Source organism: Myodes glareolus, chromosome 9, assembly GCF_982192425.1.
Source record: "Myodes glareolus chromosome 9, mMyoGla1.1, whole genome shotgun sequence".
NCBI lineage: Eukaryota > Metazoa > Chordata > Mammalia > Rodentia > Cricetidae > Myodes > Myodes glareolus.
In genome coordinates this window covers 69737521-69856369 of record NC_142034.1, presented here as the reverse complement: position 1 = coordinate 69856369, position 118849 = coordinate 69737521, and the positions used below count along the sequence as shown (strand labels likewise).

The window sequence follows — 118849 nt, the reverse complement described above, 5'->3', positions numbered from 1 at the left end:
ACTCTCATTGGTTAAGCTCACAGACTGGTAGTCAGGCAGGATAGCCAGACACAGAGGACTCTGAAAAGAAGGGTGGGGCGGAGTCTGGAGACGTGAGCAGACATAAAGGAAACAGAATGTGTAAAAAATGAGGTAACAAGCCATGAGCCTGTGCCAGAGGGTAAATAAGAAATATGGGTTAATTTAAATGTAAGAGTTAGCTAATAAGTAACAAGCCTGCGCTATCAGCCGAGTATGAGTAATATTAAGCCTCTGAGTGTTTATTTGGGAACTGGCAGGCAGGAGAGAAATGTTCATATGATAAATAGCTCTACATGCTCTCCTCAATTTTGTGTAGGACTCTTTAACTGATTATATAGAAGTTATGATCTTTATATGTTGTTTTCAAATGTGGTCTTTTAATTGTAAAGATCTGATCATTTATAAATAGAGATACTTTTGACTTATTCCCTAGTCATATCCCTTTATTTCTCTTAATGCCCCCTCTCTCTTGACCCTCTAATACAGGGTCTGTGTGGACCAGGATGACCTTGAACTCACAAGAGATCCTGCCTCTGCCTCCTGGATGCTGGGATTAAAGGTATGTGCCACCATCCCAGCTTTATTATATTCACCCCCCAACATTTATCTAATTTTGTTGATATGTATTTCATTATTAGGCAATCTTGTTATCTTTTTGTGTATATTGTATGTAACTACATGCAAATGAGTGTGGGTGCCAAGGAGGTCAGAAGGTGGCATTGGATTCCCCCAGAACTGCAGCTGCAGACAATTGTGAACCACCATGTGGGTGCTGGAAACGACTCTCACTCACCACTTTAGGTCACTTGGTGACAGCTGGAACTGGAGTTTATCCTGGTTTTACTTTTTAAAATCAGATTGTGAGGGAGGCGTGGGTGTAGAATGGTGTTCTTTGGAGGTCAGAGGGCAGGAATTCACTCTCAGATCTACTATCTGGATCCCGGGGCTCACTCTCAGAACATCAGCTATACCCGCTGTGCCATTTTGCCACTGAAATACCTTTATTTGAAGTGAACTCTTTCAGTGTCTTAGGACATAAGAGGACAAGTTATCAAAGCTTGTTAACAAATATTTCTTTAAAAAAATCTTCTGACTTTCTTATTTAAGGAATTCCGTGTGACGGCTCTGAATCCACCTGACCCACCCACCCTTGGCTCCTGCAGGGCTCCCATTAAAATGACACCGTGGACCTGTATCACAGGGCATTTAGCTAGCTTGCTAGTTCCTGCCCATCAGATTCACTGTCACCCTTCCCGAAGCCATGAAGTCAAGGCTTCCATACGGAGTAGGGAAGGTGATGTCATTCCAACAGGATGCTTTGACAGGACTAAGGAGACCCTTTGCCAAAGGTGTGTCACGCCTGATGAGCTCCATGAGTCCAGGTAATGTCTGTCCTCTGACATGTTCTGGCTGGCAATAAGCAACTTACTTACTGTCCCTCAGAAGCTGAGGCAGGAGGATTAGTTGGTGTAGGAGTTTCAGGCCAACCTGGTCTACACAATAAGTTCCAGGCCAGCAAAGACTATGTAGTGAAACCCACCTTAAAAAGATTAAATTATGGACTTTGAACTTTCTTTGGAGCAGAGTCTTGAAGGCTGGCATGAGGCATGAACACAGTTCTCCTGACAGAGGATTTTATGGCCTCACCCAGCTTACATTTATTGTTACTCAACAAAACAAAAATCCTCTTAAAGGAAAGAATGATGAGTTGTCTGTACCCATGGATTGCCACTGAAGAGGTAGTAATGCTGAAAGGTTCTCTCTATATAAGTTCTGGTGAATAAAATTTCATTAAAAGAAAGGAAAAATCCAAACCAGGACTAAAAGAAAACATTTATTGAATCAAAATCAATACTTTCTTTTTAATATCTACAAGCCAACAGTGAGCTCACTTTATTCAAGAATGAACACAATGTACAAAAAAAGTATGCTTCTATTATAAAAATACGTCCATCTTCTCTTCCGGTGCTGAGCAGAAGTCACTGAACACATCGAGGCCGCTCTACATCAACCACGGGGAAGCTAACGGACAAAAACTTCCCAGGCCCACTGGAGAAGCTGCGCCCAGCACGTTGTTGCTACCAGAATCCACGTGGTGCAACCTGCTGTTTTTCTTGCTTACAAGTTGTTACCATGTATTTCAGAAAAGTATTAACAATATAATAAATTCTGGGTACAAAATCCTATTAGCTCCAATTTAAAAATGAGATGCATTACTATGAGGGAACAAATGAGTTCCCAAGGTTTACAATCCCATGTAGGGAGGTGGGAAGGTTGCCTCCCTGCATCCTTGCCAGCATCCTTAAGCCTCCATAAAAATACATCATGTACGAGGTTAGTTACCGTGTACATTTTCTTGACTTTACTGGAACCTTCCAGGGCACCTGGCTGGTGCACTGTGTACAGTGTCACTGTGGTGAGGAGAGGTCTGAGGCAGCTGCAGGACCGGCACAGGCTCTGCAGCCTTTGGCTTATTAATGACTGGCCTTGGAGCAGCAGAGTGATGGGGGAGGGGACAATGGCTCCCTGTGCTGTCCCATCCGTCAGTGCTGAAGATGCCAAGAAATCCCTGTCTATCCTACAGAAAGTTTGCACACAGCAGTGCCCTAGCAGGAGCCTCGCCCTGGCTAAGCGGAATGACAGACTCAAGAGTGCAGTGTCCACGTGGTGAGTTAAAGACAACAGTGAACTAAATGTTTCTCCTTGGCAGGTTCTCTCTGTGCTCGGGACTGATACCTATGAATGGGAAGAATAGAAAAATCAAAGGATCAGGTCATCCAGTGTCCCACCCTACTGTAAGTTAAGTTCAGGAGAAATGGAGGAGAAATGTGTCAGCTTTGCCTGAACTGGCCTCCTCTCTCTTCAGGCAGCACTTTCAGGACAGGACAGATGAAGGCAGAAGGTAGAAATGATCACAGTTTCTAGACAAGGACCTAACTGCCTTCAGCACTCTGATTTCAGCATCTTCTGAATGCATGCTCAGCTATCAAAGGCAGTTAGATAGAACATGGGCCACAGGGCCCAGCTACCTACACTTAACTGGGAAGAGGGACAGAACAGGACCTGAGCAAAGGCCTCTTGCGAACCACAGAAAGTCACCGTGACGGCTGCTCACTGTCAGTGAATCAGCAAGGCAGCAGGTTGCTGTTGGAAGCTGCCATTGCCTCCCTAGTAAGTGGAACACTGGAAGGCCAAGGGCTCTGCAAGTCAAAGCTGGTCGCAGAGGCCAGAATTTAAACAGAAACAGACAGTACACACAGAGTGAAGAGCTAACAGGACAAAGATGCCGAGAAACTGGATGGGCTTCACCACAACACTCAGATACACAACTATCTGTTCACAATCACAGGTCCTTACACACCAAATAAATACACCGAACATTTACAGCCACGCGACTGCCTTTGGAACACAGGCTTCTATCACTGCTCTAATGAGACCAGACCCCAGGTGTGATTATCTATAAAGAGCATCCTCGGGCCAGTCTGGCATCCCGTGGGGTCCCCGCTGAGCAGCACCACGGAGTATGCGGACACGCGCTCAAGTCTCCAACAGACGAAAAGGACTACTGTGCTTGTGGGCCTCACACCTTCAAAATATCCATAAATAGTGGCGGCAACTACAGGCCTCTGCTCACCAGTGAAACCATAAGGCGGAGGGGCTGGAGGCGCAATGAAAAGGTTTAAAATGGGAAAATTATAAAACAGTGCTAGCAGTCACAAAAAGACCATGCTAAGATCCGATCTATGTCGATTAAACATTGAAAATTCAGCTACGATCCAAAGAACTCTGTCCAAGTCCAGGCATGCAGGCCGCTGACAGCAAGGCGGGTCGCTGACGCCGCCTTCCTCGGAGCAGGAACGTCTTGCTGGAGATCACAGGGGGAACAGTTGCCGCCACACTTCTTTTTTATAATTAAAATAAAGGAAATCCAATCACAAGACAAAAATATTATAGAACCGTGGACAGAGAAAATACAGAAATTCTGACCTATAAAAGAAAAATTCAGATTATTACTTTTTGAGTTTTGGTTTGTTTGTTTTATACACAGGGTCCCCCTCTATAGCCAGGCTGGTCTTGAACTCACAGAAATCTCTCACGTGCTGGGATTAAAGGCATGCGCCATCTGGCCAAAATTTAAAATTATTTTTACCCTCTTAGGTAAATCCTTCTTTTATGTAGTCTTTTTATTTTTCATGAGAAGCTTATAATAAAATGAGGCTGGCATACACAGTATTGTGTCACAGAGACACAGGCTGAAGCCTCCTCTCCCCAGATGCTGCCTGCTCCTCAGGGCCTTCCGGTAGGACAAAGTCAGACATCTAAACCTAAAATGGAGCATGAGCCCAGGCCACAAAAATCATCCGACTAAGTTAGCATTTTTTAAATCTCAAGACTTAACTAAGGCTCGCCTCAGTTCTGAGGTACTCACAGGTGATAGGACCAGGGCTATCCTGCCTTCGTGTCCACGAGCTGCATCTGCACGCTGGCAGGCATGCCACCTCCGTAGCCTCCCTTGGATTGCATCTGATTCTGAATGGAGCTGACCTAAAACAGAAAGGGACAAAAGAGAGGCTCAGCAGGACCAGGCGGTCAAGGGAGTGATCTCCCCCCTGTCTCCAGGACATGTATGCAGGGAAAGTACAGACACCTCAGCTTTTCCCACCAGAGTGCAAATGGTGAGGCCAGCATGGAATGATTTGTTGTTGCTTGGGTTTTTTTCTGTTTGTTTTTGTTTTCCACCAAGCAAGGTCTCCTGTAGCCCAAGCTGGCCTTGAACTTGTGGTCGGACTGACTCAGCCTCCCGAATGTACCACTTCATTCTGATGCAGAACCCTAGTAGATTGGCATCTTAGTCACCTTCATTTCATCAAAGACACACTACAGGCATTTTCACTTTTTAACCCTGTCAGCCCCTGCTCTGTGGTGAAACCAGAGTCATGTTCTCGTGGACTGCACGGTATTGGAGCAAATGCACATGCCATCTTTTAGTTTGTCACCACCATTTCAGCCAAGTTCCTCTAAATTAGAAACATTTTGGAAGCAGAGAGTCAGGTCACCCTGCTGGAAGGAGGAACCCAAGCAGGAAGTTTGGAGGTGATGTCCACTGATGACCCCAGAATGGTGGGGACCATGAAAGTTACTTCCCAGAGCTGAGACTTAGGGGAAGCACTGTGTATTCCTGGACCATGTTCATAAATCAGTTTACTGAGTGCTACTGAGCACTTACTGGGGCATAAGGGAAACATGGACCCTTTTCTCTAGGTATCCTAAATCAATATTTCATGTTTAAGGAAAGTAATGAGGCTTGCCTAGGTTATTTCTGGAGTAACAGGTTTAAATACAGTAGAAGAGAACATATGGGTGCTTCAGGACTCCGCCTTACAGGTCCCACTTCCATTACTCGGGGGCACAGACTTCCATTGAGCACCTCACCCCAACAGCACTGCACACCTGTATTCACCACTGTCCCTCAGCCCCTTAGCAGTCTGTAGCCGACATGCGCACAGGCTCTCTAGATGTCCGAGGCCCACCTGCTCAAGACTTGCAAACTCATAAAGCACGCAAGTCTAAGAAGAAAAAGATGTGTTTCCTCAAGCAAAGCAATTCTGCGGTGTCAAACTGAAGGGTCAGGATCTCTTAATAATCAACGTGTCAGTGCTGAGAGCAGTCACACGACTGCAGGTGTTACCTACTGTGTTTTAAAACTACTGCTAAAGGCTCACAGAACTCTGCAGCAAGAAGTTAAAATTAAAAAGTAAGTTTGCAGGGGCTGGAGAGATGGCTCAGAGGTTAAGAGCACTGGCTGCTCTTCCAAAGGTCCTGAGTTCAATTCCCAGCAACCACATGGTGGCTCACAACCATCTGTAATGAGGTCTGGTGCCCTCTTCTGGCCTGCAGGCATACAGAATATTGTATACAAAATAAATAAATAAATATTTTTTTTTAAAAAAAAGTAAGTTTGCAGGTAGGGCAGTCCATACCTGCAAACACAGCACCAACACATCAAAAGTAAGTAAATCAGAGCTGGTCGGAAGGCTCAGGGGTTAAGAGCACTGGTCCAGAGGACCCAGGTTCAATTCCTAGCACCTACATGGCAGTTCATGCCTGTTTGTAACTTTCATTCCAGGATCTGACACCCTCATATAGACATACATGCAGGCAAAACACCAATGCATAGAAAATAAAAATATATTTTCATATATACATAAAATTTTTGTATATAATATATGCATACATTTACATATATTTATGTGTATATTTATATATGTTTATTTAAGTAAGTCAATAAAGCAGACTTGAGAAGAGCCATGTGTTCAGTGGGTCCGTCAGTGATGCAGTGCAGGTCAGGGAGGCACCTGTACACAGGAGCCTGCTCCAGTCTCAGAACACAGATGGGGTGGGAATGTCTCTCTGGGTAAATAACATCTCTATTCATGGTTCTGTCTTATTGTCGCTACTCATACAAGAAAACACAGTTTCTCTCACAGTCAGGTTTATCAAGTGGGAACTGTCAGTAAGAATTCAGCATTCTGCAGGAAAACAGCAGGCTCATTCAGTGAAACCACTACCAAAAAGGGACATAGTGGCTCTACAGAAAGAACATCAGTCCCAGAGAAGACTCCAGTGGCTTGCAGAGCGGACCCTGCCGCCACCTGATGCTGTCAGCAAGAGGCTCCACCTGAGCTGGAGCAAGCAGTAGACCTAAGGACGCTTTCCAACAGCAGGGTGCTGAAAAAAACAAGGGTTACCAAACACCACAGCTAGATTTAATCAAATGAAGTGGCTAAGTAATGTGTTAGCATCCACACGGCCTGAGGCAGCAATCCAAGTTCAAGACCAGCTCAGTCTCCATTTCTAGAATCTGTCTCAAAAAAGACCAACTCTGAAGTGAGGATACTTATTGGTGAGAAAGATAATACTGAGCATCTGATAAATATGCATACCACCCAGAGAGGATCACAGCCCTGTGCTCTTTCCTCCCTGCTATCCAGCACATGGGCAGCTGTCCCTCTCTGGACACTGTGACACTCAACAAGGCAGTCAGCAAAACAAGGCCTTCCACAGACTGAAAACAGGAGCGACAAACAGCTCCCTTGTTTTCTAGTCACTGAGGGACAAGGGGTTTGCATGTACCAGACACTCATTACCCACTCTATGCCCAGTTCTGTTGATCCTGGCTGGGAAGTTTGAACACAGTTGTGACAGACCAAAAGAAAATGGCCTCCATAGGCTCACAGAGACTGGCACTATTAGGAAGTGTATCACTGGGAGTGGGCTTTGAGGTCTCGGATCAAGCCAGTACCACGTCTGCCTGCATGCTGCCTGCCATGATGATAATGGACTGAACCTCTGAACTGTAAGCTAAACCACAATTAAATGTTTTCCTTTATAAAAGTTGTCATGGTTATGGTGTCTCTTTGCAGCAACAGAAACCCTAAGTAAGATAACATCTAATTCTGCTTCTAAAACACTGTCAGTTCAGTAACACTGGGGGTCCTCCTTGGTACCCTTAGATGAACACTACAGAAGAGTCCAGATGAGAGAACTGATCTACTCGGGCATGCACTAAATCTATGTATACAGCAGTTCTCCATCATTTCAGGTACTATATAACCAAGGGCCCGACATGGCAAATATCTGCTGCCCTGAAGAGATGTGTGCAAATCCTAACTATCTGCTTAGCAGGAAAGACCTCCACCAAAGAAGCCAACAGCTCCAGCGTTCTAACATCTTCCTTCAGGGAAAACTGACATTTTATGGAGTAAATGTAGGGCTAGAACAGAGCAAGCAAGATGTGACTGCCTTGCCAAAAAAGGTTCCAAGCCACATGGCTAACATTGACAAGAATAATGGGCTAATATAAGTTATAAGAGTTAATAAGAAGCCTGCGCTAATGGGCCAATCAGTTTATAGTTTTTAAAAAAAGTGAGGCTGGAGAGATGGCTCAGTGGTTAAGGGTGATGTAGTTCTTGCAAAGGACTCGAGCTCTGCTCCAAGGACCCAACCATGTCAGGTGACTTACTGCAACTCCAGCTCCAGGGGATCACACTCTCTCCTCCCGGCCTCTGCTCATGTATGACACATGCATACAAACACATACACAATAACTAAATCTTTAAAAAAGTATGCAAAAAACAGTTCACAACAAAAGGGTAAATATTAATTAATATTTACTTATTTGGTTTTTAGAGACAGAGTCTCTATGCAGCCCTGGCTGTCCTGGAATTCACTATGTAGACCAGGCTGGATTTGAACTCAGAGATCCTCCTTCTGAGCACTGGGATTAAACACTGTGCCTGGCTTAAATACTGATTTCAAAGCTCACCTGGGAGTCCCATGGTGCAATAAGAACCAATCATTAACTAACCCATTCCAAATCTAAGATTTATGTTCACACTGAATGTGGCTGTTCCTGCATGACGTAGCCTGACTTTTGCATATCAGCCACCACATTTCCCATGAATATTCAGTCATCTGTATTCTATTTAGTAGCATATTTAATACTGTGTACAAACAACTGCTAAATGACTAGATGATATTGCTTAGGAAGCGACGGCGGGAAAGGTCTGTGCAGACAGTTTTGTTTTCAATCTGAGTGGCATAATCTAGTTCCGAACTCACTTGACATGATGTTATTAAAAGGGGCACAAGTATAAAAAAATCATTTCAAAGGTTTGAGTCTGTCAAGACAGTTCCACTGGATCATGTCCCACCAAAACACTTACTGAGTTCATCCCACTAAACAGGTCTCCGGATCCTACATGAGCTGTGTGCACAAAGTTGGTTGGCTCTCCAATCATACTTCGGTCAATTCGTCGTCGCCTTTTCTAAAATATGAGAAATAATATATTAAGAAAATGGTCTTCCACAACAGTCTGAAAATCTAATCCTCATACTTTGAATTTCTCTCTTAAGGATGAGTAGTCAAGATGGCTTAACCAAGCTTGTCATGCACGTCACAAAACCTGTGTATGGAATCCGTGGTGGAGAGAACCAAATCCCAAAGGCTGCCCTTTGACTCCCAGTGATGCTGCAATGTACGCAGCTACACAAGTACAGCTTTATCTGAAGAAGCATCTAGAAACGTTAGCATAGAGCAGTAGGCAATAAGCTTACTTACTAATAATATTATTATATTATTAATATGTCTATTAATAATATAATAAGGTAATTATTAGTATATACATATATTGATAATATAATAACATGGTAACATGTACCTGTAACCCCAACACTGAGTAGGCTGAGGCAAAAGGACCTTTGGTTTGAGGCCAGCCTGGGCTACGTTATGAGATCTTTTCAAAAACAAATTAAAAAAAAAAGTTGTTTTTTTTGTTGTTGTTTTTGTTTGTTTTTTTAAGGCAGGGTCTCTTGTGGCCCAGATGGACCTTCAGCTCCTGACCTGCCTTTCTCCCAGATTCTGAGATTAAAGGCATTCACTGCCATGACTAGTTGAAATAACAGATGTTTGAGAAAGTATTTTATCTGTCTGACACACCATACATATAAACACCAAACATCATATAACACCACTGATATGTATGTTTGTCAGAAATAATTTATACAACAAATGTAAAATTACCCTCATCATTAACAAAATGTGTGATTTGACAAAAGTGCTCTGGACTTTAAACACAACTTTCCAGCTCTGTAACAAGTTGGTTATACTCTGGCGTCATTACTTGGGTTGTACCATAACCCTTCCACACTGGAATAAGTCTGTCATTCAGCTGGCCTGCGGGTGAGGGTCAACGTTAGTTCTGGTCCATTTACTGCACGGTGACTGACGCCATGCCCAAACTCAACACGGCTGGGGCTTGCCTCCTAATATCTGACAACTCCATTTCAGTTCTGTGACAGGGTCTCATCTACACAGTAGAAGCTTGTCTAGAAGTCACTGTGCTCGTGCTGAGATTACAGGTGTCACCACTCTTGGCTGGAGTGCTGGACGGCTTCCCAGTGAGCAGCCAAGCTGACACCCACTCCCTGCATCGGGACTGCCCCTTCCCCGCTGCTCATCTGAGGTTTGCACAGATCCCGCAGATAGGACGCTAAGAGCAGCTACCACTGTAGCGGGGTCACTGTCCTCACAGCAGCCTGCTCACACTTCTTCTCTGTGTAGCCCTGGCTGTCCTCGAACTTACTCTATAGACCAGGCTGACCTCAAATTCAAGAGATCCGCCTGCCTCTGCCTCCCGAGTGCCATGATTAAAGGCACACGTCACCACGGCACGGCGACCCACTAAAATTAGAGGTGTTTACATGAGCATGGATGTAGGTAGGTTCCTTTTAGAGTGTCTTTTTGTTCTATTTTATTCTTTGAAAATTTAATAAGTATATAAACAGAATTTATAGACACCATCCTTTATTTCTCTTTCAGTCTCTACCTTAGATTTTTATTTATTTTGAGACAAGGTTTCTTCACACAGCACTGCCTGGCTGTGCTGGAACACTATGTATTCCAGGCTGACCCCACGTTCACAGAGATACACCTGCCTCCTGAGTTTTGGGATCAAAGGCTCATGCCCCCAAGTCTAGTGTAACTTCGTTTTTGAGACTCTCTCTCCCTCTCTCTCTCTTTCTCTCTCTCTCACTGGACCTGGAGCTCACTGACTGACTAAATTGGCTGGTCAGCAAGCTTCAGGGATCTTCTCCATTCTCTTCAAGGATCTTCTCCATTCTTTCCCTGGGTTTACAGATATGCATGGCTTTTTATGTGTGTGTTGGGAATCCAAACATAGATAATTAGGCTGGAGAGATGACTCAGTAGTTAAAAGCACTGGTTGATCTTGCAGAGGACCTGGGTTCCATTCCCAGCACCCACGCAATGGCTCATAGCTCTCTGTAATTCCAGTTTCAGGATCTCCAACACCCTCTTCTGACCTCAGGAACCTGCACACACACAAGATGCAAGTCACACATGCAGACAACCCCACACACTCACATACACATACAAAACAATTCAACATCCAGACCTAAAGGCTCCTCCGCACAGCAAGCGCTCCAAGTCTTACTTAACAAGTAGAGGCCTTGGCCTCCTCACCGACTGCAGCTCCAGAGTCAGAGCTGCCCTCCCTCTCAGCAGGAGCAGCAGTGAGAGCAGTAGTCACTGTCACTGCTCTAGGGAGGCCTGTGCCAGGGCGCACCTGTGGGGACTGAGGACGACTGTGGAGTCTGTTCTCTCCTACCTCCTAACGGGTTCTGGGCCTTCAACTCAGGGCACTGGGCCCGCATGGCAAGCACCTTGGCCCACTAAGCCGTTTTTCCCTTGGTCCTTACGATGGTTTTTCAGGAGCTCACTCTCAGATGTCACTGGTATGTACTAAGCGTCTGTGAGTACCTGCAGAGCAGCCTTTAACACGGTGGGGCCACACGCTCACCTGTCTTTTTCTGTATTGTTAGACAGGTCTCGCCTGAGTCCTGACAATCCTGGAACTCCTTATGTACACAGGGCCCCAAACTGTGCCTCCCAAACGCTGGGATTAAAGTGTGTGTCACCACACCCAGGTCATTTGTGCTTTATTTCTCTAAATTTAACCTCCAGGCCTGTAGTATAAGTGTCCTTACTCGAGATTTAGATTTAAAAGATAACAGAAAGCCAAGAGAGGGACCAGACCCCATATCTACACTTGGCTCACCCAATTTCAGTTTGTCTGTCTGCACCACCACGCTCACCCTACTTCCCTCCCACTGTTCCTATTTGGGGCAATAGAGCATGGTTCTGTAAAAGAGCCTTAGAACCAAAGCAAAAGAGGATATGGAATGGTCTCGTTCCCCTTTTCTTTTTGCTATTAACTATTAAATTTTCATTAAATTTGCCTTCAGAAGCTGTTCTTTCTGGTTCACCCACCTAGACATACTTCAAATCCCGATAAATTTCCCAGCATCTTAAGTGAACCAATTACCAGCAAGGGCAGAGACGGGGGTGTCTAGGTTCTTAACAAACACCATCACAAGGAGAAGAGGGAAGCAGCTGTGTCCCTTGGTGCAGTGGGCCTGTAGGAATGGGGCCTCTCCCAAGGTTTCACAGGAACCACACTTCTAGGAGCAACTGACTCTGTTGTGAGCGCAGCCAGCTAGACAGAGATCTGGTGCTCTGGAGTCACACCTTCCAGGCATCCCTAGGTTCTAGTATCCTGCCCTCAAGACCTTCTCTATGCCCACCAAACACTCACGTGCTTGGAAGGAACCATACATGGCCTCCACCCCCACCAAGTAACTAACTCCAGCTGCTGGGTGACTAAGGCACTGGGAGGAAGCTCAGTGTCCTCCAGAACATTCGAGTCCTAAGACAGGATGCAGACACTCCACAGGGGCACTAGCATACAATGTGAAGGTGGGAAGCTGCCAGCACACTCTTTTCACAAAGGCACATGGCTGTCCACGGAGTCCTAGGATGTGAGGGCGCAGGAGGCGATGAAGAAGGAGGGGAGCACACAGGAGCCCACACCAGTCAACACAAGCAAGCATAGCCATCCTCTTAAGAGTCTTTCCCTGTTCCTTCTCCCACGCAGTCACTGATCCACGGTCAGCACGTGTCTCTGGATGGTTCCCTGTGGCTCACGGAAAAGGACTCCTATGGTGTGAGCTTCCCTTGGCTCCCTGCAGTTATCTTGGGAGCGGCAACTGTCACAGCATATACCAATTAATGTATATGACAATTAATGTCACTCCTTAATCACAGGATTCTGAGATAGCTTATACTGCATCAAACAAAAATAAATCTGAACTCCTTAGTACCATCATATCTCAGCTGACTTTCCCCATTGTGCACAGAGTGTATGAAGAACTACGTTTTTACAGTTGTACAGAGCCCACGACGGCAAAGCTCACAGGTGGCAGGACCTTCTATGTTTACTCCAAAGTACTCCATTACTGACGCTCTATGATGTAATGATGCAGAAAGTCCAGGGAAAGACTTTTGCCTGATCACCTCTACTCTAGGCAAAACTGTTCACGTTTGTGCCTCTGACCTCTGACCTCACGCAGAATGAAAAGCATTTTGAGGACGGCAGGGATTACTTGGATGGCTGGCAGCTAACCAAGTGTTCTGTAAGAGTGAAGTGTTCCAGGAAGCACAGTGACTCTACTCAAAGCCTACACAGCGGGGCTGAGAGCGCCCTCTCAAGCTTCCTGTTTTGCTTTGCTGAGGCCCAGCTCTGGAATTCCCCTGGCTGCTGACACTCCATCTGTGTTTGTCTTGAATTTTTAAAACTCTGCACTTTGAAAAGTGTGCTGTTCCTTAGGGGGAAAAAAAGTTCATTTTATGCCTGAAAAATATTGAGGTTGATGGCTGACAGGGGGAGGGGATCCTTCTGTGTAGCCCTGGCTCCCCTGGAATTTGCAATCCTCCTGCCTCAGCCTCCTCAGTACACCTGACTTTGTAGTTAGGAGATTTATACTGGTTGCGGCAGCTCCACCCTGCCTCACGTCTCTAGATCCTTATAGCAAAGAAAATCTCTCCCCCCATTGCCAGGTTTTCCTTTTAGAAGGTGAGCATGATGAAGTTGCTCCTCTCTTAACAGAAACATCCAAGCTGTCCTCTTTCCTGTGAAGAGAGCTAGGCCCTCAGCTGGGATTTGTTGTGCATATTTTCTTTAGTGACTAATTACTAACTGGACAAACCAGGCTGGCCTTAAACCTGTGCGGCCTCTCCCTACTCCCACCTTTGGGAGCAGGAGAATGTTCTTACTATGTGTTAATATTACAGATGGAAAGATTCATTAAAAATATTTTTAATGATGTATGTTTGTATATACATGTATTTATTTATACACATGTGTAAACAAGTACCCAGAGGACAGAAGAAGATGTGAGATCATGTGGAACTGGGTTACAGGTCATCCATCGTGACTGCCCAACTTGGGTGGTAGGAACTGAACTCAGATCCTCTAAAAGACTATCCAGTACTCTTAATTAAATCAATGTATTATTAATTCTGGATAAGTAAAAACTCTAACAATCTTCAGTTACAGAAAATGTATGCCATAAGTATTTCATCCTAAACTTTATCAGCCTATTACTCTTTTTTTTTTCTTTTTTCAAAACAGAATTTCTCTGGGTAGCCTTGGCTGTCCTGGAACTCACCTTATAGACCAGGTTGGCCTCAAACTCAGAGATGCACTTGCCTCTGCCTCTGAGTGCTGGGAATAAAGGTGTGCGCCACCACCTGGCCCTGTTACTGATTTAAAAGGAATGAAATGGAAGTTTTTTGCTTATGTATCAAAGTCACATGAGAGTCAGAAACCGACCACAGTAACCTCAAAGGCCTGATTCTCCATTCTTGCAGGTTCACAAAATTCAAGAATTAAAAAAAAAAATTAATTCCATACTATTGGTGTTGGAGAAGCAACTTCACTTTGGTCATTTACAAATTCACAACCAAGAAAGGCGAAGTCTTTCATGCCCTCACACAACAGAACTTGTAACTGCAGACTGTTTTTTTCCTAAACACAACAATCTCCCAGATGTGGTCAGATGATTTATAAACAATAAGGTCTTTTGAGCAATGTTTTACTCATGAAAGCTGCCAGTTAGCATGAGCTCTTCACGCGGCCTGCAGATAGAGGACCACGGTATGACGTCAGGCAACCGGGATAGGCACAGGGAAGTAAAGCTGGCACGTATTTGCCAACTTGTTTTCTTAATTATTTGAAAACAAAGTTGTGTTTCTTCTCATTCACCAAAAAGGGTTTTCTGACTTTTCTTTTCATGGTAATTGTTTGTGGCAGCAGACAGTACAGCCACGGTGTGGCCACACATACCTGTAATACCAGTGCTTGGGGGATGAAACAGGAAGAATCCAGGTTCCAGAACAGTCTAAGATACACATAAGCCCCGACTTGTCCCACACTTCCCCAAGGTGACTCTGTCTCTGAATTGTGCACTCAAGCCTACAGCATGGACTACACCTACCTCAGGGGTACTAAAAGTTTTCTGGTGAGATAGAGGAGGAAAATACAAAAAAACTATTTTTATTTTTCATTATTTTTAAAGATTTAAATCCTACTAATGTTTAGTATACAAGTTGCCATGAGGCTATTAAGTGCATTGATTTCTTCAAAAGTTACTAAAAAACAAAAAGTGTTGCATTAGATTAATACTTAACCACATTTGAAACAAAATCTACCAATGAAAGATGCACAGCACAGCTTTGCAAGATAGACCCCACTCACAGACACATGCCTTTCAAAATGCCAGAATGGCTGATCATGGTAGTTTGAATAAGAATGGCCCCAATAGATTCATATACATATTTGAATATGTAGTTATCAGGGAGTGGTGGCTATTGGAGAAGGACTAGGAGAGGCCTTGTTGGAGCAAGTGTGTGGGGAAGCAGAGGGTCATGCCTTTGAGACACGGAGATTTCAGCCTTTGAGATTTTGAGATTTCAAAAGCCCATGCTAGACCTAGTTCTCTCATTCCCTTAGACTCTCTCAGTGACTCTCTTTGTCTCTCTCTCCCTGCCTGAGGAGCAGGATGTTGCTCTCAGATACTGCTCCAGGGTCATGCATGCTGCCATGCTTCCTGCCATGATGGCAATGAACCATCATATGACCAAGTCTGTAAGCAAGCCGCCAATTAAATGCTTTCCTTTATAAAAGGCGGTCTTTGTCACATTGTCTCTTCACAGCAACAGAATGGTGACAAAGACACTGACTTTATGCTGCATATGTTATGAACAAAAGTATGGAAGAATTGAACTGGGGATTTTATTTCAAGAAATTTCTAATTTGTTATGAAATTCATAACCTAATAGTCAAATGAGTCAGTATTATGCATATTGAAATTTGACAGCACAAGACTAAAACTCAATATAAGACTGTAACATTCATTCAGTGAGACCCTGTGTCAAAGGAAAAAAGCAGATGGAGAACTGAGGAAGACACTCAGTGTCAGTCTCTGGCACACAAGCATACACTCACATATGCCTATCTGTGCATAAGGACGGACGGACATACACACACACTGGAGCCGAAAAGCTAAGAAAACTGCTCAGCTGGTCAAGTGCTTGCCTACATGCACAAGGCCCCAGTTGGATCCCCCGCACCACATACAACCAGATTGGTGATGCACAACTGTCACCCAACACTTAGGGAGAGAGGTGAAACCAGGAGATCAGAAACCAAAATCACAGAGTTTAATGTCAGCCTGGTTTAGATGAGACCCTGCCTTTAAATAAACAAGCTCTCACATGAAGACATAAATCCAGTTTCATCAATCTATAAACAATGCAAATCTAACTGAAATCTTAGTCTTTTAGAAACCCTGACAAACCTTGGAATTTGCACAGAAAATTCCACTAAGGCCAAAACATAATATGAGAATAAAAGGACAGATCTGCCCTTCCAGACACCAGGACAACATAAAGTAGGAAAAAGAGACCATGACATCAGCATGATATTGAGCTCATGAAAAGCAGAATGAACAGACTCTAACTCACGCATGATGTGTGGACACAAATGAGTGTTTCCAAATATTTTAGTACCTGCTGCTAACAAAGTCGCTTATGGAGCATGCCTGCACTACACTATGACAGACTTCATACTAAGGGGCAAAGGACTCCCAAATCAGGGACTTAAGTTTGGTGAGGTAGACAGAGCAGGACACAGGAAGGCACTTGTCATCAGTCTCTGGCTCCCACAAGTGTGTACACACATGCTGTCAATAGTCTGTATTCAGAATACTAAAACTACACCTATGAATATGAAATACAGAAAATCACACTGATCAATAAAAACATCAAGGGCTGGAGAGATGGCTCAGAGGTTAAGAGCACTGACTGTTCTTCCAGATGGTCCTGAGTTCAATTCCCAGTGCCCACATGGTGGCTCACAGCCATCTGTAATGAGATCTGGTGCCCTCTTCTGGCCAGCAAGCATACACACAGATAGAACACTGTATACATAATAAATAAATAAATCTTTTAAAAAAAAAATAAAAACATCAAGATGTGCTTAACTTCGTGCTGGAGATGTAGCTCAGTAGGCACAGTGCTAAGTGTATGAGTGCTGACCTGAAATCCTAGCATTAGGGAGGTGGAGGCAGGAAACAGAAACACAAGTCAGCCCTGGGTCTGGTGGCGCATAATTTAATGTCAGCACTCTGGAAACAAGCAGATCTCTATGAGTTCGAGGCCAGCCTGGTCTACATATTGAGTTCCAGGGCAGTCAGGGCTATATAGAGAGACCCTGTCTCAAGAAAAAAAAAAAAAAGTTTAAGGTCATCTTTGGCTATATAATAACTTTGAAGCTAGCCTGGCATACATGAGATGCCTCTTAACATGAAGTTAGCAAGATGGCTCAGTAGGTAAAAACACTTGCTGCCAAGCCTGCCCAGGGACCCACAGGGTAGAAATGGAGAACTGACTCCCACAGTTGCTCTCTGACCTCCACTCGTGTATGGTCTCAGCCCCACAGTGTTCTCAGCTCCCAGCATACTATCTCCGTGGGCATCCTCTCCCTCTGCATTGCCTTTGCTTACTCCAGGCTCTTCTAACTAAACTCCGTCTCATGGATATGGGTGAAGCTTACTCCCCTAAATTCTTGCTTCTCACCTTCTTAGAGGCCATCTCTGGACTTATTTAAATACACACCCCTGTTTCTCCTACATCTCTTTCTTCTTTCCCAGCTTTCCTTTCCCACAAAGCAGTTATCACCATGACATCATAACTACTTATCTATAGAGTAAGCATCTCTCACACCAAAGTGAGTCCCTGGCAGCAGTAATGTCTGTTCACTGGTCCATCAGTACTTGGCTTGTTCAGAAATTCTAGTGCTGTTAAGGTGCTGACACATGGAAACTGAATGAACTACACCATTTGCCACATGAGGAGATATGAAAGGAAAGGCAAGCAGTTTAAACAAACGAGCATTCCCTAAGAACCCATGCCACACCTGAGAAGTCACTAGCATTCCAAAGAATGCTAACCAAAGAACTCACTCCCCGTGAAAGCTGCTGACAACACTTTTTAAACTGCGTTACAAGATGTAAGCGCTCAACTAAAAATCTACAGCCTTAGTGCTCCCTAACAGCAGCTGCAACATCTGTGGCCCAGCTGGAAATACCAGGATGCTGTCATGCTACACAGGGCACTGTGCTAGCATGAGAGACTGCAGAAACTGCCTCCTATTTTCCTTCCTGTACAAGGCTCTTCACTCTGCGCTCATGGAATTTGCAAAAGGAGTGGGAGAGCTGGCATTTGGCACTTTACCCTGCAAATACTTGAGAAAACGCTAATAGGGACCCAGTAACTTTCAGAGGCTATCTTGACACTGGCTACAGTAACAGCAAACACACAGTTCTGTGAAATTTAGAAGGATGCCAGATTACAACTGCTCTTTAAGTGCATGCTTGAAGCCAACAGCAAAGTATTCTTCAACCAGGTGACCACATAGCTTGTTGTATATGTTTTCTCCGATAAAGAAGGCTAAGGGTTTCTGTGAAATAGTTCACACACACACACACACACACACACACACACACACACACACACACACACAGTAACTGGCATGCCAAATGTTACACAAGTCTTTTTGGAAAGAAAATAATCCATTTCCATTGTCCGTCTCTTGTAACTCCAAAGTCTTGGCTCAAACAGCATGCTCAATTTATTATGTACACTCTTAAAACATGGCAACATTGGGTTAAGGACATAGCTCATTGGGTAAAGTGTTTGCCATGTAAGAGTGGGGACTGGAGTTTGGATGCCCAGCACCCCTGTAAGAGTCGGGGGCATGGCAGCCCACCTGTACTTCTAGCCTCCAAAAGCAGAGAAAAGACATCTCTCCAGAAGAAGCTGGTTAGGAAGACTATGTGTCAGTAAGCTCTGGGTATGATAGACAGACCCTGGTGTGTCAATAAGTTCTGGGTTTGACTGACAGACCCTGCCTCCTGTTATGGTGGAAGAACAGCTGAGGATAATTCTTGACATCAACCTTGGGTCTGCACATAGATGCACACATATGTGCAGTTCTAGCAGGCCTAGAACTACATAGATCAGGCTGGCCTCAAAGTCATAGATCTGCCTGCCTGTGTTTCCTAAGTGCTGGGATTAAAGGTATGTGTCACCATGCCCAGCCTAACAATAATCTCTTTAGGGACCCTTGCTTTCATTAAGACCAACAGTGTTGATATGTGCATATATACACGTATGTGCCCTATACATGCACAAAATAAGGACACACATATACACACAAAATGGAAAAAGAACAAAATGTATGGCAATGTGACTTTGCTTCTGGGTTGACTTGTAAGGAGTTTGGGCGTTGCCACTAAAATCACACAAGAAAAGTCTGGTCAAACTGAAATCTACAACTCCCCTTATCCACTGACAATAGGCGAATCAGAGAAAACTATTGCAGTCATCAGAGTTACAAACGCCAGAACAAAAACCTGCATAGCATCCAGCAGCCCTGGAATAGAAAAAGCATGTCATGGGAGAACCCTGAGTTAAACCTCCATTCCCTAGATCCCACTCAAGTCAAGCAAAGGCAGTCAGCTATCAACCTATCAACACTGTGGGTCTAATGAAGGCAAGAGTCCCTAAAGAGATTACTGCTAATCTCTGGGCATGGTGACACATACCTTTAATCCTTGGGAGGCAAAGAAAGGCAGATCTGCGACTTTGAGGCCAGCCTGGTCTATGTAGCAAGTTCCAGGCCAGCCAGAACTATATAATGAGACCATGTGGGGTGAGGGTGGGGTGGAGGGAGGGAGATGGATTAGTGTTCCTCTCAACCTTGGCCAAAGCTTTTCTCTGCAGCAGCAGTAGTTAATGCTTAGACTCATAACTGGTCCAAGTGTTGAGAACTTGTGACTACTGAGTGTTCAGCACTAAATGGGACATCTTTATCAAGCCCTCACATACCCACTGACAAGGCTCAAGGAACATCCTGTAAGGAGAGAAACTGGGCAGTGATGGCGCAAGCCTTTAATCCCAGCACTCAGGGGGCAGAGGTAAGTGGATCTCTGTGAGTTCAAGACAGGTCCAGGACAGTCAGGGACGCGCAAAAAAATAAATAAATAAATAAATAAATAAATAAATAAATAAATAAAACCCTGTCTCGGGGAAAAAAAATTAAAAAGGAAAGAAAGAAAAAAGAAGGAGCAGAAAGAATGTAACAGCTAGAGGGTGAGGCGAGCGCTGAGGAGCGTTGTCTCAGTAGATGACAAGGCCACTGCACTCAGCAGTTCACCGCCGACGTGAGATCAGTCACCATTCCAGGAGGCAACACTAAGGGAGTCTCCCCCACAAAAGACATGACGGGGTGTAAGAGGTGAGAGGAGAGGGTTGGGGACAGATCATTGTCCACATGTATTAAACGGTAGAGAATAAATAGAAGACATTCTGTTTAAAAAAGGATTTCAGAAAGAGAAAATAATTAAATATCCAAAAATAAAGAAGTCAGTCTGCATGCAGGAGCTGATTGACTAGGTGGGTGAAGGTATCTGTCACCAAGTGTAATGACTTGAGTTTGATCCCTGGGACTCACATGGTGGAAGGGAAGAACTGACTTCCACAAGTTGTCCTCTGACCTCCACTTGAGCAGCGAGGCATGCCACCCCCCTTGCCACACACAAAATAAATAAAAATGTAATTAACAGTTTTGAAAAGGAAGGTAGTATTCAGAGATATTTAGTACATAAAAATGTTTCAACTACACTGATATGGGAGTCCCCTCTGTGTGTTGCTTTTCTTGGTTAACGAATAAAGAAACTGCCTTGGCCTGTTGATAGGGCAGAACTTAGGTAGGTGGGGAAGACAGAACTGAATGCTGGGAGAAGGAAAGAGTCAGAGAGATGCCATGGATCTGCTGGAGACAGACACTGAGAATTTTACCCGGTAAGCCACTGCCACATGGCGATATATAGATTAATAGAAATGGGTTAAATTAATATAAGAGTTAGCCAATAAGAAGCTAGAGCTAATGGGCCAAGCAGTGTTTTAATTAATACAGTTTCTATGTGGTTATTTCAGGGCTAAACTAGTCGGGCGGCCAGGATGAACAAGTGGCCTGGCTCTCCTCCAACACTAAATTATTGTTAAACTAATTTCAGTGTTTCCAACTATGTATTACAAAGATAACATACAATTGTTAAAGTCTTATAATAATAACCAATAGGAAAATATAATAGGAAAACAGAATTTAATAACAGAATTAAAGTTCATACAATATCTAGAGCAAACTGAATAGGAAATATACAAATTTAGGTAATGAAATTCACTACTCAACACAATTACTTTACTCAAAACTCTAAAGATGTCAATTCTCACACAACTGGAACCTTAAACTCAGTGTAATATTAAAATGCCTATAGGACTGAGAATCTACACCACACAATACCTTATATAAAATACAAACAACAGGGCTGGGATATAGTTTAGTGGTAGAATACTTTTCCTTGTACTATGGGCAAGGCTCTGAGTGCAGTTAAAGGGATATATCTAGATGATAGATAGATAGATAGATAGATAGATAGATAGATAGATAGATAGATAGTAACATATAAGGAAACATAACCACAATCCACTTTAAAAACAAACATCACTGACAAACACTATGAAAAGACTTTGCCCCTATGAGGTAAGAAAGCATGAAGGAAGAGCAGCAACTACTGAAGGAGGTACCTGCCTGCGCTCAATCTCAGCCCCACCAATAAAGAAAACAAAATTAGCAAAAAAAGTAGTAGAGGCAACTGTGTCAAAAGAACATAACACTGCATTTCTCAAAACTAGACTTATGTATTAACAGATAACAGGTGACATCAAATCGCTAATAAAAGAGTGACTGTTTAATAAAGTGTCTTTAGCTTCCTGATTAGCATGAACAGGTACACCCAACTTGATGCACATCAGTAAATTCACCTTTCATCCATAAAAAAGCTAAGTGTGAAAGGAGAAGACAGCACATAGCTTGTCTACAGAGCACAGAAGTGAAGACCACCTCCCACAAATTTAGCTATAACAAAAGTTAAAATCCAACACACTGATAACACCTGCAATCTGAAAAACATGTCTGAAACAGCAAAAGTTCAAAGACTGATAACTTGATGAGAAAATATATTTTCAAATTTAATCCTCATCATCCTTGTATAGTTATAAAGTTGAATAAAATACAGATTCATTTATTCAATCAACCAGCTAGCAAGTATACACACATTCCCCAAGGACACGAAGGAACATAGTCCAGTCTCTACAGAATTCAGAATGGGCACTGAAAGCCATGGTATAGCACCCTATAACCCAGCCTCCCAAGGATTACAGGATCTGGGCCAGCCTAGACAGCAAGACTCAATCTTAAAACCAAAACCCTGCACCACTGAGCTGTATCCCCAGCCTTTCAGAGATGAATTGATGTGGGCCTCTGCATAAAGGTTAAGAGGCACAAAAAAAGAGCTTCTGTCTTAGGGTTTCTATTGCTGTAATAAAACAACATGACCATAGCAATTGGGGAGAAAAGGGTTATTATCTGCTTACACTTCCACACCACAGTCCACCATCCAAGGAATGCATGGCTAAGAACTTAAGCAGCCAGGAACAGATGCAGAAGTCATGGAGGGGTGCTACTTACTTACTGCCTTGCTCTCCGTGGCTGGCTCGGCCTGCTTTCTGATAGTGCCCAGGACCACCGGCCTAGGGGTGGCACGAACAACCACAGTGGGCTGGGCCCTCCCCATAATTAAGCCACTACCACACAGGCTTGCCTACAGTCTGATCTTATGGAGGCAATCTCTCAGTTGTGGTTTCCTCCTCTCAAATGCCTCCAGCTTGTATCAGGTTGACGTAAGCCAGGCAGCACCCAGTGCCACCTACCACCTGTGTGACTGTGAGCAAAACAATTGGCCCTCCCACAATTGGAAACAAGAGCTGGGATGAAATCAGCAGATGAGTGGAAACGAGCTTGCAGGAGCCTGGCTGCCACACCTCCTCAGCACCACAAATCTGATGTGGTCCTTAACACAGGCCTCCTCTTCCTCCCTGTCCCTCTATCTGTCAGGGCTGTGAAAAGCTTCTCGGGGATGCATAATGGGGCATACAACAGCTCACTGCCCTGCAGGATGGGGTGGTGGGCAGTAGCCCCATGCAGCTCTAACTGCTCTGAAACTCAAGGATCCACCTGCCTCTGCCTCCCAAAATGCTGAGATTAAAGGTGTGTGCCACACCAGGCTCCTAGCACAGTTCTTGATACTCACTATTTTCTCAAAATATACTATCCTTTGTTTCGCTATTTTTTTTTTTTTTGAGGCAAAATCTTGCTATATAGGGTTGACTAGTCCTAAACTTGCTTTGTAGACCAGGCTAGCCTGAAACTCACAGTGTTCCTCCAGCTTCAGCCTAGCAGAGTGCTGGATTATAGGTGTGTGTCACCAAACCCAGGGGCCTGTTTGTGTTTGTCCATTTGTTTTAACAGAAGCTCAGAGTTCTAGCTCTGAACCATTCCCTGGGGCAGTCCTAGAAACACAACTGCTCAGTTTGACAACCAACATCCAGTTCACACAGATACTTACAGGCTGAGGCTGCTCTGCAATGCAGCAGTTGAAGCACAACCAGAATTCACTCATGCTTTCAGTCCAAGGCCTGAGCAAGCACCACCAAAGGCTCCAAGTCTCCAGGCAGGAAGCTCCACAACGTTCGCCCTCCGAGTGAGGAATGGCCGTCAAAATACTCTATTTCACTGAGTCTCTGTCCTTGGAGTCAGGGTCTCAAGTTGATTAAAAGGAAAGTCTGATTGTTTCTTTTCTCTGCTTCCAGTTCTGCAGAGACTCGGTTTCAGGTCAGTAGGGAGGAAAAGAACCACTCTGGTCCAGAGCCTGCAGTGGGTCTAGGGAGAGGAGGAAAAGCCATTTATCTTTTAAAATCTGTAATACAATAAGAGTAAATATTACTCAAAAAGCAAATACTGAAAGTCAACAATTTCACAAACTCATTGACTTAACCAATTATTATTTTGAGTTATCACTTGACTATGAAGGGTCAATGTTATAACAGTGAAAACAGAAAAATCCTTGTTTTCATGGAATAGTCTATAGCTATAAACTAGGAATTAGTTTAATAGGCATTTTATTTAAAAATTACCAGTTAAAACATAAGTTGCCATTCTTTTTTTTTTTTTTTTTTTTTTTTTACCAAGATGGGGTTTCTCTGTGTATCTTCGGAGCCTGTCCTGGAGCTTGCTCTGTAGACCAGGCTGGCCTCGAACTCAGAGATCCACCTGCCTCTGCCTCCCAAGTGCTGGGATTAAAGACGTGTGCCACCGCCACCCAGTTTAGTTGCCACTCTTAAAACTCTTAAATTCCACAAAGAAATGTTGATCATCATTTTCATGTTTCAACTGAGTCCTTTGTTCGCAGACAACCCGCAGTAACTATGATCAATTAGCTCTAAGAAAAGCAGGTATAGCACACCAGAAACCTTAAAGTGGCCATCCATTCTCAGAATAGAACCCTGCACAGAGGCCGAATGCATTTGTTAGCTTTCCTTCTGGGGACTCAGCCTTTAGGACCCCTCCTCCACCCAAATAACCAGCACTGAGTGGAAACACTGAACATCTCTCACCACTGCAAGCCAGTGTGAGACCAAGAAACCCCTGTTGGGCAGATTCCTAGCTGCAGCTGAACAGAGTGGACATTTTGCGGATTTCCAAATGCTGGACGGCTGACTTGCTGACAGTCAGGAAAAGCAAAGGAGGGGGAACCAGGGAGGTTCCAGTCATTTTTTAAATTGTTTTTATTGAGCTAAACATTTTTCTCTGCTCCCCTCCCTTCCTCTCCTCTTCCCTCCTCCTCACTTCCGTGACCCCCACACTCCCAATTTACTCAAGAGATCTTGTCTTTTTCTCCTTCCTATGTAGATTAGAACCATGTATGTCTCTCTTAGGGTCCTCTTTGTTGTCGAGGTCCTCTGAGGTTATGAACGGTAGGCTGGTTTTTCTTTGCTTTATGTCTTAAAGCCACTTATGAGTGAGTATATATGATATTTGTCTTTCTGGGTCTGGGTTATCTCACTCATTTTTTTTTCTAGATCCACTCATTTGCCTGCAAATTTCAAGATGTTATTTTTTTACCCCTGTGTAGTTCTCCATTGTGTAAATGTATCACATTTTTCTTATCCATTCTTTGGTCGAGGGACATTTAGATTGTTTCCAGATTCTGACTATTACAAATAATGCTGCTATGAACATAGTTGAGCACATGTCTTTGTGGTATGACTGAGCATCCTTTGGGTATATATCCAACAGTGGTATTGCTGGGTCTTGAGGTAGGTTCCAGTCATTCTTAGGACCAGTGTTACCTGTACATAAGTTTGCTCTGGTGAGGCCTGAAGTTATATTAAAAGGGCTCATACTCTTGGCAACCAACCGTGCACATTAACTGAAGATGCCCAATACTGAATACCAAAGTTGGAAATCAAGGAAGTCTTAACAATCAGCCAACAAAGACAGACGGTGAGAATCTAAGAGAAGCAGCAGCATGGACCAGAGCAACTGTAATTATGTGACAGGTACAGAAATTTACTAAGGACGTCTGGCTATTATCAGAACAAGAGAAAGGAGAAGCTGTTAAATGTGGCATCACAGGGTCACCTTCAAGATGGAACTAGCACTGATAAAGGACGATCAGAAGAGGGGCAACCAGTGGAGCCAACAAGTGAAGGCAGTGTTTGCAAGAAAAATACAAAGCTTAAAAAGACAATGTGGTAGAGAGTGAAGGAAAAAGCCACTCTTGAAATGAAAAGATCAAAAGCTAAAGATGACTTCATTTGGTTATACAAAAAGACGTAAACATTGCTGCTCCAAGTGGTAAAATACAAATCAAGTATTTAAACCTCTTAAAGACGACTCAAAGCTAGGTGGTGGTGGCACAAGCCTTTAATCCCAGTACTCGGGAGGAAGAGGCAGGAGGAGCTCTGTGAGTTTGAGGCCAGCCTGGCCCCAAAGCCACACAGAGAAACCCTGTCTTGAAAAAACCAAAAAGAAGAAGGAAACCTCAAACCGATAAACACTGCATCTGAGAATCATTATTCTCATCAACTTACAGAATCCTGGACTGACCAAACTAAAGCTCTGCTCTTCTAACATATATTATGTAAATATAACACAAAATTCTCCTTTATTCTCACCAATGTGACTACTTTAAAAAGTATTATTTTATATATCGTAGGTTAAGTATCCTTTACCCTAACCAGACACACTTTTTTAATATTCCTCCCTTTGATTTCTTCAAAGCAGGAAGGCTAACCCTGCTGAGACAGGCACTGAGCCACTTTCATGGTGAGTGTACTCAACCTGATAAGCTGCAGCACATATAATCCTGGACCTCAGTTTGCAGTCCAGAGGGTAAGGCTAGCATGCCTCAGGAGGAACAATTCATGCAGTAAGCAAATATCCAAGGAAGACTGAAGGAAGAGAAATTCACAGTTCTGCTATAATTAAAATACAGACTTGAAACACGCACTCTTTATTTCACCCAAGTCTAGAGATAAGAAGTAGAGAGGTTTGGCCTTGGAACTGAGAAATATTCTGAGATTTAACTGATCAAAGGAAACTTTTACTCATTTCTTTCTGCCCAATCTTGTTATAGGAAATATATGAAGAAATGAGTTAAATTCACAATATCCAATGGACACTTTTTGAAAAATTAAAAACTGAATAAACAAAAAAGGACGTACATAAGGCCGACAAGATAGTGGGAAAGCACTGGCATCCAAACTGGAGGACCTGACTTGGATCAAAACATAGAAAAGAGACTTTACTCCTGAAAATGATTCTCTGACTACCACACATGAGAACCAAAGTGTCAAAGTGTGTGCTCTCTCTCTCTAAATGTAAAAAAAGTTTGTGTGTGTGTGTGTCTCCAAAATACGTCTATATCCTTAGACACTGATTATTTCTTTATGGTAACAACTTTGAGAATTCTCTCCTAGCTTTCTGGAAAGGATATGTCACTGCCAGTCACCTTACTACTGCATGAGAACAACACCAAAACCACCACCCTAACTGTAACTTAGTACCCAATGACGATTTAGCAACCTTACTACTGTATGAGAGCACAGCAAAACCACCACCGTAACTGTTAACTTAGTGCCCAATGATTAAGCATAGCTCCAAACAGGTTTAATGGCCCTTGGATCTAAGGCCTTGAAACGGAATCTCCAGTAGCAGTGCATGAAGACAGCTTGCCTTTGTGGAGACATCCTCCCTGCTCACCATGCTGCAGTCACACAGACATGCAGATACTACAGCATTTCCACCTTTGTTATTTGGCTTGGTTCAGGTATGTCACATTTTCTGATTCAAATATAAACAGCTAGACCCTACCTGTAAATATTAATTACACATTTCAAGCAGTAGTGTTTTACATTTATTCGCTTGTCTCCACTGGCTACTCTGTTTAAGTTAGCATGTGATTTATTACTGTACCATCTTTGATAACTGCTTTAACAACCCACATTTCCCCAGTTCAAAGTTTCTTCACATCTCCAGCAATGCTATTTCTTTTCATTCCCATACACTACTTTAAGAATTCACAATGTTCGATGGGAATGATAGCACACGCCTTTAATCCCTGCAATCAGGAGGCTGAGGCAGGTGCATTTCTGTGAGTTCCAAGCCATGGGGATGAGGGAGAAGGGGAAAGGGAGAGGAAAGAGAAGGGGAAAACTCACAGTGCTTTTGCTCAAGAACAAATGATTAAAACACAGTAATTTGTAAACTGCATATTTGGACAACACAATAAACCTCCTGAAACGTATTTTCAAACCAAGAGTGTTTGCAGCCCTGCAGGTTTTTATTTGTTAAGTAAACAATGGACCTTAAGATATTTCCTAACATGGCTGCTTTGGAAAATATCCATCTTCTTGCTTTCCTAATCAAACTGCATTTTTAGATTTCAGGTATATAAACTTAAAATATTTATATACAAATATCTTCAAAGAATATCTGAATCTGTTGCAAAAATATTCAACACTGCTACTATACTGATAGTTAGTTTCACTTGAGCTGGAAGTTGCTTAAAATATATTCATTTTCAAAATCTTTTACTTTTAAAGCCAAGTATTGTCATACTGAAGGCAAGAGGATCAGGAGTTCAAGGTTACCTTCAATTATCAAGCAAGTTTGAGGCCAGCCTGGACAACATGAGACCTCTGAACAAAATGCAAACCAAAACAAACCCCTTACACTTAAAAAAGCTATACCCAGGAAGCAGAATTCTAAGAGCTACACAGCTCGGCACATTCTGCACGTCAACATCAGACTGGTCTGCAGCAGAAGAGGCGTCTCCTAAGACTTCATCTTAGAGAAGGAAGAACTACACAGTTCAGCAACAGGGCAATTAGTTTGTATAGCACTGCACCAAAGTTCAGAATTTAGACTCTGAAATAAAGATATGTGGCATGTGCTGTGTTTAAAGCCAAGTTTAGATACTGCTAGTGTAGAGTGACATTCCTCTAACTAGCCAAAGACTTTCAGAAGTTTAAGTATTCCAGTAATCTTAGAAACGCTAGTACTAGTACAGAGAAGTAAAAGGCCCTAGAACTCATCGGTTTTCTGTTATAAAACAGAATAATATGTTTCAGTTTCCAGATCTAAAGTAAGGGCTAAAATCAGATGATGTATGTATAGGCATTGCACACTGCATGCTCTTGGTTGTTATCAAAATTTAAAATACCAAATGCAAGAATAAAGCAACAATAACAGTTGTTGTTGTTTTCTTTTTTTTTGAGATGGGATGGAAACTAAGTTGCACAGATTAGTTCTGACTTCCTAGCCTCAAGTACCGTCAGGTCTCAGCTTTCTAGATATCTCGGCCTACTATCACACACTACCATGCCTTAATGTAAATTAAGACACAGTTTGAAAGTCTATCAAGAAGAAAAGCAATCTTTAAAAAAAGATTTATTTCAGTTTTATGGGTTGGGGCATGTGCACATGCGTGCAAATATCTGGAGGCCAGATGAGGGTGTCAGACACCCTCAATCTGGTGTTACAGGGTGGGGGGTATAAGTTTATGCACCACCCAATGTTGCTATTGGGACCAGAACTCAGGTCCTCTGCAAGAACTATATGCACCCTTAACCACTGAGTCATCTGTCTAGCCCCAAGGTGGGGAGGGGGTGGTAATGAAAACAGCATATTCATACTAAAGAACAATGAATCACAGCTTTATAGATTCTTAGAAAGCATTATATAAAACAGCACTCAGAGAACTATTGCCACAAATTTCAAAAACGGTTTAAACAACTTTTGTCTAGAGAAACAAAAATAGGTCAAAGTAAAATTCTTAACAGCCAGCCAGGAGGGCACTCAAGGGCAGGATTCCAAACAGGAAAAGTCGCATAAAACTCCTGGAACGCTGACAATGCTCTACCCTCCCTCCTCCAGCTGGGCTGGAATGAGAGTCAGGCAGGAACTCCACCACCAGTACAACCCCAGCCCTGCTGTAGCAGGTGCTAGTTACAAAAGTATCTGTTAAACACAAGTGTCTATATATTTAAAGGTTTATCTTTTAATTTAAAAAATGTGTTATGTGTATTCGTATTTTGCTGCATATGTGTATACACCATGTGCATGCCTGATGCCCACAGAATCCAGAAAAGGAAATCAGATCCCTTGGAACTAGGGAGGCAAATGGTCATAAGCTGCCACGTGGGTGCTGGGAACTAAATCTGGGTCCTCTAGAAGAGCAGTAAATACTCCAAACCCAAACTATCTCTTCAGTCCCTCTTGCTCTCTCCTCTTCCTGTGTGTAAGATGTGCCTGGCGCCCATGGAGGCCAGAAGAAAATTCTAGATTCCTTGGAGCTGAAATTACTAGTTGTGAGCTACTAGACATGGGTGTTGGACCAAACCCAACTCTCTTTAAGAACACCAAGCATTCTTAACCACCAAACCACCTTCCTACTCCTACATACTTTTTAATGATCAAAAGTATAAATAAGATGTAAGTAACAACAGTAAATGCTAACAATTAGCAGTTGGTCATAATGAACTGATAACCATCGAGAATGAAAATGCACAGAGTCAAGTGAAAATAAACACCTTTACTAGTGACACTGAAGGGCTGGGTAAAATTATGGGAGAAGGATGTCAATTCTACCAAACGTCAAAGTTGTTTCCTACACAATTACTAAATTATTAATTAATGACAAATATGATTTATCAATGCAGCTTATTCACAGCAACATGAACAATTAACCGTCCCATATTAGTTTTGAAATAGTTTTGTTTTCAGGTTTGTTTGTTTTTATGGTTTGTTTTTTTCTCATTATGTGTGTGCGAGAGTGTGGATGCACATTGCATGGATGTGTTTGTAGAGGTCAGATGGGTCATTCCTCAGGTGCTACCTACCCTTTCTTTGCATGTGTGTCACAGGGTCTCAAGCTGGCATGGAAATTCCTAAGGCTAGGCTGGCTGGACAGCAAACCCCAGTACTAGGGCACCACTGTGCCCATGTAGATACTTAAGGTTTACTTATTTTATGTATCCTTTTATTTTATTTTATTATATATTTTATTATATTTTATATATATATATATATATTATATATTATTATATATATAATATATATATATATATTATATATATATAATATAATATATATTATATATATAATATTATATAATAATATTATATATTATTATATTTTATTTTCCTTGAATGTATGAATGTGGACTACAGGCCTGCCTGGAGCCCACAGAGGCCAGAAAAAGACATTGGATTGTAGTATGAGGGCTGGCTTGTTGGGGTTTCTGTCCTTCCCAGTACCCCAACAGCCGGCAAGCAACAAAGAAAAATTACACACAGGACTCCATAAGGTTATAAACTGATTGGCCCATTAGGTCAGGCTTCTTGTTAACTCTTATAACATATATTACCCCATTATCCTTATCTATGTTAGCCACATGGGCTCAGTACCTTTCTCAGTGTGACAGCTTACATGTTGCCTCTTCGGTGGTCTGCGCAGGAGTGGCTGAGAGAGAGCTTCTGCTTCCAGAATACTCCCAGTCTCTTTGCTCCACCCCTACTTCCTGTCTGGCTTTCCTGCCTATACTGCCTGCCTGGCCAATCAGCGTTTTATTAAAATATGATTGACAGAATACAGATAATTCTCCCGCACCATTTCCCTCTTTTTTTTTTTAAACAAAGGAAAATACCCATAATCCATTTGTTGGGAATGTGGGCGTAGTATTTCAGGCTACTTCCTGCTGGTTGGGGGCGCTGATAGTCTTAAGGGGACCTAAAGAAAATTTAGAGTTATAATCAAGTCATGACTGGAGTATCCTGTGAGTCTCGATCATCTCAGGCAGCAGTCTTGGATCAGTTCTGGATGTAGACCTCTGTCATCTGGGCCATCTGTTCCTATCGGAGATTTTTCAGGTGGCCTTCCTTGGTCAAAGGTGGATTATTCTTAACTCTGAATAAATCCAGAGTCTCTCGTTTTCTGTGGAAACAAAAGCAAAACCTCTTCTCCAAAGTAACATACCTTTTGACTTCAGTTTTGAAGCCAAGGTATTTTCAAAATTCCTATCTTGGGTTAGTTCAGCAGCATTTATAAACAAAAGTCTTTTAGCAGTTGTTGCTCCTTCCTCAGCAATCAAACAATTTAAAGAGAGCATAAAAGCATACAGTATGAAGATTCTCTGTGCATTTTCCATCTTTATGTGGCTTTATTTTAACCTCTATTTCTTTTATTTTTACTTTTACTTTTTGAGACAGGATCTTTGTATATCTTTGTCCTGGAATAACACTGTAGACCAGGCTGTCTTTGAACTCACAGAGATCCTCCTGTCTCTGCCTCCCCAGTGCTGGGATTAAAGGTGTATGCTACCACACCTTGAACTCACAGAGATCTGTCTCGGCCTCCCAGGTATTGGGATTAAAGGCGTGTACTACCACACCTTGAGGTCACAGAGGTCAATCTACCTCTACCCCTTGAAGTCACAGAGGTCAATATGCCTCTGCCTCCCAGGCATTGGGATTAAAGGTGTGTACCACCACACCCAACTACTCTCTTTCTTTCCTTTTAACTTTAAGAATTTTAACTTTTAGCCTGCATATACACACTGTAAACCATTTAGAGGTTTTCTTCCTCTTTGAATCTCTCTTTACTGTATGTTTTTCTTTTTCTGACCATATGAGTCTTTAATTTACTAAGCAATATGGAGAGCTGTGGCTTTGACGGCTAGATCCAGCTCATTCCTTAGCTTTTTAGCCTCAAGGCTGAGGTACCAGCCAGAGCTGTGTTCACTGCCACAACTCTATGGCGTTTCAAGGTCCTTGCCAGCAAGCAAGCTGCAGCATTCTGCTCACAGACCACACTCAGTTGGACTGCCTGCCTGAAAGAGTCAGAGTTTGCTCTGGCAGGACAGCCCAGAAAGCCGGCATTTTAAAATGGCACAGCTTTTTTCCTGCTATGACTGAAAACTGAAAAGCATGCGTTCAGCTTTTCATCAACACCGTTTAAGTGTTTCGTGGCAGGACCTCTTAATGAGCTGCAGGGTTTTGCAGCTAAAGCTGAGTCAGGAAGCTTCTCTTAGATGAGAGAGCTTGCTTGCCTCTAGCAAGCAGAGCAGACCCGAGAAATTGCTGCTACCAAGAAACCATGCTTTACTCTATTCATTCCCAAGCTTTCTCAGGCTTTTTGTGGATTCAGTTATCCACGTCTGGGCGCCATATGTAGTATGAGGGCTGGCTTGTTGGGGTTTCTGTCCTTCCCAGTACCCCAACAGCCGGCAAGCAACAAAGAAAAATTACACACAGGACTCCATAAGGTTATAAACTGATTGGCCCATTAGGTCAGGCTTCTTGTTAACTCTTATAACATATATTACCCCATTATCCTTATCTATGTTAGCCACATGGGCTCAGTACCTTTCTCAGTGTGACAGCTTACATGTTGCCTCTTCGTGGTCTGCGCAGGAGTGGCTGAGAGAGAGCTTCTGCTTCCAGAATACTCCCAGTCTCTTTGCTCCACCCCTACTTCCTGTCTGGCTTTCCTGCCTATACTGCCTGCCTGGCCAATCAGCGTTTTATTAAAATATGATTGACAGAATACAGATAATTCTCCCGCACCATTGGATCCTTGGGTCTGGAGTTACTGATGCTTGTGAGCCTCCATGTGGGTGCTGAAAACTGAACTTGGGTCCTCTAGAAGAGCAGCAAATGCTTTTACCTCCTGAGCCCTCTCTCCAGCCCCATATTTTTAATGTGGGTTCTGGGGATCAAACTCAGGTCCTTGCTTTACCAACTAAACTATCTCCTAGCCTCTGCTCTCCACATTACAGGACAGGCCGCATTATGCCAGGTGCCTTCACTCATGTTCTATCCCCTTTTTTGGGGGGGGGGGGCGCTCACAAATTCAAATAGACTGGCTGGCCAGGGGGCCCAAAAGAGCAGGATCCTCTGCCTGGGGTTACAGGCGTGCACTACTATGTCCTTGGCTTTTAGAGCTAGGCTGGGGATTAAACTTGGGTCCTCATGCTTCCACAGTAAACACTTGGCCGCTGGAGCCATCTCCCCAGCTCCTGGTTTCCCGTCTTTGGAAGCAGGGTCTTACATGGCCCTCACTAAGTATGGCAGTAGGGAAAGCTGGTTTAGATTGTGACAGCTGGCCACGGGCACACGCCTGTAGTGTAGGCCTGGACTACACGTCAAGATGTTGTCATGAACAACTGACTCAGAACTGCAGAGCACTTGACCTTTGTACATCCTGTTTTGCTGTTCTAGAAATGGATTCACGTTAATGTCTACCTTCTTGGTGAGGACTCAGTGCGTAAATATAAACTGTCTAGAAACTGCTTGGGAAGTCCACAGAGCGGTGTGCTCACCAGCTCTCCTAAGTAACTGGTTTTCACGGCAGCCGCTACGCCACTACTGTTGCCCTAGTTATCTTTTCTGCCGTCACAGAGACAGGCCTCTTTGGCGCTAACCTTAGCAGCGTGTGGAAAAAGATTTTTCTAGTCAGGCTCCCTCTTAGATAGAGCAACACATAAAAAAGTGTCTATTTACATTTATATTTAAAAGAGAAATGGAGCAGAACTGGTACCAAGGTACAGAAAAAAAACATATAAACCAATTAAATTAATTAATTCTTCCCTTTTACAGCAATGTCTTAATATCCTCCAAAATAGTTTAAATGTATATATAATTTATATCTCCATGACATATACTGTTTACAACAGAGAACATTCAGTAGATAGTAATTCTAATTAGGTTACTTTGTCAGTTAATAAGTGTCAATAAAAATACAACTGTATACCAAATTGATCTGTCACGTTTTCTCCTCTTAAACATAAGGCTTTGAGTGTCGGAGGCATAAAGATTTAGAAGGCTTAGTAAATGAGCTGTATGTGTAATCCATGACTCTTGGCCAAGCAAAGAAGTCCCTATCAGTCCCCTGGGACAGGAAAGCCAGTTCAACCCAAACTGTAGTGGCTTATCTGGGTGTAAACAGGCGCGGTGGAGGACAGCTTTAGTCCTGTTTCAGATTACTCCAGAGGCAAAAGATCACTTGGGTCTACAGCTCATTCCTGTGTGCTTGGTGCCAAGTGCCTGACTTGTTAACTTGCTATTTTCCTCCAATAAATAAGGCATTTTCAGCTGTCAAATATTTTTTACATGGGAAACTTTTTTTTTTTGGTTTTTCAAGACAGGGTTTTTCCATGTAACAGCCTTGGCTGTCCTGGAACTCACTCTATAGACATCTGCCCATTTCTGCATCTTTAAGGTATGTGCCACCACTGCCAGAGAAATCTTTTTTTTATATATAAATATGCTGTGACATTAGAATTATACCATACTCCATAAGGAATTCACTAAAACTTTTTTCTATTTAATTTTTTTATATCTACTTATTTTATATATTTGAGTGTTTTTCCTGAATGTCTGTGTTCCTATAGCATGTCTGGTTCCTGAGAGGTCAGAAGAGGGCACTGGATTCCCTGTAACTGAAATGACACAGCTGGAAGCTACGACATGGGTGCTAGGGTCCTCTGTATCCACTCTTTAGTCTCCTACTTTAAACTCCTTCACTGTCTGCCCCCTCCTCTCAGTCCCTCCTTCCTTCCTTGGGAGGCTTTTCTTTAGTCTCACTGTCTTGCCTAGGCTGACTTGAACTCCTGGGCTCAAGTGACATTCCCATCTCAGTCTCCAGAGTAGCTAGGATTACAGACACACACTACACCAGGCCTCGTTGTGTGCTTGTTTGTTTGTTTGTTTTTCTGAGACAGGGTTTCTCTGTGTAGTTTCTGAGCCTGTCCTGGAATTCGCTTTGTAGACCAGGTTGGCCTCGAACTCACAGAGAAATATCTGTCCCTGTCTCCTGAGTACTGGGATTAAAGGTGTGCGCCACCACACTTGGCATGTTGTGTTTTTATTTTAACAAAAATCTGCATCCAACTGTATTACCAAAATTAACAACACAGTTGAAACAGATAACTGACAATCAAGCAGTGTCCACAGAGTGCCTGGCATCTGGCTTACAGTGGCCTCTAAATCGATCAATCGAGAGAGAGAGAGAGAGAGAGAGACTAGTATATGAGGGAGGCATGAGAGTTTATGGCTATAATCAGAAGGGAGTGACAGCAGTCCAGAGGCTGAGGAGGAGGACTGTGAACTTGAGACCAGTCAGAGCTATAGAAAGAAAAAAATCATTTTTAGGGGCCAGAGAGAGGGTCCAGAGGTAAGAGTATGTGCTGTGCAAGCGTGAGGACCTCAGAAAAGGTTCACACACCTGTGACCTAATGCACTGTGGGAAGTGAAGACAGGCAAACTGATGGGGTTTGCTGACTTAGCAAGTTCAGTGACAGACTCTCCCTCAAAGGACTAAGGGAGAAACAGAAACCAGGGCACCTGACATCCTCCAAATGTACACACACACACACACACACACACACACACACAGAGAGAGAGAGAGAGAGAGAGAGAGAGAGAGAGAGAGAGAGAGAGAGAGAGAGAGAGATCCATGTTTTACTAAGAATCAAGAAAAAAATTACTTGGATTTAGACAGCACTGTTTAACGATTACTCAGTAGCCATACTGCACATAATGTAGCATGTAGCCAACTACGGGTCGGCTTCCATTTCACTGTCTGCTGAAGTGGCGGTTCACTATTGGAAACTTTACCCAGTCCTAGGACTCAGCCAGGATCCTTAAAGGACAAAAACAGCCCACAGGCTGGGGCATACTCATTAAGCTGCACAAGTAGAAACCGTACTATAGCATGAGCACCTGCCTCACAGTCCCTGACGGAGGGAGATTAAAGTTCAAAGCACATGAATAGTAACCCTGAGGTTCCACCAGGGAAGATCTCCATCTAGACAGGCTGTTGACGAAATCTAGTTTTAGACACAATGTGTCATATACGATTATAACTTAAGGTAGAATTGAGCTAGACTTTATTAGGTTGCCTGATGTATCTGAATTGTGATCTCTTCACTCCCAAGGTAAAGATAGTATTTGCCTCTTAGGATTATGAAAATTAAAATAAGACAAGAGTCTTTGTCAAAGTTCATTAAGTGTAATGTGTGATTAACACTCAAATGTTTGTTTTTCTCCTTTGAGGGAGTGTTTATAATAAAGTTGGAGCTTTCTGTCTTACAAGGGAATTTACTAACAACACTGATTTTTAAAAATTTTAAACCATTCAAAGAAAACAGCCTAGACATGGTTGCCTACATCTGTAACTCCAACACTGGGTGGGGGTGGGGGGAGGTGGGAGGAGGGCAGAGTCAGCATGAATCAGAATCCAAAGCCAGTAAGATCTGCGTACAGACCCTGTTGGTGGTGAGGGGTTGGTGGGAGTCCTATACAAGGCAGGAAAGGACTAAATACAACTTAATGGTAATAAAAATAAATAAAAATTTAAAGCTGCACTTTAATTGGATCAACTTGTCTGACATAATCACTGGAACCAATTATTGTGGCCAAACAATGAAATGAACCACTGGCTCCTTGAACCAAGAGGCTAAACAAGGCTGACTTGCCTTGTCCGTGGGAATCCACAGCACAGCAGGAAGGTAGGTGCAGTACTGGAAGAGGGAGACCAAGAACCTCAGCAGGTAACCGCATCGTGTCTGCTTTGGTCAGTTATAAACAGTACCTGAAACACATTAAACTATATATACATAAAGACTAAATGGAAACTTAACTTTTAAGAGATTCTTCAAGGTACTAGCTAAAAATAAAACTAGTGGATTTTCAGGAGAGGAATAACAAGGACTGAGTGTGAAAAGCCACAGCGGAAAATGACAAATTTAAAATGTTCACTGCTTCTAATTAAAGAAATGGAAATTGAAGACTCTCTAGAGAAGCCCATGGGGAGTGTACTCCTCTATTTCTCCACTCTCTTTTAATGCTGTGGTTAAATATATATTAAAATCATTTTAATAAACTATAACCTACATGCACGCACACATACAATTTGGAGAGACAGCTCAGCGGCTAAGAGCACTGGCTGCTCCAGAGGACTGGGATTCAATTCCCAGCACCCACATGGCAACTCATAACTGTCTGCAACTCCAGTTCCAGAGGATCCAACATCCTCACACAGATGTACATGTGGACAAAACACCAACGTGCATAAAATAAATAATTAAAGCCCAAACCAGCAACTACTATTTCATAACTATTCTATTTTAAAATGTAGTAGTATTCAGTGTTGGGAAGGAACAGGGAAAGTGTCTGTGGTGGTCTGAGGAGAATGGTCCCCATAGGCTCATGTTTGGATACTTGGTCCCCAGTTGGTGCAATTATTTGGGAAGGATTAGATGTATCTCACTGGGGCTCTGAGGTTTCAAAAGACTAATGTCATTCAAAGTGTGCTCTCTGGCTCCTGCTGGGGTTTCAGGATGTGAGTCTCAGCTGCTGCCCAGCCACCCCTACTTTCCATCTAGTCCACCATCATGACTCTGACCTCCTGCAATCATAAATTCTTCTATAAATTGCCTTGATCATGATCTCTCATCACAACCATAGTTTTTTTTTTAATTAAAAAAAAAAGTAACTAAGACACTGGCAACCACATATATGTGAGTTTCAGGCCTTTTATGAAAGTAATCTGAAATTTCCACAATTAGAATTCTATAAAGAACTCAAAAGAAAGAAAAAAACCTGTATGCAAAAAAATTCATAATGGAAATACTTCTTAAAACAGAATTTAAAAAATAGGTAAAGTCATATGGCTAGGTAGTTGTTTAATTATGGTTTAATAACAGCTTTTATAGCCATGTCAATGCTAAAAGAATTTAAGCATTTAACAAGTTGTATTGCCTAAAAGCATTGTAATATAACAATCTCAGGAAATTTATATGAAAATAAGGTGACCATTTAAAATCTAACATTATTAAAATAAACCTAATTATTATTTTTATTTTTTAAGATACTTATTTTTTATTTTATATGTATGAATATTTTGCCCACGTGTGTTTCTGTGTAACACATGGGCCCAGTATCCACGGAGACCAGAAGGCACGAGATCCCTTGGAACTTGAGTTACAGATGGCTGCGAGCTCCCATGTAAGTGCTGGGACCTGAATCAAGATCCTCTGCAAGATAGCCAGTGCTCTTAATCATTGAGTCATCTCTTCAGCAACAAATTTTGTCTTTAAAACATCTGATGTATCTGGTACCATGTTTTGAAAACACCTGGACTTCACCAAAAATGGGCAACAACAATTACATTTTAGATAAAATATAATTCACAGAAATAGTAACTTTCAAGAATATACAGGGTTTTAAATATATACTTAGATAACTAATCTTGATGAATAAATGGCTTATGACAGTTTTTATAAAATAGATGTGGAAAATTTCAAAATCCTCTATACCAACACAAAGTACTGGGCTTATTTCTGTAAAATGCTTTATGTTCTCATCTGTTTCATTAGCACAGCTCCACAGGAGACCACTGAAGCCCTGTTTCTGGAATGCTGCCCCAATTCTTCTCACCCAGGCCTTGTTGCCAGGGCTGCAGCTGCACAACCAATTCTTATTAAAATGGAGTATTTGAAATGCTGGTCTATGGAAAAAGGATATAAAGGATTTCATTATCTCTTCTCAAAACTCACAGTGAGGGAGGGCTGCGCTCCACCCTTCCCAAGGCACAAAACCACTCACATCCCTCTCAGCCAACTTAAACACCAAGACAAAGGCAGCAGCTCAGCCTGAGACAATGCAAGAAGTCATGACAGACAGCACTGCGCAGCAGCGGCAACGTCTAGCAGGTTATTTTCAAATGAGTGTAAAATGAGTGGTGTGGTCATGAGCGACGGCCGTGGCTTGAGAAACAACACTTCTAAAGAGTAAGCACTTGGGGGAAAGACTCCGCACTCTGTAACAACAACCAAGAATAATTTCACCGACAAAACTGGGAAAACTGAAAGGATTCACTCTTTGCTATTGTATGGAGGGCCTAACAGCTGCTTAGAGAATTTTATGGATGGGTTACTCTCTTCCATTTTCATTATGAACACATGCCCTTTGGCTCTCTCAATAAAATTCCTAACAACTGCTAGCCCTGCTGCGAGAGACAATTTACGAGTTAATCTATCTGATGAGAAACATTAACACAGATCTATAAAGATTAGTTATTTTTCAGCTGAATGTAAACAGATAAATACTCATAGTCAAAGTAAAAACCAAGGCCAGATTTTTATTAAAAAGTATTTTCAGTGTTCGTAAGACACTAGACTTCTTGCAGCACGAAGAACTTAAGAATACCAATGACTTTAGGGACAAGAAATTAGGCTGGAAACGTTCCTTGGAGTGTATTATAGTCTGTTCTCCAGTTATGCACTTACAGTGGAAGAAAGCAGAAAAAGAGAGGAAGGGACACTCTCCCTTGAGGACTTGGCTACACAACATGCACTTCAGGTCAGAGAAAGAGACACGAGACCCAGTCCTAAAAGTGCGCAATTACTGAAATCGAATCAGGGGTGTAAGTGTATTTAACACACATGAATACAAGAAGACTAAATGCATGCTAAACAACTGATTTTCCTAGATTCTTCAGTTCTTGCAGCTGCCAAGCTCTACATGAAATGTTCACTCTCAGCATTTGCAAAAGAATTTTAAAATACTTTTATGATTTTTCTAATAGGTTTTTGCCTTTAGTACATATGATTTTATTTTTAAGAGCTCAATTTTAAAGTTTTAGGTTTCCCCTTTATTTTCGAGGGGGAAATTAAAAAAACTGTTATTTTTTTTAATTTTATTTAAAGTGGATAGCCAGAAGAATCTCTAGAACCCTTAAATCCCCAGTCCCTACCAGTGTTGACTGTGTGGTGGGAAACATCATTCCTTCCTCTCAGAAGGGGGTGTGTGTTCTTTAACCCAGAGACTGTAATGGAAGGGGCTGCTATCTTTTGCACATGCCTCAACAATCCTCATTTTTTAATGTACTAGATTACATAATAAAGAGAGGTTAAATATGGTTCTGGATAGAGGAAAATGTACATGTTTTTGTTGTTGTTGTTTCTATGAGACAGAGTCCTTCTGTATAGTCCTGGCTATCCTGGAACTCATTATATAGACCAGGCTGCCTATGCCTTCCAAGTGCTATAATTAAAGGCAAGCATCATCATGCCTAGCTTCCAGTAGATTTTTGTTTGTTTGTTTGCTTGCTTGTATGTTTTGTTTCATCGTTGTTGTTGTTGTTGTTTGAGCAGGGTTTCTCTGTGTAACAGTCCTAACTGTCCTAGAACTAGCTCTTGTAGACCAGGCTGGCCTTGAACTCACACAGATTCACCTGCCTCTGCCTCCCAAGTGCTGGGGTTAAAGGCGCCACAATCACCCAGTGATTCCAGTAGATTTTTTAAATGGCTTTGAAGAGTAGACAACCATTACTTACTGCTTTTATTGATAAAATGTGGAATGCATTGTGACTAACTGAACGATGGCCATGAGATGACAAACAACTGTCATGACCGTCACACATAGGCAATGGAATGATTGTGCTTAACCTGAAAAACAAAACCACACTTTGGGCTCTGACAAGATGACCTTATTAATGGTCAGTGCTAAGAACGCAAAGAAAGCTGACTGCTTTTGTGGCGATCACTTCAATAACTAGCCATCAGTGGCCAAACTTACCACTCACAACGTGGCCACTTATTCAGCTATCTCTGAGTGAAGACTGTTTCACAGGACACACACAGGTGACTGCAGATGCAGTAGCAGTAGAAGTTGTTCCTTGAAGATTTCTTCTCATTTAGTTTCTCCGTTTCACTCAAAACTGGCCCTATCTGCAAACGAAAGCATACAATTAGGAGGCAAAAGTGGCAGGGAGCAATTCCTCCATCTATATAATTAAATGATACAACATGAAAACTAAACTCAAATGCTAGACTCACTAAGCACCATGTTTAAACAAACAACCTACTTTTCAATGCCTGTAACATGCTTATTACACAAAGTTACACCCTTTTCTCATCATATAAATTGATCGTTGCTCCCATGGTATGCAAGGTACAACTTATGACCCATTGAGCAGAATCCAGGTTAACAAGTCTTCCATACACACAAGGTTGGCTTACACACTGTTAAAGAACATGTTCCTACATTGACAAATCTAAAGACTTCACAAGAAAAATTCAGATTTCTGCTCTCTTGAAAAAAATAAAATCAAACACCATGAGGTCTATTCCTTCACGGACACTATCAGAATGGATGGGCGTGGGCTTTGTGGCTGGTTCTCCACAGATGCTGCCACTCTACCCTAGTTCAATGTAACCTAGTTCACAGTTACCTGTCTGGACCCGATAAGCATCTGAGCTTTCAAACTCTGCTATGTATTTTTAATAGCTCACAGGGAACATTGTATTATTGTCAAAGTCAAGCATATTTTCTTGATTTAGGAATATAAAATAACATGAAATAGAAGCATGAGGTTTGAGTCAGAAAGCTGTAGATTTGAGTTCTAATTCTGAATATTAGTAGATGTGTGATCAAGCCCATATCAGAGCTATTTCTTCATACAGAAACATCCAAATAAACGAACAAACACTTAACACACTAAGCAAACAACGAGCCTAAAATCTAGCATGCACAAGCTCAATTGGTAACTCTAATCACTTCTTTCTCATTATTGCTCATCTCAGGTAACACACCGCATCTCATGTCAGCACTATCCAATGTCTTCACCCCCTAAAAGCACTGCCAGGACAAGTCAATCTTCCAATTCCAGCTGTGCAAACAAACGGCAACTCTTCCCTAAGTATCCATTGCTTTGCTGAAGTTGTATATTCAACTGTTTAAATTGGGGCAGGCTTGCTTGCCTTGCGTGCACAATGCCCCAGGCTTAATCCTTAGCACCAAACTAGAACAACTAATTGTGTCTTCCAAATGCTGCTGGTACAAATTTGAATTACATAGTCTTTTTTTTTTTAATTTTTAGCTGCTTTAACACACATGCACAAGCCAGGTAGTGGTGGCACAGGCCTTTAATCCCAGCCTGTACTCAGGAGGCACAGGCAGGTGGATCTCTCTGAGTTTGAGGCCAGCCTGGTCTACAAAGTGAGTACTAGGACAGCAAGGACTAAACAGAGAAACACTGTCTTGAAAAACAAAACCATCAAACAAAAAACCAACACATACCAAAACCAACCCCCACCCCAACAGTGTCATACAATGCAGCTATTGCATCCCTAGGGTACATCTGTAAAACATTCACAGCAATTTACTGCAACAGCTGATAAAAGAAGCAGAAAGTCACTGACTTGAGACTACCTCTATACTTTCAGTACCGACACTATGAAATATATTAAGTTGTATAGTGTTTGGGTTTGGTTAATTTTGGTACGTGATGTTTTTATTTATTTGAAAAATTTTTATAACTGAAAGTTTATAAGATTAAAATTTTAATGAAATGCAACCTAACTCACTATGTAAACATACAGAAAACCTAATTGACTGGCAGAACAGACAGCTGAGTCTCACCCAATCACAAGCAATCAAACTTCAGCCAAGCACAGGCTGCCAACAAACCTGACCACACCCAAAAAGGTAGAGAAAGAGACAAACCTTACTTTACTTCCCTTTTTTGTATAGATCTAGAAAGACTCAATACCCAGTTAGACAAAACTCTCTGGATCTTATATGATTATGAGCATTGCCTAATTCATAAAAATCACTCTTTTACTCAAATTCAGCTTTATTTAAATATGCCTGAAGTGGTTTTTTTCTTATTTAACAGAAAAAAAAAGACAACTGCAATTGCCTGTAGATAGGTGAATGGGTAATCAGGAGCAAAACCTTCACTCAGGGAGGCACTTACAGCCATGCACCACACGTGTGGGAACTATGAATGCACCCTAATACAAAACTGTAAACTGACTTAAAACAGTGTGAGATTGTGTGTGTGTGTGTGTGTGTGTGTGTGTGTGTGTGTGTGTGTATAACTTAGCTACCTGGTTCTCAAGGATGAACTATGCAGAGGACAACATAAAAAACAACATGAACATGCGTGGTTGCAACAATGAATTACTCTAGGGGCTGTGGAGATGGCTTAGTAGGTAAAGTGCTTGCCATACAAGAATGGAGATCCATCTGAGTATGGATGCCCTGCACAAACATAAAAAGTTGGATGCAGTGGCACACATCTGTGACCCAGTGATGAGGGTGTCAAAATAGGTGGATTCTGGAGATTTGCTGGTCAGCCAGGAGAGTCAAAAATGCCAAGCTCCAGGTTCACAGAAAACTGCCTCAAAATATACAAGGGAGGCAGTCAGGGGGATGGGTCACTGAGTAAGAGCACTTGCTGCCAAGCCTAAGTTCAACCTCAGAGATCCTCATAGTAAAGAAAACCAATTCCCTCAAACTATCCTCTGACCTCTGCACATATGCATCTATTCACCCACATACACACACACAATAAATAAGTAAAGGTAAAGAATTTTTAAATAGAGAGTGCCAAAGAAAGACAGCATACCTCTGGTCTTTACATATCCACACATGAATAAGCGCACACACGCGCACACACGCACTCACACACACACACACACACACACACACACACACACCTCATACAAAAATAATTTAACATACATCCATCAACATGGATGAATCAAAAAATAATTATCAATTATGCTTCACTGAAAACCCACTCACATTGAGTGTGTAGGTCCATGGTATAGTACTTGGCAGGCGTACATAAAAACCAATCTTATCTTCAGCACTGTGAGGAAAAAAAAACATACGCACAGCATATATGCACACACAAACACTAGTATGTTGTAAAAGCCATTTATATAAATTCTAGAAAACTAAAACTAGCCAGGCAATGGTGACAAACGCCTTTAATCACAGAGGTGTTGCAGAGACTGGCTATCTCTGTGAATTGAAGGCCAGCCTGGTCTACAGAGTGAGATCTAGAACAGCCAAGACTAGAGAAACACTGTCTCAAAAAAAATAAAAATAAAAATAAAAAACTAGAGAGAGAGAGACAGAGGAAGAAATCAAAAACTAATTTCTAGTAACAAAGAGTAGGTATATCAATTGCCTGAAAATAGGTATGGGTAGGCAATGAAAAGGACTACAAACGGCTGAAAGTAAACTTTTGGGGTGACAGATATTTTCAATTATATTTGTTATAGTGGTTTTTGTGGTGCTGGGGTCACACCACTGTCTTGGGCACCCCAGGCAAGCTCTGGTCCACTGTCTGTTCCCAGTCTCAGATTTCCTGTAGCTTGAGTGTGGTATCCCTTTGTAGGCATATATGTATGGCAAAGTTATCAAACTGAACACTTTTAAAATGTGCAGTTATTCTGCTTAAAACCAATTAACTCACTGCAGACAATTTGTAGCAACACTGATTTGTAGCAAAACTGATTTACATGGAAAGCTGGACCCTTTCAAAGCATTTAAGCTTGACACATTTAAGTAACCAGCCTCTGCTATTTACTTCCTCTGTGAATAAACTACAAAGAATATAACCATTCACATTAATAGTTTAAGGAAAAAGTAATCTGGATAACCAAGTAGCAGAGGTACACTGTTAACTCTACAGTCTTGATATATTTTGTTGTATCTGGGGTGCTGTTCACATTCCTAGATATAGTAGGTTTACTGACAAAGTATACAGACAAAGGTTAGACTTCTAGGAATTGTTTCTATAGTTCAAAATTCATACAAGTAGGACAGCGTAAATGAGGCCAAATTTTAAAAGAGGGGGCCTACTTCTAATTGTTGACATTTCAAAACATGATGGGAAAGGATGCAAATGTCCAATCATCATGCACAAAAGACAGATTATGAAAGTGATCTACTGGTAGGAATGCAAAGCCACATCACCTGTGAGAAAAGTCTGGCAACTTTCAGATGAAGGAAAACAACTACTACGGGAGCCTGGGTACGACACAGCAGTAAGAAAAGAGGGTCTTGAGACTGGATTCCAGCTCCGCCACTTATTAAATGGGTTAAATTTAAGCAAGCTACATACCCTCTCCAAGCCTCAATTTGCTAAACTACAAAATGAAAACAATCCATAAAATTATTAAGGTTTAAATTAGGTTAGTATCTGTGAAATGCTTGGTCTGGCACAAAGTAAGATTCTAGAATGCAATTATCAAATCAAACCATGTGATGTTATATCATGCTATCAGCTGTTTAAACAGTCTAAAGTCAGGACATTTAAAATACATAGCACATGCACAGCAACTGTAGTACAATGTAGCATTTACCAGTGAGCTGGAGCCAGGTGTGACGATCCACAGACATAACCCCAACAATGTGAGCACAAACAGAAAGAGGAACTTTATATCAGCCTGAACTACAGTTGACCTAGGCTGTATCAATAGTCAAAAAAACATAATTTCCAGTTTTGACCACCAGAAGAATTATAAGCAAGCTATTTTATACACACACACACACACACACACACACACACACGTTTGGTTTCATTAACTATAAAATGAATACAACTCCATTAGCTCAGTATAATGCTTGACACACAACAACTAAAAATTAAAATATTTCATTATGTTACTAATGAAATAGATTTATTATAAGCTTGTATAAGGACCATCCATCGTGGTCCCAATTTATGATGATTTTCACAGTCGTTCCTATCTCTATCTCAGGATATCCAGTTCAAATAACAAATTATACCAAAATTTTAGTTCAATTATAAATTACATGGTTACCCTTGTTTAAAACTGAAATGCCTTCAGATTTTTCCCTATATTTTGTTTTCAACATGTTCTTTCATCTCCTCCTTCTGTTGATCAGTGCCTCACTAAACCGGCTGGCTGGAAACTCTGTATCCTCTTGCCTTTGCCTTCCAACAGTTGGATTATAAACTATCCCGCCTCCCCAGTTCTCTCACATTCCCTTTTAGGTAACAGCATCCCTTTCCACCTCCAACACACTATTACCCATTTTAAACCCAGGCTCCAAGTGTAATATTTCTCTTTAATCTCATGATTCAGGACAGTGTCATGTTTTCCAAATTTAATCTTTCTTATATTTCTATCCAAATTCTAAAATAAAGGTTAGCGATGTCAATATATGACCATCACAATAACCTTAAAAAGTTAGTCCTTCAGAGATAACTACATTTTAACAGGGACTCCTAGAAGACAATATTTAATCCAAAAATAATACCAGTTGGGATTTCAGGCACTGTGACAAGGTGAATGGAGCTTGCTGAGGGCAGTTTTCCCTCTTCAGATCACATAATTTGGGCAGATTTTCACTTGCTTGCACATTAATCCTGGACTTCTGAGTTCTGTCTTTCACTCCATAAGGCTCCTTGGCTTGCTTCCATCAGCTGAGCTCACTAAGAACACATACATTGATAAACCCACATTCCCAGCCCAAAGCTCCTCAGCCCTGGTGCCCTTCAGTCTGAATGCACACAGTCTACCACAAGCAGCACATCTCCACCGAGATGTGTGCCTCTACCTTCAGCTTAACTCCACTTTTTCCTTACCACTTTCCCACCTCAATTCCGTCCATCTTATTTTATCCCATTCTTTCTCTTCTACCTATTTCCCAAGCAAAAAACAAGGGCATAATTCTTGACTCCTACCTTTCTGCTTGCTGTTCAAGGCCAGATACCACAAAGATCTACCTCAGTTATTTTTACAATGTGATTGTCACCAAACCTGACAATCTGAGTTACATCCCCAGAACCTACTTGTTAGAAGAACAGAACCTTTTGTAAATTGTCCTCTGACCTCCACATACATGCTATGGCACACTCAAAACTGCCCTTCCCTAAGACAGATAGGCAAACATACATATACATACTGTTGTAATTGATTTAACATCGCCACAAAGAAAAGTCACACTATGCAACAAGGCTCACATAGGAGGTTTATTGGAAGAGGAGAGACAAGGGGCAGAGACAGGGTTTCTCTGTGTAGCCCTGGCTATCCTGGAACTCTGTAGACCAAACTGGCCTTGAACTCACAGAGATCCACCTGCCTCTGCCTCCTAAGTGCTGTGATAAAAGGTGTGTACCACCACCACCCAGCTTTCTTTTCCCCCTAAGATAGCGTTTCTCTGTATGTCCCTGACTGTCCTAGAACTTGTTACTTAGACAAGGCTGGCCTTGAACTCAGAAAACCACCTGCCTCTGCCTCAGAGTATTAAAGGTATATGCTGCCATGTCTGACCTGTCACACATTATTTTTGAATATTATCACAACCTATCTCATTTCAGCAAAATAAAGATAAACTGAATTTAAAGAAAAGATAGCACATGAAAATGGCTCAGCAAGTAAAGTCCTCACACAAGCACAAAGACATAAGTCTGAACCCCCAGTACCCATGCAAAGCCAAAAATGGTAGTATATCTCTGATCGCAATGCTCCTACAGAGACAGAATCGCAAGAAAACTCACAAGGCAGCCAGCCTGTGAACAAGAGACCCTGTCTCAAACAAGACAGAAAGAGGAGTGATACCCAAGATTATCCTCTCACCTATGTATACAAGCTGTGGCACATACACACCGGCAACACACAGTCTGCAACCAAGTTACAAAATGGAAAAAAAAGAGTACATTTAAAGTATGCATTAATTCAACTATATAAAAACACAGCAGTAAGACAGAAAAATAAAGATTTTACAGCTACATCCACTGGCATACTTCAACCATTCACTACAGACAGAAAACACGCTATGAAAGGTTTTTACAAACACTAGCTTATTTCCAACTGAAAACATTAGGCCTGACAAACCACTTTATGTAAACAACAAAATTAATTGTTCACATCTAGTATAACATTTCAGAACATATCAAATCAAAGTTGAAAAGTTTTTAATATTACCACCTTCAAAATATACGGCATGCAAAGCCACGTGATCAAATAAAATGACTGAAGGATATTCACATTCTCCTAGACATTCCTTCCTGTGCTTCATGGGCAGAAAAGATTTTTTTTAAAAAATCCCCTACATTTCCCAGATTGTTTCTTGTAGTTAACAAGTGGAACGTAAACAGGGCTCTGCCTAAGCAGCTCCTTAGAGGTAGGGAGCAGAAGTGAGCCTGTGAGTGGGAGGATCCGCAGACTGTGGAGAAGCCGCTGCCACCAGCAGCAGACTCAGCTGTTACAGCCACCTGCCAGTTTCAACTTCCTAACCTCCAGGACACAACTATGGCCTGTCTTCTCGAATCTATTAACTCAAAAGTGACCTCGATTCTAACTCTTCCAGACCACCCGTTACCTTTTGCGGGGAGCTGGGGACACCAAGACAGTTTCACATGGTCCAGGACAGCCTGAAACTCCTGGTCCCCCAATCTATACACCTTGAGAATGACCCTGAATCCTAATCCTCCTGTCTCCACAATTTTATCATTACCAAAAATCATATATAAATGTCCTCTCTGAAACAGTGACGGGAGTTTGTTTCGCAGGAGGAACTCTGAAAGCTATGGTTGGTGTCTGTTATGTTTAAAGCAGGCATTGCTCCACCTCATCTTAGAAACCTAATAGCAAGATTTAGTATTTATATATCTAAACATAAAAAAAAATAAAAATCACTGTATAGAGGGATATTTCTAGGTTTATGTATGTGGGCATCTTGTCTCCATGTGGTCTGCATATCAGAAGAGAACACTGCATCCCACAGGACTACAGTTACAAATGGTTGTGAGCAGCCATATGGGCGCTGAGAATTGAACCCAGGAACTCCGGAAGAGGAGCCAGTGCTCTTAACAGCTGAGACACCTCTCCAGACCCTAAAAGGATGTTTAAAAATATAAATAAAAGACATGCTAAAGGGTCTCTAGCCAGCCCAAGCATGGCAAACATGGCTCTGGCAGCATTGCCTTCCTCCCCCACACCCTCTGCCTTGTTAAAAATCATTAGATTACATCCCTAAAGCTAGCAACCAAGGTCTATTCCCTTATCTGGCCACTTCCACCTCCTGAGGTTGACTACCAAGGTCTAGATATCAAAGTATTAAAGTGCAGAAATCAAAAGCCCCCTTTTGGTTGCCCTAATAAACATGCCCAACCAAAATTAAACACCTCATCCTAACATGGGGTTTTCCCTTTTACCTTTATAAACTGCCATTCACCTATGGGCCATGTGTGTCTCCTCTCAATCCAGAGGCAGTCCTTTGTGTCCTGTCTGCCCCCGCCACACACACACACCTTGGACAAATACTTTCCCCCTCTCCCTTGTTTCCTTCCTCTCCTACCTGTCCTCTATCTCCTGTCTTTGTCTCTCATTCCCTACCCTCTGTCTCTTTGGGACAAATAAATCTGCTTTGTGCTGAGAACTTGGCCTTGGGGTGTCTTGTGGAGACCACCAGTCCCTTCACCTGCAAAGCCTCTTTGAGCAAGAGCCTCCTTTCCTGGGTAGGTGTAGTGACCACCCCTCATCGAAGAGGCCGCTCTACAGCAAGGAGAGACCATCACAGAAAACCACAAATGGGCACAATCCAGAGACTATTAGTAACCCAGCCCCAGTGGGTATTCTCTATGTCAGCTCTATGGCTCAGAACATCAGGGAAGAGGGGTGGAAAGCTTACGTAAGAGTCAGAATATGAGGAAGTCAGCTGTGAAAGTCTCTCCCAGAAATGGCTGAATAAACAAGATGAAAACACTGGCAATATCAATGGTCAGGTTAAGCATAAGGGGGAAAATGTGAAGTTATTAGTCAAATTTGAAACCATATGCATAAAAACAGCCTCAACAGGTGTTCTGCTGTTGGTTTGTGTGTGTGCGCATGTGTGTGTAACTATAATAAAAAAAGAGGCAATCAACTTGAAAATGGGAGGGGTTGAATAAGAGTAGCTAGGAGGTGCTGGAGGGAAGGAGGAATGATATAATTTTATTTTCAACTAAAAGTTTAAAAAGTAGGCCAAGTATAAGGGTGTACACCTTTAGTCCCTGCACTCAGGAGGCAGAGCCAGAGACAGACAGATCTTGGAGTTTGAGGCCAGCCTACCCTATGAAGTGAATTTCAGAATAGCCAGGGCTACACAGAGAAACCGTCTCAGGGCGGAAAAAAAAAGGTATACACACACACACACACACACACACACACACACACACACACACACACACACCAGACCAATGAAACAGCTAAGTGGGTCTGGGCATCTGACCCAAGTTCCATTCCAGGAATCCACATGGTGAAAGAAGAGAATGACCCCTACAAGTGTCCTCTGACATCCACATGTATGAGTGCACACACATATACATAAGCAAACAAACAAGCAAATAAATGTGAATTTTAAAAACTGAGCTATTTTTGTTGTTTTTGAGACATGGTCTCACTATACAACCCGAGTTGGGGTCTCAGCAATCTTCCTGCTTTGCCAACAAGTACTAGGACTTCAGGATGGTGTGCAGGGTCTATACAGAGGAGCAACAACACGCACACAGCTGTCAGTTCTGATGAAAACAATGCCTTCTGGAATCTATCTGAGGACTACCTGAAGCTCTTTTACACAAAAGCAGGAGTACTCCTCATGATGAAAAGTATACATTTATAGTTATATAAATATACAGTTTATGTTAGCAATTGTTATGCACCTTACATAACTGTGTGTTCTATACCTGTCTATGACCAGCAGCACAGCTCTGAATCTCAGAACTGTGGATTTGAGCCCCATGTGGGGTGCCAGGTAATGTGGGAATGAACTCTTGTGATTAAGACTGGCTTATTAAACAGGCACACAATAAAAAGTATACTCACAACACAGAACAAAGCCCTAACCGCTGCTGCTGCTGCTTCAGCTGCCGATCCTCTCATTCCCACGGTAGATTATGGAGGTCTGGGAAATGTCACCAAGCCACCGCTGACGGTGAACCCTCGACAGTCCAAGGGCAAGAGTCCTCCCCACAACCCCTGCCTTTTATTGGGGTATTTGGGTCACGTACCACCAGAGAAGACCACGCCCATTGGGCCAAAACACCCCAATATGATTGACTGTCAGACTAAATTCCCACAACACTGTAGCCCTGGCTGTCCTGGAACTCACTCGTTATACTAGGCTAACCTGAAATTCAGAGATCCACTTGCTTCTGCCTCCTGAGTACTGGGATTAAAGGTATGCACCACCATGCCCAGCTTGACATCAGATACTTATTATTTTTTTATTTTTGGGGGGACAGGGTTTCCCTGTATTGCCCTGGCTGTTCAAGAACTCTCTGTAGACCAGGGTGGCCTCAACCTCAAGAGATCCCAGTCGCCTGTGCCTCTCCAGTATTGGGATTAAAGACAGCATGTGCCACCACCACCCGGCCAAAGTCAGATACTTTTTAAGTCACAAGAACCACTCTCATTATCAGGGAGATTAAACAGTCATCACAAATGCATATGAGCTCACCTAAATTTCACATGCTTCTAGTTTCCTGACCCCAGTGAACTTTTAAGAATTCCCAAGACATTTTAACACAATAGGTACAACAGAAAGGAAATGGAATGTTATTAACATCTTCCACAAGCCAAGTGCACTGGGTGTCACCTCATTCCCAAGAAACCTATTATCCTTTAACAGAAAACAAAATGGAAACCACCAAGGGTAAGAGAACTTGCCATGCCACATCCCAGCACCTCCCAAGCTCATTGGCTAAAAACAGCTGGCCTTCAATAGCCGTTCTACCGCTTGCTGTGCAACTGATGAAAAGCCTCACTGGTAAAGTGATTTTCAAATTGTGAGTTGAGATCCCTTGGGGGGGGGGGGTTAAAACAACCCCTTCACAGGGGTCACATGTCAGATAGATATTTACATTACAATTCATAACAGTAGCAAAATTACAGTTATAAAGTAGCAAAGAAATAATTTTATGGTTGGGGACCACCACAAACATGAGGAACTGAAAGGGTCGCAGCGTTAGGAAGGTTGAAAAGGACTGCTCTATACAGTATATACCACTTTCACAAAAACAAGTCATCAAATAAATGTAAAAGGGACAGTGATTTCCAAGGAGTACAACACAGGAGTACACACGTGCACACACACAACACACACACATCTTGAGCCTACTAGTTACATCAAAGAATGTAAGAGCTGGAGGAAGGGAGGCGTGCTGTGAAATACCGTCTTCAGGACGTGACATGGCCGTGTAGTCAAGAACTCACTGCATCTGTGGTTACCTCAACAAGACCAGTGAGCACCCACGGAGCAACACTAACAGGACTCAGTGGGTTATTATCACAAAAAGGAGAGGACATGAAAAAAGATGGGGAACATGTGATCAAGATGTATTGTTTTTATGTACAAAATTGTCAAGGAGGATGTAAAAGCAATTCTAAAAAATAACAGGTCAAAATTCACTCTGAATTTAAACTTTAAAAAACAACAGCAGTATTTTAAGAATCAAAAAGTATGGAATAATTTCCAACATTTTTCTTAAATTTAGCTAGTTAGTTGTCTGTGCTTTCCAATAGACAGATAATTGCATATGTGTTCACAAGCATGACGTGTTTTTAGGGACATTCTCAAGGGACTCTTAGTCCCTGCTACAGACAAGAAATGCACTATTTCTCAGTAGAAAAAGCCACATCAACAACACTTTTTATTCTTCTTTACCACATAAGAGATAGTTTGAGCAACATCCGTACAACCAAGGAAGTAGCACGAGAGTGAGAAAACGGCTACAGAGGAGACAAAGGCTGCAGGACTGTGAACAGGCTATAATGCAACACAGAAAAAGATGGTTAGGGAGGATAAAACCAGAGCAAGAAATTAGCAGTCCATTCCAAGTAATTAATCATGCTGGTAAAAGACTAGTCATTTAAATCATACAACCCTAAGGGTTCTTGTATAGCTGTAACCACTGCTACTTAAACATGCAAACATCTTCAAGATGTTGGCAAGATTGGAACAGTGGTTTCCTGAGAATACAACACACACACACCCCAGTGACTCTCCAACAGGTACTTCTACATGTATGAAACAAAAAACAAATCAAACTCTAATGTAACAATTCTTACATGCTAAACTTTTTTCTAAGAACTCCTGGCATAACAAGTATAGCGGTAACTAATGAAACTGTCAACTGCAGATAAGTGCATTCCAATACAGAGTTATAGGTCTTTGACTAAATACATCTCTGAGGCTGAAATGTATGACTCAATGGTAGAGTGCTTGCCTAGCAAGCACAGGACCCTGCCAGAGTCTGATCCCCAGCACGGGAGGTCGGGGGGGGGGGGTCTTCTAAAATTAACTTTTTTGTCACATTTATTTACTTATTTATTATATGCACACATATATGCACCATGATGAAAATGTGGAAACTGGAGGGCACTTTGTGGGAAATGGTTCTCTCCTTCTACTCTGTGAGTCCTAGGAATTGAACTCAGGTTGTCAGCTTGGCAGCAAGCTCTTTTGCCTATTAACCATCTCAAAGGCCAACTATAATTATTTTAACATTAAAGCAACACCAGACTTGAAGCAGACAAAAACGTATGAGTTTATCTTACAACCTTTATTTTATCCTAGGGCTATTATTAAAGTAATCCTACTGTAGATGGAATCATAGTTTTTGTTAGACAACTTAATATAATCAAGCCACTGTGTGATAATAAGAGTGTCCTTAAGAAGAAAAAAAATAACACTACTAGTCAGGCCTGATGTCCTAGCACTTGGCTAAGTGGAGACAGGAGAACCAGAAGCTCAAGATCAGCCACTACATGGGGAGCTCAAAGTCACCCTCTGGGGGAGGAGAGAAGCTATTTAGATTAATTCTTGTCACAATCTACTCTCCATAAACACAAGAGAGAAGAGAAAGAACATGAGAACTCTGAGACAGGGTCTCTCTATATAGCCTACACTGCCCCCACTCTTTTTTAGGTTTCTTTCATTTTCATTCAGTATTACATAATATTTGCATGCTATGGAATAGTAGAGGACCATAGCTGAGAGTTCTTCTATGAGTCAGGAAAATGTTTTTTAATGTTCTCCAAGTCCCCAGACACATAACAGGGACTGACTCCAGTCATGCCTATCTCATTCCATGAAAGCAAGTCTGGCAATTCTTTTTTCCTTATCGTCACTATTGAACCCACAGAAACACACAGTGGACACTCCAGGGATGACCAAGCACAAGCCCACTATGGTGAGGCCAGGAAGACTCTTTTTTTTCTTTCCCCAAGACAGGATTTCTCTGTAGCTTTGTAGCCTGTCCTGGAACTAGCTCTGTAGACCAGGCTGGTCTCGAAGTCACAGAAATCCACCTGCCTCTGCATCCCTTAAAGGCATGCACCACCACCACCCGGCTCCAGGGAGACATTTGATCCACATCTCCACACCATGAAATACACTCTGAACCCTACTCAGCCCCTCCAAGGTGACCGGGCCTCCCCTCCTTCCCCATACTCTTGATGTTCCTACCTCACCTCCGTACCTGTCTAACACAACTTTACCTGCAACTTTACCCTTGCCCAACAGATCCTCTCTCATTGAATAAAAAACAATGCCTTTTACGGTGGTGACATTTTGGCCAATAGCCAGGCAGAATAGAGCCAGGTGGGAAATCCAAGCAAAGATAAAGGGGAAAGGAAGGCAGAGTTAGAGAGTCACCAGCAGCTACCAGGGAAGCTATGAGGTAACAAGTCATGAGCTTCATGGTAAAATATAAAATACTAGAAATGGGTTAATTTAAGTTATAAGAGCTAGTTAATAATAAGTCTGAGCTAACAGGCCAAACAATTTGTTATTAACATTAAGCCTCAGAGTGGATATTCAGAAACTGGCGGGAGGGAAACAACCAGTTATTCTTCATATGGTTATGAAAATCAAGTCCAGATTATGTCCACATACTAGTTTCACAAAACAAATGAGTGAGAAGATAAGTTATTACATATTAAATTAAAAATATAAAAATGTTAAAATTAGTTAATAGAGAATTACTATTTGCTCAATAATTCATTCAAGAATTTCTAAGCCACCTATTTCAAACTTTTACCTAAAAAGTTGCTTTGCTCAACAGAAAATGATGCCTATAGCTTTAGTAAGATTTCTTGTCTCAGCAGAAAACTGAAAATTGATATGTAATTAACTCCACTGGCATCCTCCATTCTCACTAAACTTAAGCTGCAGTTTAAAATGCATTTCAGAGACTGGAGATGTAGCTCAGTAGGGTAACTGCCACGCAAATGCTAGTCTCCAGCAGTCCAAACAAGAAAGCACTCACGGACATCCCAGCATTTTTCATTTAAGAACACAAATATGTACATCCATACATTACATACTACTCACAAGTCACATACATTACTGTAACTAGCAGCTAATACACCATGGAAACACAGGGCTTTTATGTGGCGGCACACCACCACTCCACCCTCATGCCCCCACTCTGCTTTTGAGAGAGGAGTAAACAGGAAGTACCGTCTGACACGTATAGTCATCAACTCAACTTCTGTGTGCTGAAATTACCCCCTAAAACTCTGAGAACTGCCTGAGCTTTTGACAAGAAATGGTAACAATACTGCAAGAAGGGACTGGTGAGGTAGTCCAGTAAAATGTTCTGCATCAATCCCAGCACTCATAAAATCCATGCAGCAACACACACCTATAACCCCAGCACAGGGACTGCAGAAACAGGATCTCTAGGGTCACACTGGCCAGCCAACCTGGGTGAGTCTGCAAAGCCCAGGTTCCAGTAAGACTGTCTCAAACAGGAGGGAGTGGAAGGAAGCTCAAGGAACAACATCTAGAGGGTAACCTCAGGACTACACACACGAACATACAAAAGACTACCGCCAAGGTTATATAAGTGACAGCAATTGCTTTTCTTTAACAAAAGTTTACCAAAAAGTAGAAAAATAGTGATGTATTGGTTTTCAATCTCATTTCGGCCCACAGCTCTGGTAAAAAGCATGGTACAACATAGTCAAAGCTGGAATGTGTAAGTCCATGTAAGTCACCAACACTCAGCCTTCAAGAACTGCATCTTGGGGCTGGAGAGATGGCTCAGAGGTTAAGAGCACTGACTGTTCTTCCAGAGGTCCTGAGTTCAATTCCCAGCAACCACATGGTGGCTCATAGCCATCTATAATGAGATTTGGCGCCCTCTTCTGGCATGCAAGCATACATGGAAGGAATGTTGTATACATAATAAATAAATAAAAAGAACTTTAAAAAAAAAAAAAAAAGAACTGCATCTTGAATTAAGGGCAGTGGTGGTGCAAGCCCTTAAGCCCAGCACTTGGGAGGGAGAGGCAGGCAGATTTCTGAATTTAAAACCAACCTGACCTACAAAGAAAATTCCAGAACAGCCAAGGCTACACAGAAAAAGATCACTCTCAAAAAACAAAATAAAGGGGGAAAAGAGGGACAAATGTTGCAGAATATTCGTTTACACTGTGAAGATGTGTCTTTGCCAAAGCACCTTCTGATCGGTTAATAAAGAGCCTAAAGGACAATAGCTAGGCAGGAAGAGGTTAGATGGGACTTCTGGGGACAGAGAAGCTGTGGAATAGTAGTTGAAGATATGTTACATTTGTTTAATGATGCAAAGATGTGTTGTATTCTTTTATGTTGTGTTTAACTCTGAAGCTGTGTTACTTTGCCTGTCTAAAACACCTGATTGCTCTAATAAAGAGCTGAACAACCAATAGCTAGGCAGGAGAGGGATAGGTCAGGCTGGTGGGCAGAGAAAATAAACAGAAGGAAAAGACCATGAGAGGAGAAGCAAGAAAAGGAGAAGAGGAGAGGCTGTGCCAAGGGTCAGCAACACAGCCAGACATGGAATAAGAAGGAAAGAGAAGCTATACAGAAAGAGAAAGGTAAAAGCCCAGAGGTAAAAAGTAGACAGGAGAATTTAAGAAAAGTTGGCTAGGAGAAAACCTAACCTAAGATTGGGCATTTGTAAGTAATAAATCTCCATCTGTGTATTTATTTGGGAGCTGGGTGGCAGGACCCCCAAAGAATAAAGAGTTAAGGAAGAGAGGAAGGGAGGGACGGAGGGAGGGATGGATGGAGGGAGGGAGGGAAGGAGGGAAGAGGAAAAAAACAACTAGACAGAGAAGACTCTGGGAAGCAGAAAGGCAGAAAGCCAGATGCAGAGGAAGCAGGATGAACAGTACAGAAATGCAGACTGGCGATCCTAATGAGAAAGTACTACATCGAAATATGCAGTGAGCACCCTCAGAGAGTTTAAAGTGAGCCAGGTGTAGTGGCTCATTTCATTTTAGCGCTCAAGAGGTGGAGGCATGAAGATCTCTGAGTGTGAAGCTATCATGGTCTATACAGTGAGTTCCAGGATAGCCAGAGCTACATATATAGTGTGAGACTCTGTCTCAAAAAATAAAAAAAATAAAAATAAAAATAAAACCCAAACAAAAAAAACATTTAAGTGTTGTCACCTTCTTCCAGATCACGATCTTATCTCTGTATTTCTTTGTTCCACTTCTCTTCATTTTTTCTGCCCCTTACCATTTGTAAATATAAATCTCAGTGTGTTTTCACTTTCATATCAAAAAGAACTAATTTCAAACTTACTTTTTCGTCTTGTATCTTATTTATTCCCACTAATTCTTTATAGGACTAACCTTTCAGCTACAGAAATGCACTCTTATTTAGCAAATGTGAGCACCTTCCACAGCCACCCACTGTCCAGATACTGAGATGCATTCCAGAAAATGAAACAAAGTTGTATCCCTAGGGGCACAGACAGCACAACTGTTTACTATGGCCAAGGAATTCAAAGAAGACTAGAGAGGAGTCCGCCAAGGAAAAACTAGAACTTGAGCTCAGGGCAGTACAAACAACAGAGAGTCTCATAACCTCTGCAGTTACTCTGGTTTTCATTTTCTGTAACATAGAGAGCCACCTGTTGCTCTTTGCTTCTGTTCTGTGATAAAGCATTGTCCAAAAGCAACTCTGGCTCATTTACCAGCTCCTGCTTGAGTTTCTGCACTGACTTCCCTCAGTGATATACTATGACCTGGAAGTACAAGCCAAATAAGCCCTTTCCTCCTCCCAAGTTACCTCTGATCCAATGTTATCATAGCAACACAAAGGAAACTAGAACACTACTGAAGGCTCTTCAACATAGAAGTAAAATAACTAGACTTTCAGTTTAAAAACATGACCTGGTTGCTCTGCTGGAAACAGAGGACAGGAGAAGCAGGAAGAGAATGGCTGCTTAGAGAGTGACAGGACTTGAAGATGGCAAACTGGGTGCATTTATTTCTGAGTGGCATGTGCCTGTTTTTGCAAGGGATCAAGCATTGGACCTTGCACATACTCAGCAAGCACAGCCACCAAGCTGTATATCCCTAGAAGCCCTGCATTTATTCTTAACATGGCTTTTAAGGTAAATAAAATGCATGTATTTCACAACACCTTATTTGAATTCAATGTGGAGTACCAAGAGGGTCTGCTAGGTTTTCAGTCACAGGCACTGACAAAGATGACATTTAGCAAGATGAGGAAGACTAGAATGGAAACAATGATTAGGGAAGACAAGGCAGGAAAATGAGTTTAATTGTGATGTTTGTTAAACAAGAGAAACCTATTAGCTATCTAGTTAAAAATGTTGAGTAGGCATATGGAGCTACAAGACTGGAGGTTAGAAAAAGATTCAGACTAAAGATAAAATTCTCAGCTTGAAATACATGGTAATTCTCACTAGATAGGATGAGATCACAAGAGTCTAAATATAAATACATCAGAGGTCTAAACATAGAGCCTGGGAACACTGCCTTTTTTAAAAAAAAAAGAAAGAAAAAAAAAAAAGCTAGGGCAATAAAAAGAAACCAGAAGAAAAAGCTGAAAACACACAGTATTATCCAGAAAGCAAAGGAAAGAAAGGCTTCAAAGACAGGATTATCAGTCAAACCAAATGCGGCCATCTCCACTGAAATAAGAAAGGAGAACTGACTAGGGAGCCTACCACTAAGGCTACTGCTAACAACCTGAAAAGAGCAGCTATGGCAGACTGAATAGGTGAGGCACTGGGAGAGACAAGTAATAACTGTTAACCAAGAAACACAACTTTTTTAGAGCAGTAAATAAGGAAAGAGATGAACATGTTGTTGAGAAATGTTTTTAGAAGATGGGAGATTTTTTAGCACCATCTACATATGATTAGAGTGACCCAGTAGAAATAGGACAAAGAAATACAAGCTGGATGAGACAGAAGAGTGGAGCAATTAGTATTCTTGACCAAAGAAAGGAACATAAGCAAGGGTGAAAGCAGAAAACGAAGATGTAGAAGATGTGAGCAGAAATGTAAAATGGCCAGGAAATGTTTTCTCTCTGCTTTCATTTTGAGTATACAAGAAACAAGGTCATCAGCTGGAACAGAAAAAAGGGGGGCGAGTGCAAGAGATGATGCAGAGGTGTAAACAGTCGTTTAGGAGAAAGAAAGCACTGGCCAGGGGAAAGCACTGGGATTACAGACTGTGAGAGCATGTAAGGCTAGCGGGCCAGTGGGCGTGAACTGAGAAGAACTTGGAATGGTCCAGGTAAGAAAACAGCTATAAAGGTTGTGGGTGAGTGTGGTCAGCTGAGTGCAATAGCAGAAGGATGGAGTGTAAAGAGAAAACAAAACAATAGTGGACATGCTGGGTTCAAACCAGATAAAGAATACTCAAGAGAGGTTATGGAGAAAGGGGCCTTGACAGCAAAACGATGCTAGCAGCAATGGACTGCGAGTTCCACACACAGAGAAGTACCCTGAAAGTGGCATTACCAAGAAGGTGAGAAGGGAGGATGTTGAGACTCCAGGGAAATGCTGAGATCTATGCTGTATGAAGTCAATTTAATGGACTATACTTAGTTCTATTAACATGCTACTCAACTAATTTAGAAGCTAACATAAAACTCCTCCTTCAGCAAACTGAGTATATACTGAGCACAATAAGTTGGATAATTAATTCCAGCCTCAGTAGAGGATGGTTCCCGGGCATGAAATGTCCAAGAATACCACTTAACTATATTCCTAGGGCCAGATTCATTTAACAAACTACTCAACAAAAATGGCAGATAACAATTGAACCAACTACTTAAAACCTCATCTTTTCCTCCAATCTCTAAACAGGGGAGGATACCATTACTGAACAATTGGCAACATTATTTATAAACAAACAAACAAAAAATAAAACCACCAGAGGTGACCATCTTTAACCACAGCACTCAGGAGGCAGAAGCAAGCAGATCTCTGTGAGTCCAAGGCCAGCCTGGTACACACCAGCCAGAGCTACATAGTGATAACCTGTCTCGAAAGAAAAGAACTAATATGAAACTAGTGCTGACGGACAGCACTGGGAGAGTTTATTGTCTAAGTGCCTAGGAAAGCTACATACTCTTCATAAGACCCAGAGATCAATCTGCATGGAAGGCTTGATGGTGCAGTAAGAAAGAACCCTTGCTTCCACTTAAACCCTATCAGGTACCATCACTGAGTAGATCAGCTACATAGAGACCTGTGTATAAAACAGCAGGGAGGTATAAAACACACAATGCTGGACAGAGTCCGGGTTCATTCTGCTTTTCTATGCAAAAGGTCCCAACAGAAGACTGAGGTGCAGTTCAATAGCAAGTGCTTGCTTCACACCCAACACCCTGGGGTCCATCCCCAACACTGGAAAAAATAATAAAGTCAAAGTAATGACTTGATAAACCAAATAAAGCAAAAAAATGAGTTTTGATACAATACACTTTCAAAAATTCTACCATAAAGACGTCATAAGAAATTGTAGCATGAATCTCTAGATCAGTAAACAAAATTGGTCAGGACTCCAGTTCAGAATCCCCTTTGTATTGGGACAACAAACCAGCTTCAGCTAACATCTGCTAGGAGGATCAGAAATTCAAGGTCATCCTCAGCTACACGAGTAGTTGTAAACCAGCCTAGGTGCCATTGAGACCTGTTTCAAAAATAAATGAATCAATTAATCAAACAACATATAAGAAGTCAAAAATAAACATTTTCAATTTTTCTTTAAATCCTCTAAGAGAACTAGCAAAATGCTCAGCACTAGTTGCTCTTGTAGAGCACCTGGGTTCAATTCCCAGCACCCACATGAAGATTCACAAGCATCTAAAACTCCAATGGATCCAATTCCCTCTTCTGGCCTCCACAAGCACCACACACACATGTGGTACATGTACATTCATGGAAGCAAAACACTCAAACATATCAAATAAATCTAAATATATTTTTTCTCATATAAAACCTTAATAAAAGGCTGGAGAGATGGCTAGGTGATTAACAGCACTGGCTGCTCCTTCCAGAGGACCCGGGTTCAATTCCCAGCACCCAAATGGTTGCTCACAACTCCAGTTCCAGGGTCTCTGACACCCTCACACAGACATACTAATGAGTGTTTATGTTCAAACACTAATGAACATAAAAATTAATTATTAAATTTTTAAAAATTAACAAAATGTTCTAGTCTCATCCTCAAACAAATAAACATTTTCATGATTAAATGTAACCTAAACTTAGGCCAGCCGTGTGATACATACCTTTATTCCCAGAACTCAGGAGATAGAGGTAGATGGACCTCTATAATTATTTTAGGGCTTACAACTGAGAAAAGATACGTCTTCTAAATATAAAAACCACTCTTACAAAAAATGAACTACTGCCCCCAACCAATACACACCCCCTTGAAAGCCTTGAAAACAAGTGTATAAAGATTTAAAAGGGATTACGGAACAAGAAGGGTTAAACCGAAATGGGTGGAGGGTGGAAGGGCAGGGTAGAGGAGAAAAATGTAGATAAATAACCCTTTCAAAAAATCATATGAAAGCCTATCTATTATTGTAGAAGCTTCCTAATACTTACGCGTGCAGAGAGAGGGGAAAGGGGGAGAGAGGGGGAGAGAGGACAATAGAGGAGGAGAGGGAATGAGGGAGGGAGGGAGCGAGAGGGAGAGAGAGGGAGAGAGAGAGAGAGAGAGAGAATATGTCTCTGTAACAGGACAACAATGTCCCTACTGGACACTTCAAGCTAACAAATAAAGAACCCAGTGCAGGAGGGAGGGGAGGGGGCTTGGTCCTGCCACAAGGAGGTGATGGGACAGACTTAGTTGCCTTCCCAGGGGAGGCCTTACCCTCTCTGAGGAGTAGATGGGGAGTGGAATGGAGGAAGAGGAGAGTGGGAGGAGAGAAGAAAAGGAGAACTGGGATTGGGATGCAAAAAATAATAAATAAATATATGTTATAAAAAAAGATCCACATTGAACTATGAGACATGAAAATAAATAACACCATTGCCAATGCTATTGGTTACCCTCCAGAACTTGATGTTAAGACTCTATTGCTGATGAGCTACAGAACATGGAGATATTAAGTTGGTATTAATCTGGACATTTCATCACTACAAATTAGCTTTCATAATTCCAGAAGGTACTATGAATGCTACTGGAACAGAAAAGTAGTCATCAATCTTACCAGCTGTGAGCCTTTCAAACAACAATAACAAGTCTGGCAAGGACATTATAGAAGCAACGAACCACTTTCTAACTGGATATAAGTCCTGCTCCATAAGATGAAACCCGTACCTAGCACCACACTGTTGGGTTAAGAACCTGTGGCTGCTCACAGGCACTGGGGAGAACCCACCACTATTATTCTGCTAAATGGACAAAATAGTAAACGAACTCCTAATAACATATTGTTGCACCTATATATTAATGCATCTCTCAACCCTCATCAGAGAAGCTTCTATTTGCAATAGATGGTAACTAACACAGAGACCCACAAGTGACCCAGGTGCAGAGAATAAGAGACTACAGAATGTTCAGCCCTAAAAGACACATCTGCTCCCAAGACTTCAGGGATCACTTCAGAGGAACGAGAAGAAAGACTAAGAGCCTGAGGTGGTAACTGAACAAAAGGAAACAGTGTAGTGTCCGTCAGACACAGGCAAGCAGCTCCATACATGAACTCACAGTCACCGCATTCATTAAGCTCAGTGCAAGCTCAAGCTAGCACAGAATCCCAGCATGGGGAGGGGAGGTGAACGTGAAGTCCTACTCCTAGCAGCTTCTATGAGAGGGGAATCAGTTTCCCCTAAGTGTTGTCGCTGGTCACCACCCATGACTATAGAGGCAACCCAAATTAGACTTGATGGTGGGGAGGGAAAAAAGTTGGGTTGGTTGGGAAGGGGAGTGGGCATGGGAGCTGAGGGAAGGAGTGAATATGTCAAAACTCAATCGTGCAGAATTCTCAAAGAACCAATTAAGGGAGAGAGGGAGGGAGGGAAGAAGGGAGGGGAAAAAAGGGGAAAACTCTTCACTAACATTTCAACATTTCAAATATTCTAACAGTTACAAATAAGATCATCCTGAGACTCAAAGAAAAACTCAAAGATAGGATAGTACTTTGAAAACATAGTATTTTTTAAATATACCAAAAGTTATGAATTATTATATTCTTAGCAAAGTTGTTTACCATGTTTCATTGTTGTGTCAATATGTCTGAAGCACTAATTTTTTAAAAAAATGTGTATATACGAACATTTCTACCAATTTAATTTTTTATTCAGCATCTTAGCCATTTTCAGTGCACTGGGAGCTATGTTCAGCAATCACACTGTGAACTTTTCATCTGCAAAACAGAAATTCTCTACCCATCAAGTAACTCTTCATCAGTCACATCTATAATTGCTTTATTTTTATTTATTGTTTCAAACTTTCTTATTATTTTTACATGTATGAGCATTTTGCCTTCATGTATGTTTGTGTACCATGTGTGTGCAGTGCCTTCAGAGACTAGAAGAGAGAGGGGCATCTGATCCCCTGGAACTGGAGCTACAGACAGTTGTTAGCTGCTGTGTGGGTGCTGGGAATCAAACCAGAGTCCTCTGGAAGAGCAGTCAGTGCTGCTAAACTATCTCCCTAGAACCAGACACATCTATATTTAATAAGTACTTTCGGCCAAGGAATTCTACCTCCTGTTTATTTTACCTTTTCCACCTCCACCCTTTCCTCCCTCTTCCCTCTGTTCACACACATGCACACACATGCATACAAGTGCACAGACACGTTCAGACAGAACAGTTCATCCTCTGACCTCATGACCCTCACCTTCTCTTTCTGAACACTGCTCACATTTACAGAAGAAATGCAAATAGTATAAGTCACAAAGACAACCCACACACGCACACCTACAAGCTGCTGTTCAAGACACAGTGATCCACCAGCCCAGGTGACTGTCCATCTGGAGCTCTCAGACAGGAAGGAGCCTCAGGCTCAAAAGCATCCAGAAGAAATCTCTTGAGTAACAATCACTGGTTTCAGATCTCTGTGGGATTATTAAATAACCAAACGAGAGTCCTCCTTCCATCGGCCATGGTGAACTAACGTAGACCACACTCTTGTGGATGAACCCTTGAGCAAGAAGCATTTTTTTTTGAGACAGGGTTTTGCTGTAGCTTTGGAGCCTGTCCTGAACTAGTTCTTGTAGACCAAGTTGGCCTCGAATTCACAGAGATTCGCCTGCCTCTGCCTCCCAAGCACTGGGATTAAAGGCGTGCGCCACCACTGCCCGGCCTGAGCAAGAAGCATTTTATATCAGACATCACCACAGTCCATTCAATGCTCTTTACTGGCTCGGTAATCACTTACCTTAATGTTTCTTACAATACAGGGCAGTCATGTTATGTTATCTAATAACTTCCTACAAGAAATAGCCCTTTCTAAAACTATCACAACTCTCTACCACTAAAACTACCACTAATACTTATTCTACTGGTCCTAAGAATAACCACAATGAAAGAGTGAACAGCCAGTAAGTCTAAAGTCAGAAAGTTCTGTTTTCAGGTACTCACGACTTCCTTTGTTACTCCTAAGAATAGCCCTAAAGAGCTAACAGCCAATGTCTAAACTTGGAAAGTCCTATTTGAATGTTTGCACAGTCTACACAATGATAAAATATTTCAGGCACTGGTAAGTCACAAGGGCCAACTAACTTCAAAAGCTAACTGTAAAAGCAGTATTAAATATTCATTACCTTGTAATGAGGGAGAGGGACTTTGCAGAACATTAATTTGAACTTCTGACAGAGTCAAACATCATTCAATGATGGAGACATTCTGCAAAATGTATCATTAGGTGATTCCCTCACCATATGACTATGATAGAGTATACTTTACGAAAGCCCAGACACTGCAGCATTCTACAGACCGAGACTATGTAGTGTATATCCCCATATAACTCTTCTTACAAGAAATATAACATTTAAAGAACTGACAGGGCTGGAGAGATGGCTCAGCAGTTAAGAACATATATTGCTTTTGCAGAGGAACCAAGTTTGATCCCTAGTACCCACATCTGGTGACTCACAACTACCTGGGGATCCATTCCCTCCCCTGGCCTCTGCCAGCACTTACTTTCACTGATATGTACATACTCACACCCAGACACATAAATACACATAATTAAAATAAAAACAGAGGCCAGGCAGTGGTAGCGCACACCTTTCTTTAGTCCCATCACTCAGGAGGCAGAGGCAGGGGAATCTCTGAGTTTGAAGTCAACCTGGTCTACAGAACAAGTTCCCAGAACAGTTAGGGCTACACAGACAACCCCATCTCAAAAAATAAAATTTAAAAAAATTAAAAATTAAAAATAAAACAGAAATCTTAATTTTTATTTATTTGTCTGTTTTTAAAAGAGAAACTAAGGACTGGGGAGATGGCTTGGCTGTTTAGAACACCAGGTTGCTCTTGCAGAGAATTTAGTTTAATTCCCAGCACTTATTTGATGGTTTGACTTACAAACATTCAAAACTCCAGTTCCAGGGAATGACACCCCCTCTAACCTCCATGGGCACCAGGCACAAGTATAGTATATATACATACATGCAGGCAAGGCATTCTTATATCTAAAATAAAATCTAAAAAGGTGCTGGAGAGATGGCTCAGCATCTAAGAGCATCAGCTGCTCTTCCAGAGGATCTGAGTCCAATTCCCAGCAACCACATGGTGGCTCACAAACATCTAAAATGGATCCGATGCTTCTGGCATGCTGGGGTATATACAAATACAGCACTCATATACACAAATACATAAATACATTTTTTTAAATCTTTAAAAAGAAAAAAAACTATCATGATTATACCAATAACATATGGGGCTACTGGTATTATTCCTACAAAAAAAAGCCCCCCAAACGTATATTCAAATCGAACATACACCTCACTTAATGTTACAAGAAACAGCCATAAAAATTCAAATCTTTTTACCAGAAAGTCATAATGTGGCATATAATTTCACTGTTTTTAAACTCTACATGAAAATATAAAAACAAAATGAAAACGAGTTAGGGCTGCAACTGAGGTGGAGCACATGAGGCTTTGGTTCAATCTCACCCCAAAACAACAACAGCAACAAAAGACAATAGAAATTTCATTCATAAGGAAGGCAATGCTACTCTCCACCTCCTTCTCCATGGCAATGCGGCAGTGCGCCATGCACAACCATACCTTCTTTTACACAGCGCTGAGGGATCCAAGCCAGGGCTTCATGCGTGCTAGGAAAACCACCAACTCGGCTGCATCATAAGTCTTCACCATTTGGGTTGGTTTTTGGAGGGGGTAGGTTGGTTTTTTGTTTGTTTGTTTGTTTTGTTTTTTGAGGGGGCTATTTTGTTGGTTGGTTTTGTTTCGAAATAGGGTCTCATGTAGCTTAGGCTGGACTGGAACTTGATAAGCAGTCAAGGACAACCTTTAACTTCTGATCCTACCACCTTTACCTCCACCTCCTCAGTGCTAGGTCTGCAGTAATATACCCCAATTTACGCAGTGCTGGGGCTCAAGCTCAAGGCCTCATGCATGTTAAACACACTAGTAACTAAGTCATATCCTCAAGCCCACATCCTTTGTTGTTGCCATCCGTCCCGGGGTCTGTTCTCTGGCTCTGGCTGGCCAGGAACCAGCTATGTAAACCACCTGCCTCTTACCTCCCAAATGCTACGATTAAAGGTGTACAACATGATGCTGAGCCCACACCCTCATTTTAAAGAGCAGTTTTATCATTCCTAGCTGTCATACTGGCAGAGAAGTCCAAACAGCACCATATATTATTACTAAGAATCCTTCTCCTGTCAGCACTACCTGGTCAATAGTATAGTCTTTTTAACTGGCTAACAAGGAGCCAAACCCCTTCTTTTGTGGTACTGAAGATGGAACCCAGAGCATAGGGCATGCATGCTAGGCAAGTGTAAGCCACGATACCAGTGCTGTTGAAAAAGAAATGAACTAAAATAAAGTGATTAAAATATCCAAAACAAAATACAGCTACCAACTTATCTTCAAGCGCTTGGTTTTTGTTTGATTGTTTGTTTTTTCTTTTGTTTGTTTTAGTCGATTATACCTCAAGCTGGCCTCAAGTTTACCAAACAGGCCAAAGAGGGTCTTGAACTCATGATACTTCGCCCAGCCTCACAGGTGCTGGCATTAAGGCTCGAACTATCACACCAGTTTGCAGTGCTAGTGACTGAATGAGAGGTTTCATATCAACTCACCCACGTTCCCTGTCCATCTTTGAAGATTTTTTTTTTTAATTACTGTTTTGGAATTGTGTCTATATGTCACCTATGTTCAAGTGCTCCATATAGAACAGAAGAGGGCGTCATATTCCCTGGAGATGACATTACAGACAGTTGTGAACCATCCGGTGTGGGTGTTGGGAACTTCATACCAGTTCTCTAGGAGATTAGTAAGTGGTTACTGGACAGGATTTTTTTTTCCTTTTGTAGCTCAGGCTGGCCTCAAAAATCACACAGATCCACTTTGCCTCCTGAGTGCAGGGCATGTGACACCACCACCACCCAGGGTTGTTTTGGTTTTTTTTTTTCTTTTTGGTTAAAGAAAATGTTATGACAAAGATTCTTACCGAAACACATCTGAAATCACACTATCAATAAAAACACTACATCCAAATCTAGTTCAGAGGAGGAAAAAAAAAAACCCTCTTGTTAAAACCACTCTTCCTGTCACTTTAAAATCTACACGGATTTTTATTAAGCTGACAAATGAAACTATAACCCAATAATCTTAGCCTTAAAGAGTTACTTATTAACTTTCAAGTAGACTTTCAAGTAGACTGCTATGAACTAACACTTCCTGAAGCTCACCAGCCATCTTTACTAAATGAAGTGGAGCTGAGGTTTGAGGCAGTCTTCATTTGCTACATAGCCACCACAGAATGAACTCCGTGCTCAAGCTTAAGAGAGAAATGGCTTTGGGCTCTGTCCCTTCCACAAAGAGCATCCAACAGCAGTCTCTGCGCTTCATACGTGTTCGGCGATGTTTACCCACCAGGAAGACATTAGGTCCCTCCCCTAAAGGACAGAGCTCTCTCTGGCTCATACAGATTCTCAAGACCCTCAAAAGCACACAACGCTTCTTTACTTCTACGAAATAGAAAGCTAGGCCTCAAAACACACCCCAACACCTTTACAGAAGGTGTTTCTCACTTTCAAAGAAGGTGAGAAATAGGGCCTGTCAAGCAAAAGAAAACTGTAAGTCAACTTTTCTCAAAACTCCCCCAAGCATACTGTCTACAAAGCTGGTGATAATGACTGTAAAAGTTACTAATAGTGTGCGTGAAGCGGGAGCCACCACCGTCCTTCACCTGCGTCAAGAGTTGTGTGCCTAATCTTACCAGTAGAATCAGCTGCTCTGCCTGGTGACTCGAGATTCATTCATTGCACCAGTATTTTACTGAGCACGTATTATACGCTAGGTCCTTTAATAAAGCATTTACATTTTTCTTTTTTCTTTGTGGCGGGCGGGGTTCTGAGCACTGAACCACTCAGGGCCTCCGGCGTACAAGGCAAGTTCTCTGCCACTGAGCCTCACTCCCAGCCCCAGAACGTTTCAATTCTGAGCTCCGCGCATCACCACCAAACTCCTCCGCGAAAGGTTATCAGCAGCAATCACTGCTGCTGAAGAGGAATTCCCGGGGTTACGCGAAATCAGCCGGCCAGGGGCTGCTCCTCGGCTCGGAACGCGACGTCAGCGAGCCGCTACCTACCACACCCGTTAGTAATGCTCACCACTACCACGGCTGCGAGCTCCCGGTGCAACAACCTGTAAGAGTCGCGGCAGCGACTGCGAGGCGGCGGCCCGGCTTCCTCTCCCGGGGTCCCCGGCAGGCCGGGCGGGAGTCGGGGTCCGGGAGCCCGGCCGCTCCGCGCCGGTCCAGACTGGCGGGGCAGCGGGCTGGGGGAGGGGGTCCGCAGAGCCTCCCCCGTCCGAAGGGTACAGGCTACGGTGGAAGCCGGCCTCCCAGAGAATGAAGAGCACCACACGCCGGTCCTCGCGTGAGGACCTCGCCCAGACCTGGAAAATGGAGCCGCCGTAGCCTCAGCCCCAACCCGCAGCCCCGATCCGCAGCGCGGGGAGGCCCGGACCGCCCTCGCTCTCAGCCTTCCGGACGGCGGCTCTGCACTTGGCGCCTCTGGCCGCGGGGCCACCGCGGGGCCCTCTCCACACTCACCGTCGCCTTTGTCTCGGTCGTCAGCTCCGGCCGCGCGGCTCCGAGCGCCCGGCTCCGCCGCTCCTAGGGTCTCCACACACCCGCAGCTGCGCTCCCTGCTTCGGGCTCCGCCCTCCCGCCCAGGCTCGCGCGCGCAGAGGCGGGGCCACAGGCGGTGTGTACGGCTGCGCGGCCACGCCCCCACCGCAAGGACACGCCCGGCTCCCCAGTAGGCGGGCTGGATGCTGCGAGGCCCCGCCCAGTGAGGGAGCGGCGAGACCCCAGGGAGACGCCAGGCGCGCGCACAGTGACCCGCTGGGTGGGTGGTAGGGAAGATGGAGGACCCGGCCGCGGGCCACAGCCCATTCCCATCTAGATGCGGCAAATGGACGCGCCGGGCAAGCGAGGGCGCTGCGGGGCAGAGCTGACCAGCACCAGGTGTCTCTCAGCTGGTAGCAGTTGAGAATTCTTTGCCTCAAACCCTCGGTCACGTTACTTTTAAGGAATCAGAATCAATGACTCACTGGCGGGCATATAGCCAAGAACATCTATCTACCTGTCATTTGAAATATGTGAAAAGTGTCCAGTGACTTCTTGTGGGATTATCTTTTGGTTTTGTTTTGTTGTTTGAGACAGGGTCTCTTTGTGACCCCGAATGGCCTCAGACTCACTATGTAGCTAAGACTGACCTGGATCTCGTGATCCTCCTGCAACCACCTCCCAAATGCTGAGATTACAAGTGTGTGTCACATGCCTAAGGACTTTGGGGGTAGAATCCTGGCTGACTGGAATTCACAGGAGTCTTCCTGCCTCAGCCCCCACATTCTGTTTTATGACTACATAAGTTGTACACTTTATGTACCCAGAAGCAAGAAACGAGTGGAACATCTTTCACTTGAAATCTAGCGGAACATACTCAAAGATGGAGCCAGCTGCCCATCACGATTGATAGGCATTTTCTAGCAGTTCAATCTCAAAACTGGAGTACCCCTTGGTTCCAATCATTCTCATTTTTACATCCATTCTGCCAATAAGAGAAGTTGGTATGGTTCTACATTCAAAATAAACCAAAATCAGACAACTTTCACCTACATTGTTTCTGTCATCCGTGGCCCCAGTCATACTTCAGTGACCTTCTTAAGTGGCCCCCCTGGCCACCATCAACCCAGTTTGTTGTCAAAACAACAGGGAGAATATCCTCCCTCAAGGAGGGTCAGCTCATGTCTCATCTGATCAAAATCCACCAGAGTTCCAGTTACTGTAGAAGATAAGATCTTACAATGGCTAACAAAGTCCCTGGGATTTGGTTTTTCACTGTAGTTCTCAGAATTCATCTCCAACTGCTGCTTGCATATTCCAGACTGCCACTCAGGGACTGGGACATTCTTTAATGTCTACCTTCATCCCATAACTCCACTCAGATCTCCCTTAGCAATGATACTTAGCCTAAATATACTACTTTAAATGGCTACAGGCTCAATCCTTCCCATCTTGCCCCTGTTATCTTCTCCCTGAAACAAGCTTCACAATTTATTCCATACTTTTGTTTTTGTGTGGATATTTTCTTCAGTAGAAGCTGGGTATTTGGGTTGGCTGGTTTTAATTTCTGCGGTGGTGTGGTCAGAACCCAGAGACCTGCTTGCTTGGTGGATGCTACTCCGAGCTACATATGCAGACCTTTGAGGTTGGGGATGGCTGTTCTAATCAACTGATACATCCCAAGCACCTAGAGAAAATTAAAAAAAATTAAACATCCCCAAGATAATAGCAAATTTAAAACAACAAAAACAACCATTCTTATTTTCCACTTTCTGCCTGTCAAGCAACCATTAAGTCTTAATTTACATCATCTGAGCTTCCCAGTTCTTCCATGTTCACTAACCATTTAATTGACATTTGATTCCATTTTTGGCCAGTGGCAACCTTGTATCCTATTTCACTGAGTAAGAATAATGTGATAGAGTAAAGAAATTTTGATATAATACTTAAAAGCACATTGTTTCAAGAAACTTCTCTAAGGTAAAAAAAAAAAATTCCCAAGTATCATACATTTGCTAGCATTGCTCTTGACATGCAAATGTGGTCACCTTAAACAATATTTTCTACTACTGATCCATAAAAGGTAATAATCCTTATGGGAATGGTTACAGATTATTTCATATAAAGTGTGAGGCCAGGTGATGGTGGCACACTGTTAATCCCAGCATTAGTGAGGAAGAGGCAGGCAGATCTCTGTGAGTTCAAGGCCAGCCTAGCTTACCTTACAGAACAAGTTCCAGGACAATCAGGGCTACACAGAGAAACCCTGTCTTGAAAAAATAAAAGAGTAAATAAAAAATAAATAATAAAATTCTGTGACTTAACAGCATTTAGTTTTAGCTGCTAGAGACACAATTCTGATTAATTAGATGACTACTGTGTTGTTGTTGCTGTTGTTGTTACTGTTATGGTTTCTTGAGACAGGGTCTTACTATGTATAGACTTGACTGGCCTGGTATTCACTCTGTAAACTGGGGTGACCTTGAACTTGTGGCAATCCCCCTGCCTCTGCTTCTCAGTGCTGAGAGTAAATGTATGGACTTAGCTTAGGTAATACTATTGTTTCAACAGTATATACGCATGCTCAATATTAGTAGCAGTCTCTTTACATATTAATTTAGCCTTCATGATTGAAAACAAAACTACAAATTATACCTTGTGATTTTATGATTCAGATTTTTTAAATAAAATTAAGTTTTAGGCCAGGCACAATGACACACATCTTGAATTCTAACAAATCTATGTGAGATCAAGTCCAACCAGGCTATGTAATGAGGCTATATAGCCATGGCTACACAGTGAGGCCCTGTTGGGGGAGGGAGGTTAAATTTTGCTCTTCTTCAAAAAACAAATAAATCATTGACAATGGATTTCATCATGTCAAAATACAGGTTGTAATTATACCAAAAACTAAATACCAAAAACTAATACCAAAACTAAATTTTCTAGAGTCAGAGACAGGATGTGTCTTCACTGTCTTTAAGACTGTTTCCAAGCACAATCTTGTTCCCAAAGAAGGACAAGGACAGAAAACAGACAGGACCGTCCTTCACTCGCACGGTGGCCTGCCTGCCTCTGAAGATACTGATAAGTAGCTGTTGAAGGACAAAAGGAGCTGTCTTGTGCACTTCCTAATCCGCAACAAGTGGAAACACCAAGGACAGCAGGAAGCAACACGTTGGCCAAACCAGCTCCTAATCACTTCTGAGCTCACATAGCTGCCACATTGGCCTGATTCTGCTATTACTAAACTGAATAAATCTTCTTTTGAAGAGCTCAAAGCTGGGGCTGGGGAGATGGCTGCGTGGGGAGAAAGGACTTGCTGTGTGAGCATAAGACCTGACTCCATCCCAGCCCCATGGAAAAAGCCTGTCATTCCAGCACTGGGAGGCAGAGACAGAAAGAATCCCAGACTAGCCCAATCAGCAAGTCCCAGGTTTAACGAGAGACCCTGTCTCTAAAGCAAAATGGAGAATGATAAAAGATATGTGATCTCTGTCCTCTGCATACATACACATCCAGACATTGTACACGCATGCATACACATCCACAACTCAAAGCAAATGAATTCTCTGACAAGTGTGCTATTTATATTTTTTAAACTGCTTTCCAAAACTTGATAGCAGCAATATTTCCACATTTAGAAAGGAGATGGTGTATGGAATCAGAATCTGGAGTTCAATCCAGACTCTGGTGCATAATTAGCAATGTGACTCAGATCAAAGCTCTTTCCAAACCTACGATTTCATTTAATAGGACTAATAATGTCTACCTTGAGAACTGTTGTGGGAAATCATTGAGAGAACTCTCAGGCTCAAGCTAAGTACCAGCAAGAAAATATTAACATTATCACAACGCAAGCATCTAATTAAGCTCCTGGCTCATAACAACACTGAGAAAAAGGTTCATAAAAGGCACTGTGTGAAACTGTTTGAGCCCTAAAGATAGCAGAACCAATAGAATGAACTTTGCTGTGTATATGCAGTTCTGGGAATTTAACTTAAGGCCTCTCACAAGCTAGTCAAGGGCTCAATTGCTGAGCAAAAGTTTTCAAAATGCTTTCAAATAGGCACCAATAGTCATTCAACAGGACCATGTGACAGGCATAGTCCCACACAATAAAGAAAGGAAAGAAAAATAAGGTTCTTGTCAGCCTAGATCAGCTGAATACCTCAATATATAACTACTATCATAATAATGACCATATTTCTAAGTTTGTTAGGGCCATCTCTAGTCCTGGCTTATTAATTATTTTGCCCCCTTTTACTATCTGTTGTATCCAGCTTTAGTGACTCTCTAATACAGATAGCCACTCTCTAGTTGGGAGTATGTATAAACTGTTCAGGACAAAGAGAATACTCCATCAATCTATGTAAAGTTATAAAAACTTAAGTAGATTTTTTTACTTTCTTCTTTTTTGGTGCTAGAGAAGGAGCCTTGGACCTCGCTCTTGTTAAGACCTCTATCACTGAGCTGTATCTTCAGTCAAATTACATAAAACCAAGAGGCAAATGCCAGGCGGTGGTGGCACACACCTTTAATCCCAGCACTCAGGAGGCAGAGGCAGGTGGATCTCTGTGAGTTCGAGGCCAGCCTGGTCTACAAGAACTAGTTCCAGGACAGGCTCCAAAGCTACAGAGAAATCCTGTCTCAAAAACCAAACAAACAAAAAATCATAGAAACAAATAGCAAACATCAAATAGCCAGTTAGCTGACAGGATAATGGACACATGGCACATTGAATGAATCACGGCTTGAGAAGATGCAAAAACCTCAGAAAACATGTGAAACTCAATAAGGACAGAAAGAAATGACCATGTTGGAAGACATTTACTGCCTGAAGCACTGTGATGGGAATTCACAACTAGCTTTGCTTCAGACTTGCTTGAACCCTTATGAGCCCTTACTGCACATCAGCCCACAAGTAGTCACTGAAGGCCTACTGTGTGCAAGCTAGGGTACCAAGTGCTGGGGAAAGATGGATAGACCCTGGCCTTTTTCCTCCATAAAATATCCCATGGCAACATCACGTAACTGGACACCATCGCTTTAGGGAGACAGCAGGTGTCTGTACAGGTAGCAAAGGTTTCTCAGGACAGGAATTCGGGGTGTAAAGGAAGCAGTCAGCTCTTCATATGGAAGAGGCAGCTTCTGTACTATAGAGAACACACCTGAGATGCTGTAGATGACGTGTTGGTGCACACTTCCTGAGTGGCAAGGACAGAGAAGGGTGGGTTAGGGTCTGTACAGTTTCAATACCATGTGTAGCCTACAACCTAAATGCATTGTAGGACCCGGGGTGGGGGGAGGAAAGGGGTGGAGGAGTTCAGAGTTAGGTTTTTGCTGTTGTTGTTGGAGGGTTTTGTTTGTTTTGTTTTGTTTTTTGAGACAGGGTCTTACTACTTAGCCCTGACTGGCCTTGAATTCACTAAGTGGATAGACTAGGCTAACCTTGAATTTACAGAGATCCCCCTGCCTCTGTCTCGCCAGTGCTGGGATTAAAGGTCTATGCCATCATGCCCAGCAAAAAGCTGGGAACTGTAATAAAAATGCCTTTGAGAACAGACAGCCAGAAAAGAGGTGGGGGTGGGAGTTGGCTTTATGCTGAGTCAGATCAGAGCTCACCAAGAACTAGAAACTCATTTATTTATTTCATTCTTTTTTTTTTTTTAAGAGCAGTGTTGGGGATTGAACCTAGCATGTGAGGCAGGTGCCTTTCCACAGTGCTATAGCCCTCTCCCTTCCTTCCTGCTAATACCTACATATGGAAGAGCTACAGATTCTCCCAATGGAGAGCAATGTTTCCTTTATACATTTGTTAGAGCGAAAAATGAGGAGCTGTATGTGGTGCCCTCTGCCTTTAATCCCATCTTTTGGGAGACAAAGGCAAGTGGATCTCTGTTATTACAAGCCCAGCTCGGTCTGTGTCAGCAGGTCTCAACCTGTGGGTCATGACCTTGGAGGTTGCATGTTAAATATTTACATTACAACTCAAAACGGTAGTAGAACTGCAGATATGAAGTAGTCATGAAATAATTTTATGGTTGGGGGCCACCACAAGATGAGGGAGTGTATTAAAGGGCCGCAGCATTAGGAAGGTTAAAGATCACTGTTCTACATAGTGAGTTCTTGACCTGCCACAACTGCATAGAAAGATCCCATCTCAGGGAAAGAAGTTAAAAATGAGTTAAAGGGGGCACCAGCCCTCCCAGAAAAACCTAACTCTCACCTCTCCTTAAGGAACTTCTTCAGAGAGTTGACTCATGGTTAAGGGCACTTGCGCTTCTTGAGGAGGACCAGGGTTCAATTCCCAGTACCCACATGGAGGCTCACAATCATCTGTAACTCTGGTTCCAGAGTACCTGTCACCTTCTTCTAACCTCAGTAAGTGCCAGACACACCCATGGTCAAAACACACAGGCAAAACACTCAAACACATAAAATAATCAAATAGTTTTTAGGAATTAAAAAAACAACCCCTTCACAACAGAAAGAGACTATAATAGAGATCTACAACCGGTCAAAGCGTAGAGAATAAACGCCTGTGGAGTGCCCAGCCCCGACTGATACAGCTTTATTGCAACCCTTACACCTTAGGAAGAGGAGGCAGAAAGATTCTAAGGGTCAGAGGACCAAGATGTCTTTTTACCAAATAGTGTCTTCTAGACATAATAGGGATGTTCTGCCCGTGACATCTCAACAATATGGTTGCCTAAACAAGACCTATGTAATGAGTTGGCACGCCTATGTGGATAGGGGAAACTTCACAAGACCTTGTCCCAGATGGGTAGTTATGGGCAACCAATGATGCTGCAAGGAAAATCAGTTTTCTTCAGGGACTTGGTCTCTGATAGGTTATCCAGGCCCAGTTGGTCAGACACCCACACCCACACACACACAGATGGACTCAATAGGTGGTATCTATCTGCCTGTGTGTATGTATATGGATATATGTGTAACAGTATCATTATAGAAGAGTTCTTGAATTTGAGAGGGACTGAAAGAAACTTAGGAAAAGTTGGAAGGCAAAAAGGGAAGGATGGAAATGATGTAAACATAGCCTCTCATGTATGAATTCTTAACAAAAATTTAAGTTAAATATAATTTGGGGACACCTAAGGAGAAAGCTCAGTTGGCAAACAACATAAGGACCTGAGTTTGACTTGAGATGCTAGCACTGAGGAGGGAGGGAGGGAGGGAGGGAGAGACAAGCAGATTTCTGGAATCACCTGCCAATCAGTCTAGGTGCATTAACCAGTTCCAGGTAAAAGGGGAAGACCCTATTTCAAAAACAAGGTGAGGGATAGGAGAGATGGCTCAGGGTTTAAGAGCTCTTGCTTCTTTTGCAGAGGACCCGAGTTTGATTCCCAGAATTCACAAAGATGGCTTAAAACCTTCTGTAATTTCAGTTCCAGAGGATTTAATGCCCTCTTCTAGCCTCCAAAAGCAAAAGGCACACATGTAATGCACATTCATACATGAGGCAAGACACTCATATGCATAAAAGTAAATAAATCTTCGGAGCTCGAGGAATGGCTCAGTGGATAAAGGAACCAGCTGCTAAACCTTCAGCCCCAAGTTTGGTTTCTGAAGCCTACATGGTAGGAGAGAAGCAATCCCTACAAGTCATTCACTGGCTTCCGCAAGAGCACCATGGTGCGCATGCACATACACACATAAGTAAAATTTAGTAAGTTTTTAAAAATGTGGATGACTCCTCAGGAACAATACCTGAGCTTTGATTGAACTTTGGCCTCCCCATGTACATGAACATGTACACACACAGAAACACACACACTAAATGTAAATCATGGTTGAGAATGTAACTCAGTTGGTAGGGTACCTATCTAGCTTGCATGAAGCCCTGGGTTCAACCCCCGGCACCATATTAGTGAGAGTGAGGGTGGGGTAAGGTGGGGTAGCAGGAACATGCTCGTAATGCCAGCACTCCTAAGTGAGTGTGAGGCCAGTTTGGGCAACATGTGATCTTACATCCTCATCCTTAAACATTTAAAAATATAAGAGAAACCTAACAAATAAGTAATAATGGTAACAAAGAGAAGAGGCAGCTCATAGCACATAAAACTTAATGAGAAAGGTTCAGAAACTGGCACCTTGAAGGAATGTTCCCAAGGAGCTGCCTGAAACCAAGGGAAACTGAAACAAGATGAGTATTTAAATAGGGGGAGAGAGAGGTCCAAAAGTGAAGTCAAGAGGAGGGAAGGCTGTGCTGGCCATAACACGCAGTACCAGGATGCAGTCCAGGGAGAGATGCTCCTGCCTGCACCTGGAGAACGCTCCTTGGGGCACAGGAGCCAGTAGAACTGATTCCAGTGTTGTCAGGTAGCAGAAACCACTAGGCAGTGGTGGGGGGGCAGTGGGCAGTGAGAGACAGTAGACAGTGGGGGCCAGTGGGCAGCAGGGGTCACTGGGCAGTGGGGGGCAGTGGACCGGGGGACCAGGGGACAGCAGGGGTCAGTGAACAGCGAGGGGCAGTAGACAGTGGGGGTCAGTGAGCAATGGGGGCAGTGGGCAGTGAGGGGCAGTGCATAGTGAGGACTAGTGGACAGTGGCACCCAGCGGACAATGGGGACAGTGGACAGTGGGACCCAGTTGACAGCAGGGGTCAGTGGGCATCAGGAGCCCGTGGGAAGTGAGGGCAGTAGGCAGCAGGTGTCAGTGGACAGTGGGGGCAGTGGGGCAGTGGGCTGCAAGGACAATAGGTAGTGGGCAGTGGGGGTCAGTGTGCAGCAGGGCCCAGTGGGCAGTGGGGGTCAGTGTGCAGCAGGGGCCAGTGAGAAGTGAGGGGTAGTGGATTTTCATCTTCAAGTTCCAGAGCTCCAGCATGAGGGCAAAGGGCATTTAGTGTCCCTCAAGCACTTAGCGATTGGTTTCCTACAAGGAAAGAGAAATGCTGTCACTTCCTCCAAGCACTGGGAACAAAGATGGCAAACCAGACTCCTTCCTGTGCCCTTGGCACTCTCCACCCAGCAAGGGCCACTGCCTCACAGGCACTCAGCTCTCGCTCGCTTTGTCCTCCCCGCAAGCCAGGCTGCACAGCTGGGAGGATCCTGGCACCTTGCTCCCTACTGCTGCCGCTCTGGTCATTCCTCACATTATCAGACGACCAGAACACTGGCGGGCTGACTGCTAAAAACGCGCTCTTCCGTATCCCCGGCACTCCAAGTCTCAGTCCCAAGAACCTATGACTAGGAGGGGATGTCATTCCCATCCATGTTATGTTGCCATGGCTGACCACAAAAGGAGGTTCTTTGAATGGGTCTGATTTAATGGCAGGCACCCTTAAAAGTGGAGGGCTTTCTCTGGCTGGTGGTAGGAAGAGAACCTGGAGATATTCAGGCTTGCTGGTTAGATGGGGGTGGGGCACTGAGCAAAAAAATGCAAACCGCCTAAGAGTAGAGACTGGCCAGTCAATGACTGACAGCTAGCAAGGAAACAGGAACCTAAGTCCTATACCCCCGAGGAACTGGATCCTGCTAATGAGAAAGAAGTAGACCCTCCACCTGGAGCTGCCAGATGAGGTAAGACTGCAAACATCTTGATGTCACTCTGTGACACCAAGTGCCAGAAGCCACCGGTAGAGACTCTGGCCATGGGGACTGGATTTCTAACAAACAGAGAATATAAGCTAATACATGGGTATTGTTTCAGGTCGCTAAACTTGCATTAATCTGTTATACAGTAACAGAAAGCGAACACAGCCACTGGTATTGACTCGATTCTTCTCTAGGTAGCGGGGAGACAGTTTAAAGCCCCAAGAGCATATCTGAGTTCCAAACTATTGTCAAGCCACAAGAATGAGTGTACCAATGCTCACGCATTAATTCACAAACCTGGGTTATCTGTATATGGGAGAGAGGAAATTATGGCAAAGTGTTTTCTGATAACATAACTTATTTGGATTTAACTTGTTATCTTCATCTAGATAAATGCATAATCAAGTGGGATTTTGTTTTGAAGTCACAGCCAAGTGAGGCCTCAAAACCATGGGGGGGGGTAAAATTTAAAATTTCTGGTAATACCTGGTGCAGGTCTCTGAAGAACAAAGACAGAAGACAGGCTCTACAAAAGGCAAGCGACAGAATTAGCTTTAAACTCTGTGAAGTCACGTCGAAAAAAGTACAAAGAAATGTGAAACAGATTTCAGAAATACGGTTTATCTAACCCAGTATCTCCAACGTTTACCATTCAACATGTAATCCATATAAAATGTACTGAAGATGCTGTCGGGTACCAAAGAAACCCAGGACAAGTCTCAGTACTGGGAACTCTTCCCAGCTCTTCTCAGCTCACCCTCACCCTGAACTTCTCCCTCCCAGGGGGACGGATTTCACCTCCCAATCCCAGCTCCCGATTGCTACCTAACTCAACCATTTGGCTACTCACTCTCTCTCTTGGTTTCCATGCTCTCTGGGTTCTTGGCTCTTTTCCCTCTCTCTTCCTCTTTTGCTCTCCCCCCTCTTTCCTCTCGTGCCTGATTCAGGTTCAGTCTGGACCCTTCCAGATGTCTCTGGCTGTTCTCTCCCTCATAGCTACAATAAAAACCTTCTCCTCAGCCACACCCAGGAGCTGCCGTGTCCTCCATCCACACAGATACATCTTACATTTATAAAATAAGACTTCAAAATTCAGCGCGCATTTAATATTGTATTTATTTATCATATGTGTGTGTGTGTGAGAGAGAGACAGAGAGAGAGAGTCTGTGTGTGTGTTTGTGTGTGTGTATTCTAGTGTTTGTTTTCTGTTTCTGCACTTAAAAAAATCTGACCAAAGCCACTTAGAGGAGGAAAGGGTTCATTTCAGCTTATACTTCCAGGTCACAGTTTCCAGGTCACAGTCCACCATTGGAGGAAGTCAGGACAGGAACTCCAGGCAGCATCACCTTTGACCACGAAACTCTCTCAAGGCCAAGACAGTACAGAGGAATGGAGGAGGAGGGTGCTTCCTTACTGGCTCACTCTCATACTTAGGTAGACCCTGCTGCCTTTTAAAATGAGTTCTCTGGGAATATCATACAACATATTTTAATCATATTCATCCCCAACCACCTCCAGCTCCTCCCAGATCCACCCTCATACCTCTAACCCCCAACTTCTTGTCTTTTTCTTAAATGGCTCATCAACTCAAATATGTGCTTCCCATACACTCCTGGGTGTGGAGCCATCCACCGAGGTGTGGTTGACCTACCAGGAGTTATATCCTTAAAGAAAACTGACTCGCCCTTCCACGGAAATCAATTGTTCATTTAGCTGGTTGTGTTACACAGCCCAGGACCTGCCTAGGGATAGCACTGTCCACGATGGCCTGGGCCTTCCTGCATCAATTAAGACAATGCCTTGCAGGCAATTCCACAGACCAGCATGATTAAGACAGTTACTCAACTGGGACCTTTTTTTCACCAGGTGATTCTAGGCTGTAAGAAGGGAATAGTGAATGATAACTAAGACAGTGTGTATGTTGGTGCACTGGTGTGCCAAAGTAAAGATGTGGAGATCAGGGGACAGTTTATGGGAATGAGTACTTCCCTTTTAACATGTAGGTCCCAGGGATTGAACTCATGACATCAGGCTTGGCAAGAAAGCTCCTTTACGTGCTGAGCCATCACTTGCCCGGTATGTATTTTTTCTGCTTACAACATATCTCATTTTGGAATATTTATGCTTTAAAGGTTCAATGACAAAATAGTCATGAGATTGGACAGTTCAGTATTAGATCTTTAAAGAAATATTTCAATTGATATTCTTTCATTCTTAATTAATTATAAAATAAGGATAAATAAAGGATAGATAATTGTAGATATATGAGGATATATATGCACATAAATTACACTCTGATAAATAGCTAACTTACATTTTTATGTTATTTTATTGTGTCTTTTGAGACAGAGTTGCTCTGTGTAGCCTTGGCTGTCCTGAAACTCACTCTGTAGACCAGGCTGGCCTCAAAGTCACAGAGATCTGCCTGCCTCTGCACCCAGAGTACTGGGATTAAAGGCATGCGCCACCATTCCTGAGCAAACTTAGATTTTTTTAAACCATTAGTTCTTAGTTATAAAAGCTCACACTTTAATCAGAGGATTAAGACATAAGTGATACACTGATTTCTGATTTCAAATTTCATAACACAAAGTAATAAAATCAAAGGAGAGTAGTACCAGCCATCATGAAGTCTTGTGTTACATGGGAGGGTACACCAGCATCTTTTGAGTAACTAGTAAATGATTATATACTTATGCTGCTCAGAGCCCTTGGACTAGACATTGCAAGCCTACATGTGGTGTAGGATGTCTCTCTATTTGCTTTGAATATATTTTATTAGTATTGGTTAATAAAGAATCTGATTTGGCCAATAGTCAGGCAGAATAGAACCAGGCAGGAAATCCAAGCAAAGATAAAGGGAAAAAGATGATGGAGTCTGGGAGATACCAGCAGTTTCCAGAGAAACAAGGTGTGGGGTAACAAGCCATAAACCTCATGGAAAAACATAAAATAATAGAAATGGGTTAATTTAAAAGCAAGAGCTAGTTAGTAATAAGCCTAAGCCATGAGCCAAACTTTTATAATTAATATAAACCTCTAAGTGTTTATTCGGGAACTGATGAGTGAAAGAGAAACCTCCACTTACATATGGCACCCAATGTGGGGTGTGGATCCACATAAGACCTGAGAAACCTTAAAAAATGTCTGAATGCACAGAAAAAGAGCCACACTTGGCTTCCTAGTCTCATAGTCTCATGCCAGAAGCACAGAGACATGGCTTCCAACAGCTGCCTGCAAGATGGAGCTGGCCACCATCTGCCATGAGCTATGCTCCGTGGCAGGTTTCTGCAGTCTCACATGAGCCTTAGTACAGTGAAACTAGTCAGCCACACACTGTGTGGCCGATTTAGCTTTGGTTCATACAGACAAAAAAGATTGTAGACCAGCTGCTTGCTACCTGATGACAGCATTGTGGGGTAAGCATGATACTCATTTCTACCTCTGCCATGTTGAAAAGCTGAGCAGGACTGGAACCAACAGCCAAAGTGACCTCTTTGGTCCTAGATGCATTGGCTTACAAGTTTAAGACAGTGATTAAAAAATGATTACAGATACACAGTAAAGACAGACTCAGACAAAGAGGAAAAAAACTCTAAATGGGTCACAGTGTGCTTAAAAAATGTACATAGGCTTAGGAAAAAAAGAAAATGGATATAGACAGTTATAGAAAGAAAGAAATAGATTTTTAGGGATTTTTGGTTTTGTTTTTGTTTGATTTTTTTAAACAGGGTTTCCCTGTGTAGCTTTGGAGCTTGTCCTGGTACTCATTCTGTAGCCCAGGTTGACCTTGAACTCACAGAGATTCACCTGCTTCTAAAGCTGTGTGCTGCCATTGCTGGTGAAAGAAATAGTTTTAAATAAATAAATAAAGTCTTTAAAGATATAGTAAAAAGTAATATAAAAATGTAAAGAGAAAATAAAAAAAGAGTCTAGATTATGTATATTATTGTATTATCTTTATGACTCTTAATGAGTTAACTACAGAGACACATTTGACTGTGGGGAAACCAATATAAAGGTATCTTGACTTCAAAATTTGGGTCTAAGGATGTCTTTCTTTGGAAAAGTGGTTCTGTTTTTGTTTCCGTAGAAGATGAGAAGCTGTGGATTCCTTCCAGGCTAATATGGTTTGATCAAGCAAGAGCCCCTGAGAGGTCTTTGATGGGAGTGATGACCCACGTGATCCAATATCCAAAACAGCTTCCAGGCAACAGGCTGAGATGATACAATCTTACAGACTACTACAACTAAGATTTAACCATAATTCTAATTTTTTTCAGGATCCCCATAAGATAACCAGTGCCTCCAATCATCAGGAAATAGTACCGAAAACTACACCCAAATTCCCAAACTATTGTTTATAGATGTTTGTTTTCATTTAAAGGGGGTTAGTTATAAATGGTTAATAGTCATAGCTAATCTCTTTATAAATAAAAAAGGATGATATGATGTAGAAATGATAAAAAAAGTAGATTATGCTGGGCACTAGAGGTGCGCACCTTAATCTTAACACTTGGGAGGCATAGGCAGGCAGATTTCTGTGAGTTCAAGGCCAGCCTGGTATACAAGAGTGAGTGCCAAGACAGGCTCCAAAGCTATAGAAAAAGCCCATCTCAAAAAATCAAAATAAAAGGTAGATTATTGAATATACTTTAATCCAAAAAACAACTGTTAATCTCAAAATACTTTATATTAGTATGGATTTTTGTTTATTGACACAAATTTAAGATCAATTTTGTTATACTATATGTATATTTCTTTATGTTAAAGTGTTATATTTATGCAGCTTATTTAAAATGTAATGTATAGTTTAAAAATACAAGTTAATAGCCATCTATAATAATCAAACTTATAGTTAAGTTTTCTACATATGCAGAAATATATTTCAGATGGAAAGTAATCTTCAAACACTTCAAATATCTACAGAATATGGCATTTAAAAGGTTTTAAGAACTTAGACTTTTCTCAAGAGTGAGACTCTGCTCCTGGCAGCACCAACTACTTCAAGAGGATGATAGACATCCAAGAAGCTCCTTGTGGAGTTTGCTTTCAATGTGGCAAGACTGGCCATTTGGGCAAGTAACTGTTCTTGCCTGGACTGCTTGACAGTGTGCTGTATAAATTGGACATGCAGAAAAGTGACTGCTGAACTTTCCAAAAGACAAAATGGTCCTTCAGTGTTCCTACTTCACAGAAGAAACTGCCAGACATTCTACAGGACACAGAAGAAAGTGACTGACAAACTGTTAATACAGGTGGGACAGTCTTTCAAATTTTCTGCTTCATTGAAAAGTCTACCAGATACTATGGGTCTGTAGGCTGAAGATGGATGCACCAACACTGCAGAAGGACTTTGGGTGACTGTACAGGTAGTCAGATGTCTCTGTCATTTCTAGGGTTTTGGAAGTTGTTTACAATGTACTTCCCAGTTACTCAGGAGATATTTTATCCTTCTGGAGTCTTTGATGGCATTAAAGATTAGATAGTTATAATTATAGTTTTCCTTAGTTATGATAAAAATTAGATATGACACTTTAGACTCACAAAGATAAGATAGATAATAGAATATTTTTCAATAATTTTGCTAAATACAGATAGACTAAATACTATAACTGTAATTCTTGCTTGATAACTGTCTTATTATATGTAATTTTACTATGTTAAAATTAAAATCTTCCTTTTTGATTAGACAGAAAAGGGGAAATTATGTGGATGTCTCTCTATATGCTGTGAATTTGTTTTATTAACACCAGTTAATAAAGAAACTCATTTGACCAATAGCCAGGCAGAATAGAGCCAGAAGGGGAATCCAAGCAAAGATAAAGGAAGAAAGAAGACAGAGTCTGGGAGACACCAACAGCTGCCGGAAGAAATAAGATGTGAGGCAAAAGTCAGAAGCCTCATGGTAAAATATAAAATAATAGAAATGGGTTCATTTAAAAGTAAGAGCTATCCCAGAGAACTTAGACAACAATGAGGACACTAAGAGAGACTTACATAGATCTAATCTACATGGGAAGTAGAAAAAGACAAAATCTCCTGAGTAAATTGGAAGCGTGGGGACCTTGGGGGAGGGTTGAAGGAGGAGGGGAGAGGCAGGGAGGGAAGCAGAGAAAAATGTAGAGCTCAATAAAAATCACACACACAGCAATACCAAACAGATTCAGCAGGTTATATTTTTATAGTTATATATTTACATATAGGTAACAATAATAATATAAAAAAGGCCATCAGTTGAGAGGGAGTAAGAGAGATATGGGAAGGGTTGGACGAAGGGATCAAGAGAACAAACAACTGGAAGGAAGAAAGGGAAGGAGGAAAATGTTGTAATTATATTTTGATTGAAATATTTAAAATTTAAATTAAATGAATAATCTAAAATAAAATATAAATTTGCTCACTAAACAATTTTCAAGTAAACCTCAGTAATATTCAGGTTATCTCATTGGAAAAAAAAACTTGCTATATTCTTCTGGATATTAGTTAAATTTTAATCTGGAGCATACAGCTGGCTCCAAAGTGAAAAGTAAAACTCATTTAAAAGATTCAGAAAAACGTATCAGCTTATAGGGTGGAGAGGAGGTGGGCTGGCTTAACAGTTCTGACATTTGCTGCTCTTCCAGAGGACCTGAGATCTAGGCCTAGCACGTATGTCAGGCAGCTGTCAATTGCCTGCAATTCCAGCTCATCCTATGTTTCTGGAACCCAAATACATGTCCACATACACACACACACACACACACACACACACACACACACACACACACACACCTATACACTCAAATAAACACATAATCTTTTTTAAAGAATTTTTTTAAAGAAGCACAGGTCCTCCTACCATAGAACCCTAGACTAATATCCAACCTCTTGCTGAGGTTGACAGTTAATGGCTGCTAGAGGAGGAAAGTCAGTTTTCTTTAGTGTTGTGGCTTCTGGTAGGTGCTCTAGTGGGTGGCCACTAAAAAAAAAGTAAGGGCTGGTACTAATAATCCTGAGCCTCTGACCAAACTTTTATAATTAATATAAGCCTCTGAGTGTTTTATTTAGGAACTGGTGGGCTGGAGAGAAACCTCCAGTTACACATGTTTGGTTTTGCCTCAATTGGTATTATCAATATGCAAAAATAAGGACAAAATAGAACAAATAAGTAACACACAGCGAACACCCACACTCATCATTATTTCTTTGTGTTTGTATGTTTGTTTGTTGAGACAGGATCTCTCTATGTAGCCCTGGCTGTCCTGGAATTCACCATGTAGATTTGGCTGGCCTCTGACTCACAGAGATCTGCCTGCCTCTGCCTCCTGAATCCTGGGATCAAAGGTGTGCACCACCATATCCAATCATACTCATTATTTCTACACACACATTCACACAGAGTTGTAAGATTTGTCATATGTAGCAGCACAAGTCTATTATCCTAGCACTAAGGAGGCAGAACCAGAAGGATGGAAGGCTTGAAATCAGCCTGGGCTACATATTAAGACCCTGTCTCAAATAAGCAAGTACATACATACATACGTGCATGCATGCATGCATGCACGCACGCACGCACGCACACACACACAAACACTCTGCAGCACTTCAGCTGCACCTAAAGCCCTAAGGGATTTTCAAGGATGATTCAGAGCAGTGATCTTTCTCCCAGAGGTGACTAAGGTAGAAAAATAGGCCACAACCAAATATGTATAATCCAAGGAAGGACAATGAAAAAAACTGTGAGAGATGGCCAGGAGATAGAGCCTTGAACGTGTGGAGAATTGCTTCACTCTGCCTCCTGAATGTTGGGAAATTATAGGTGTGGGCCACTACACAAGAATGTTTTATTGGTCTGTGAGACGGCTCTGTAGTGTAGGTAAAGGTGCTTGTCAGCAAGCTTGACGGCCTCGGTTTAATACCCAGGACCTGAAAGGTGGAAGGACAAAACCGTCTCCTACATGTTGTCCTCTGACATCCATGTGTGCACTGTGGCACTGGTGCACACCACACACACACACTCATACACACCAACATAAGAAATAACTGAAGGAAGGAAGGGGGTGGGTCTAGAGAGATGACTCTGTGGTTAAGAGGATATACTGTTATTCCAGATGACCCAAGTTCAGTTCTCGGCACCCATATTTGCAGCTCTTGCAACCACCTGTAACTCTAGCTCCAGGGATTTGTGCAATCTCTTCTGGCCCTCACAAGCACCTGCACACACCTATCACACACACACACACACACACACACACACACACACAATTTTTAAAGGATGTTCTTTAAGAGAAGATCCAGTAGGATCCAGTTCAATTCAATGGCATTTGTTGTATGGGGAATGGAGAATTCTGAAGATCAAGCAAAAGCATCCGCACAGCATCCCTGACTCCTCACCCGACTCCTGCCTCCCTCTGCCTTTGAGGTCCTCTCAGGCTCACCTCTTGGACCTACACACGTCTTGCCTCTTATCTGCTTCTAACCCTCCATTGAAAAGACAGCTCTCAGTCTTGACTGTGATTTGGGTTCAGCCTTCCCTGGAGAGGAGTCCATCACCCTTTGCAGTCCCCTTCCTCCTATTCCGGCTCTCCCTCTAGTCGGGAAACTGCTGAATCAAGACGCTGCCAACACAGTTTCCAGGGCTAGGACTTTGTGTGCGGAGGACGTTGGTGTGCTAAGTGTTCTAGACAACATATTGATGAAGGACCTTGGACTTGGACTGTGGAAGTCCAGAAAAGATTCCTAAAAGGCAAGATGCAATTTAGAGGAATGAATAAAGTAGGGATGGAATTCTTTAAGCGTGGAAAAACCACACGTGAATTCAGAGAGCTGTGAAAGAGTGTGTGACGAGAGCTAGTGACTGAGTCCAGGTTATAAAGCATGTATGTGCGCAGACAGGAAACAAAGCTGGGCCTTCAGAGCGAGAGACAGCGAGAGCGAGAGCGAGAGAGAGAGAGAGAGAGAGAGAGAGAGAGATCAAGTTACACCAAGGAGTCTGAAAGACCAAAGGAGCCAGTGATGTAGCCTGAAGATTACAGTTTAGGGTTGGGGAAACAGTTCAGTAGGTAAAAGACCTGCTCTGCAAGCCTGAGGCCTGATTTGGATCCACAGCATACACAGAAAAGCAAGGTGCTGTGGGAGGTACCCATAACCCCAGTGGGGGACAGAGACAGATGGATCCTGGGTTGTGCTGGCCAGCCAGTCTAGCCAAAACAACAAGCTTCAGGTTCAGTGACAGACCTCATCTCAAAGAAGTAAGGAGAGCCATAGAAGAAAACATAGATCCAAGCATCAGCTTCAGACAGTCACAAGCAAAGGCAGATGCTTAAACACCCTGACAACACACATACCAAAGAGTGGCGTTTATGGAGGTCGGATTAATGTCTCATACATAACCTTTGCACTTTAAATTTATATTGCTTTCCTTATTTCCTTGATAAGCGCCACGTGGCGTTCATTCATAAAGGGTGGAATAGGGGAGCTTGGGAGGAACGCCGTGGTTATGACTGATGTTCTGTTTGCTTTTCCTCAGTTATTTTGCAAGTTAATTTCCTTCAGGTTTATTTATTCATTTGTTTGGCTTCACCATAGAGATCAAACCCAAGGCCTGGTCCTCAAGAGAAATTGTTCTACGCTAAGGCTAAAGACTCATCCTCCAGTTTTATTTATGCATCTCCTATTAACTTTGGAGACAGGATATCATGTAACCCAGGCTAGCCTCTAACTTGTTAAATAGTCAAGGATAGCCTTGAATTCTTAACCTTCTTGCATCTACCTCCCAAGTGTTTGGATTACAGGTAGGTGCTTCTGGACTTTGCTTTCTGGTTTGTTTTTAGTTAATCTGAACGGTCTGCCATGAGTTGGGATTATCTCCTTCACGAACAGTAATTGCACACAAATGAGATACAGCCAAGACAATGTCATCTCCATGCAGTATTCAGTTCTTCATGTGTATGTAGTCTCCTAGACAATTTTTTTTCTTTTCTCATTTTCCCTTTCTTGAAATATTCCACTCTACTAAAAAATTAAGGCTTAAAAAACAAGGATAAAAATATGGGAATCTGGGACTGGAGATATAGCTAGCATTTAAGATGATGCTCTTCCAGAGGACCTGGGTTTGGGTCCCAGCACCCACAAGGTAGCTCATAACCACCTCTAACCTCAGTCCCAGGGAATCCACCACCCTCTTCTGGCCTCCATAGGTACAACATACATGTGGTACACACACTCAAACAGCTAAGACAAAAATAGATGTTTAAAAAGAACAATGGGGAGCTGGGCAGTGGTGGCGTATGACTTTAATCCCAGCACTCGGGAGGCAGAGGCAGGCGGATCTCTGTGAGTTCGAGGCCAGCCTGGTCTACAACAGCTAGTTCCAGGACAGGTTCCAAAGCTACAGAGAAACCCTGTCTCAAAAAAACAAAACAACAAAAAAAAAGTCAAAGTTTTTGGGATTTTTTTGTTTTTTGTTTTTTTTTTAAATCTTAGAACCACTTAAAAGAAGCTGCCACCTTGGGAAGGAAAGTGAACTCATTTGATAGGTTGTTAACACTTTCACAGTTTAACAAATTCCTAGGAAATTTTTAGTGGGGAAAACATAACGAGTTTTCACAAAAATGGTTGTCTATACTGAAAAGAGTCCTCTCCACAGGCATTTCCTGACCTGGTAAAGAGGAAGGCGACAGGAGGCTTCCGACAGGGCTTCCTACCCTGGGCAATCCCTGCCCAACACATTCTTTTGCCTTATCAAGAAATGATTTTCATTTACCTTCATATTCCATTAACAAACTGTAAAACAATAAATGAGATATATGACTAGTACAAGTGATTTAATTGTTAAGAATGTGGATAGAGCTGGGTGTGGTGGTATATGCCTGAAATCCCAGGACTCAGGATGTGTGGGAGCAGGAGGGTCCATTAGAGGCTAGCCTTGGCCTACATGGTGAGTTTGAAACCAGCCTGAGATACATGACACCCAAAGCAAAATCTCAGGACTGGAGAGATGGTTCAGGAGTGCTTTGTAACTCCGGCTCCAGGGAGTCTGATGCCCTCTTCTGTCCTCTATGGGCACCTGCACACATTTTGTATGGACACATGCGTACGTGAGCATGCACATGCGCACGCGCACGCGCACGCGCGCACACACACACACACACACACACACAAATAAAACTTTTAAAACCTTCAAAAGCCAAAATCTGACAAGTAGCCACATCATACATTTAATACTTTCTTAGACTTGTTTCATATGGGTTTACCATGTCTATATATTCCTTTAAAGTGCATTCTAAGGAGCTGTGGATGTGGCTCTGATGGTAGAATGCTTGCCTAGCATGCATAGCCCAGGGTTGGATCCCAGTTACATCTAACAGCAGGCATGGTGGTTGTGGTGGTTTGGATGAGAATGGCACTCATAGGCTCAGATGTATGACTACTTAGTTCCCAGTTGGTGGAACTGTTTGGGAAGAATAAGGAGGTGTGGCCTTGAAGAGGTGTGTCACTGGGGATGGGCTTTGAGATTTCAAAAGACTTGCAATAACTCCAGGAGCACAGACACTGAGAGTAACAGTTAATAAATGGGACCTCCTGTGATGTAGGAGGGTCTTCTTTCTATGTGTTGCTTTCATTGGTTAATTAATAAAGAAACTGCTTGGCCTGATAGGTCAGAACATAGGTGGGTGGAGTAGACAGAACAGAATGCTGGGAAGAAGGCAATGAGGCAGACGCCATGATTCCCCTTCCCAAAATGGACGCTGGCTAGACTCCCCGGTAAGTCAAGAGGTCGTGATGACATACAAGACTATTAGAAATGGGTTGAATCAATATGTGAGAGTTAGCCAATAAGGGGCTGGAGACAATGGGCCAGGCAGTGTTTAAATGAATACAGTTTCTGTGTAATTATTTCGGGTAAAGCTAGCCAGGAGCCGCCTGGTGGCGGGACGCAGCCCGCTGCTCTTATTACAACACTCCTGAAACTGAGAAGCTTCTGCAAGCAAAGGATGTGGTCAACAAGACAAAATGGCAGATTATAGAGTGGGAAAAGATCTTCAACAACCCCACATCTGACAGAAGACTGATCTCCAAAATATACAAAGAACTCAAGAAACTAGGCATCAAAAGAACAAATACTCCAATAAAAAACCCAATAAAAAAAATACAGAACTAAACAGAGAACTCTCAACGGAAGAATCTCAAACAGTCAAAAGACACTTAAGGCTCAACATCCTTAGCCATCAGAGAAATGCAAATCAAAATGATTCTGAGATACCACCTTATACAAGTCAGAACAGTCAAGATCAAAAACACTAATGGCAACTTATGCTAGAGAGGTTGTGGGGTAAAGGGAACACTCCACCATTGCTGGTGGGAGTGCAAACCTGTACAGTCACTTTGGAAATCAGTATGGCAATTTCTCAGGAAATTAGGAATCAATCTACCTCAAGACCCAACAATACCACTCTTAGGCATATACCCAAAGAATTCTCAATCATACCACAAGGACATTTGCTCAACTATGTTCATAGCAGTATTACTTGTAATAGCCAGAACCTGGAAACAACCTATATGCCCCTCAACTTAAGACTGGATAAGGAAAACGTGATACATTTATACAGTGGAATACTACTCTACAGTAAAAAAATAATGACATTGAAATTTGCAGGCAAATGGATGGAACTAGAAAAAAATCCATACTGAGTATTGTAACCCAGACTCAGAAAGACAAATATAATATGTACTCACTCATAAGTGGATTTTAGACATAAAGCAAGTAATAACCAGCCTACAGTTCACAACCCTAGAGAACCTAGACAACAAAGAAGACCCTAAGAGAGACATACATGGATCCACCTAGGAAGAAGAAAAAGACAAGATATCCTGAGTAAATTAAGAGCATGGGTGGCAAAAAAAAAGGAATTAAAAAGTGAGAAAGAAATAAAATGCTATGTAGCTGATAAAAAAAAAAAACTTGCAATATTCCTAGTGTGCCTTCTCTGCCGCCTGCTTGAAGACCAAAATGTGAGCTCTTGGCTGCTGCTCCAGCCAACATGTCTGCTGCTGCCACAGTTCCCCATGATGGACCTTAACCCTCTGAAACCATAAACCTAATTCAGTGCTCTCTTTTGTAAGCTACCTTGGTCACGGCATCTTCTCAGAGCAACAGAAAGAAACTAAGACAGTGGTGCGTGTCTGCAACCCTAGCACGCAGAAGATGGAAGCAGAAACTAAGACAGTGGTGTGTATCTGCAATCCCCGCATGCGGGAGTTGGAAGCAGGAGGATCAGAAGTTCAAGGTCACACTGGGCTACCCTGTTGTTTCTTTTTTTAAAGTATGCAAGGTAGGGCTGAAGTTAAGAGCACTGGCTGTTCTTCTAGAGAACCCAGGTTCAATGCTCAGCACCTACCTACACTTACAACTGTCTGTAACTACAGTTCCAGGGAATCCAACACCCTCATGCAGACAGAGTAAAGACAAAACACCAATGCACAGAAAATACCATTTTAAAAAAAAGTCTCAAAAAAAGTAAGAAATGTATGTGTATATCTTCTGGTTGTTTCATTTTGTTTTGAGACAGGGTCTCACTATGTGGATCAGGCTGGCGTGGAACTCAGAGACCTGCCTGCCTTTGCCTCTTGAGTGCTATGTGTTTTGATTTGATTTATTTTGTGTTGTGAGACAATGTCTCACTCCAGAGCTCACACAATCCTGGAACTCACTATGTGTCGGCAGGCCTCATGGGGATATATGCGTGGCAGCTTGCCCGGCACACGCTATTGTTAACTACAGCTACTCTCTTTGTTGAACATTTTGTTTTTTGACAACTGCATGACACCCACACCCCCACACCCACTGCAGTCTCAGCCAGAGGAGATTCCGAGCCTGAAAATTCCCCACGCTCCGCAGGCTCGCCCCTTTCCCGGACCGGCCCCACAGTCCCTGGCAACTGTTGGCCTTCCTGTGTCCTCCGCTTTGTCATGGCGCCAGACTCGTACGGTCTGATTTCCTGGTTTGCTTGTTTCACTTAGCAACACATACTCAAGCCTCCTGTATGTCTTTTCATGTCCTTTAAAAAGATGCTGTTATTATGTATATTTTTATTAGTTTTTTTGGGGGGGAGGGGGGCATGTGCCCTGGTGGAGTTCGGGGAAAACAGCTTGTGGGCGTTGGTTTTCTCCTTTTGCCAGTTGAGTCCCAGGATTCAATCAGGTAGTCAGACTTGTTGCTTTTCCCTGCTGAGTCATTGCTGGGAGTTGAACCCAGGACACTGCACAGGGTAGGCAAGTGTATCACCTCTGAAGCCCCAGCCCAGGTGGTTGAATTTTTCAAGCGCTATTTTCATCTTTACAAAAACATTAGGGAGCAGGGCGGTGGTGGTGCAGGCCTTTAATCAGGAGGCAGAGACAGGCAGATCTCTGTTCAAGGCCAGCCTGGTCTACAGAGGGAGTTCTAGGACAGCCAGAGCTGCTATACAGAGAAGCCCCATTTCAAAACAAACAAACAAAAATAGGGCTACATTTCCCTCGATCCAGATCTCAGAAGGAGAGGCAGGGAAGGAATCAAGGTCCATAAGCTACAAAGCAAGGCAGAGGGCATCCTGAACCACCTGAAACCTTGTCTCAAAAAACCAAAAGAACAAATAATAATACCAGTGAGCAGTTTAAGAAATGCTTATTAAGAAGCATTTTATTACTGTTTTGTTTTAAAAGCCAGGCATGGTGGTGCATGACTTTAATCTCAATGCTAAAGAAACAGGCTCAGGTGAATCTCTGTGAGTTCCAGGCCAGCCAGAGACATATAGCGAGATCCTATTTCATTTTGTTTTGAGCAGTAAAGTAAAATCAAATGGAGTAGCTTTGGGATGTAACATAAGGTAGGAATCCAGTTGCCTGTTTCTTTTTCCTTCTGTCTGTATGTCTGTCTTCCTTCCCTTTGTGTGCACATGTATATTTACATGTCTGTTTGTGTATATGGGTGTGGCTGTCCATGCAAGTTCACTTGCACGTATAGTCCAGAGGCCAACTTTGGGAGTTTTCCTTAATCATTGTTCATATCCATTTTATTTTTTGCGACAGGGTCTTGAACTGAACTTCGAGTGTGGGGTGTGTGTATGTGTGTGTGTATTAATGGTATGTGTGTAATGGTTTTTTTGTTTTGTTTTGTTTTTCAAAACAGGGTTTCTCTATGTAACAGCACTGGCTGTCCCGGAACTCACTTTGTAGACTAGGCAGGCCTCGAACTCACAGAGATCAGCTTGTCTCTGCCTCCTGAGTGCTAGGATTAAAGATGTGTGCCACCACCTTCCAGTGTGTGTGTGTGTGTGTGTGTGTGTGTGTGTGTGTGTGTACATGTGTGTTATATGTAATGGTAGGGTAAGCGTTCTTTCAGAGGTCAAAGGAGATGTCACATGCCTTTACTTTATACCTTTGAGGCTGGATCTCTCACTAACTTGGAGCTAGGCTGACAGCCAGCAAGCCCCAGTGATCCTCCTGCTGACACCCACGGCTCTGAGACTCCAGGCACCCATAGCCACACTCAGTTTTTTAAGCAGGTGCTGGGATTCAAACTCAGGTCCCTATGCTTGCTCAGCAAATGCTCGCATCCACTGAACCATTTCCCCAGCCCTTGCTCTATTTTTTCACCTGATTTGGGTTCTTCTTATGATGCTGTCCACTTAATTCCATTAATTCATCATTAGTTCATGTCCATTAATAAATCAATGATATTTATGTTTTTATGCCTCTTTGGGCAGGGAGGGGCTCATGTAGCCCACGGTTGCCTTGAACTCACTATGCAGACTGAGGCCAGTCTTGAATTCCTGGGCCTCCTGCCTCTGCCTGCTAAATGCCGGGATTATAGGTGTGTGCCTCTATGCCAGGCTTTATGCTTAGCTAAAACATACTTTGACAACTTCGAAGTTTCATCAGGAAATAGCACAGAGCTCATAAAAAGCTGTTACAGCAGCACTAATTTCAGGTGAAAGACTTTATGGTAGTGGGCATCCCGCATGGTCCCAAGGGACACTTGCCACTGCTTTCAAAGGGATGGATCCTAAGGAGAATGTCTCCTAGCCTGGGACTCAGCAGCCCTTTCTGCCTCACTACAGCCTCCCTTCCGTAAGAGCCCTGTTCACACCGAGATGGGTGAAAGTGAAAGAGGAACCATCACAGAATCTATGTAAAAATATTTCATAGCTGGGGTGGGGGAGGGAATAACTACCTAATTAATACAGAAAGACGGGGCCAGCAGCATGGCTCAGTAGGGCAGGTGCTTGTCGGCTGCCCAGTGGCCTGAATTTGATTCCCAGAACCTGCATGGTGTAAAGAAAAACCCAACTCCTGCAAGCTGACCTCTGACCGTACACACGCATGCACCCTGACACAGATCCATACTGCACTCATATATGCACAAACACATGTATTAGAAAGGAAGAAATTTTCGTTGTCTTGGTAAAAGTTTAAATCACACTAATTGTAGCTTAGATTTCCACACAGCTCTAATGAGACAATCAGTAAAATGATCTCCAAGGAGTCAGAGTCCCCAGGGAAAGGGAGTGGGGCTGATTGTTTCTTGTTGACTTAAATTGTTTTTTTTTCCCTCTTAGGGAGGGCAGATATGAAATTAGGGAGGGCAGATATGAAAGCAATGGAATTATAGTTCTGAATGTAGAAAAATCCAGAAAGCATAATCTCCACAAATTCTTCTTTCAATATTTTCTTTATTACATGTGAATGTGATGTGGGAGTAGACCCCACGGAGTCCAAGGGGACAACTTTGTGGAACTGGTTCTCTCCTTCTACCTTTTCTGGGGATTAAGCTCAGATTCAAGACAAGCACCTTTACTGACTGAGCCATGTTATTGACTTTCCATCCCTCTCTCCTGTCCTCTGTCCCTCCCTCAGCTCTGGCTATGCAGTCCAGGCTGACTAAATGGACGTTCGCCTCCCTCTGTCTTCAAGTATTGGAGAAGCTGGCAAAGACCATCACTTCCCACTCTAATAATTTCTTCTTAGTTTTTGTTCATTTTTTGAAACAGGGTTCCATGTATCACAGACTGGCCTTAAACTTGATAGATAACCAAAGATAGCCAAAGATGATGCCCAGTGTTAAGACTATAAATTAACACCAGCATACCCCATTTGCTTGGTACTAGGAATGGAGCCCATGGCTTTGGGCATGTCAGGTAAGAACACTACCAGCTGAGCCACCTCCCTGGCCCATGAGTTCTTCTTGAACAAACTATTTGAGGGTTTATTATTAACCAACTGGGAAATGAATAGGGCAATTGACAAAAGAACAAAATGTGAACAAATTCAGTGAGGTGAGAAGGAACGAAAAGAAAGAATATAAATGGTCCGATTTCTAAAATGCAAATATCCTAAGTTCTGATGTTAAAAGAAAGCTACTTTTAATCAAAGTAGGGGGAGGGGAGAAAGTAAAGACCCAATTAATTTATTTAAGAATATTTGCCAGTCAACTGGCCCACGTCAGTCTAGCACTTGGCCTTTACAGAGGCAGAAGGAGCCAGGCGTTCAAGGTCAGCCTGCAATACCTGAGAGCCTGTCTCAGACATTTAAAAAAAAATTTTCAAAGAAATTATCCTGGCATTGAGGTTGTCTCAGGAGTTAGCCGGGTGATTCTAATACATGGGAACCACTGCATTATGGAAAGGATCTGTGCTCTCCCATTTAACGCTCAGTGGATCATGTTCAGCAATCCACGCACCCCCACCCTACCTCCCCCCACACACAGCAAATGTCCACACCAGCTGTTCGAGCACCAGAGCAGCACGTGACAGCCCACGTCCAGACCTTGTGCGTGAAAAGGAAGTGCCTTTGCCTGCTTAGTCAAGCACACTGCTTCAAGGTACAATCACGGCAAGAAGAATCTCTTCTGGTCTGTGAACCTAGCCAACTGTCATAGAACTCACCAGCCAGACTGGGCAGTGGTGGCACATGCCTTTAATGCCAGTTCTTGGGAGGCAGAGACAGGCGGGTCTTGGTGAGTTCGATGCTAGCCTGGTCTGTACAAAGCCAGTTCCAAGACAGCCACGTGGTCACACAGAGAAGCCCTGTCTCAAGAAACTAAAATTAAAAGTAATTTAAAAAGAAAAGAAAGAAAGAAAGGAAGGAAGGAAGGAAGGAAGGAAGAAAGAAAGAAAGAAAGAAAGAAAGAAAGAAAGAAAGGAAGAAAGGAAGGAAGGAAGAAAGGAAGAAAGAAAGAAAGAAAGAAAGAAATCACCAGCCAGAGTTACACTGAGTGGATCTTGCCAGTACTTCCTGTCCCCATAACATCTCCACCTGTCTCTGCAACTGGCCACAGACCACTGTTCTAGTTTGTTCTCTGTGGCTGTGGTAAGACACTGATCAAAGGCAATTTGGGGGAGGAAAGGGTTTGTTTGGCTTATAGGTTCCTGCCCATCATCCAGGGAAACCAAGGTGGAAACTCAAGGCAGGAGCTTGACGCAGAAACCATGGAGGAACACTGCCCACTGGCTCGCTTGCTTAGTTACCTGTCTCATACAGCACAGGCCCTCCTGCCTAGGGGTGGTGCTGCCCGTAATGGGGTGGTCCTCCGGCATCAATGAGAAATTAAGAGACTGCCTCACAGACATACCCACAGGACAAACTGACTTAGGCAATCCCTTCGCTGAGGTTCCCTCTTCTCAAGTGACTCGAGGTTTCTGTCAAGTTGGCAGCAAAAACTGTGGCAGACACTTAAGAACCACACAGACCACAAATAGCTAAGTTTTAGAAATTAACAGACCAGGCAAGAGGGTGTAGCTCAGGTGAAGAACACTTGTTTCAACATTGGGAAGGCCCTGGGTGGATACCCCAAAACTGCAAGACAAAGCAAAACAAACAAACAAACAAAAACATAAAAAAAAAAACCTGTGACGGGCTAGAGAGATGGTCCAGCACTTAGGAGCGCTTGTTGCTCTTTCAGAGGAGCTGAGTTCAGTTCCCAGGCCTACGTCAGGTGGCACACAACCATCTGTGATCCAGCATCAAAGGATTGATGCCCTTTCCTGGCCTTCTCAGGTACATACCACTCACAGACACATTCACATACACATATATGAAAAGAAAAATCTTTAAAACATACACCTTGCCAGACATTGGTGGTGCACACCTTTAATCCCAACACTCGGGAGGCAGAGGCAGGCGGATCTCTGTGAGTTCGAGGCCAACCTGGTCTACAAGAGCTAGTTCCAGGACAAGCTCCAAAGCTACAGAGAAACCCTGTTTCAAAAACAAAAACATACACCTAAGCTAACAACTTCTGTAAGCTCTGGTTTGCAGTGGATTTGAGGATGCTTGGGGGTCCCCTCTTTGGGAGAAGAAGAGTTGGAGACTGGCTCCAAGATATTATCACTCCCCTCTCTTGCTCTTATAGCTTTTAAATCCTCTACATTTTCCCATCAGTCTGTTAGTTTGTTATTGTTCCCCCCAAACTGCCAAATCTGCTCTGTTAACTTACTGTCACTTCTGGTGGTTCTCCTGGATCCCCTGGCTTGCTGGTTTGTAGTGAACTCACCTCCTTCAAAGAACTCGAGTATTTTAAGGTTTTGAGGCTGAGTAGACCACACTGCTACAACCTAAGCCAAAAGGATCCAGAGCAGATTCCTCCACAGCTTCTTTTGCTTCTGGGATCCTGGCACTTTCTGGTCAGCCCACTGGCTTCTGGGTTAGCAGACCCCTTGGCCTTCTGCTCCACCTGCAATTTCATATACTTGACCCGGTTCATTTCTGATTTTTGAAGATGTTCTTCATGGGCTTGATATACACACGCTTTTAGCAGTTGTGGGCACAGTGTTCCTCATGGGTCCATTCATTCAAGCTTGCCCATCTTATGGTGTAAATCCAGGTCCAACGGCATGCACCTGCAGTTCCAGCCATTCTGCATTTATCATTTGTGTGTTTGTGTGTCTACGTGTGCAGGCGATGTATGTCTGCAAGCCATGTGCGTGGGTGGAGGCCAGAGGACTACCTTGTGGAGTCAGTTCACTCCTTCCACCTTTACCTGGTTTTCCAGGAGCTGAACTCAGACCATCATCAGGCTTGTTCAGCAAGCACTTTAACCCTGGGTCACCTCACCAGCCCTCTCTATCTTACTTTCTGAAATAGGGTCTCTCACTGAACCTGGACCTCATGATTGGTTGAACTGATTGGCCAATCATGATATGGCTAAGCTGACTGGCCAAAGAGCTCTCAGTCACCTGTCCCCAGTACTCCACAGGGCAAGTGATAGTGAAAAACAGAGAAAAGAGAGCCACTTGGTGTGGCCAATACTGGGAAAAGGACTAAATGAGGGAGGGGGCTTGGTGACCTCCAAGTGCAACTGTGGCGCACTGACGTGAGACTTAGGTTTAAAGCTAAAAGTCCTGGTCAAGAGGTGAGCCCGCCCATCACCCCTGGGCTCCAATCTCTCCTTCAAGGTGGTCCCTGTGAGTTGTCAGAACTGTGTAAAAAAAAAAAAAAAAAAAAAAAAAAAAAAAAAAAAAAAAAAACCTTGCTGGGATACAAATCCCCCCTCTGCCTGGCACCGGGTTCAGTCTTTCCCCTCTTGTAGCCTGGGGAATAGTAATTCCGTGGAGTCCACTGTTTCAGGAGCCTGATATCCAAGGACGGTTACACAACCAAGGGCCCAGCGAAGGTATAAAGTGCAGGTGTAAGCCAGGCACAGGAGCTGCACGCAGACAAAGAGCAACTGTCTCCACATCAAAGTCCACTTGTCAGGGCAGATTGAGAGGCTCCAGGGCGACACGAAGACACAGCTCGACTTACAAGGAACTTTACACCCCTGCTGGCCTCACAACTTCTCCATTCTCACCAAGAATTATCACTGCGGAAGTTACCAAAGTCTCCAAGGGGAATTGGCTAATTCTGAGGGTCCTGTACGAAATTCAAATGTGGAGATCATTAAGATCAAGACGGGGAGAGTGTATGCTGGGGAGATGGCTTAATGGTTAAGAGTACGTAGTCTAACAGAGGGCCAAAGGTCAACTCCTAGCAGCCACATTAGGTGGATCCCAATTGTCTCAGCTACTCAGACACCTGTACACATATGCACAAACCCACACGCTGAAATATGAGTAAAAAAAATAATAAAAAAAAAATTAAACACATATCAAGAAATGACTAGGGGTGTTGGCTCTTTGGTAGAGCGCTTGCCCTGCATATCCTCCATCTCCAGGACCATGTACACGTGCATGTACACACACGTGTGTGTGCAGGCAGTAACAGCAAAGCAATAACCTATAGTGCCCTTTCTCATCCTTGGGTTCTCCGAGATGTCAAGGCATGCACAGACAGGAAGCTGACCCTGTGTGAGGTAAACTCTGAGTGCTGATCCAGCCCAGTATATCTGGTACTAGCCACTTGCCCCACCGGGATTGCAAGCGAATCAAAGGAGAAGTGTTCACAACAAATGTGTTCTAAAACTCCAGAAAGAAAGGCGTGCGGGCATGCCCAGTAGGTAGAGTGCTTGCTCAACGTGCGCAAAGTCCTACGTTGGAGACCCCAATCGCCTGAACTGGATGTGCTTGCCCAGGCTGTCGTCTCAGCACTCAGGATCAGAAGGTCAAGGCCATCCTTGGCTAAAAGCAAGTGTGTGCCTTAGGTTTTCTATTGCTGCGATAAAACACCATGACCAAAAGCAACTTGGTAAAGTAAAGGTTTATCTTTGCCTTATAGCTTAGGTCCATCACTGAGGGAAGCCAGGGAACCTGCAGGTAGGAACTGAAGCAGAAGCCATGGAAGAGAGCTGTTGACAGGCTTGCTCCTCATGGTTTGCTCAGCTTCTGCACCTCAGGACTGCCATCTTAGGACTGGCACCACCCACAGTGGGCCAGGCCCTTCCACATCACTAATCAAGAAAATGCATTTCAAGCTTGCCTACAGGCCACTCTTAGAGAGGCATTTTCTAGATTCCTTCTTCCCAAACCAGCATAGGACCAAACTAGACTCTCTGAATGTGGGTGACAGTTGCATGGCTGGGGCAGACTGCGGGGCCACTAGCAGTGGCCCCAGGATTTATCCCTACTGCTTATATTGGCTTTTTGGAACCTATTCTCTTTGAATGGATACCTTGCTCAGCCTAGATATAGTAGGGAGGGCCTTGGACCTTCCTCAAAGCAATGTGCCTTACCCTCTCTAGGGAGTGGATGAGGGGTGGGATGCAGGTGGGGGGGTGGGTAGAATGGGAGGAGGGGAGAGGGTGGGAACTGGAATTGGTATGTAAAATTTTAAAAGATGGTTTGTTTTCTTTTCAAACAAAGAAGAAAGAAAAAAGAAACGAAAAAAAAAAAAGATTTCTTTTTCCCAGATGATCCTAGCTTGGGCCAAGCTGGTATAAAAACTACTCAGTACAGTGAGTTTGAGGTCAGCCTGGTCTATATGAGACACTTTCAAAAGGGGAAAAGAAAAAAAAATGGACAATCGTCTTGCAACATACGTGAGGTCTTTCCTAGAGAGAATGCATAAGCATGTGAGCTCTCAGCTGCTGGGCGCAGAAGACAGCATCCCCTGACCATAACACGCAAGCAGAAATGTCAGAGACAGAAGGGTGTCTTCTGCTCTATTTACCACATCTATTGCTACCCACATGAAGGCGGTGCTGAGGCAGAAGGAGAAAAGAATCCAGAACTCAATTTCCCTTTCTGAACATCTTCCCACAGCTAGAGCCCAGTCTTCGGGATTTTTGATAGACACGCTCTTTTTCACTGTGATAATGCACAAAAATGAGCAAATAATAGCTTATGCTGTGCACACGCAAGACTATAAAGCACAGCTTTCATTTAGATACTGAGCTGAGCTTTGTGGCAAGCTCCTGTAGACACAGCTACTCAGGAGCCTGAGGCTGGAGGACCGTTTGGGCTCAAGAGCTTGAGACCTGCCTGGGGAGTATGAGATCCCCATCCCACGAAACATGTTAGTGACTGATAATGTTTAGATACCTAATAAAGCGTTTTCGTTGCATTTGGGACAAATGAAAATTGATGCTATGACTTGTTCATCTAACAAATGTTTAATCCCCGCGGTGCCTCCGGTCATAGCACTGGGGGAGTGAGGAAGGTCTGCACGTATCAGAGGTTAGTGCTAAGGAGAAAATCGGCAGGTCCGGGGCTGGTGAGACGGCTCTTTGGTAAGGGTGCTTGCTGCCAACCCCAACCACCTGAGTTTGAATCCCCAGAACCTACACAGGAGAAGGAGAGAAGCAGCCCCCACAATTGTCCTCTGGGCTCCACCTGTGCACTTTGGTACTCCTGACCCCCACATCCACACATAGGGAGGAGCAGGTCTAATGAGTGGGCAGTAGAAAGGGGTTGAACTTTGAATTGCAAGGATGTCCTGTCTGAGTTTATATGTGCCTCATCTGTGACAGAGCCTGGGAAGACCCGAAGAGGGTGTCAGATGGCCAGGCTCTGGAGTGGCAGGAGGTTGTGAGCTAATACAAGTATTCTGGGAACTGACAGTCTCCCGCAAACGCAGCAAGTGCTCTTAACCCCTGAGCCATCGCTCCAGCCCCAGATTCGACTTGATTGATTGATTTTTTTATTTTTTGATTCTTCAGCTGCGACAGTGAGAAAAATGGTTTATTGTACACGAGTTACACTCGGCCACAAGTGAGAACAGAACTAGTCCAGAATGCCACAGGTCCAGGGCAGGGGGCCAGCGGGACTGTTTCGGTTGAAGTGAAGGCAGTCAAGTCTCTCAGGTGGTCTCTATGCGAGCAACTGGTGATGTTCTAGGTCCATTGAGACTTATACCAACAGTAGCACATAGTCCAATAGCGTATACCAGCATCCCGGTCTTCACCATTGCTTACTTGTGCTCCTTCAGCCTTCATGCGCAGACAAGCTAGTTTACTTGGACCTCTGCCTCATCTCGCATCAGCCCGCGCATTCGCTTCTTCCTCCACCTCCATCTCATGGCGCAGGAGTTTCAAGGAAGATGGCCGTAAGGCCAAGAGCTTACTATTTATTCTTATCACTATTATTATTTAGTCTGAGACAGGCTTTCTCATGAGGGCCTCATGCCTCGAGCATCCCAAGCACTGAGATTATAGGAGTGAGTCTCCATTCCCCACTGAGGTTAAAAATTTACAAAACTGGCTTCACCGAGAACACTGATGTTTGAGGAAATTCTTGCTTGAAGAAGCAGCAGGAATCCTGAAATTTGAGTCTGCTTGGGAGGAGAAGGAAACCGACAAAGAGAGAAGAAATAACGAGGAATGTGTGGAGGTGAGAAAGGTGGAGGGTTGGGGGACAAAGGCAGAGGCCGGCTCTGCAGCAGGAAAAGGCCAGTCGTTGAAGATCACTTTAAAATGCATTAGGACCAGGGATGCAGCCCCAGTGGTGGAGGGCTTGCGGATCACACCTGAAACCCTGGGATGGATCCCCAGCATCTCGTACACTGGGTGTGTGACCTGTGTCTGTAATCCCAGTCCTGGGAGGCAGAGGCAAGAAGACCGGAGGTTCAAGGTCATCCTTGGCTACACAGAGCTTGCAGCTAGTGTGGGCTACATGCGACCCTATCACAAACACAAACATCACTCTGAGGACTTAGTGTAAGGGTAAAAAGCTCACTGGAAATTATGAGCTGGAGGTGTAGCTCAGTGGTAGTGTCAGAACACGGCTCAAGAAGGGAGTCCTGCAACGGGAATTCTGAGTGCTTGTGAGGAAACGCCAAGAAAACAAGACAAGAGTCTTGTGACCTCAGTTTCTTCAAAAATACAGAATTGTTCCTGGAATGTGTTTTGGGGCTTCTCCCAGGTGTAGCGGATAAGACTGAATTTACTTCAACCGTTGCTGTTCATGGGCCTCTATGAAAAAGTATGTGTTTTGCCACGTGGGGCTTGTCCTTGTGATTGCACACTTTACTCAGGTGACTCCTCTTAACCCAGAATGTAAACTGTCTGAGGCCCTGAATAAAGTTGGCTATCGCATGAGACTTTAGTCTGCCTCGTCTTTAGGCCCTGCTCTCCCAGGCTCATGCCGCCAGCTAGAGCCGTGGGTGAATGGTGGAGAACTTACCTAGCATGCACAGGCCCTGGGTCTACTGTGCACTAACATAAAAAAGAAAATATTTCTACAAGGACAAATACGAATTTAATGAATTGTTAATATGACAACTTAGAAAGGAGGTGCTTTGCAGAATAAGCCCATGATTTTAATTTTTTTAAAGATTTTATTTCAGGCTGTGGTGGTGCATGCCTTTAATCCCAGCACTCAGGAGGCAGAGGCAGGTGGATCTTTGAGTTTGAGGCCAGCCTGGTCTACAGAAGGAGTTCCAGGACAGGCTCTAAAGCTACAGAGAAACCCTGTCTCAAAACACCACCCCCCCAAAAACATTTTATTTATTCAGTATACAGTGTTCTGCCTGTAGGCTAGAAGAGGGCACCAGATCTCATTACAGATGGTTGTGAGCCACCATGTGGTTGCTAGGACTTGAACTCAGGACCTCTGGAAGAGCAGCCAGTGCTCTTAACCTCTGAGCCATCTTTCCAGGCCCCGAAGCCCATGATTTTACAATGTTGTAAAAAAAAAATATAGGAAATAAAAGTTATCTATCATTAGCTTGGCAGTAGTAGTACACACCTTTAGTTCCCAGAACTTGGGAGGCAAAGCAAGGAGGATCTCTGTGAGTTTGAGGCCAACTGGTCTACAGAGTGAGTTCCAGGATAGCCAGAGCTACACAGAGAAACCTGGTCTCAAAAAAAAAAAAATTCAGTATTACAATGACATTCTTGTGTGTGTGCCTTGGATCCCAGTGACATCTGGATGGCAGGTGAGACAGGCAGTCCTTGGAAGTTCTCAGCCAGGTAGCCTGGTTTATATGGCAAAATTCCAAGCCAGTGAGAGATGGTATCTCAAACAAAAGGTACCCAAGGACTGACACTCAGGATTGTCCTCTGACCTCTACACATTCACCGTGAACTGTGCACCCACAGAAGGGCACTAGCAGGTCAGATGATGACAAACACGGCTCTGGTGGGTCTTATCCTCCCCTACTCCCTCTTCCTTGCTCAACATTAGATTACAGTCCTGAAATCAGCCACCGAGGTTTATCCCCTCATTTGGCAACTTCCTCCTTCTGAGGCTGATCACCAAGGCCCAGCCATCAAAATGCTGTTCTAACCAAATCCGTCCAATCAAAATTAACCAACTCATCCTGACTCGGGTTTCCCCTTTTCCCTTAATAAACTGCTATTTGCCTAAGGGTCACATTGGCCTCGACTTTCTAAAGAGGCAGTCCTTTGTCCCTTCCCCCTCTCCTTCCCCCTCTCCTACCTTCTCTCTCTTGTCTCTGATCCCCTGTCTTAGTCCCTCTGAGGTAAATAGATTGCTTTTGTGCTGAGAACTTGGTCTTGGTATATCTTATGCTGACTCCAGTCCTTTCTCCCATGCACAGACGAATAAACACACATGTTATCTAACATACAACAGAGATTTCTTGGGTGTAAAAGCAGGAATGGGGCTGCCATGACAGCTTGGTGGGTAAAGGCACTGGCTGGCTGCCAAGCCCAGAGAACTGAGTTCAATCCCAGCATCCACGTGGTAGAAGGAGAGAACTGACCTATAAAAGTTGTCCTCTGACCTCTACCATGTACACTCACACATGTAAAAGAATAAATAAATGTTTTTTAAAAAGCTAAGCAGAAATAAATTACATTGTGGCATTATGTTAATATTTCATTTTCTGGCCTAAGAATGTTTACAAAGTCCCTCAGTCAACTTCCTGTTGCCTCTGAGTCAAGATGTAGCACTCTCAGCTCCGGCACCACATCTGCCTGCGTGCCAGCATGCTCCCCTTTATGATGATAATGGACTGGACCTCTGAAACTCCATCACTTCACTAGAATGGTTTCATCACCTGGTGAACAGTACTCCTGTCATGAAAATTAAAAACGGATGTCCAGCATCGGAAGTTCTCAATAAATGGTTGCCAAAAGGTGGCCCGGACACAAGTAAACCCCACTGCTCCATAATCTTTATTTATGTGACATACCTGCATCCTTTTATGATTTCTTCAGTACTAAGTATTCACTTGGGCTGGCAAGGTGACTCATGGGACAAGGACAGAAGTCACCAACTTGACAACCTGAATTTGATCCTCATGACCCACATGGGACAAAGAGAACTGTCCCCTGAAATTTGTCCTCTGACCTCCACAAGGCGCAGTGGGACACATGCAACACACCCCCCAAAAAACAAATAAATAAAATGTAATGGAATTAAAGTTGAAAAAAAAAAGAATGTTTACAAAGTCATTAATACATCAAACAATTTTCCAAACCTAATCTTTAGGACGAATTTGCTGCAGACTCTTTAAGATTTAAGGGAAATTAGATAACAGAGAAACCATTTTACTTTATGTTTAATCAATAAAAAGAGCTTCTATTTGCATTTTTATAGAGCAGAGGGCTAACACCAAGTAAAGAAAGGGACAGAGAGGCCCATTGTGCTCTCAAAGTGACCTTGGGGAGCTCACCAGGTCTGAGCTGCACGTGCTGTCTGTGGCAGCAGGCAGGGGTGCTGTCAGTTGCAGCTTGATGCTCAGATGCACATTGCTAGGACCTCTTAGAGATTCCGATGTCAGTCTGCTGTCGATGTGCGCTTTGGTCCATATCACTAAGCAAAAATAAACAGGAGAAGCCCACACTGTTGATGTAGGAAGGAATGAATGGAGAGGAAAGCAGGGTTGATGCTAAACCACGGTATAGTAAAAATTCTTAAGATTAATTTTTATCTTAGAAAAACACTGCATAAAACAGAAAATGCTTAAAATCTGTAACTGGAACTTTATTTGTTTGTTTGTTTGTTTGTTTTACTTACTTTTTTTTTTTTCGAGACAGGGTTTCTCTGTATCTTTGGAGCCTGTCCTGAAACTAGCTCTTGTAGACCAGGATAGCCTCTGGAACTTTTTTTTTAAAGGACCTTCCAGGCAGAAGAAATGATAGCTCACTCCTGAGGGCAGGAAGTACATGAGCTACTGTAAAGGCAAATTACCGGAAACAAATTTTGACCCTGACAGCCGGCCGTGCTCACCAGTCCTAGGGGAAGAGAACAGACAGCCTTGGCCCTTTCAAGCCCGGGATGAAACGGATAAGTTTCTCTGGAAAGCAATGGCCCAAAAGCAGGGTTCCCCTCACAGGAGAAGCACCAAACGGGACTATGGGAAGCCATACTCCTCCTTAAATAAGAAACCAAAAACTCAAGGTTTAGTCTCTCCAGGGTGTGAGGGAAGCCAAAGCAGAGGCATTGATACTCAAAATGGTGCTGCAGTTTGTGGGGAAACAGCCAGAATGCCCTGTAGAAGTCACCCAAACTGTTCTGCGGGAGAGTTCTTACAGAAACCATCACCTGCAAACACAGGCTAAAAAACAAAAGAAGACAAACTCACCCAAAAGACAAAAATGACAACCTGAAAAAGCACGAGATTAGACTGCAGTCCACAAAAACACAGAACAGATGGACGAGCAACGTGAACGACAGAAATATTTTTGCAAGAATAATTTTTCAAATCCTTAAAAAGTTTTTCCTTTTTTTTTAATTCTAATTTTAAAGGAATAACATGGGCTGAGGATGTAGTTGTGTTGGTGGCGTGCTTGCCCTGCAAGCCTGAGAACCTGAGTTTGATCTCCAGCACCCACACCAGAAAACAAAACCGGCACATGTTGGATTTTGGTCTGTCATCAGCTCCCTATCTGGAGTGAGAAGACATCTGTCCACATCTCCTCAGGAACGGTGTCACACGACAATGGCTCAACTGATAAAGTGCTCACTGCACAGGCATGAGGACTTGAGTTTGGATCCCTGGAACCCCCATAAATACTGGGTATGGCAGGTATGTGACTAGAGCCCAAGTGCTGGGACTGAGGGGTAGGAAGTGAGGCAAGAGGCTATCAGGGCTGGATTGGCCAGATAGTCTAGCCAAAAGTTCAGGAGTTCAGTGAGAAACCTTGTCTCAAAATGATAATGATGATGACGATGACGACGATGATGATGACGATGATGATGACGATGATGATGACAATGATGATGATGATGATGACGACGACGATGATGATGATGATGACAACGATGATGGTGACGACGATGATGATAATGATGACGATATGATGGTGACTACGATGATGATGATGACGATGATGACAATGATGACGATATGATGGTGACTATGATGATGATGATGATGGTGATGACAATGATGATGATGACGACGACAACGATGATGATGATGATGGTGACGACGACGATGATGATGATGATGATGATGATGACGACAACGATGATGGTGATGACGATGATGATGATGATGACGACGATGATGATGATGGTGATGATGAAGATGAAGATGAAGACGACGACGATGATGATGATGATTATGAAGACAACGATGACGATGTGGATAGGAATGCAGAGGAGATCCCAACAGAAACCTCCAGCTTCCATATGCACCAGCTTCCATATGCATCTGCACACACTCATACACCTACCCACCCCTGCCGTAAACTCTTCGGTTACCAGGAAAACACAGACGCTCCCACAACCTGAAGCTAGTAGTTTCCTTCCTTTGCTTGTGCTTTCTCTTCTCAATCACCAGGGCTAGAAGCCTGACAGTTATGTTCCCCAAGCTTCCTTGCTTAGCCAGTTAGACGCCGCCAGTGGGGGACAACCATGACATTTAAAAAGTCATTTGGCCTTTTCTGATGCTCCTGACCCCAGCAGCTGCACCCCCAACCGCTCAGGGTGTGGTTCCCTGGGCTCTGGGCAATGGCACTTGCATCTTTTGTTCCTTTGCTTTTACGATAATTTCGTAATTAGCTAAGTCCCTATTTGAAACATCTAAAGCCACTTCAGTGTTTTTAATTAGTGAGTAAGTGAAACAAGTGTCCTGCATCACCTTTGGAGGTGAGGCGTTGGGAAGATTTCCTGTGGAATTGGACATATAGGACCAAGGTGACTTCCTTCAGTGCTTTCCAGTGAACACTGTCCTGGAGCGTTAGTCTGGCTGATGGGGGAAGTCCAGATGTCCGATACATGGAGTTTTTAAAAAGACAACAGAGTTGTAACCAGAGCAGAAAGAATACATATCAACTTCACATTAGTGTGCTAGATGGTTAAACAAAAATCAGTAACGTGCTTATAAATAGGCATGTCTAGAAAGGTTTTCTTTTATTCTTTTTTTGTTTGTTTGTTTGTTTTTGTTTTGTTTTTCCAAGACTTGGTTAAGGGGCTAAGAGTCTGTTGTGCAATTCAAGTCTCATTCTGCCCATCAAGCCTTGAGCTTCCAAATGACACTAGGTGACTGTATGGAAGTGAGATTTCTGTCAGCTGCCCATCTAACTCAGATGTGTGGACACCATGAGCTGGCAACAACAATTCTGGGGCAACTATAGTGGGCAGGAGCTCACAGAAAAACACTAGAGAAACTGGCATTGTTAAACACAGATTTTTTTTCTTCAATATAAGAAACTGACACCTGTTTTCCATCCAGAAGTCTGAGGATGGACGTGTTAATACCTGCTAATCTTTGCTAGTCTGTAAAGCCAGTCCTCACGGAATCCCCAGAATCCTGAGCACTGTCTCTCAGTCACTAGAACTCATCCTCAAGAAAGAGGAAAGAGGTCCCTCGTACTTTGCAAAAGAGTTTTCTCTTGTGATCATTACAAACCCATCATCCCTAAGCCCTTGTCCCAGGCACTGTTTCTCAGTTAATAGAACCCATTCTGTTGGAAGAGACCTCTGGTGCTTTGCTAAAGAGACGTGCTTTGCAAGGGAGTTTCGATGTAGCCATGCCTAAAGCTTTGTTGCGATAACTGTCATGAGGAAACTTTTTTCCAAGGTTTTACTGAGTTTAAACACGTAAAGTATAAACTGCTTGGTGTCAGACTCTAGAAGTCTTGGCCCAGCGGCTGCTAAGACAAACTGAATCAGGGTTTCATTTTTTTAATTAATTAATTATGTGCATTGGTGTTTTACCATGTGTGTCTGTATAGGGGTTGTCAGATGCCCTGGAACTGGAGTTACAGACAATTGTGAGCTGCCATGTGGGTGCTAGGAATCAAACCCGGGTCCTCTGGGAAGGCAGTCAGTGCTCTTACCTGCTGAGCCATCCCTCCAGTTCTGAGGATTTCATTCTTATCTCACCTGGATTGTCCCCTGCCAGCGTGGTGTTTGCAGGACTCCCACAGGCGACCCTCCTTAGACACAGCTTCAGCTTTGCCACCCGCCATGACAGCCTGGCCTTTGAACCAACGACGGCAGGTCTCTTCCTTTCAGCCCCCACCCTTCAATTCTCAGATTCGGTGAAAGGCAAGCAAACAGTTAAGCTACTCCGTTTCTTTTGATAACGCATCATTATCTGGCTTTTCCAAGGTAGAGGTGGGAAAATGTCTATTTTCTCCAGACAGGATACCAAGATAACCCAGAGTCTGTCTTAGTGAGCCAGTGAGTTTGTTGGGGTTATTTGGAGGAGTGCGAATGGGAAGTTACTGGCAGAAGCATGGCTGACTCACAGGCAGCCAGGCCACTGAGAAGTCACACCAGCATGGGCGATGACTCACAGAAGCCATGTCCCTGGAGCTTGCTTCTAAACTAGCATGCCGCTGGACAAGTTGTAGAGTGTCTCCTTGGCAGTCCTTGCTGCTTGTGTAACCTAAGAAAGGAAGGAACTGTGTGAATCTGGTTTCAGGGACTTCCTGAGACTTCTCCATTGTTTACTTCCTTGTCCGCCCCTCCCCCCAAGACAGGGTTTCTCTGTGTAGTACCAGCTGTTCTGGAAATCACTCTGAAGACCAAGCTGACCTCAGACTCAGAGATCTGCCTGCCTCTGCCTCTTCAGTGCTCGGATTAAAGATGTATGCCACCACATCTGGCTACTTCCTGGTCTTAAGAGCCTTTCATTAGAACAGTGGTTCTCAGTTGGGCGGTGGTGGTGCACACCTTTAATCCCAGCACTTGGGAGGCAGAGGCAGGTGGATCTCTGTCAGTTCAAGGCCAGCCTGGTCTACAGAGCTAATGCCAGGACAGGCTCCAAAGCTACAGAGAGAAACCCTGTCTCGAAAAACAACTTTCCTAATGTTACCACCCTTTAATACAGTTCCTTGTGTTGTAGTGATCCTCAACCATAAAATTACTTTCATTGCTACTTCATAACTATAATTTTTCTACTGTTTGAATCTTAATGTAAATATCTGATATGCAGGACATCTGCTATACAACCCCTGTGAAAGGGTCATCTGATCCCCAAAGGGGTCATAAATACCTTTGCTTTAGAATAGAATTTCTGAGATTTAATGAGCTTCCCTCCAGTAGGCAATGTTTCATTCAGCTCAGAAGGACACAGCAACCCGTCTTAGAAATCAAGCCTTCCTCCCCTTTGCCGCTGTCTCTGCACAGATAAACAGCCTGTGTGTCTTTGCAGCATCCCTCCCCGCTCACGCTCGCAAGCCAAGGCCATTGCCTCCCATACCCAGGCCCAGGACAGCCTTGATTATAACTTTACTTTTTATCTCGTGCCTTCTTGCTTTGTGACTCCTTGGGGCCCCTCCAGCCGCAGAAATCGGTCAGAACAAGAAACGCCCTTTGTCATCAGGGCCTGAAGGTTCCCTTCGGGACCCCTAATGCACCACTTCTTTGGAACGGAAGAGAGAGACAGGATCTCGTGGCTGTCTACGGCCTTGATGCTGTCTCTCTTCTCATAAGGCTCACCTTAGACATCTAATGCTGCCCAGCTTCATTCCTATAAATCTGCCAGCCTAGCTTTCTAATCCTTCTCAGGCAAGAATGGCAGGTGACTTTCTCTGCCGATGGACACCCCACACCAATTTCAAAGTCCCACTTCTTTGAAGTGCTTTATGAGAACAAAAGGGACTCTCTGAGGTTGTAAATTCACATTGTCCTATCATTCAATCACCCACAGAACTAGCTCTGGGTTTGTTTTTCAGAAACCTGAGCCTAGCCACTGTATGAAACGGGACTTTCTTATAGGAAAGTCAGAAGCAAGGTATTACGAATTTCCCTAAAATACCCTGGCTTGGTGGTAAAATCACCTTAACATCGAGGAGTGTGTGTAGTGGGGGGAATGGAGAGGGGTGGGGAGGGCAGTGTTGGCTGATAGCCAAAGCCTTGCATATGCTAGGCAAGCAGGGTGTCTCTGCTTCCCAGCCCTTGTTCTGGGGACAGGGTCATTCTCTATATCCCACACTGACCTCTAACTTTCAATTCTCCTGCCTCAGCCTCCTGAGTGTTGACCTTTGGGCCTAACTTTCTCAGCCCTCAGCCTGTCTAGAGACCCTTTCCTCTGGCATTACATTCGTGCTGTGGAAGTTGCCACACAGTGTCACACATCAGATGAAGTCACTGTATGTGACACTCCTCTACCTTGCTCTGGGGTCCTCTAGGCTCAGGGCCACTTCTGAGATTCCATTTGGCACTGCAGCAATTCTGGCCTGCCCTTGAGGAGGGACTCTGTTCACACAAGGTCACTGATCATGCTACCTGGGAACAGGGCTGCTCCTCCTGGATCCCCAATCTGGCTGCTCCTCGTGTCTGTGCCATTCCGTGTGGCCCTGTATGGCCCTTCCATGAGGGCTGAGGTGGCACAGTGGTGTCCCCTCCCCCAACACTGACTGCTTCTGCCCGGTCTGCTTTTTTGCCCAGCTGTCAGCCTTGGCTGGTGCTTCTGCTGAGGTCATGCACCTAGTCAGTCTCCCTCACTCTCGCCACCCTCTGGCCTGCTTTCTTGTCTAAAATGGGCCGGGATACAATTTCCTCTTCCCCATCCTCCTATGAGGGAAGGGGTGGCCTAGGACCAGGGTGCCACTACAGTATGAGGTGGTAGTTCCTTTGGCATCTGCTACCTGTTCTTTTTACACAGGTCCATGATGGCCATTCAGGTGGCCTCAGAGGCTGTGGAGGTTGGGGAGCTTGGCTCCAAGGCATTGCACTGCACCTCAAACTCGTCCAGAAATCTCATTACTAAATTGATTTGCCTGGCCGTTTTTCTGCCGTTGAGATCATGTTGGGTTTCTCCCAGGAGCTGCGGAGTCCACGTCTCCCTTATGCAGGCTTCCCGGAGCTGCATTCTTATGGACAGAGCTCGAGTACTTGACCTAGATGTCTTCACTGTGGCTCAGTCCCTGAGTACAGAGGCCCAGCTGGTGGTGCAGGCCTCACTCCACTCTGAATGTTTCCTCCACTGCAGGGTTCTTGAAAAATGCATTGATACTCTCAGAAGGAAATGACTGTGGTGTCTGTGTGCGTATACATCCACATACATACATGTAAGCATACATGCATCACACCAACAGCTAAGGGGGCGGAAACAAAACCAAGTAGGCACTCTATTCTGTAAGTGACAGGCAAAACGGACATGGTGAAGGAGGAGCGGACATCGTGAAGGAGGATATGACCAATGACATGAAATGCCACTGGTTGGGAAAGATGAGGACTGGGGATTGACCACTAGCATGATCGACAGGGAGATTGCTCTGACAGGAGGAGTTTGGTGGACGGGTGTAGGCAACACTGTTGGAGTAGGGATAGAGGAGAGCAGGAAGAGGACAAATGGAGACAGGGGTTTTCAGGATCTCATGTATCCTGGGTTGACCTCAAATTCACTATGTAGCTGAAGATGACCAGGAACTTCTGATACCCCTCCTCTGTCTCCAAGAGCTGAGATTACAGGCTTGTGCCACCATGCCCAGTTTATTATGTAGTGCTGGAGTCTGAAACAAGGGCTTCATGCATTCCAGGCAAGTTTGCCATTTTGGCTAGATTGGCCGGCCATTGTGCCCCTGGGATCTACCCCTGTCTGCCCCCTTCTCCCCAGCATTGGGGCTACAGACATATGCAGCCACCCCCCCACCCCTGGGTGCTGGGAATTGAGACTCAGATTCCCACACTTCTGCAGGAAGCACTTCCCCAACTGAGCCATCTCCCCAGGCCACGAATCACATATTCAATCTGATTTATAATATTGATCATCAGAAAACAAGTGCATTGTCAGACCCACAGAAAATCGGCTTCAGAAATGCCAGGACCGTCTTCCCAGGGAAGCACGTCTGTCTCAGGAGAGGAAGTCGAGGCACAGGATTAGACTCACGTCCCAGGCACACCCAGAGAAGGGGACTTTCTGAAGGTCACTGGTGGTCCGGATTACATTGGAATGTCAGGAGGGAGGGGAGCAGAGAAAGAAGCAATTACGCTTTACAGTCAACTGAGTTCCATTTAGAACTGGAAAGGATGACGAACGGGAGGGCAGAAAACCACCTTCTATTTTAAGTAAATGGATGGGGCGAGGATGAGCAGGTTAAATTAGCTACGGAACAGTGCTGGGAAGGAGGAGAGAAAAGAACCTATTTTAAGAAAGTGGATAAGGTGCTGATGATTTCATTACATTAGCTCAGAAACCAGTCAGCGTTCATTATGGCTTCCAGGGCAGAGGGCCAGGGACTCTAATCTGGGGCAGTTAGAGACATGGGTAGCAAGGAGCGGTCAGAAGCAAAGGAAAAAAATATATATACATATATCCTTTAATAGGGTTGTAGTTCAGTTGATACTCTTCTGACTTCCACAGACATCAAGCATGCATATGCACACACGCATGCACACACACATGATTAAAAATAATCTCTCTCTGAATTTTTAATTAATTATGTTTGGGGTGTAATGTACACAGAGTGCAAATGCTTTCAGAAGCCAGAAGAGGGCGTTGGATCCCTGGGAGTTGGAGTTAGAGGTAATTATGAGCTACCCAATGTGGTGCTGGGAACTCGATCCTCTTCAAGAGTTGTACATGCTATTACCACTGAGCCACCTCTCCAACCCAGCAGTTCAAATACACTCACTAACTTCAGAGGGAGCACCACTCTCTGAGGGAGCACCACTCTCCTTTTACTGGTGCAAAGAGGAGGCTCAGCACCTTGCAGAAACCACAAGGAAGCCTGGCAGCCTGCCTTTATCACCTGGACTTTGGGACGGCCAAGAACTGCTGGTTTGTAAACATGGGGAACTGTATCTTTACATAATGAGAGCCTGTCTCCAACTCCTGAGATTGTCATCTCAGCACAGAGACTTTACAGTAAGAAAAACCTAACAATGTCATTGCTCTTGTTTGGAGAAAGACTCCTGTTTTGCAGCCCAGGCAGGCCTTGAGCTTGGGACCCTCCTGCCTCTGACCCCCACATGCTGGGGTGACAGGTGTGCACACCATGCCCACATTCCACCCTTTTCTCTGATGTAGGAAAACAATTCTGTGTGAGCCGAGTTAGAGGTGTAGGATGGCTCGGGAAGTGAGAGCGTCTGCCTGTTAACTGTCTCAGGTGGCCGAGGAGATCGGCACACACGAGCACAGCCAACACTCCTCGCCTAGTGTCTTCACACTGTGTATGGATCTGTGTGTGTGTGAGAGTGTGTGTGTGTGTCAACAGAAAAATAGTGTCATGTTCCCTTCAGTACCAACATTTAGCTATGGACAGCTGCAGTTACACAGTACTAAGGAAAGGGGTGGGTGGAAAATTGATGTAGCTGGGGATAGTGGTACATGCCTGAGAGGTGGAGGCAGGAGGATTACCAGTCCTGAGCTAACCTGAATTACATAGGAAATAGTTTCTACAAAAATGAGTAAATAAATTAAGAACAGTTTCATCTCTGTATTTATTCTTTTATTTTGTAGTGTGTGTGTGTGTGTGTGAGTGAGAGAGAGAGAGAGAGAGAGAGAGAGAGAGAGGCCAGAGGAAGACTCTGAGTGTCTTCTATCTGTCTGCCTTACTCCTTTTCATTAACTTTCAGACAGGATCTAAGTACGTAGGCCTGTCTGTCCTAGAATTCACAGAGCTCTTTCTACTTCTGCCTCCTGAATGCTGGGATGAACGAGTGCCACCACACCTGGCTTTGCCTTATTCCTTTAGGACAGGGTCTCTTATTGATCCTAAGGTCCCCATTTCTGCTAGGCTGGCTGGCTGGTAGGTCTGTGGAATCCCTGACACCTGGGTTATGGGAACCTAGCTCTTCACTCAAGTCTTCAGGCCTTTATAGCAAGAGCTCTCTCTACCCACTGAGCCACCTCCTCAGGCCCTCATCCCTGCCTTTAAACTGGGTGAATCTATTCTAGCAAATAAGAACCACTGTTTCACATCGTAGTATCTGTGAAAATACTCTCTTGTACCAGAATTGCTCATTTGGGCTGGTTTCACTATTTTACTCTATGAAATGGCTTTACAGTACATATTCTACAGCCAGAATATGTGTGCATATTTAAAGATACCTTGGACAGGAGCTGGAGAGATGGCTCAGTGGTGCAGAGTACATCGACTTCTTCAGAGGAACTGAACTTGGCTCCCAGCACCCATGTCAGGTGGCTTACAACTACCTGTAACTCCAACTCCAGGGGATCCAACGCCCTGTCTGGGCTTCTGTGGGTAATGCACACATGTAGTACACAGACATACATGCAGGCAGAACACTTGGACACATAAAGTAAAAATAATTGTGTGTGATGGAGAATAGAAGCTATTATGCTAAGTGGGAGGCACCGCCCCCTGGTCTGTAACTGAAACTGTGAATGGAGGGCCACCCTTCGGAGTAGGTGAGTGGGTATTTGGGGCTTGTCCCTCACCCTGCTAATTGTATGCTTCCATGGTGAACTCTGGGGGTGAACTCCAATCTCTTATTTGTTCTGTATTTTGCACAGTCTCCGCAGCCGCCCTTTGGGTGCAGGCAGGTGCTCTGTGGAGATCTGGCTAGGAGGCAGGCTGGATGGAAGACCAGGTAGAGTCGCCAGTGAGAGTCTCCGGAGACCTTTCTGCTTTGCAGACCACAGCCAGTATGCGCGATGTGGAGGCGAACTGTTGTCAAATCGACACAGGCAATCACGGCAGAAGGAGGCTTGGAGAAATGACCTCATTTCTCACAGTTCCCAAAACACCATGTGGCGAGTGCCTCATTCCCAGCAAAATTCCAGTAATAGTCGTGCCCCAGTTCACTCCAAGAACTGAAATAATGTGTTTCTGCTGTCCTCCGGCCTCATCCCCCATCTATCACGGTGCCCGAGTCACGCCAGCTGAATGTCCTCACGGCTGAAGATACGCGCTATTTGCTGCCTGCTCAGAAATATTTCCTGAGAAAGGGGTCAAAAAAATTCTGAAGCAGGGTCATTCTTGAGTGGCATGATTAAATGCAAGCACGGAACCAGGGCATCGTGAACTGGCAACTTCCATTTATAGACATTCAATACTTCTAAGAAATTCCTGTAGTAAGCGTTATTCAGCCAAACTGATATAAATTATAGAAGAATTAAATGATCCTACGAAGATACAGTCAAGCACATTGCCATCACTGTGGGAACCCACAACCAGTCCCTCTACAGCGTGTGATCAAAGCCACAGCATCTTGTCCTGGTGACCTTACAGCAGCCCAGGGGACAAGATGAGCGACCTCATGAGCTGGGCGATTCAGTTCACTTGCTCACTGTCGTGGGGGAGGCAATAAAGTGCAATTCCTGGAAAAACGAGTCAGGCTTTTTAGTTTATCTGGAAAGGACACTGAGCTGTGTTCAGAATAAGCAATAAAGACAGGCAATAAAGACCGGGGAGCAACCTATGCCAAGACTGTGTTAAATGATGGTGGTGGTGGTGGTGGTGGTGGTGGTGGTGGTGGTGGTGGTAGTGGTGGTGGTGGTAGAGGTGGCGGGGATCGTGGTGAAGGTGATTCCTTCAGGGCTGGAGATGAAACTCAGGGCCTTGTATATGCCAGAAAAACACTCTACCTCAGTTACATTCCCAGCCCCATAGTGATAAATTCTAAGTCTTGAAATACAGCCAGGTGTGGTAGCTCATGCCTTTAATCCCAGCACTCAAGAGGCAGAGGGGTTCCGGGAACTTACACTAGAGAACGAGAGAACTGACACCTGCAAGTTGCCCTCTGACTGCCACATAATATGTGTGTACGCTCACACACAGACATGTAATCATTCATTCATTCATTCAGAAAGCCTAAATTTACCAGATAGTGGTGGCACACACCTCTAATCCCAGGACTCCCGAGGTAGAGGCAGATGGATCTCTGTGAGTTTGAGCATGGTCAACAGAGTAAATCCTAGAACAGCTAAAGCTATACAAAAAAAAAAAAACAAAAAAAAAAAAAAACAACCTTGTTGCAAAAAGAAACAGGGGTGAGGTGAGGCGGGGAGAGAAAGCCTATTATCAGACCCCTGGCAGTCCTGGAACTTACTTTGTAGCCCAAGCTGACCTTGAACTCACTAAGATCTGCCTACTCTGCCTCCTAAATGCTGGGATTAAAGGCATGCACCACCACTACATTACCTGGTTCTAGGTTTTCGTTTTCTCTTTTTTTCTTTTTATTTGATGTGCACATTCGTCTGTGTGAAGGTGTTGGATCTCCTGGA

At 43.3% G+C, this 118849-nt stretch overlaps 1 protein-coding gene across 1 annotated transcript; it reads right to left on the bottom strand.

The window, feature by feature from the left end:
• Nucleotides 1-1842: 1842 nt before the first annotated feature.
• Nucleotides 1843-70030, bottom strand: Cdc42se2 (CDC42 small effector 2). The gene is made up of 6 exons (XM_048437702.3): nt 69882-70030; nt 41111-41262; nt 23533-23846; nt 8748-8849; nt 4451-4566; nt 1843-4008 (listed from the first exon to the last, which is right to left on the bottom strand). The coding sequence occupies exons 3-5, from the start codon at nt 23584-23586 to the stop codon at nt 4468-4470; spliced, it is 255 nt and encodes an 84-aa protein (XP_048293659.1). The 5' UTR covers nt 23587-23846; nt 41111-41262; nt 69882-70030; the 3' UTR covers nt 1843-4008; nt 4451-4467.
• Nucleotides 70031-118849: the final 48819 nt, after the last annotated feature.

Coding starts and splice junctions, on each gene's coding strand:
- Cdc42se2 (XM_048437702.3), bottom strand. CDS start 23,586: ATGAGTGAATTCTGGTTGTGCTTCAACTGCTGCATTGCAGAGCAGCCT. Junction 8,850..23,532: donor TTGCAGAGCAGCCTCAGCCT/GTAAGTATCTGT, acceptor CTCATATTTTAG/AAAAGGCGACGACGAATTGA. Junction 4,567..8,747: donor TGTTTAGTGGGATGAACTCA/GTAAGTGTTTTG, acceptor TTTCTGTTTTAG/GTCAGCTCCATTCAGAATCA.